Raw genomic sequence first — 144,179 nt, forward strand, 5'->3', positions numbered from 1 at the left:
ACCTTTGTTACAATCTTGATGATATCATCATCCATGAATACAGGATTTGCAATGAAAATCCATTTCGATTCTGATACTGGTGGTTTTTACCTTTTCTACTATTTTTATTTTTGTCACTATTGCTGGTTTTTCACTTTTATTTTATATTTTATTGACTTTTTTAAGTGACCAAGTTTTGTTTCATTTGTTTTCTCTGTTATTTTTCTTTTTTCAGTTTCATTTATTTGTGCTCTTATCTGTATGTTTCCCATTATTTTGTTTTCTTTGGACTTACTTCCTCTTCTATTTATAGTTTCTTTATGTAAGAATTTATTTTTTTAATCAGCTCAAGAAGTTTTATCTTTTCTAATGCATTTTAGTTCTATAAATTTGCTTATCAGCACTGCTATAGCTGTATCTTACATTTTTTTAAAAAAGTTTATTTATTTATTTATTTATTTATCTATTTATTTATCCAGAGAGACAGAGCACACAAGTGGAGATGGGCAAAGGGGCGGGGGGAGAATCCCAAGCAGGCTCCACACTGCCAGAGCAGAGTCCTTGAAATTTTGAGAGCTTTTTTTATAGGTAAGATTCCTTCTCTCTGCTACCTTAAAGCGATATTCCTTTGTTGCCTGTAAGTTCAAGCCTCTCTGAAACTTTGGTGTGAGACTGCAGACAACCAAGTTATAAAGTAGGGATGAGATAAGATGATCTACCCTCACTATATATCCATAATACCATTTTACATGGTAAACGGAGAACAGAAAATATATATACATAATATATATTACATATATGTATGTAATATATATTATGTATATATATTTTCTGTTCTCCGTTTACCATGTAAAATGGTATATATATATATATATATATATATATATATATGTGTGTGTGTGTGTGTACATATGTACCCATATGTATGCATGTATGTATGTATGTATATACATACATACATATATATTTTTTAATTGCTTTGCTGAATTTTTCTATTTTCTTAATTTGTCTCAGAGACATTTGTAATTGCTTGTTGTAGCAGTTGCATTATAGCTATTTTAAAATCCTTTTCAGGTAATTTGAACATCTGCTTCATTTCAGTTTTTGTGTTTGGTGATCATCTTCTCATTCAAGTTGTGATTTTGGTCGTTCTTGATATGATGGAAATATGAAGCATATTTAAGCAATCTATTTTAGAAGATATTCATCTTGTTTATATTTAACACACAAGTCCTGGCATAATTCTGTGTTCCAATGACAGTGTAATTTTCAGAGACCTTGCTGTGGGATTTTGGTTTGCTTGGTTTCTCTGGTGTCACTAGTGTTTTTGTTGATCCCTGACAGAGCCCCTTATTATTTCTGGATAGTGAAAGGGATTGCAGCTCACAGCAAAATTGCTTCTTGGGCTTGGCAGCTTGCTATGTTGAGATTCCCCCTGCAGGTCCTTCCCAATGTCTAATTAGGAAAGGGGAGTCTCTGACCAAAAGAGATGAATACCAGTTTCCCTGCCTATTTGATGTAGGCAGGGCTCTTCCTCAATCCCCCTTTTTGTCTCCAGGGCCATCTGGGGTTGTCATTAGGATTCCTCGTTGATCTTGGTCTGTGTTCTGCTAGGTTGGATGTTGGAAAGATACCCAGTTACTTTGTCATCATGTTCTTTTCCACATTTCCATTTTCTTTCTATATTTTTCAGTCTTTCTATTGCCTTTTTCATTATTTACAGTGTTTATTTATCATTAAACACAGATGAGTTTGTGGCATCTCACCTGAAAAGTAAGCCCAATTTATATTTTTAAAACATCACTTTTCTGCATGGAGGAAAAAATGTGAAGGGCTAGAGTAAATGCAAGGAGAGTAATAATGAGGCTACCACTCTAGTCCAGGTAAAAGATTGTTGTTTTTTAGACTGAGGTGGTAGCAGTAAAGATACAAACAAGTGAATCAGTTATAGCAATTTAAGAGGCAAACAGACAAGGCTCACCAACTGGCTTGATCAACTGAACGAATGGAAGTGTCACTTAATTGTCAAAAACATCTTCTACATCCCCACTGGGAGCAAAACCACCACAAAAATACATATATACATACATACATATATATATATATATATATATATATATATATATATATATATATATATAAATACATGGGCTTGAGCTTAGTTTCCCCAATCTGTAGGAGGGTTACATCCTCAGGGGAAACTTATCCTCATTCCACCTACTTTTCTTTGTCTCTGATTCATGACCATGACCAAGATAACAACATCCCAGTTGTGTGCAAATCATAGCTATTAATTGACTCGAGTCCTCAGTGTGCACTGGGTTTTCAATAACCTCCACATTTACCATAGACCAAAATTGTTTGCTTTTATGTGCATTGATTTTGCAATGGCTTAAATACCCCACCATTTTATTTTATAACTAGCAATTTAAACCTTCCATCATCTCCTTCCCCTGTTATTTTTCTGAGATTTCCAGTAAAGCTCACCAGAAAGCCACTGACCACAGTAAAGCAATATGAATAATAGGCTCAGGACCATGGTTTCTCTTCCAACCTTCAACATTATATGGCAACTGAATACTAGCCCTGTGGGTTTCTACATTTGATCTGTATAGGATACCTAATTAGGCAGAGAGATTGGCTGGGAAGACAAGAAAATTGCAGTTAATATGGGTACAAAGGATGGAGATTGGTGGATGTTTCTATGATACACCAGGATAAAACAAGTATTTGGAGTCAAATAGATTGACATGAATCCTTGCTCAACTTCTAGTTGAATGCCCGTGGATAAAATTACTCTATCTGATCATTTGTTTACTCAAATATAAAACAAAGTATCACTCTGATAAAGCTAAGGTGAGTTAAATGCAGTCAGGTATTAGATGTTTTGTAAAGTGTAAACCAGTACATATTTCAGTTATTATCTTAATTCTGCTTCTAATGTCTTCTTTTCTTCATTTCCCATGTGAAATGGTATTATGGATATATAGCGAGGGTGGATCATCCTATCTCATCCTTACTCTACATATTGTTCATCTGTGGTCTCCCACCAAGATTTCAGAGAGGTTTGAACTTACAGGCAACAAAAGAATATTGCTTTAAGATAACCAGAAAGGAGTCTGTCCTATTTAAAAAAAAAAAAACTCCAAAAATTGTAAGTAGACCTCTCATACGCCCAATTGCCAAAGAGTCCACAAGATTGGTGCCCATCTCACCTTGCCCAGTGGATAGGTTTAAGCTTTGTCTCAGACTTCTGTTTCTCTCTGGAAAATTTTCTTAGAATTCAAAAGTGTTTTGGCACCTATGTGTTAGAAGATGGTACCCACCAGTCTGACTTAGTTTTATTTTTTCCAAAACACAAACACATACGCCCCACAAAAAGGATAGGTAGACCCATATTATACCCCCTCCCAGTGAGTGTTCTTTGTTTCAATCATGGTCACAGATTCCCAGAGGCCACAGAGATCATTAAAATCACCATATTCACTCTTATAGTGTTCTAACAAGTACTTTAACATACAGTATTTTTTGCCTACAGTATGGAGTGGAAAACTGTGCCAGAAATTTTGAAGACTGACTTCCTGAGGAGCTTCTGGCTCCAGAGGTTGTAGGTGCTCATAGCAATAATATTCCATCTACTTCTTTTCCAAAATAGTTTATTTCCAAGGAGAATCAAAATAAAATTTGGATCTTCAAATCCCACCCCACACATTCTCCATCATGCCCATGTTGTTAGCCCTTAGTTTAGATGTGGATTATCTTCACAGCTCACTTACCTAGGTTCTGTAAAAGCAATAAAAACCTAATCAATTGATTTTACCTTAGATATCTACTTTGTAAGAATAGATTATTAGTAATTTCCAGATCTTCCAAGTGTCAGTGGTTGATATAATCCAGCTGTTGAAATTTGTGATATAAGATAATATGGGACTCTCTTGCCCCAGCTTCCCAAGTGGAGAAAAAAATAAAGAAAAAGAGAAGGTACATAATTTCCATGTAAATAAATAGGTGAAGAAATTCCCAGATGAGTTTATTTCCCTACTCTGCCTACCACTCGTCCCTTTGACAGTGGAGTCAGTTACTAGAGCATGACCTGTTGAGACTGCATTCAAGATGTGAAGTTGCAGGACCCAACTGCTACTGTTTGAGGGACAGAAGCTTGAAGCTGTCATCCAGGATGGACCTCCTGTTGCGTCGTAGCTTTCTCTGTTGAAACTGGTACCAGATCACACCACCAAGAGCTAGAGCAATGAGGAGGAGAATGATACTCATGGCAATTAAAAGAGAAGCCAGTATCTCAATATTCTTTACAGGGATCCGCATGCCCAGCACTCTCACATTGCCTTCTCCAATGTCTCTGAGGATTGATGCTGAAATAGAACAAGAGAAAAATGGCACCCTGAGCTGGAGAGTACTCTAATGTGGCACCATTCACGGTCAACTCAGGAAATAGGAAATAACTCCATCAACATAGGGCAGAAGAATTGCTCCTATCCCTAAAAAGACCAGCTGATGAATACAGGTTTATAGGTTACAAAGAATTTGTGTAACAGGAAGTCACTGCTAAGAAAGCCCTTAGGAATCACTGTTTTCTTTACCCCCATGGAAAGAACTAAAACTGAGTAGAAAGGGCCCTGATATATTTCTTCAAATATATAAATGTTTGTGATGTAAAACTAACAATAAAAAGAATTGGATTTGGTTTATATGTTTCCACAGGATAGAATTGGGAGCAATGAGTGGAATTTTCAAGGAGGCAGTTTGACTCAATCATCTAGCTTATAAATGCTCAATTTGACTATTTGTACCATGACAACAGCCTACCACTGTGCCGTCTTGTCTCTCAGCTCTTTTAGTCTTGATACACTGATGTCACATCGATCTTTTGAGGTGAAATAATATGATTGTTTAGTTACAAACTTTTGGTGATCTCCAATTAACCTACACAGCAAAGCTATGAATCAAGCCAGGCATTCCAACTCTCACAATCAGGCTCTAACTTACCATTTTGGTTTTATATTATACTCTTTAGCCACAGCAACTGATTCTTTGTTTCCAAGAACAGGTGACCCTCTTTCAGGCCACCCTTTCTCCCTCTTCACTTTTCTATACCCATATTAAATGTTACATTTGAGGTCAGTTAATGGTCCTTTCTTCTGTGTTCCCAAAGTATCTGTACTGTTTGTATTCTCATGATTTACTTGCCTGGGCCAAGTGAACTATCTCCCTCACTTTTGGACTTCAGTCTCCTTTTTTATAAAATGATGATAAGAACTATACTTAGGTCAGAGGTTTATTGTGATATTTAAATGAGTTAATATTTATAAAATATTTAGCATAGCACCTGGAAGATAGCAAATGAACAATAATTAATAGCTGTCGTGTTGCCCCTTTTTACAATATATACCAGCAATGCAATTATTGTTTTTGTATCTCATTCCATTTATAGATGCAAATCTCCTGGATAGTAATATCTTACTTGTTTTCGTTTCCCTGGAACTCAGCCCATGTTTGATAAATATATAAATGGATGAATGAACATTATTAAAGAAATAAGAAAAGATGAACTGTGAGTTAAAATGGAAGCTGGAAACTTCATAGTTCTAAGTTTACATTCTACTACTTACTCCTCTTGTGATCTTGGACAAATTACTTTCCATTTCTCAATTTCTCATGTAGAAAATTATTGGGCTTTATTAGACCAAGAGTTTACACTATCCCAACCTCACTTTTACTATTCCCAATCCCTCCAAAACATACCTTAGTCTCCTGGTTCACAGTTTATAAAATACGTGGGGAGATCATTAGGACTTTTCAAAACATAGCTGAAAAAAATCCCCATATTAAACTGATGGTCTGTAGCATCCCTTCTACTTTTCATAACTCTCTGAGCCTTTCTCAGTCCATGTACAAATGGGATGGGGGAGAGTGAGGTAGGTAAGGCCCACTATTTGGACCTAGTTTAGGTAGGAAAATAATTTCTGCTTTTGTGAATGGCAGCAATGACTGGTTTCAAAGAGTCAACTATTTGGTATTCCATAGAAACAAGAATAAAAAAGTTGATGTAGACTGTATGGTATTTATACTAGTTTCATACTGTCTCTGTGAATAATTTATGTCTGTGTTACAGCTCCTTCATGTCTAACCCAAAGAAACCTTGAATCCACCACCACCACCCCCTTCACACATTAGGTGAGAAGCTAAGATAGCAACTTTCAATTGGGGTAAGGCTGTTTTCCCTAACTTAGGATGTTGGGAATAGGGGACAGAGAGAATAAATATGCTGAGAAAAACTGAACCTTGGGTTCCTGACTTTTGAAGTATTACAGAAATTTCAGGGTGCTTCCTGCTAGTATTGTAGTCCATGTTTTGGTAGTGAATCTCGTTTTCTAGAGGCACTACACCTCCCCCCAAGTACATACCACATATAAGTACACAGTTTATACATTATCCTTCCTACCTTTTCCAATCTCTTTGGTGATGGTGGTGATAGTGCTTACGTGTTCTGGTAGAAAAGAAAAAAAAAGAGGTTAGTTAGCGCTGTTATTCTTCCTACCAATCCACAGGTTTGCTCTGGGCATTGGCATTGGATAGAGGAATTTCTCTGTAGTATCCTAAGCAAAAGGAAGGTGCCTGGAATTAATTACCTTACGGTCAAATCATTATTGGCATATGTATTTGATTTTGAGTAGTGACAAAAATATAAGCAAAAACATAGGCTTAGGAGTCCAAAAGGTAAGTCACCCCTCTGCCATTATGTACATATTTATTGATATTTCCTACCCACATTCTTGTGTTCTTTGTCACCCTTTCCCACCCTCCCTTCAATAAATCTTTGCTCCTTGTCAAAACTACATCCCTACATATTCAAACCCTTTTGAGATCACTGCTTCCTCTTCTTGCTTTAATGAGGCTGAGCTCTTCTCTGAGGACTATGTTTCTTTTATATCCTCTCAATACTGCTTTTAGATAATTGTTCCTCCCTTTTTAGGGTAAATATCTATCTGTTTTGAAGATTATATTATTTGGCTACAAAACTCACAACCACTTTTTGTTAATGTTACCTAGTAGTTCTTTTCATTCACGGAAGTCTTTGCTACCTGACTCAGTCTTCCCATTCCTCCATTCCCACCATAGGTGTTGACCCATTCATCCTTCAAACTTCACAGTTTCTGTACCTTTTAATTCTAACAACTTTTATATCTACTCTAATTCTATTAACAATTCCCATGGTCACATTGAACTTGTTATTCAGAACTGCTCCATCTCAGAAATATAAAATCTAACAACAGCCTCCTCTTCCTTACATAGTTTAATGATACTTATTCCATTTAACCTGTTATCATCACCTCATACAGATCTCTAGCTCCTGGATCCTTCCATTTTTTTCCCAAACTGTCAGCTTTATCATGCCTTTTTTTTGTTTACCCCATTCCTGGTCTAGCTAGACTCTATGGTCTATCACTTCAACTACTGACTTACCAATCAGTCAATTATAATTGACTGATGAAACCACAGTGAGTATGATTTCTCTGTGTTTTGTCTGGTATGCTGAATGTTGGTGCATAAAAATCATGTAATTGTAAAGATAAGTATTCTTTGTGTCAAACTTTAACTAAGCCCTCAATTTTTCCTGCCAATAATTATTTTCTATCACTCAGAGTAACCTTTGTTTTCCCATCTCCCAAAGTGGTTATTTCAAACCTTAGCCCACTCTCTTCAAGCTCCTTATCCTACTTTCTATCCTTCACTCTAAGCAGATGAATTCTCTCCCACAAATGAACAAATGAAGCAGAGACCAGGAAATAAATATTCTTTCTGTCAGACTCCTCACCCAAACTTATACAATGATCATTTACTTTTCTGTCTTCTCTTCTTTTAGTAAAAAAAAATCTATTCCAGTCTATTTTTTCATTTTATCTCTGGTTTTCATACCCTGTTTCCTCATTAGGAACGTTGTTTCAACAATTAGCCCTTTCTTCCCTGTCTACAACTATTCCCTCTGGTTGGCCAGGTAGCATATATGTGGTTGGAGCAATACTGAATTAGACTATCGTGAGGTATAAACAAACAATAAAAAGCAAATAGGTAGGCTTTGTAGGCTGGCTCATTGTCAGAGAGAGATATGAGTTATCTTTATTCATGGAAGTTCTTTGATGTTATATATTGAGATAATTTTGTGAAATGGTCCAGATTTTGGATGACCCATTACTATACACAGACATAACCTGTTGTCTTGAACCTATAGCATCTTGATTACACATCAATTTATCACTTTACTTTGTTTCTAAGGGCTGACAAAACACAACAAAGAGTTTTGTGTACCTGTCTGAGTAGTAAGGAATAGTACTATAGTAGTAAGTTGAAGACACATTTTAGCAGTATAGATTATTAGAGAACAAAGCTTTTCAAAGATACAGGTTATTATAATGGAAAATTTCTCTTCCCCTGGGGGTAAAGAGCAGAGTTGTATTCTCTACCCTGGTTTGCTAAGCTTGTTTAAAAGCCCAAAAACATTTTCAAACTTTGTATTTCTGCTGATAGAGTGCAAATGACTGAAAATCCTAGACACAGGTCAAGAGATTCCTAAACAATTAATGACCAAAAGACAAAATCCATAGCCAGCCAAAACTTTTATGTTCTTGGTAATGATCAAAAATTGACTGATAAAGAAACCAACCCAGCAATTCACTCTCCATATTAAAAAAGAAAAAAAAGGCAAAACCTTTTTGCACCCTTGGTAGCAACTCTTTCTGAGATAAGCCATAACTAAAGGCCAATATGTCCATCTAGCTTTAGACATAGTTGTTCCAAGACAGACAGAACTTTTTCACAAGCTCCACAAAACAAATCAATTAAGGGGTGACTATTAGAACTATATTTATTTTTTAAAGAACTCATTAGCAAGATTTCTTGAAATAGTGAGTACTTCTAATGAATCCTAAAATAATAGATTTCTATTTAAGTGAAATATATTTCAAAGGAAGCAAATCTATGCTAAGCAACAATGCATAGAGCCTAATGAGTTTCAGGCAGGGTCAACCCATGTGAAATCAACAAGCGTCAAAGTAATTAGGATGGGGAAGGAGCAAGGGAACAATGGAGAATGAGAAATATAGTTGGGAGAACACCTGAGTGTGGCATGCACTGTCTTAAGTCCTGGTTCTTCTGGGATCAGAAAGACAGGGGTAAGGAATTTCTTGGGATTATCTGGTTCCTGTAGACTACATAAAGTATTCAAAGATTTCCAATCTTGGGGGAAGTTATACCTTACCTCTTTGGGACAAGACAGTAAAAAGGGTCTCCATGCCAGCATGGACATGGTCAGAAACGTGGCAGTGCATCAGCCATGTCCCAGGGTTGCTGGCTACCATCTCCACAACCTCAAAGGTCCCTGGGAACAGATCTACAACATCTGCACGGTAGCTCTCTCCATTCTGCAAAAGAGATTGGGGTGGAGGAGAAGAAATGAAGGGTAAAGAGTTCATCTTAGAGCTTATAGGAGCTAAAAAACTTGGATGTCCAAATCAGGGACATGGGGCTCCAAGATTCATAGATCAGAGAGCAGCTTAACAAGTACACCTGATCTATCTCCTCTATAAATCTGCCCACACAAATTGAACCATCAGCAGAGACCCTATCTTCCTACTTTTCCTTAAAGTGTCCCAAAGGACGCTTTGGGAGCTAACATTAGTATCTCCATACTTTTCATCATGCTGACATCTGGGGAAATTGGCTTAATCCTTGACTCCTAGGAAGGAACTACTTATTTCCTTTAGAAATTTATCTCAATTTAGATTCCTCCTCTATGCTATCCTTCAACTCCCTTTCCCTTCAACTGCCCCCTTCCCCTAAGGCTAAAACTTCTTTTTCAAAACCTACATGTTGTTCCATGTAGCTTCTGAATTGAAGTTTCTTATAATGGATTAAGAACTTTCATAGATTCTGAGACATCACTATGAAATTTCTTGCTCTTAGGATCACTGTTTACTGGCACTCCAGTCCTTGACTGATGTTCAATTACTTCGGTTTCTTCAATCTACTTACACCACAAATGAGCTACTCACTTCTTCTTTTTTTTTTCCTTTGAGCTACTCATTTCTTCTATATCAGAGGGGAAAGCCAAGGACTAGAGGGAAGTGACTAACCCTGGAGTACACAGCCAAACTAGAGTTCCCAGTTCAATTCTCCATGTACAAGACCTCTCCTCTTTTAACTATTATCTTGTTCCTTAAGAAGCTATCCCTTTCTTAATGACTGTCAAAGCATTCCTCTAATTGTTCCTGAGGTACTCAGCCCTTTGCCAGCTCACCCGATATAGGAAACTCTCTGCATGGAAGTGGATAGTGTGTAGGTCAATATCTTGGCCCATGGCCAGCATGTACCATGCCACTCGTTCTCCTTGGTACATGGTAAGACCCCTGAGGTTGCTGTAGAGCTTTCCATTAATGGCTGTAAAAAAAAAAAAAAGTCTCATATCTTTTGTTTTGATTTCCCATTGCCATTGCCTTAGGGCTAGTCCCTATCATGTTTGATGATAATAATATCTTCTTAATTACTCTAATCTCTATAACATTTGCATCCCATAAGTCTATCTTACACATTGGTGTTGTAAGAGTGGTCTTTCTAAATATCTAATCTGACCATTTCTTTCTACTGCTTAAAATACTATAATAGATGCCTCATGCCTAAAAGATCAAGCTCCTTAGTTCAGCCAACAAGGTCCTTCACAATATAAGGCCAAACCACCTTCTCAAAATCATTTCCCATTATCTAACACATTTTTTCCAATGAAGGTGATTTATTCACCATACCCAATATGGCCTCATATTCATGTTCTTTGTGTCCTTGCTCATGCTTCTGATATTTCCCCCTAGAAATCCTGCCTTCTTTTATTCATCTTTTCAAAGCCCAATCATAACTTTACCTTATCCAAGAACACTTCCTTGATCTAGCTCCTCTTAGTAACTCTCTTTCCCTTCATTTACTTCTACCTCTGAACTCCTCCAGTACTGTCTGTACCATATTTGGAAGTCACCAAAACCTCCCTTATATACTTACCTATCTTTAAATTGGTGGAAGCTCATATCCCCAACTGGACTATAGGTTCCTAGTAAGCAGGAAATGAAAGTATATACTATACTAATATAGTTTCCTTATATTCTTCAGAGCACCCAGAAGACACCTGAGCCTACAATACATGTTAAATAAAAAGTACTTGCAATATTCTTGGAATTAATAATTATATTAATTGCATAGGCTTCATTATCTGTTTCTTCACAGGCCACATCCTATGCTCTAAGGACAACAAACTACTCATAGCCATGTTAATTCATATTGTCAGGACTATGCCCAGAGCACATTCCTGTGCCCCACATATTCTTATGGAGGGAAAGTCATTTTTACTCTACGTTTCAAGAGTGGAAATAATGGAAGGAACATTTGTAACCTGTCATTTATTTACCCCAATCAAATTGTGAATTTGTAAAAAAGGAACTAAAGATGCTCAACTCTACCCTTTGTGAATCTTCTCTCTCTTGAATCAGTCTTGACATAGAAAAGAATTCAAATTGATTTAATATTACATTGTAAAGAAGATTCTACTGCTGCAAAGGGGAGGCTATTGTTGTTTATTTATATCAATGTCAGGGTAGAAAATCTATTCCCTGCAGGAGGAGTATCAGTAAGCCCACTTAGCTTCAGAAATAAATTCAGTGTCCTTCTCAGGAACTAATTCTCAGTAAGCCCACATTTGGTCATAAGCATCTCTATCTTTTTTTTTTTTTTTTCTCAATTGTTTCAAGAATCTGGAAGGGAAAGGAAGGATATATTATTTGTTTTCCCTCAGAATCTAACATTATCTTTCTATCTTCAGTACCAGCATTTAGAAAGTGTTCAACAAATTCCTGATACATAAGTAGATGGATCGATGTCTGAGGAGTTTGGATGAATGAACATATAAACAAACAGATAGAAATGGGCATTAACCAAACAAATGGACACTAGAAAGTTGTAAATGTGCCCTAATTCCCTTTTTCTCCTGGGCAACTAATTTCTCTGATTCGTCAGAAGGTACAAAGTTCATATTGTTCAGTTTGTGAATCTTCTATTTCAATGTGAATCATTTTTATCTCCAGCAAGGGGAAATAGCTAGAATCAATGCGACAATGAGATACTAATTTTGAGTTCCATTGGAATCACTATCAAAGCTGCACCTTATCCTCACGTCAAAGAAATATTACACTAGAAAGGATGGTGAGAAATCACTTCACACATTTAAATGTATTTAAGTTCTCACTCTTATTTTAGATTTTCTTTTGTTTGTGAAATGCTACACAGATCTTTGAAACAAAGGAAGGCTTGGATGCACAATTTTCTTCCAAAATCCATTCAAGCATCAAAATCTCTTCATTGTATGTAATATAAATCCAGCATTATTTTCTCTGCGGTTCTTTCCTATTTGTAAATTGAAACTTTGTTGTGAAATTAGACTAAAAGACAAGCTGTCCTTCATTTGTCTATCTTGGAATCTATTGAGAAAGTACATTCCAGATCCAGGTGGGGAAAGAAATAAAATGATATTGAGAGACTAAACTCAGGATTTTGAAATAGAAGGACCCTAAACAACCAACCTACCAGGTACAATGAGAGTCACAAATTTCCATCTTTCTTTTCTAGTGTGTTAAAGTATGCTGGTGTCACTACAACAACTTTACAGAGTCAGCTTCTTGCTTTATGTGCACTTGATCTAATGCTGACTACTTATATATTTTGTATATATAAATGTACAATAGTAGGAGACAGTTATTTTAATTTGCCCACATACCACCTTCCTACTTTCCCGTACTTTCAATTATGCTCCCTTAGGTAGTGATGGGCCTATCATATACCTCCATGAAACCAATGGGGAGTTCTTTGGAAGAAAGGTAGGTTATTTTCTACAGACCATGCATTTTATTGCTCTCCAAAAAAGTCTCATTCTGTAGGTTAACACGGCCTGGCTCCTGGGCCCCATGGGTTGCTACATTCTCCTCTAGATACCAAGACTGGTTCTCATCAAAGATCAAGAATAACAAGGCAAATTCTCTGTCCATGTCACTCCGTCCTCCATAAGGCTCCAGGATGCCCTTTCGGCAGATGGTCAAGGGTCCAACAAGACCACTATACATGTCCTGAGGATGGGAGGAAGGGGGAGACAGTAAATCAAATGGAGTTGTTCCTGGGTAGCAGTGTTGTACATGGTGCCAGACTGACTTCTAAGTCAAGCCTAATGTACTCAGCACTTGATCATAATGTCTTACATTTATAAGCACCTCTAATATATTATCTGAATTCATCCTCACAATAATTTGAGATACAGATAAGAGGTACCTATGCAACCTATGTTTTAGCCAGGCTGGCCTATCCATTGATCTCCAAACTCACAAGGCACTTTCACAACCCAGTGCCTTTCCTTATGTTGTTTCTTCTTTGTATAATGCCTTCCCTCTGCCACATACCTTATCTTAAGGTATATACTGCTACTTAGTCTTCAAGGCTTAAAGTATGAAATACATGTACCTTTCATTGTGGTGCATTCTCCAGCTTCCCTTTAATCATCTCCTCCAACCAAAAGTAATCATTCTCTCATGGGCCCCTCACAGCACTTTCTATTATATGGGTTCTTTTATTATTTTTGAAAGTTTATTTATTTATTTTGAGAGAGAGAAATAAAGAGCACATGAGCAGGGGAGAGGCAGAGAGATGGAGAGAGAAAATCCCTAGCAGGCTCTGCACTGTCAGTGCAGAGCCCAATGTGGGGCTCAAACCCACTAACTGTGAGATCATGACCTGAGCTGAGGTCAAGGGCTGGATGTTTATCCAACGGAGCCACCCAGGCACCCTTCTATTACATGTTTTTTTAAGGAACTGTTAGTATTTTACTTATTTGTACATATAATATATATATATATATACATATACATATACATATACATATACATATAATATATATTTATATAAACAAATATATGTAAAAATAAATTTATATTATATTTAATTTATATTATATTTTTTTTTTTTTTAATTTTTTTTTTTTTTAACGTTTATTTATTTTTGAGACAGAGAGAAACAGAGCATGAACAGGGGAGGAGCAGAGAGAGAGGGAGACACAGAATCCGAAAGAGGCTCCAGGCTCTGAGCTGTCAGCACAGAGCCTGACGCGGGGCTCGAACTCACAGACCGCGAGATCGTGACCTGAGCCGAAGTCGGCCGCTTAACCGACTGAGCCACCCAGGCGCCCCTATATTATATTTTTATTTATTATAATTATAATATATTTAATTATATATATGATTGAAGATGGGAACTGTATCTTACATTTTTATCATCCAAAGCACCAAATAAAATCCCTAAAATATAGTAGTCTCTCAATAAATTATTGCTGACAGATGGCTGTGAATGGTTGGATAGATAGATACACTCATTTTCCAGATGAGGAAATGGGGAGATAATGCCCTATTGAAATTCACTCCAAAAGCAATATTGAAACAAATTTTGGGACTAAAACTCCAATTGTTTGACAACCAATCCTAGGCTTTTTAAATGGGAACATACTCACCTATAGGATCCAAAAGGAAAAAGAAAAGAAAAGAAACAAAGAAGAAAACCCTTAGGACAAAGATATGGCACTACCTATTCCCTTCATCCCTCCTTCTGTCTTTAAAATAAGTACCACATTTGAGGAATTTTCCCCAAACTCTGGGCTGCATTATTTCAGGGTTGGGCTCTGCCCATTTATGAGACTCACCTCCAAGAAATCAATATTGTCTTTACCTTGATGGGATCCACTGCAGAATAATAGATCCAGGAAACACAAGCAGAATCATTAGGCCCTGGGCCAGATCTTTCTGGGATGTTCCATTGGTAAGTGAGAACCTCACCTAGGAAGGGTAACAGGGATCTCCAGTTGGGCCAAATCAACTTTTTCCCAATTCTCAGGTTTCCCAAGAGGCTATGGTGGATAAGCCTCAGGACTTTTAAGATCTTTTTTCCATTATTTCCATACCATTCTCCGTTTTAGTTTTATGATGTTGCTCTTCTAACTCCTGGGACACATTCAGCCTCTCTTCTATACCCCTATCTTTAAAAGTCCAGTTCCAATCCCCTGGTAAATCCACTCTGATATTGTTCTTTCATCTTATAATGTCCTCCCTCCTTCCTTTTTTAGCACTGCTTTGTTCTCCTTTTCTTGCTGCTGCTTCTTATATTCAACTATTTTCCCAAGGCTCTGTCTCTAGTTCTCTTCTCGTTTTTTTTTTTTTTTTTCCATACTCTCTCTATGAACGCTTTTAGCTACCTTTCTGGTGTCAATTATGAACTATGTATTGATGACTCTTAAATACTTAACCAGAACTCCCTTGCTAGCATTAAGCTCCAATCTGAAATTTTTAATTAGATACTGAGCATCTTTTAAAGATTGTCCTGACAACACATCAAAAATTAAAATTGTTCTGAATTCACTTACCTCCTTTGAAAAAAGAACCTATTAATCTGTGCTCCCAGTATCTAGTAATAACAAAACCCTCCTACTTACCCGCACACAACACTTTAGTTTTTGTCTTCTAACCTTTACACACTCCACATGCAACTAAATAGTAAGTTCTACTGATTGTACCTCTACAATATATTGTGTTGCCATGCTCTCCTCCTTCCAATTCCCAAGAATATTGCCCTCATATAGAACTTTATTTTCTCAACCAGACTATTACAAAAACCCCTAACACGTTTCTCTGCTTCCAAGTTCCATCCTCTCCAATCCCTTTTCCAACTGATGCCATATTACTTTTATAACATTTCTATTGAGATAGAATTTGTATACCATACAATTCAACCATTTAAAGGGTACAATTCAATGTTTTAGTATATTCACAGAATTTTGTAACATAACCACATCAATTTTAGAAAGATCACTACCTCTGAAATAAAATATTCACTCTTTCTCCATCATTCTGTAATCACCCACTCACTTGAGCCCTGGACAACCACTAATCTACATCTTTATAGAGTTGCCCATTTTGAGTATTTTATACAAATTCAGTTATATAGAACGGATGTCAGCAAATTAGCAGAGTAAGAAGGTCTAAATGCTCATTTCCTTCCACGATAACAACAAAAATAAGGAATAAGCAACTATATACTCACAAAAATATATCTGAGAGAGCTCCAGAATATATGAAATAATTATAACAACCCAGGGGGGCAAAAACCTGAACATGGCCATACAAAAAAGTATAGGAAGTATCTTACCTACCTTGTCCCAGTCTGGTGCAGCTGGTGCCAAGAGGGAACACTCATGGGGGAAAAGAACAGAAGGTGAACCCCAGCAGCCCTCACCACCAGGGAGTCTTTCTTGGCACTGACCCCAGTTGATGGTGCTGCCTGGATCCCATGCTGCTCTGCCACTTCTATAAGGAATCATTACAACTTTGCCCTAACCCAAGAAGTTGTATCTTATCTGCATCCTCAAAGGAGCTGCCATTCCCTTGCTCCCCAAGAAGGATCCTCCACGGAACTGTCCCCTAAGGATCCACTATCAATCTTCCTTCCCCCAAGGAATCACAGGTTATTTGCTTCCAGTTCCACAGTCATTTCTGTTGTATTTCATCAGAAAACGAGCTTCTACTAGTCTACTCCCTTAGAAGGAGACACCACCACTGCATCTTCCCAAGAAGAAGCTGCTACCACTAAATGTCCCACACCCAGAAAAAAAAACTTCTACCCTTCTTCTCACTGTCCCCCTGAGATGCATCAGTGCTGCATTTCCCAGAAGGGCCCATTGTTTCTTTGCCTAACCCCAGAAGGAGCCGCTAGGGCTCCACATTCCCCTCAAGAAGCTGCTTCATTCAACTTGCCACCCAAAGAGCCACATTCTGCTCTCCCATAAAGAGCCGTTAACAACCTCAACCGGCAAGAGGGAGCCACTGATGTCCCCTCACCCCACAAGGAGCCAACACCTCTGTGTTCTCCAAGAGCAGGAACCACTAATGCATTGATCCTCCATGTAAGGAGCTGCTGTTGCTGAGCCTTCCAAAGGGGTCAGCTCTGCACTGGTTAGAAGGAACCACTGATGCTTTGCTCCATCCAGAGGCAGCGGCCACCTTTCACTTTCTTGATGGCACACTTTGAAGCACAAAAGTTTTTGATTTCAAGGAAGTCCAAATATTTATTTATTTATTTATTTATTTATTATTTAGTCACGTGTGCTTTTAGTGTTATATTTAATAAACTTTTCTAACTCAAGGTCACAAAGATTTACTGTTATGTTTTAAAAGTTTTGTAGCTTTAGCTATTACATTTATGTGCTTGGTTCATTATGAGTTAGTTTTTATATATGGTAAAAGGTAGGGGGTATGATTCCATTGTTTTGTATATAGATATTTAGTATGTTCCAGCATCATTTGTTGAAAAGACTATTATTTCTCCATTAATTAGTATTGACACCCTTTTTAAAAATTAATTTGCCATAAATATGAGTGTTTACTTCTGTACTCTCAATTCTGTCCATTAATCTATATATCTTTATGCCATTACCACACAGTCTTGATTATTGTAGCTTTTTATAGTAAATTTTGAAATTGGTAAGTCTAAGTTCTCCAACTTCATTACTCTTTTTGAACATTGTTTTTGCTATATTATTTCAATCTTCCCAAACTTCTGTTTATTCATGTTATTCTTCTGTTCAAAATTTTAGTGGCTCCCTTATACCCAAGGAATGAAGCTCAAACACTTCATCCAAACATCCAAGCCCTGAGAACTCAGACCTACCTTTTAGCCTTAATTTTTACTCTTCCTACTTTTGCAAAATGTACACTGGAAAAATTTAAATTGTATACTTCAGCATATCCCATACTTTCACATATCTGTGACTTGATCATGTTCTTCTCCTTACCTAAACTATTCTCCAACCTCTACATTGAATTCTAGACTCCTTTATTCAATTTCCTACTTGATATTTACATTTGTCTAATTTTCATCTCAAACTAAACATATCCAAAGTACATCATTGACTTCTCCCTCAAATCTACTCCTCCTATCTCAGTAAATAGTGAAACCAGTTGTTGAAGCCAAAACTCAGGAGTTATTTTTTTTAAATAGTGTTTATTTTTGAGACAGAGAGAGACAGAGCATGAGTGGCGATGGGCAGAGAGAGATGTAGCCATAGAATCCAAAGCAGGCTCTGGGTTCTGAGCTGTCAGCACAGAGCCCAACGTGGGGCTTAAACTCATGAACCTGTGAGATCATGACCTGAGCTGAAGTCAGACGCTTAACCAACTGAACCACCCAGGCGCCCCAGGAGTTATTTTTTATTCTTTTCCCCTATAGCTCATATCCATCAGCAAGTTATGAGGGATATACCTAAGAAATATATTCCCTACCCATCCACTTCTATTTGTCTCCACTGTTAATACCCTAGTCTATGCCATCATGTTCTGTCACCTGAGTAACCATAATAAACACCTAAATGGTCCCTCATAACACATGACCTACATAACAAGAAATGTAATCCTTTATAAAGTCGACATGAGGCACCTGGGTGTCTCAGTCGGTTGAGCATCTGACTTCAGGTCAAGTTATGATCTCACAGTTTGTGGGTTTGAACCCTGTATTGGGCTCTGTGCTGACAGCTGAGAGCCTGGAGCCTGCTTCAGATTCTGTGACTCCCTCTCTCTCTGCTACTCTCCGTTCATGCTCTGTCTCTCTCTGTCTTTCAAAAATGAATAAACATTACAAAAAAAGAATATTTCCTTAAAGCCATTGGTTTGAAAAACAAGAGGGCCTGAACTTTGTGAGTTCTGGAAGTCACCCAGGCTTAAAGACTGGAGTTTAAAGGTCAATTGGCTTGCCTGGGGTAGAGCCTGGAGGGCGCTGCACTGCTCCTGGTAAGAAAGCATGCAAATAATTCTGGGGCAGAGAGCATGGAAACAACTACCTGAAAAATGCCTGGGGACCACAGGGAGAGGTGATTTGGTTTTCTCAGAGTATGTCCCTGAGGGAGACACCTCTATGGGAAAAAAAAAAAAAACAGCTGGCAGCTGCCATCTCCCTCCCTCAGTCTTCAATATAAACACAGAACCACCTGCAGGAAGTGGCACAGCACCAACTCTGCCTAACTTGTTTACACCAAGTCCCACCATCTTCCTTCTGGTGGAACTGCCCTTCTCAGTCACGCTAGTCTCAATTTCAGTGCTGTGGGCCCTTCCCTAAGAAGACCAGCACAAACATCTGCCCACATCATTTCTCCAGATCAGAGAGTTTTCAGGGCCTCAGTTACTGTGGAAGTGATGACAGGACTCATTTCACAAGCAGATCAGAGCACAATGAATTAAAACTTGCCACATTCAGGCCAGAATCAAACACTGCCCACATCAGGCAAGAATGACTACATATTACTGGCCTGAAGGGTAGAACAACCAAAACAACAGCAGAGTGCATACAGAACACACCAGAGAAATTCCATGCAACACGAGGCACTGGACATTGCATGATATCTTCTTCATAGGGTCATTATTTTTAGGAGCAGGAGACATAACTGTCTTTTGCAACACAGAGAAGAAGACAGACACTTAGACAAAATGTGAAGAAAGAGGAAATTATCCCAAATGAAAGAACACAATAGGTGAAAGAGATCTAAGCAAACAGGTATAAGTAACATGTCTGATGGAGAACTTAAAGCAATAATTATAACGATACTCACTGGACTTGAGAAAAGAATAGAAGACATCAGTGAGACCCTTACCACTGAGATAAGAATTAAAAAGATTCAATCAGAGATGAATAGTGCAATAAACAAGTTTAGAAGAACATTTGATGCAGGGGCATCTGGGTGGCTCAGTCAGTTAAGCATCTGACTTCATCTCAGGGCATGATCTCATGGTTCATGAGTTTAAGCCATATGTCGGGTTCTGTGCTGACAGCTCAGAGCCTGGAACCTGCTTCTTATTCTGTGTCTCTCCCTTTCTCTTCCCCTCCCTGACTCACACTATCTCTCCCTCTCCCTCTCTAAAAAATAAAGAAACATTATTTTTTTTTTTAAAGAAACATGCTTGATACAATGAACAGCAGGCTAGAAGCAGAAGAATGAATTAGTGACTTAGGAGACAAAGTAATGGAAAGTAATGAAACTGAACAAAAAAACCCTGAAAAACAAAGTATGTAACACAGGGATAGACTTAGGGAACTCACTGACTCCATGAAATGTAGTAACATTTATATTATAGGAGTCCAAGAAGAAGAATAGAGAGAAAAAGAGGCAGAAAATTTATTTGAGAAATAATCGTTGAAAACTTCCCTAATCTGGGGATGGAAACAGACGTCCAGATCCAAGAGTCACAGAGAACTCCCATCAAAATAAAGTAAAGCAGACCAACACCAAGACATACTGTAATTTAATTGTCAAAATATAATTACAAATAAAAATCTTAAAAACAGCAAGGCAAAAGAAGTTCTTAACTTACAAAAGAAAACCCATAAGGCTAGCTAAATATTTTTCAACAAAATCCCAGCAAGTCAGAAAAGAATAGCATGAATGAAAATAAAAACTCTGCAGCCAAGAATTCTCTATATAGCAAGGCTATAATTCAAAATAGAAGAGATAAATAATTTCTCAGACAAAAAACAAACAACAACAATAAAAAAACCCACATGAACTCATAAAGGAGTTTATGAACACTAAAGCAGTCCTACAAGAAATATTAAAGGGAAAACATTGAGTGCAAAGGAGAGACCAAAGTGACAGTATAAACGCAGGAAAAACCAAAGCAGGAAAAATGAATATTTATGTAAAAATCAGTGAGGGAGCAGACATGTACAAAAAGGATATAAAATATAACATACACCTGAAATATGGGGAGAAGAGAAGTGAATGTGTTCAAACTTGAATGACCATTAACTTAATATAAACGGATATTTCCAGAAGAGTTTATATAAAAAACTAATGGTAACCATACGTCAAAAATAACTAAAAAACATACAATGAATGGAGAGAGAGAAATCCAAATATATCACTAAAGAAAAACAGCAAAACACAAAAGACGAAGACAAGAAAGGATCAGAGAAAATTTCCAGAAACAACAAAATAAGTAATAAAATGTCAATAAATACATATCTATCGGGAGAGGGAAGATGGCAGTGTAGGGAGGATGATGGGCTCACCGCGCGTCCTGCTGATCACTTACATCCACCTACACCGGCCTAAATAACCCAGAAAACCGCCAGAGGATTAGCAGAAGGAGTCTCCAGAGCCAAGCGCAGACAAGAGGCCCACGGAAGAGGGTAGGAAGGGTGGCGAGGCGGTGCGCGCTCCACGGACTGGCGGGAGGGGCCGGGGCAGAGGGGCGGCTCGCCAGCCAAGCAGAGCCCCCGAGTCTGGCTGGCAAAAGCGTAGGGGCCTGACAGACTGCTCCGACAGCAAGCGTGACTTAGCGTCTGGGAGGTCATAAGTTAACAGCTCTGCTCAGAAAGCGGGAAGGCTGGAAGACAAAGGGAGGGAGAGCTACTGAGCCCCAGATGACAGAGCTCAGTTTGGTGGGGAACAAAGGCGCTTCCCAGCGCCATCTCCCCCGCCCATCACCCAGCCAAAATCCCAAAGGGAACCAGTTCCTGCCAGGGAACTTGCTCGCTCTGCACAAACACCCAACTCTGTGCTCCTGTGGACCCAAACCTCCGGCAGCGGATCTGACTCTCTCCCTGTCACAGGGCCCCTCAAAAAGCGGATTACCTAAGGAGAAGTGAGCTAAGCCTGCCCCTCTTGCCCCCATGCACCTTGCCTACCCACCCGAGCTAATACGCTGGATCCCCAGCACCACAAGCCTGGAAGTGTGCAAGAAGCCCAGACGGGCCATGCCAACCCACAGGGAATCCCGACCCTAGGAGTGGGGAAGAGAAGGCACACACCAGTCTGACTGTGGCCCCAGCGGTGGGCTGGGGGCAGACATCAGGTCTGACTGCGGCACCACCCACCAACTCCAGTTATACACCACAGCACAGGGGAAGTGCCCTGCAGGTCCGCACCACTCCAGGGACTATACAAAATGACCAAATGGAAGAATTCCCCTCAAAAGAATCTCCAGGAAATAACAACAGCTAATGAACTGATCAAAAAGGATTTAAATAATATAACAGAAAGTGAATTTAGAATAATAGTCATAAAATTAATCGCTGGGCTTGAAAACAGTATAGAGGACAGCAGAGAATCTCTTGCTACAGAGATCAAGGGACTAAGGAACAGTCACGAGGAGCTGGAAAGCGCTTTAAACGAAATGCAAAACAAAATGGAAACGACGACAGCTCGGATTGAAGAGGCAGAGTAGAGAATAGGTGAACTAGAAGATAAAGTTATGGAAAAAGAGGAAGCTGAGAGAGAGAGATAAAAAAAATCCAGGAGTATGAGGGGAAAATTAGAGAACTAAGTGATACACTAAAAAGAAATAATATACGCATACTTGGTATCCCAGAGGAGGAAGAGAGAGGGAAAGGTGCTGAAGGGATACTTGAACAAATTATAGCTGAGAACTTCCCTGAACTGGGGAAGGAAAAAGGCATTGAAATCCAAGAGGCACAGAGAACTCCCTTCAGACGTAACTTGAATCGATCTTCTGCAAGACATATCATAGTGAAACTGGCAAAATACAAGGATAAAGAGAAAATTCTGAGAGCAGCAAGGGATAAACGTACCCTCACATATAAAGGGAGACCTATAAGACTCGTGACTGATCTCTCTTTTGAAACTTGGCAGGCCAGAAAGGTTTGGCACGATATCTTCAGTGTGCTAAACAGAAAAAATATGCAGCCGAGAATCCTTTATCCAGCAAGTCTGTCATTTAGAATAGAAGGAGAGATAAAGGTCTTCCCAAACAAACAAAAACTGAAGGAATTTGTCACCACTAAACCAGCCCTACAAGAGATCCTAAGGGGGATCCTGTGAGACAAAGTACCAGAGACATCACTACAAGCATAAAACATACAGACATCACAATGACTCTAAACCCGTATCTTTCTATAATAACACTGAATGTAAATGGATTAAATGTGTCAACCAAAAGACATAGGGTATCAGAATGGATAAAAAAACAAGACCCATCTATTTGCTGTCTACAAGAGACTCATTTTAGATCTGAGGACACCTTTAGATTGAGAGTGAGGGGATGGAGAACTATTTATCATGCTACTGGAAGCCAAAAGAAAGCTGGAGTAGCCATACTTCTATCAGACAAACTAGACTTTAAATTAAAGGCTGTAACAAGAGATGAAGAAAGGCATTATATAATAATTACAGGGTCTATCCATCAGGAAGAGCTAACAATTATAAATATCTATGTGCCGAATACCGGAGCCCCCAAATATATAAAACAATTACTCAGAAATTTAAGCAACCTTATTGATAAGAATGTGGTAATTGCAGGGGACTTTAACACCCCACTTACAGAAATGGATAGATCATCTAGACACACGGTCAATAAAGAAACAAGGGCCCTGAATGACACATTGGATCAGATGGACTTGACAGGTTTATTTAGAACTCTGCATCCCAAAGCAATAGAATATACTTTCTTCTCGAGTGCACATGGAACATTCTCCAATATAGATCATACACTGGGTCACAAAACAGCCCTTCATAAGTTCACAAGAATTGAAATAATACCATGCATACTTTCAGATCACAATACTATGAAGGTTGAAATCAACCACAGGAAAAAGTCTGGAAAACCTCCAAAAGCATGGAGGTTAAAGAACACCCTACTAACGAATGAGTGGGTCAACCAGGCAATTAGAGAAGAAATTAAAACATATATGGAAACAAATAAAAATGAAAATACAACAATCCAAACGCTTTGGGATGCAGCGAAGGCAGTCCTGAGAGGAAACTACATTCAATCCAGGCCTATCTCAAGAAACAAGAAAAATCCCAAATACAAAATCTAACAGCACACCTAAAGGAAATAGAAGCAGAACAGCAAAGGCAGCCTAAACCCAGCAGAAGAAGAGAAATAATAAAGATCAGGGCAGAAATAAACAATATAGAATCTAAAAAAAAGGTAGAGCAGATCAACGAAACCAAGAGTTTGTTTTTTGAAAAAATAAACAAAATTGACAAACCTCTAGCCAGGCTTCTCAAAAAGAAAAGGGAGATGACCCAAATAGATAAAATCATGAATGAAAATGGAATGATTACAACCAATCCCTCAGAGATACAAACAATTATCAGGGAATACTATGAAAAATTATATGCCAAAAAATTGGACAACCTGGAAGAAATGGACAAATTCCTAAACACCCACACTCTTCCAAAACTCAATCAGGAGGAAATATAAAGCTTGAACAGACCCACAACCAGGGAAGAAATTGAATCGGTTATCAAAAATCTCCCAACAAATAAGAGTCCAGGACCAGATGGCTTCCCAGGGGAGTTCTACCAGACATTTAAAGCAGAGATAATACCTATCCTTCTCAAGCTATTCCAAGAAATAGAAAGGGAAGGAAAACTTCCAGACTCATTCTATGAAGCCAGTATTACTTTGATTCCTAAACCAGACAGAGACCCAGTAAAAAAAAGAACTACAGGCCAATATCCCTGAAGAATATGGATGCAAAAATTCTCAATAAGATACTAGCAAATTGAATTCAACAGCATATAAAAAGAACTATTCACCATGATCAAGTGGGATTCATTCCTGGGATGAAGGGCTGGTTCAACATTCGCAAATCAATTAACGTGATACATCACAGTAACAAAAAAAAAGAGAAGAACCATATGATCATGTCAATCGATCCAGAAAAGGCCTTTAACAAAATCCAGCACCATTTCTTAATAAAAACCCTTGAGAAAGTCAGAATAGAAGGAACATACTTAAGGATCATAAAAGCCATTTATGAAAAGCCCACAGCTAACATCATCCTCAATGGGGAAAAACTGAGAGCTTTTTCCCTGAGATCAGGAACACGACAGGGATGCCCACTCTCACTGCTGTTGTTTAGTATAGTGTTGGAAGTTCTAGCATTAGCAATCAGACAACAAAAGGAAATCAAAGGCTTCAAAATTGGCAAAGATGAAGTCAAGCTTTCGCTTTTTGCAGATGACATGATATTATACATGGAAATTCCGATAGACTCCACCAAAAGTCTGCTAGAACTGATACATGAATTTAGCAAAGTTGCAGGATACAAAATCAATGTACAGAAATCAGTTGCATTCTTATACACTAACAATGAAGCAACAGAAAGACAAATAAAGAAACTGATCCCATTCACAATTGCACCAAGAAGCATAAAATACCTAGGGAAAAATCTAACCAAAGATGTAAAAGATCTGTATGCTGAAAGCTATAAAAAGCTTATGAAGGTAATTGAAGAAGATTTAAAGAAATGGAAAGACATTCCGTGCTCATGGATTGGAAGAATAAATATTGTCAAAATGTCAATACTACCCAAAGCTATCTACACATTCAATGCAATCCCAATCAAAATTGCACCAGCATTCTTCTCAAAACTAGAACAAGCCATCCTAAAATTCATATGGAACCACAAAAGGCCCCGAATAGCCAAAGTAATTTTGAAGAAGAAGACCAAAGCAGGAAGCATCACAATCCCAGACTTTAGTCTCTACTACAAAGCTGTCATCATCAAGACAGCATGGGATTGGCACAAAAACAGACACATAGACCAATGGAATAGAATAGAAACCCCAGAACTAGACCCACAAACATATGGCCAACTCATCTTTGACAAAGCAGGAAAGAACATCCAATGGAAAAAAGACAGTCTCTTTAACAAATGGTGCTGGGAGAACTGGACAGCAACATGCAGAAGGTTGAAACTAGACCACTTTCTCACACCATTCACAAAAATAAACTCAAAATGGATAAAGGACCTGAATGTGAGACAGGAAACCATCCAAACCCCAGAGTAGAAAGCAGGAAAAGACCTCTCTGACCTCAGCCGTAGCAATCTCTTACTCGACACATCCCCAAAGGCAAGGGAATTAAAAACAAAAATGAACTATTGGGACCTCATGAAGATAAAAAGCTTCTGCACAGAAAAGGAAACAACCAACAAAACTAAAAGGCAACCAACGGAATGGGAAAAGATATATGCAAATGACATATTGGACAAAGGGCTAGTATCCAAAATCTATAAAGAGCTCACCAAACTCCACACCCGAAAAACAAATAACCCAGTGAAGAAATGGGCAGAAACCATGAATAGACACTTCTCTAAAGAAGACATCCGGATGGCCAACAGGCACATGAAAAGATGCTCAACGTCGCTCCTTATCAGGGAAATACAAATCAAAACCACACTCAGATATCACCTCACGCCAGTCAGAGTGGGTAAAATGAACAAATCAGGAGACTATAGATGCTGGAGAGGATGTGTAGAAATGGAACCCTCTTGCACTGTTGGTGGGAATGCAAATTGGTGCAGCCGCTCTGGAAAGCAGTGTGGAGGTTCGTCAGAAAATTAAAAATAGACCTACCCTATGACCCAGCAATAGCACTGCTAGGAATTTACCCAAGGGATACAGGAATACTGATGCATAGGGACACTTGTACCCCAATGTTTATAGCAGCACTCTCAACAATACCCAAATTATGGAAAGAGCCTAAATGTCCATCAACTGATGAATGGATAAAGAAATTGTGGTTTATATACACAATGGAATACTACGTGGCAATGAGAAAAAATGAAATATGGCCTTTTGTAGCAACGTGGATGGAACTGGAGAGTGTGATGCTAAGTGAAATAAGCCATACAGAGAAAGACAGATACCATATGCTTTCACTCTTATGTGGATCCTGAGAAACGTAACAGAAACCCATGGGGGAGGGGAAGGAAAAAAAAAAGAGCTTGGAGTGGGAGAGAGCCAAAGCATAAGAGACTGTTAAAAACTGAGAAGAAACTGAGGGTTGATGGGGGGTGGGAGGGAGGGGAGGGTGGGTGATGGGTATTGAGGAGGGCACCTTTTGGGATGAGCACTGGGTGTTGTATGGAAACCAATTTGACAATAAATTTCATATATTAAAAAAATACATATCTATCAAAATTACTTTAAATGTAAATGGACTAAACCCTCCAATCTAAAGCCATAGCGAGTCAGAATGGATAAAAAATAAGACACATCATATGCTGCCTACAAGAGACTCATTTTAGACCTAAAGACACCTGTTGATTGAAAGGAAGGGGAGAGGAATTGGATTTTGAAGATGGTGATGTAGGAGGATGCTGGGCTCACCATGTCCTCCTGATAACTTAGATTCCACCTACACCTGCGTAAATAACCCAGAAAACCGCCACAAGACTAGCAGAAGAGTCTCCGGAGCCAAGCGTAGCTCGGAGAGTGGGAAGGCTGGAGGACAACAGCAGGGAGAGTTGCTAAGCCCCAGAACGACAGAACTCAGTTTGGCGGGGAACAAAGGCGCTCGCCAGCGCCATCTCCCTCGCCCATCCCCCAGTCAAAATCCAAAAGGGAACCAGTTCCTGCAAGGGAACCTGTGTGCACCGCGCAAACACCCAACACTGTGCTTCTGCGGATCCACACCTCTGGGGGTGGGTCTGACTCCCTCCCGCTGCCTCAGGGCCCCTCCCTGAGCAGATCACTGAAGGAGAAGCGAGCTGAACCTGCCCCTACCGCCCCCTAGTACCTTGCCTATCCACCCCAGCTAATACGCCAGATCCCTAGCACCACAAGCCTGGCAGTGTGCAAGTACCCCAGATGGACCACACCACCCCACAGTGAATCCCGCCCCTTGGAGAGGGAGAGAGAAGGCACACACTAGTCTGACTGTGGCCCCAGCAGTGGACTGGGAGTAGACAACAGTTCTGACTGCAGCCCCACCCACCAAGGCGAGTTATTCAAGACAGCACAGGGAAGTGCCGTGCAGATCCACACCACTCCGGACACTATCCAAAATGACCAAACGGAAGAATTCCCCTCAAAAGAATCTCCAGGAAATAACAACAGCTAGCGAACTGATCAAAAAGGATTTAAACAATATAACAGAAAGTGAATTGAGAATAATAGTCATAAAATTAATCACTGGGCTTGAAAAGAGTAGAGAGGACAGCAGAGAATCTATTGCTACAGAAATCATGGGACTAAGGAACAGCCAGGAGGAGCTAAAAAATGTGATAAACGAGCTGCAAAATAAAATGGAAACGACCACGGCTCGGATTAAAGAGGCAGAGGAGAGAATAGGTGAACTAGAAGATAAAATTATGGAAAAAGAAGAAGCTGAGAAAAATAGAGATAAAAAAATCCAGGAGTATGAGGGGAAAATTAGAGAACTAAGTCTTGCACTAAAGAGAAAACATCTACGCATAATTGGTATTCCAGAGGAGGAAGAGAGAGGGAAAAGTGCTGAAGGTGTACTTGAAGAAATCATAGCTGAGAACTTCCCGGATCTGGGGAAGGAAAAAGGCATTGAAATCCAAGAGGCACAGAGAACTCCCTTCAGACGTCACTTGAATCGATCTTCTGCATGACATATCGTAGTGAAACTGGCAAAATGCAAGGATAAAGAGAAAATTCTGAAAGCAGCGAGGGATAAATGTGCTCTAACATATAAAGGGAGACCTATAAGAATCCTGACCAATCTCTCTTCTGACACTTGGCAGGCCAGAAAGGAATGGCAAGAGATCATCAGTGTGATGAATAGGAAAAATATGCAGCCGAGAATCCTTCATCCAGCAAGTCTGTCATTTAGAATAGAAGAAGAAATAAAGGTCTTCCTAAACAAACAAAAACTGAAGGAATTCGTCACCACTAAACCAGCCCTACTAGAGATCCTAAGGGGGCTCCTATGAGACAAAGTACCAGAGATATTGCTATAAGCATAAAACATACAGACATCACAATGACTCTAAACCCATATCTTTCTATAATGACATTGAATGTGATTGGACTAAATGCACCAACCAAAAGTCATAGGTTACCAGAATGGGTAAAAAAACAAGACCGATCTATTTGCTGTCTACAAGAGACTCATTTTAGACCTGAGGACACCTACAGTTTGAGATTGAGGGGATGGAAAACTTTTTATCATGCTACTAGAAGTCAAAAGAAAGTTGGAGTAGCCATACTTATATCAGGCAAACTAGACTTTAAATTAAAGGCTGTAACAAGAGATGAAGAAGAGCATTATATAATAATTACAGGGTTTATCCATCAGGAGAAACTAACAATTATAAATGTCTATGCGCCGAATACGGGAGCCCCAAAATATATAAAACAATTGCTCACAAACATAAGCAACCTTATGGATAAGAATGTGGTAATTGCAGGGGACTTTAACACTCCACTTACAGAAATGGATAGATCATCTAGACACACGGTCAATAAAGAAACAAGGGCCCTGAATGATACATTGGATCTGATGGACTTGACAGATCTATTTAGAACTCTGCATCCCAAAGCAACAGAATATACTTTCTTCTCGAGTGCACATGGAACATTCTCCAAGATAGATCATATACTGGGTCACAAAACAGCCCTTCATAAGTATACAAGACTTGAAATCATACCGTGCATACTTTCAGACCACTATGCTATGAAGCTTGAAATCAACCACAGGAAAAAGTCTGGAAAATCTCCAAAAGCATGGAGGTTAAAGAACACCCCACTAAAGAATGAGTGGGTCAACCAGGCAATTAGAGAAGAAATTAGAAAAATATATGGAAACAACTGAAAATGAAAATACAACAATCCAAACGCTTTGGGATGCAGCGAAGGCAGTCCTGAGAGGAAACTACATTCAATCCAGGCCTATCTCAAGAAACAAGAAAAATCCCAAATACAAAATCTTACAGTACTCCTAAAGGAAATAGAAGCAGAACAGCAAAGACAGCCTAAACCCAGCAGAAGAACAGATATAATGAAGATCAGAGCAGAAATAAACAATATAGAATCTAAAAAACTATAGAGCAGATCGACGAAACCAAGAGTGGGTTTTTTGAAAAAAATAAACAAAATTGATAAACCTCTAGCCAGGTTTCTCAAAAAGAAAAGGGAGATGACCCAAATAGTTAAAATCATGAATGAAAATGGAATTATTACAACCAATCCCTCAGAGATACAAGCAATTAGGGAATACTATGAAAATTTATATGCCAAAAACCTGAAAAACCTGGAAGAAATGGACAAATTCCTAAACAAACACACATTCCAAAACTCAATCAGGAGGAAATAGAAAGCTTGAACAAACCCATAACCAGCGAAGAAATTGAATCAGTTATCAAAAATCTCCCAACAAATAAGAATCCAGGACGAGATGGCTTCCCAGGGGAGTTCTACCAGACTTTTAAAGCAGAAATAATACATATACTTCCCAAGCTATTCCAAAAAATAGAAAAGGAAGGAAAACTTCCAGACTCATTCTATGAAGCCAGTATTACTTTGATTCCTAAACCAAACAGAGACCCAGTAAAAAAAGAGAACTACCTGCCAATATCCCAGATGAATATGGATGCAAAAATTTTCAATAAGATACTAGCAAGTCGAATTCAACAGCATATAAAAAGAGTGATTCACCATCATCAAGTGGGATTCATTCCTGGGATGGAGGGCTGGTTTAACATTTGCAATCAATCAATGTGACACACCACATTAATAAAAGAAAAGATAAGAACCATATGATCCTGTCAATCGATGCAGAAAAGTTCTTTGACAAAATTCAGCAACGTTTCTTAATAAAAACCCTTGAGAAAGTCAGGATAGAAGGAACATACTTAAAGATCATAAAAGCCATTTATGAAAAACCCACAGCTAACATCATCCTCAATGGGGAAAAACTGAGAGCTTTTTCCCTGAGATCAGGAACACGACAGGGATGTCCACTCTCACCGCTGTTGTTTAACATAGTGTTGGAAGTGCTAGCATCAGCAATCAGACAACAAAAGGAAATCAAAGGCATCCAAATTGGCAAAGATGAAGTTAAGCTTTCACTTTTTGCAGATGACATGATATTATACATGGAAAATCCGATAGACTCCACCAGAAGTCTGCTAGAACTGATACATGAATTTAGCAAATTTGCAGGATACAAAATCAATGTACAGAAATTAGTTGCATTCTTATACACTAACAGTGAAGCAACAGAAAGACAAATAAAGAAACTGATCCCATTCACAATTGCACCAAGAAGCATAAAATACCTAGGAATAAATCTAACCAAAGATGTAAAAGATCTGTATGCTGAAAACTATAGAAATTCTTGTGAAGGAAATTGAAGAAGATATAAAGAAATGGAAAGACATTCCGTGCTCATGGATTGGAAGAATAAATATTGTCAAAATGTCAATACTACCCAAAGCTATCTACACATTCAATGCAATCCCAATCAAAATTGCACCAGCATTCTTCTCAAAACTAGAACAAGCAATCCTAAAATTCATATGGAACCACAATAGACCCACAAAATTATTCAAAGTAATTTTGAAGAAGACCAAAGCAGGAGGCCTCACAATCCCAGACTTTAGCCTCTACTACAAAGCTGTCATCATCAAGGCAGCATGGTATTGGCACAAAAACAGACACATAGACCAATGGAATAGAATAGAAACCCCAGAACTAGACCCACAAACGTATGGCCAACTCATATTTGACAAAGCAGGAAAGAAAATCCAATGGAAAAAAAGACAGTCTCTTTAACAAATGGTGCTGGGAGAACTGGACAGCAACATGCAGAAGGTTGAAACTAGACCACTTTCTCACACCATTCACAAAAATAAACTCAAAATGGATAAAGGACCTGAATGTGAGACAGGAAACCATCAAAACCTTAGAGGAGAAAGCAGGAAAAGACCTCTCTGACCTCAGCCGTAGCAATCTCTTACTCGGCACATCCCCAAAGGCAAGGGAATTAAAAGCAAAAGTGAATTACTGGGACCTTATGAAGATAAAAAGCTTCTGCACAGCAAAGGAAACAACCAACAAAACTAAAAGGCAACCAACGGAATGGGAAAAGATATTTGCAAATGACACATCGGACAAAGGGCTAGTATCCAAAATCTATAAAGAGCTCATCAAACTCCACACCCGAAAAACAAATAACCCAGTGAAGAAATGGGCAGAAACCATGAATAGACACTTCTCTAAAGAAGACATCCGGATGGCCAACAGGCACATGAAAAGATGCTCAACGTCGCTCCTTATCAGGGAAATACAAATCAAAACCACATTTAGATATCACCTCACTCCAGTCAGAGTGGGTAAAATGAACAATCAGGAGACTATAGATTCTGGAGAGGACGTAGAGAAACGGGAACCCTCTTGCACTGTTGGTGGGAATGCAAACTGGTGCAACCACTCTGGAAAGCAGTGTGGAGGTTCCTCAGAAAATTAAAAATAGACCTACCCTATGACCCAGCAATAGCACTGCTAGGAATTTACCCAAGGGATACAGGAGTACTGATGCATAGGGGCACTTGTACCCCAATGTTTATAGCATTACTCTCAACAATAGCCAAATTATGGAAAGAGCCTAAATGTCCAACTGATGAATTGATAAAAAATTGTTGTTTATCTTCCAATTACTTTCAAATCCATTCTAATATGACTTCTTTTCCACCAATTCAAAATAACCAGCCTCTCCCTTATTGCTATATCCAAAGAGAAATTTTCCATTCTTATTTAACCTCTCTGAAGCACTTGAAATTGTTGATCTTTTCACCCTTGACATTATCTTCTTAACATCTTTGACACCATCTTCTCTGTTCTAATGTCTTGCTCACTTTTTCCCCAGGCTTAATTTTTAATCATTACCTCCCTTAAAAATAGGTCTTCCTTCAGTCTTATTCTAGTATTCTTATGATTTCATTTAATGTACTCTTCTAAGGGAGCTGTGTTCGTTACTTTGCTTTCAATTATACTTAAATGTTGATGCCTTTCAAATCTATTCTTTCTGATTATACCTTTATCCTGAGCTTTAGACCTTTGTGACTATTAGATGCCTCTATTCTGTTGCCTTACAAACATTTCAAATTCAACAAAGTCAAAAATGAACACATCATTATCCAATCTCCCCCATCCCAAGTCACATTCTCCCCATGTTTCCTATCTTGGATATTGACATCACTATTAGTTTCTTTAAGCCAAAAATGTGGGTATCATTTCAGAACTTTGGGTATCTTTCCAAAATCCTTTTCTTTCTCACCTTCAATATCCAATTAGTCCCTGAATCCTATTGATTTCACTTCAGTGATCTTTTTTAGAGACTATCCCCTTTCCTCTACCCCAACTATCACTACTCTTACTAGGTCATTACATATTGCATTCCCTACAACCGAACTTTTTTTTTTCTGTGTTTCTTCTGTACTATACCTTTACCTGTATGCTTTTTCATATGCTTCAGATCAGTGGTTCTCACAGTGCTCTGAGATTTTCTGATCCATCAACACAAGAATTACTTGGAAACTTGTTTGAAAATCACTTTTTTTTTAGAGAGAAAGAGAGTTCAAGAGCACAGGAAGGGCAGAAAGAGAGGGAGGGAGGGAGAGAGAGACAGAGAGAGACAGGGAGACAGAGATAGAGAACACCAAACAGGCTCCACACTGTCAGCACAGAGCCCAATGTTGGGCTCAATCCCACGAACTGTGAGATCATGACCCGAGCCAAAATCAAGAGTTGAACTCTTGACTGAGTCACCCAGGTACCCCTTGAAAAAACACATTCTTAAACCCCATACCAGACCTACTGAATCAAAGATTCTGGAATTGATCCCAGAAATTTACTAAATTTTGAAGACTACTGATTTAAATCTCATCTGATGTATCATCTGCTCTGGAAAACTACCCTTGACAGTCTAAACATTAATTAGGTACGTTTTCTTTTTTGTTCTTTTTTCATTACAAATTTTATTTAAATTCCAGTTAACATAAACTGTAATATTAGTTTCAGATGTAGAATTTAGTAACTTATCATTTACATACAACGCCTGGTACTCATCAAAATTGTCCCCTTTATACCTATCACATATTTAAACCATCCCCCCACCCAACTCCCCTCTGGTAATCATCAGGTTTTTTTTTCTCTCTGGTTAAGAGTATGTTACTTGGTTTTCCTATTTTCTTTTTCCCCATATATCTATTTGTTTAGCTTCTTAAGTTCTCCATATGAGTGAAATCACATGGTATTTGTCTTTCTCTGACTGATTTATTTCACATAGCATAATGTCTTTTAGCTCCATCCACATTGTTGTAAATGACAAGATTTCATTATTTTTATAGCTGAGTAATATTCATTATATATTATATTCATTTGACACACACACACACACACACACACACACACACACACACATGCACCCACCCACAATATGTTCTTTACCCATTCATTTGTCAATGAACATTTATGCTCTTTCCATAATTTGGCTACTGTTGATAATGCTACTATATACATCCAGGTGCCTGTATCCTTTCAAATTAGTATTTTTGTAATCTTTGGGTAAATACCTAGTAGTGAAATTTCTGGATCATAGGACAGTTCTATTTTCCACTTTTTTTGGAGGAACCTCAATACTGTTTTCCAGAGTGGCTGCACTAGTTTGTATTCCCACCAACAGTGTAACAGAGTTCCTCTTCCACCACATCTTCACCAACACCTGTTATTTCTTGTGTTGTTAATTTTAGCCATTCTGACTGGTTTGAGGTGATAGCTCATTGGAGTTTTGGTTTGTATTTCTCTGATGATGAGTGAGGTTGAGCATTTTTTCATGTGTCTGTTATCAACCTGTATATTTTGATAAAATTTCTTTTCATGTCTTCTGCCCATTTTCAAAGTGGATTATCTGCTTTTTTGTTGTTGAGTCTGATAAGTTCTTTATATATTTTGGACACAAACCATTTATCATATATGTCATTTGCAAATACCTTGTCCCATTCTGCATGTTGACTTTTAGTTTGTTTTCTTCACTGTGAAGCTTTTTATTTTGATGAAGTCTCAATAGTTTATTTTTGCTTTTGATTGTTTTATTTCCAGAGACATATCTAGGAAGAAGCTACTATGGACGATGTCAAGGAGACTGCTGCCTGTGTTCTTCTCTAGCGTTTTGTCTCACATTTAGGTCTTTAATCACTTTTGAATTTATTTTTGTGTATAGTGCAAGAAAGTGGTACAGTTTCATTCTTTGCTTATGTTTATGACATTCTTTGCTGTCCAGTTTTCCCAACATAATTTCTTGAAGAGACTGCATTTTGTCCATTGGATAGTCTTTCTTTGCCAAATATTAATAGACCACATAGTTGTGGGTCCATTTCTCGATTTTCTGTTGTGTTCCATTGATCTATGTATCTGTTTTTTTGTGCCAATAACATACTATTTTGATAAATTCAGCTTTGTAGTGTAACTTGAAGTCAAGAATTGTGATGATTCCAACTTTGCTTTTCTTTGATAAGTTTGGCTGTTTTGGGGGTATTTTGTAGTTCCATATAAATTTTAGGATTGTTTGTTCTAGCTTTGTGGATAATGCTGGTAGTATTTTTATAGAGATTGCATTAAATGTGTAGATTGCTGTGGTTAGTATCTACATTTAACAATATTTGTTCCTCCAATTCATGAGCATGGAATGTTTTTCCATTTCTTTTTGTCATCTTCAATTTCTTCCATCAATATTTTATATTTTTAAGACTACAGATCTCTCACTTCTTTTCTTAGGTTTATTCCTACACATCTTTTTGGTGTATTTGGAAATGGGACTAATTCCTTGATTTCTTTGTGCTGCTTCATTATCAGTGTACCGAGTGCAACAGATTTCTGTACACTGATTTTATACCCTGTGATTTTAATGAATTTGTGTATCAGTTATAGTAACTTTTTGGTGAAGTCTTTCAAGTTTTCTGTATTGACTATCTTGTCATCTACAATTACTGAAAGTTGTACTTATTCCTTGCCAATTTGGATTCCTTTTATTTCTTTTTATTGTCTGATTGCTGAGTCTAAGACTTCCATTACTATCTTAAATAACAGTGGTGAGAGTGCACATCACTATGCTTGTTCCTGACCATAGAGGAAAAGCTCTCAGTTTTTACTCCTTGAGGATGATATTAGCTGTGTTTTGTTTTGTACAAGGCCTTTAGTATGTTGAGGTATGTTCCCTCTAACCCTACTTTGTTGAGGGTTTTTATCATGAATGAATGTTGTACTTTTCAAATGCATTTTCTATATCTATTGAGAGGATCATATGTTTCTTATCTTTTTTTATTAATGTGGTGTATCAAATTGATTGATTTTCAAATACTGAGCCACACTTGAATCCCAAGAATAAATCCAAGTTGATCATGGTGAATGTTTCTTTAAAAAAAATTTTTAATGTTCTTTCTTTTTGAGACAGTGCGAGTAGGGGAGGGGTAGAGAGAAAGGGGGACACAGAATCTGAAGCAGGCTCCAGGCTCATAGTTGTCTGCAGCACAATGCCCAATGCAGGGCACGAAACCACAAACTGTAGGATCATGACCTTAGCTGAAGTCGGACACTCAACTGACTGAGCCACCCAGGCACCCCTGAATATTTCTTTTAATGCACTTTTGGATTTGGTTTGTTAGAATTTTATTTATTTATTTTTCATTTGTTTTCATCAGGATTATTTGTCTATGCTCTTTTTGTAGTGGAGTATTATCTAGTTTTTGTATCAGGGTAATGCTTGTTTCATAGAATGAATTTGGAAGTTTCCTTGCATTTCTGTTTTTTGGAATAGTTTGCAAAGAATAGGTATTAACTCTTCTTTAAAATGTTTGATATAATTCACCTGTGAAACTATGTGGCTCTGAAGATTTTTCATTCCTGGTTCAATTTATTCCCTGATTATTCTGCTCTTTGAGTTTTCATTTCTGTCTGTTTCAGTTTTGTTAGTTCATATGTTTCTAGGAGTTTATCCATTTCTTCTAGGTTGTCAAATTTTTTGGCATATAGTCTTTCATAATATTCTCTTATAATTCTATTTCTCTGGTGTTGGTTGTTTTTCTCCTCTCTCTTAGTTGTAATTTCATTTATCTGTGTATTTTCTCTTTTTGGTATGTGTGTCTAAAGCTTTATAAATTGTATCAATCTTTTCAAAGAAGCAGCACCTTGCTTCATTTGCCTGTTCTGTTTTTTTCTTTTTATTTTAAATGTTATGTGATTTATTTTTACTCTAATATTTATTTTAATTGTTCTGCTAGTTTTAGACTTTATTTGTTGTTCTTTTTCGAGCTCCTTTAGGTGTAAGTTTAGATTGTTTATTTGAGATTTTTTTCTTTCTTCTACTGTTTTATACTTCCCTTTTGCGATAGCTTTTGCTTCATCACAAAGATTTTGGGCTGTCATGTTTTCATTTTCACTTATTTCTATGTATATTTTTTATTTATTTTTTGATTTCCTGGTTGACCCATTTATTGCTTAATAGCATGTTGTTTAACCTCCATATATTTGTGGTCTTTCCAAATTTTTTCTTGTGACTGACTTCAAGTTTCATAAAATTGTGATAAGAGAATTTGTATGATATGGTCTCAATATTTTTCTACTTGTTGATGCATGATTTCTGGCCCAATATGTGTTCTACTCTGGAGAACGTCCCATCTGTACTAAAGAAGAATGTGTATTCTGCTGTTTTATGAGGAAATATTCTGAATATATCTGTTAAATACATCTGGTCCAGCATGTCATTCAAGGCCATTCTTTTCTAGTTGATTTTCTGTTTAGATGATTTCTCCATTAATGTAAGTGGGGTGTTAAAATCCACTAGTATTATTGTATTATTATAAATGAATTCCTTTATGTTTGGTTTAAATTGTTTTGTATGTTTTGGTGTCAGAAGTTGCAGGCATAAATATTTACAGTAGTTATATCTTGTTGGATAATCTCCTTTATTATGATACAGTGCCCTTCTCTTGTGACAGTCTTTGTTTTAATGTCTAGGTTCTGATATAAATAATGCTCCTTCAGGTTTCTTTTGATATCCACTAACATAATGAATGTTTCTATATCCCCTCCTTATCAATCTGTGGTTCTTTAGGTCTAAAATTAGTCTCTTGTAGGAAGATGGTCTTTTTTTTTCTATTTTGACACCCTATGTCTTTGGAGCATTTAGTCCATTTATTCAGAGTATTTATTTATTAATTTAACTTGAGAGAGAGAGAGAGAGAGAGAGAGAGAGAGAGAGAGAGAACAAGTGGGGGAGGGGCAGAGAGAGGGAGAGAGAGAGAATCCCAAGGAGGTACCTCATGACTCTGCATCTGAGGACTACCCTTTGGGCTAATTGTACAGGAGTTGCTCCTGCACCCCAGTTGGGGTTAGAGTAGGAGTGCTCACCTGGGTTATGCTGAGTAAGCCACCTTGTCTGCATTTCCCCATGCAACGGATTACTTCAATAAACAAATCAGACCACACCTGGGTGAAGGTCCAAACACTCCACCACTACAAGCAAGAAAAAGCTTTGTAGATGACTGACCAGTAAGATAGAGCAGCCAAAAGGCAATAAGAGTGCATGCAAAACACTCCAAAAACTCTCCCTGAAGTGCCAGGCCCTGTAGAGTGTATGGCCCTTTTTTAATATAGTAGTACTTGCAGGTGCAGGACATATAACAGGCTATTAAAACATGTAAAAGACATAAACCTACCATAAATGATGAAAAGGAAGAATTCTCCTCAAAAAAAAAATCAAGAAGAAATAACAGCCAGAGAATTGCTCAAAACAGATGTAAATAATATATCTGAACAAAAATTTAGAATAATAGACATAAGACTAATAGCTTGGTTTGAAAAAATATTATAAGACAACAGAGAATCTCTTGCCGCAAAAATCAAAGACCTAAGAAATAGTCAAGGTGAATTAAGAAATGCTATAAGTGAGATGAAAAATAAACTAATACAGTGACAGTGAAGATGGAATAAGCAGAGGAGAGAATATGTGAAATGGAAGATACAATTATGGAAAATGATGAAGCTGAAAATAAGGAAAGGAAATTACTAGATTACGAGAGGATAATTAGAGAGCTAAGTGAGTCCATGAAATTAATTAATATCCATATCATAGGAGTTCTGGGAGAAAAGTGAGAAAAAAGGTCAGAAGGCTTATTTGAACAAATTATAGCTGAGAAGTTCCCTAATCTGGGAAAGGAAACAGACATCCAAGTCCAAGAGACACAGAGAACTCCCTTCAAAATCAACACAAACAGGTCAACACCACAACATATCATAATGACACTGGCAAAATACAAAGGTAAAGAGAGAATTCTGAAAGCAGATAGGGACAAACAGACCTTAACTTATAAGGGTAGACATATAAGGGTACTAGCAGACCTGTCCACTGAAACTTGACAAGACAGAAGGGAGTGGAAGGAAATATTCAATGTGTTGAATAGGAAAAATATGCAGTGAAGAATCCTTTATCCAGCCGGACTGTCATTTAGAATAGAAGGAGAGATAAAGGCTTTCCAATATGAACAAAACCTAAAGGAGTTCATGACCACTAAACCAACACTGAAAGAGATCCTAAGGGAGACTCTGTGAGTGGAAAGACTACAAAGGACCAGAAACATCACCACAAGCACAAAACCTATAGACAATACAATGACACCGAATTTATATATTTCAATAATCATTCTAAATGTAAATGGACTAAATTCCTGAATCAAAAGACATAGGACTTCAGAATGGATAAAATACAAGATTCATTTATATTCTGACTATAAGAGACTAGTTTTCGAATGGAGGACACCTGCAGATTGAAAGTGAGGGGATGGAGAATGATCTATCATGCTACTGGATATCAAAAGACAGCTGCAGTAGCCATACTTATATCTGAAAAACTAGATTTAAAAACAAAGACTGTAACAAGAGATGTAGAAGGACATTATATCATAAGTAAGGGATCTATCCATCAAGAAGAGCTAACAATTATAAATATTTATGCCCCCAATGTGAAACACCCAAATATAGAAATCAATTAATCACAAACATAAAAATGTATATAAAATAAAACCATAATTTTAATTTAATAATTTTATATTTAATATCTTTAATACTCCACTTACATCTAGGTAGAAAATCAATAAAGAAACAATGACTCTGAATGACACATTGGACCAGATGGACTTAAAAGATATGTTGAGAACTTTTCATCCTCAAGCAGCAGAATACACATTCTTCTCAAGTGCACATGGAACATTCACCAAAATAGATCATATACTGGGTCATAAAACAGCCATTTACAAGTATTAAAAAGACTGAGATCATCCCACACATATTTTCAGATCACTATGAAACTTGAAATCAACCACAAGAAAAAATGTGGAAAGTCCTCAAATACACTGAGGTTAAAGAACATCCCATTAAAGAATGACTGGGTCAACCAGGAAATTAAAGAAGAAATTAAAAAATATATGGAAGCAAATGAAAATGAAAACACAACAGTCCAACCCTTTAGGGTGCAGCAAACACAGTCCTAAGAGGAAAATACAGTGCAATCCAGGCCTATCTCAAGAAGAAAGAAACGTCCCAAATACACAACTTACCTTACACCTAAAGGAGTTAAAAAGGTAACATCAAATAAATCCCAAAGCTAGGAGAAGAAGAGAAATAATAAAGACTACAGCAGAAATAAATAACATAGATTAAAAAAAAAACAGAACAGATCAAGATCTGGTTTTTTGAAAGAATAAACAAAATTGATAAACGCATAGCTAGACTTCTCAAAAGAAAAGAGACAGGACCAAAATAGATAAAATCACAAATAAAACAGGAGAGATCACAACCAACAGCACAGAAATACAAAAAAAAAAAATATATGGAATACTATGAAAAATCACTTGCCAACAACCTGGACAATCAGGGGGGAAATGGACAAATTCCTAGACACTCACACACTTTCAAAACTCAAATAGGAAGAAATATAAAATTTGAGGAGACCCATATCCATCAAATAAATTGAATTGGGTATCAAAAATCTCCTGAAAAATAAGAAAGCTGGGACTTCCCAGGCGAATTCCACCAGACATTTAAGGCAGAATTAATACCAGTACTTCTCAAACTATTCCAAAAAAATGGAAGGAAATCTTCCAGGCTCATTCTATGAAGCTAGCATTTCCTTGATTTCCAAGCCAAACAAAGACCCCACTAAAAATAATTACAGGTCAATATCCCTGATGAACATGGATATAAAATTTCTCAACAAGATACTACAAAATTCAACAGTACATTAAAAAAAAATTATTCACCGTGATCAAGTGGGATTCATTCCTGGGCTGCAGGGCTGATTCAATATCCACAAATGAATCATTGTGATACACCACATTATAAAAGAGAGGATAAAAACCATATGATTCTTTCAACAGATGCAGGAAAAGCATTTGACAAAATACATCATCCTTTCTTGATAAAAACCCTCATGAAAGTCATGATAGAAGGAACATGCATTAACATCATAAAAGCCATATATGAAAGGCCCACAGCTAATATCATCCTTAATGGGGAAATCTCTCAGTTTTTCAGGAACACAACAGGGATATCCACTCCCACCACTGTTGTTCAACATAGTGTTGGAAGTCCTAGCATCAGCAATAAGATAACAAAAGAAATAAAAAACACCCAAATTGTCAAAGAAGAAGTCAAACTTTCACTCTTCACAGATGACATGATATTCTACATGGAAAACCTGAAAGACTCCACCAAAAAACTGTTAGAGCTGATAACAGTAATTAAGCAATGTAGCAAGATATAAAATCAATATACAGAAATTGGTCGCACTTCTGAGAAGCCTCCTCACCATGAGCATGGAGGCTGGTGTGGGCCTTGATCTCATGAACCATGAGATAAGGACCTGAGCTGAAATCAAAAGTTGGATACTCAACCAATTGAGCCACCCAGGTGCCACATTCAGAGTAATTATTGATAGGTTTGTTTTTATTGCCGTTTTTCTACTTGTTTTGTCATTGTTTCTGGGGATTTTCTCTGATCCTTATTTCTTTGTCACTTTTGATCTTTCCTTCCCATTCAAAGAGTCCCCTTTAATATTTCTTGCATGGCTTGTTTAGTGGTCAAAAACTCCTTTAGTTTTTGTTTTTTTTCTACTTGTTTTGTCATTGTTTCTGGGGATTTTCTCTGATCCTTATTTCTTTGTCACTTTTGATCTTTCCTTCTCATTCAAAGAGTCCTCTTTAATATTTCTTCCATGGCTGGTTTCGTGGTCAAGAACTCCTTTAGTTTTTGTTTGTCCAGGAAACTTTTTATCTCTCCTTCTATTCTAAATGACAGCGTCACTATATAGACTATTCTTGGCTGCATATTTTTCCCATTCATCACTTTGAATATATCATGCCCTTTTATCTTGCCAAATTTCTTTTGAGTTATATGCAGCTAACCTTAGGGTCTTCTCTTGTAAGTTAGGGACTTATTTTGTCTTGGTCCTTTTAGGATTTTTTTTTGTATAGCTAATATTTTACAAATTTAATTACAATGTATTTTGGTGTTTTCCTGCTTTTGTTGATTTTGATGGAGTTCTCTGTGCTTCCTGGATTTGGATGTTTGTTTCCTCCTTCAGATTCAGAAAGTTTTCTTCTATTATTTGCTCAAATAAAAATTCTGCCCTCTTTTCTCACTCTTCTTCTTCTGGGACTCCTATGATACAAATGTTATTATGTCTGATGTTGTCACTGAGTTCACGAAGTCTATTCTTGTGTTATGTAATTCTTTCTTTTGTTCAGCTTCATTATTAGCTTCTATATGTATTCATTTCTCTGCATTTTCCATCCTTGTGTTCATTACTCTTAGTCTGTTTTGAATCTGTTATTGTGCTTTCAATTTCTGACAGATTTGTAACTCTTATATCTCTGCTTTAACAGCGTCCCTGAAGCCTTCCATTCTTTTACCAAGTCCAGAATTATCCTTGTGATTGATGCTTTAAATTTTCCATTAGGCATATTATTTACATCTGTCTCAATTAGATTTCTGGCTGTGACCTTATCTTTTTGTTTCATTTGGGATGAATTACCCCATCTTGGCATTTTGTCTAAGTTGCTGTCTTCTTCTCTGTGTTAGATAAGCCTGCTATGTTTTCTATTACTGAGAGTAATGGCTTTATGAAGAAGCGGCCATATACTGTCCAGATCCTGGAACTTTAGGGAGTGTCCTTGGTGTGTGCTGCGTGCACACTGCTGCTGTGTTTTGGCTGCTCTATCCTTCAGGCCAATCCTCAGCAGAAGCTCTCCTTCCCTGAATTGGGCAGGGTTTGGACCTTGGCCAGAGTGTGCTGAGTTTTAACTAGGTGTGTACTGGTCTGCTTGTTAAATGAGAACTGATGTTACTTCCACTAGAACTGAAATGTTGTAGAACCCTCTGGTCCAGAGACATAGTGTGCATGGTGTTTTCTGCTGGTCTTCTGGGGAAAGGTCCCAGATTGAGGCAAACTTGACTGAGAAAGGCAGTTCTGGCAGAGCGCAGGTTGTGGGACTTGGTGTAAGTAGGTTAGCCAGGCACTGTCAGCACTGTGCTGTTTACTGAAGGTGATTCTGTGCTTACACTGAAGGGTGGGGAGGCAAATGGTGCTGGCCATCTCCTTTGTCCATGAAGAGTGGTCTTCAGGCTTGATATTCTCAGGGAAGTACTCCCAGAATAGTGAATAATCTCCCCCCTGTGCATCTCAGGTATTTTTCAGATGGCCATTTTCATGCTATCCATGTCTGAGTTGTTTTCCTTCCTTCTCTACAGTAGTAGCTCAGTGCCCTCTAGGCTCTATTCCAACCAAGCCTGCTGACCTTTAAAGTTCCAAACTTTAGGAATGTGTTGTATGCCAGGGCCCTTGCTGGTTTTAGGAGGGTCTTACCATGCTGGTACTGGTGTAGTTTAATCCAAGAAGATCAGTTTCACCAGAGCACAGGGGCATGGAACTTGGAGCAAGCAGGCTAGGCAGCCAGTTTTGGGCTCTGCTCATATACTGAGGAGTGGAGGAAGTATATGGCACCTGCAAGCTCTTTTGTACCCAGAGAGGCATCTCTGTGAACACCACCTCTCACAGATGCACTCCAAGAAGAGTGAACAGTCTCCCCCCATGCATGACTTAGGTGTCTAATGACCTTTAAAACCCCAGTCTTCAAGCACCGCTGGTTACAAGAACTCACAAAAACCAGCCCCTCTAATTTTCCCAACCAGTGGCCTTGGGAAATGTTCTCCTTGTGTGTTATCCTATGTGCTCCACTCTTGTGTTCCTTTCCCTGAAACCAGGGCTTGCTCCCCTCTGAAGCAACTGCAATCTGTTGCTCCCCCAAACTGTGTCTTCACACTTCCTACCTTCTTCAATGTGGCCTCTTTTCTCCCTCTATTGTGCAGTTTGTTATGTTCATCCTCAGATTGATCACTTGTGTGTTCAGAATAATATGATAATTATCTAGTTTTTTTTTTCAAGGGATGAGAGGAGATTTTAGTCCTCCTTCTACCCTGCCATCTTAGTCCCCCTCCCTAGGTAGCCTTTTCTATACCTCTCCAGCATGCTTTAAGAACTCTTATTAACACATAAAACATAGAATTATAATTACCAGTTTATTTGTCTGTCTATAATAATTGCCTGTTTTGTAAAGGTAGGAGCAAGTATTATTTCCTACTGCATCCATAACTTCTAAAATTGTTTCTGCACCAACTAGGCTGCCTGAAAGCATTTACTCAATGAATAAATGAATGGAAGATAATGTGGTCAAGATTATGATCACCCTACATTTTAATATTAGAAACTTAGTATATGAATGGGATTATAACTTAGCCTGTAATAAGATGACAAGAACCTTATCTATGACTGAGATTAATGATCAGTTTTTGGTATGGCACATGTCGCTCTCTAGTCATGTTTAGAAGCTCACATTATAGCCAAGGTTAACTTCAGATCTAGAGAGGGTGAGAAACTCAATATGTATCCAGGGTTAAGGCCAGTATAAGGCTCCATGTGTGATCAATATTAGGCATTTCTTTGGTGAAACTAAGTACCCTATTCTGAAATTGAAAATGAGTGTTTCATAGAGACAAACTCAGGCTGTGACTTTATCCTGGTTAATATTATATTTTAAGTTCTCAAAGAGAAATTAAAAAAAAAAAGAAACAAGTCAGAGGGCTGAAGCAGAGGTGCTACACATCTTTTATCCCTTCAGCTAAGTGTTTCAACTCACCAGGATCAGCAGCCAGTGGCCAACCAGTGCTAGATTCTACCACTCCATGAGCATGCACAGAGTAGGGGCGGCTGGCATTATTCTTGAACACCACAGTTAGAATATCACCAACCTCCCCTCTGAGAAGTGGACCTAAAATATGCAAAAGAAGGAAAAGTCTCATTAGTGGAGTGTTGGAACAAAGGTACTAAAGGAATTAAAGAAAGGACACACAGAGGAGCTCTCTAGAATTAAGGTTTTCAGTCATTAGACTGAAAATCATGACCAGTTCCATTTTTTTTTAATCCAGAAGCCCTTTAACTGATACTGCTACTTACAGGATGAGGATACTTCAACAAGAAAATTGTGGCTCCAATTATCCTTATTTTACCACCCCAAATGTATGTATGTATGTATGTATGTATGTATCTAATCTATCTGTCTATCTATCTATTATCTATAATATCCCAAGGATCTAGGTAATCAGGGCTCTGTGGAATCATTGTCAGTAAGGAGTTTAGCACAGAGTAAAAAAATGTTGGGGTCTCTGTAAGGGCCAATGGGTTTCTTCTCTGTGAGGACAAGAATGAGGAAACTCATTGGCCCATAAAAAGTGAATAAATTGTATGAATAATTAAACTGGGTTCAAGGGTAATACTGATTCCCTGTACAGTGCTTTTCCTATTCTTTCATGTTACTAAGTTCCCCTATCATTAGTATATTTAAAAAATCTATCACTATCAAACATCCCTAGAGAGATTGCTGGAAAAATATGGTTCATGTTACAGCAAAATTAATAAATCCTCCCTTTGATTGCTTATTTTTATGGTTGATTTTTAAAAAAAATATATGACTATTGTTCCATTATATAATAGGGAAAAACTAATTGGAAGAAAAAAAAAGTCCTTATATGGCATGGCATCCTTAGGATCAGCATAAACTTCTAACACAAGGAAGAACTCACCTAATATTCCCAAGTGTTCCTCTGGTCCAGTCCTTGGCCGAGGGATCTTGAATGTACCATCCGTGTATTCTCTGAATACAGCTTTCTTGTATATGGAACCCAGGAGTCCATCCTGGTTGCTCAGGAAAATGTGACCATAACTAGTGGAATCCAAAGAATGGTATCATCACCTGGACTTCGACTCCTTAATTTCACTTATGAGAAAGCTAAGTCAGACCCAACGTCATATCACAAATAGAATCCTTCTAATGTCAGATTTCCCACCATATTGGTCGTATAACTGCAGTAAAGATAGCAGATTTAAGTATATATTAATGTTTTCTTGTTTGCCATAATCCAGATAGGAATTTTTAGTACAATTAATATGGCCAGAACACTGGAATAAGAATCAGAAGCCCTGGGCTTAACTCCAGTCTTAGTGATTTCTCAGATGGAATCAGTTTGACAAAAGGACAAGGTACAAGGTGCAAGGAGAGTACTAACTTTTGCTGCTGCTGCTGCTGCTGGAGAGTAAGGAATGGGAAGAGGTAAGGAGGAAATGGAATTTTACAGATTCCTCCTTAAGGGATGCTTTCTGGTTTACAAATACCTTATTATTCATTTTATCATTTGACATTTACAATAAGATAATGAGATAGGTAGAGGTGTAATCAGTGGTCCAGAGGTGACAGAACTTATCTTCATTTATACTGTCAGCCAGAAGGTATCAAGGGATCATGCACTTGGATTCAAGTTTGCCGCTTCCTCCTTATCTCTTTCTAGTCAATTTCTTTTAACTGTATCACGTCACTTTAAAGGTGAGTAAACTAAGGCCCAAGGAAGAAAATTCACTTTTTCTAGGTTTCAGAACAACTTAGCAAGGAAATGTCAACAATCAACAACCAACATAAAAGGCAAGAATTGCTAAATTGTTGTGAGAGCACCAAAATTGTAGTGGAAATTGATAAACTGTATTTCAGTTTCTGTTCTCCTCTGCTTCCTTGTAATGATAGAATCACCTAGATTGAGCTGAGCACATGGCCACCTAACCATAGATTATATTTTCCAGGCTTTATTTATTTATTTTTACTATAGTTGACACACCATGTTACATTAGCTTCATGTGTACAACTTAGTGATTTGATAAATGTATATATTTGTGCTGTTTACCACAAGTGTAGTTACTGTCTGTCCCAATACATCTTTATTACAAAATCATTGACAATATTTCACATGCTGTGCTTTTTATTCCATAACTTACTTATTCCTTAACTGGAAGCTTGTACATCACCCTCCCCTTCATTCATTTTGTCCAACCATCTACCACCTCCAAGTCCCAAACTTTCTTGCAGCTAGGTATGGCCACATTAATAAGTTCTTGATAATGGATTATGAGAGAAAGTGATGTCTACAACTTTTAGGTCATTGTCTTATAGACAGTGATGCTTGCCTTGGACTGCTTTCTCCTTTTGTGATAGCTGGGAATCTCTACAACAAAAATCGGCATCTTAGTTACAGAGATGAAAGAATGTATTACGAGTGATTAGTTTAACTACTGGTTCTGGTATGTTCATATTTATACTAGTATGTGAGCAGGAAATAAAATTATAACTCACGTAAGGCACTCTATGTTGAGCTTTTTCTGCTATACAGCTTAGCCTGTAGCTTAATGGCATTTTGTCAAGTGATGGGTAAGCTTGGGGTGTCTAGTCTTTTGAGTGATACCTCTACAAAATTTAACTTCTGGTATAGGTACTACTAGCTACCAGAAGAAAAGAGACAAAGATTAAGAGCATGAAGGTGTGGATAAGATCTTTTACTTCGGACCTACAGCATTGCAACATAGAAGAAGTGCTGAGTTCCAGCTTATCTGCATTCCACCACCATTTCCAGATTTCCTGGTATCTTATTATGTGACCTTAGATAAGTCCTCTTCTCAGAATTTCAGTATCCTCCTTATTGGTAAAATGATGCAGAGTCTCTGAAAGTGTGATATCTTATTTTCTGAAGTCTTACCTGTCCTTCTCAGACTGGTTGTGCCATTCCAGTTCCCAGCTCCTGTCAGGGCAATAGTCCCACTCCACCTCTTCTGCCATGATGTAGTAGATTCTTGCAGCCTGGTATCGATGATGATAGTCAGGTTGGTGGCCAGGACACTGGGAGACATTATAGATTGCCTTCATCCCTGATTCTCTATGGCTGCCTGCCTGGCAGTAAATCTCAAATATCCCTAAAGAAAGAACAGAGAGCAAAACCTGAATCTGAATATCCCTGCATAGCGCCTGGGGGATTCCCTGCCTCTCTCTAGGAATACTGCAGAGAGTGTGTAGTTTCAAATAAGGTTCTTTTATGCATTGGATAAAATATTATTATTATTTTTAAAGTTTATTTATTTTTGATAGAGAGAGGGGAGACAGAGAGAGAACAAGCAGGGGAGGGGCAGAGAGAGTGAAAGGGAGACACAAAATCCAAAACAGGTTCCTGGCTCAGAGCCTGACATGGGGCTTGAACCCAAGAACCTGAGCCATCTAGGCACCCCACAGATTATTATAAGTGTATTGAGAGCAATGAGCACGGAGGTTAAGAAGCTCTGCTTGCAAAACTACCATTGTTTAGGTTTAAAACTAAACTCTGCCTCCAGGATGGACAACTTTTCTCTGTTAACCCAGGGCTTTCCCAGTTTTAGCACTGAAAGTCCCATACTCTGTGAAGAATCCTCAGTTCTGAGCAAAGTGGGATAGTTGGTGACCCTATCTGACATTTATTAGCTATATAACTTGAAGTAAGTTAAGCCTCTGTATGTTTCAGAGGTACAATGGGAGTCATTTTACTTATTTCACTGGGCTGTTTTAGAATTAAACATAATGTTTACACATTTCTTAGCATAACGCATAGTAAATTTTAATAAGTAAAGTTATAAATAAGAAAATAAAATTGTAATAATTATTATTCCAAACAATTCATTGACCAGTGTCTCTATTTTCTACCAAGTACCAAAGAAATAAAGGTGGGCTTAAATAGAATCCCCCAAAACAAACAAACAAACAAACAAACAAACAAACAATAAACTTGGCTATAGGGATGCTTATATCAGAGGGCTTTGGATTGGCCTTACCTAGGTTTTTATAATAAAAGGTTTGGATACCAGGCTTAAATGTGAGAGTTGTAGAGCTGCCTGGAACTGATATCAAGCTCCAGTCTTTCTACGTCAAGAACATTAAGGCTTATAGAATGTTAATCAGGAGAAAATGACTTTCTTAGAACATTTTTTTTTCATCATTCCTTCCCTTGCTGTCCACTACCTATCCCATCACTACAAATTCTTTTTTCCTGGCTTTCAAAGGCCTCTATGAGGTGGCTCCAGACTATGATCCAGTCCCAAATGCAACTAGTGATCCAACTAAAGCTGTCCCTGACATCCCTTATCACATATCTCATTTCTATCTTGGAATTTTCGCTCATGTTGTTACTCCCTCCCTAGAATGTACTCACCCACCCCTCCCCAAAATACCTAAGAGAGCTCACTCATTTTCCAAGACCCAACTCATGTTTCATTTCTTCTAGAAATCTCTCCATGACTATTCTGGCCCACAATGACCTCTACATTCTTGGCCTCTCTATTTTTAACTCATTTTATATCTAAATCACATGGTTAAGGACTAAGTGCTCCTCTCTTTACGAAAGAGTTTTTCACTCATTTATATACTTCTTGAAAGAATCTACTCTTTTCTTTCCACAACTACTCCCCAACTCTTCTCTGTCCCCTACCGTCCCACATCTATTCCATCAGTAAATCTTATCAGCTATTCCTCAAAAATTACCCTTCCATTTTCACCCTCACTCCCCTAGTCAAAACCACCATCATCTATCACATGGAAAACCTCAGTAGTATTCCAAATTTCTTCTCTGCTTCTTCCCCTTCCTTCTTCAACCATTCTTCACATAGGATTCGAGGCTCTCCTTAACGAATATTATTCAGAACACATTGCTCCAATACTTTAAATGCTTCCTTTATACTAAGAATGCAATCCAACCTCCTAAGTATAGTCTATAAGACCCTACATAATATGAATCTTGCCAGCCTGATATAATGTCAATCACTTTCCTAGCTTACTACAATCCAATGGTACTGACCTTTCTGACCCTTGAAAATCCATGCTTCTTCCCAGTTTAGGACATTTTCACTTGCTTATCCCTCTGTTTGAAATATTCTGCTCAGAAAACTTTATATAGCTCTTTTCTCCTCATTATTTAGGCGTTAGCTTAAATATCACATTCTCAAAGATGTCTTCCTGATCATCCTGTCTAAAGTAATGATGCTCCTATCATTTTATCACATCACTGTATTTTATTTCCTTCATGACATATATCCCAATCTAAATTTATTTTATTGTTTTATGTAGGTTTTGATGTGTTTATTTTGGATCTTTCCTGAGAATAAGAATCATTGTCTTTTCACCTTTATTCCCCAGTGTTAACACATTGAAAATGTGTGATAAATACGCTTGAGTAAATAAATGTATGTGCAGATGAATGCATATATAAACATATATGCTGCCCAAAGTCATAGATCAGAGGTTGGTGTGGAGAAGAAAGTCTGATGATCACTGAAAGGAATGAAACAAATAGAAGACATTCTAGGAAGTCATGTGACTTTGGACTGGTACATCATCTAAATTTTTTTCATATGAACATTGTTATCCAAGCCACTTTTTCAGTACTCCTCTGTCCTTGGAATCTGAGCCTCCTCCTAACTCTTTGACCACTTATTTGCTGGTTCCTTACTTTGACTTCTCTTCTCCTTCTTGGCTCTTAAATGTTGATTTCTGCTTTAAGTTTTCTTTCCTATCACTTTACATGCTTATGGACATGAACAATGAGACCATTCAAATTTTCTCCCCAAACTTTACATTTCTACCCCTAACTACCTACTGTGAAATCCACATCACCTGTATTTCATGAGGAACGTAAAGCTCAACATGCCTTAAAATGAGTACTATCTCTGCAAACCTTATTACTCTGCCCTTGTTTCTGTATTTGCTCATTTGGTTAATGGTGCCACAAAACGTATAATATATAGGCTAGAAACCTTGGGTGTCTTTTATTCTTACTCAGCCCCTCAGAAAAGTTCTGTATTTTCTCTGTCAAATGTCCCTTAACTGTAACCCTTCTTTCCATGTTGCTTCCACCCATTGGTAGCCTCTTATCACCTCTTGCAATAGCCTCCTACTTTACATCACTTAAGCCTTACTTCTCAGTATTCCTTCACAGGGCTGATAGTAACATTTTGCATGGGATTATTCTTTATTGTTTAAGACTGTCCTACATATTGCATAAAGTTTTAGCATCTCTGACTCCCATTTTCTAAATAATAATATGACCCCCTCCATATCCCCTGTCATTGTGACAACTAAAAGCACCTCCAAACATTTCCAAACACTTTTTAGCATACTGCCTTGAGTTGAACGTCACTGAATAAAACCAATTTATGTAACCTTTCTCAGGCAGATGCTTCTACCAAGTCACTATCATAAGCTTCCTGCTGCCTATAATAATGCTCCCTTCACCACTCATCCCCTTTCTTTGCTGGGTGACAGTTTACTCATACTTAAATGCTCAGTTTGAAGGCCTGATTCTCTAGGAAAGCTTTATTCTACAAGTCAGACAGAATTTGTTATAGCTTGCTGTGTATTACCATAGCTCTTGGGACAATGGTATCATCATTTCCATTTCACAATAACTATGATCTGCCTAATTCATCTTCTTATCCCTATATCTAGACCAGTAAGTGGAAGAAAACATATTAATCATGTTTTGTGAAAATGTAATTGTAAAATAAAAGGAAAATAAGATGTGAAGACTAAAAATTAAGGAAAAACAGAGAGGAAGACATAGAGAAATAAAAGATACATACAGATTGAAAGAAAAAGGGTAAAGAAGAAAACAGGAAGAAGGAGAAAGAAAAGACATAAATAAAAGAGAAAGAAAGAAACATGAATAAAAAGGGGGGAGTAATGGGAAAGAAGGAAAGTCAAAAAAGAAGGGGAAAACAAAGGAAGAAAGAAAAGTTGAAAAAAGGTGAAAAGAAAGGGAAGGAAAGGAAAAAAGAGAAAGAAAAAAGAAGAAAGAAGAGAGATAAAAAGAATGGAAGAAAAAAAAGAAAAATAAGAGACAGAAAGTAAGATACATAAAAATAGATGGGAGTAAAAGAAGGAAAGAATGAACAAATGAAGAGGGATAAGAAATGAGAGATAAAAAGACATAAGAAAGGAAACAATAAAACTAAAAGGCAGACTACAGAATGGAAGAAGATATTTGTAAATGACGTCTGATAAAGGATCAGTAGCCAATATCTTATAAATAACATATCAAATTCAAAACCCTACAAAATAAATAATCAAGTTAAAAATGGGCAGAAGACATGAACATACATTTTTCCAAAGAAGACATCCAGATGGCTAACAGACACATGAAAAGATGCTCAACATCACTCATCATCACTCATCATCAGGGAAATACAAATCAAAACCACGATGAGATGACACCACACACCTGTCAGAATGGCTAAAATTAACAACACAGGAAACTACAGATATTGGTGAGGGTGTGGAGAAAGGGAAACCCTCTTGCACCATTGGTGGGAATGCACTGGCACAATCACTCTGGAAAACAATATGGAAGTTACTCAAAAAGTTAAAAATAGAACTACCTTATGACACAGCAATTGCACTATTTGCCCAAAAGATACAAAAATACAGATTTGAAGGGTCACATGCACCCCGATGTTTACAGCAGCGTCAATAATAGCTAAATGATGGAGAGAGCTCAAATGTCCACCGACTGATGAATAAAGAAGATATATCCATATATAGTATTATAACATATATATGTAATACATATATAATATGTATTTTAATAAATAATATAATATATAATATTATATATTATATATAGTGGAATATTACTCAACCAATAGTGATATCTTGCTATTTGCAACAATGTGTATGGAGCTAGAGTGTATCATGCTAAGTGAAATAAGTCAGCTAGAGAATATACATGTATATTTATATCATCTTTATGCATTCATCAGTCGATGGACATTTGGGCTCTCTCCATAGTTTGGCTATTGTTAATAATGCTGCTCTAAACTTCGGAGTGCATGTGACCCTTCAGATCTGTACTTTTATATAATTTGGGCAAATACCTAACAGTGCAATTCCTGGTCATAGGGTTGTTCTATTTTTAATGTTTTGAGTAACTTCCATACTATTCTCCAGAGCGGCTGCACCAGTTTGCATTCCCACCAATGGTGCAAGAGTGTTCTGCTCTCTTCACATCCTCATCAATAGCTGTTGTTTCTTGAGTTGTTAATTTTAGCCATTCTGACAGATGTGAGGTGATATGTCATCAAGGTTTTGATTTGCATTTCCCTGTTGATGAGTGATGTTGAGCATCTTTTCATGTGTCTGTTAGCCATCTGGATGTCTTCTTTGGAAAAATGTATGTTCATGTCTTCTGCCCATTTCTTAGCTGGGTCATTTTGTGTGTGTTTTTTGAGTTTAATATGTTTTTTATAGATTTTGGACACCAGCCCTTTATCATGTATGTCACCTGCAAATATCTTCTCCCATTCTGTAGGCTGCCTTTAAGATTCCTTCACTGTTCAGAAGCTTTTTATCTTGATTAGGTCCCAATACTTCATGTTTGCTTTTGTTTACCTTGCCTTTAGTGACATTTCTAGTAAGAATTGCTCGGGCTAAGAAAAAAGGCCTCTGGTCAAAATCCTCTAGGAATTTGATGGTTAATGTTTCCTATATTAAACTGTATTTTTTTCAATATGATATTATTTGTTATTAACATGAAGCATGTGGTTGAATATTGTTTACTGTTAAATATTTTTATTTAAATAGAATAATTAGAATTTTTATTATTAAATATTTGAAGTAAAAAAGATAAGAAAAACAAAAAGAGAGGATAGGTGAGGAAGAGGAGAAATGAGAAACGGCAGGAAAAAGGGGCAGTGGAAAGAAAACAATTTTTCAAAAGGAGGGAATAGAGGAATGATGAATAAAGAAAGCTCCAATGATGAAGGAAAGGAAAGACACCCTGAAGGACAGGGCAATAATAAATAATGAATTCTTCTCTTTGTTGCTGAGAAATCTAACATGAATTGGGTGGAAATAAGACATTACAAGCCCTAGCTTTTTATCTTCCAGTTTCCCTGTCTATTAAAATTCCAGTATCATTAGTTGTATTGGAAGAGATGAGGTATGCAAGGTAATATTTTAAATACAATTGTTCATTTTTATTAAATGTAATCTTATTTAAATTTAAAGTAAATAAAAGAGGATTAAAAATCACCAATAAACCCACAGGAATCAAACACTCTTAACCTTTTGCTGCATTTTTTCTGGGGATTTGTTTTTCTAGTTTGTTAAACATAACTGTAAGCCTCCAGTACACAAAATGTTGAATCTTCATGGTGGTGTTTTTAAGGCATCTGCAAAGTTACTTAATTACATATGTATATTTACCAATCCCCATTGCTACTACTTCCTCTAGAATTTCAAAGCCAAATTCTAGTGCTGGCTTTTCCATGAACTCAGTATTTTTTTCTTGGGCTTGGAGAGCTATTCCCAACGGTCTCTCTCAATCTTCATTGGATATCAAGCCCCCAGGGAAAGAATGAAGGAAACTTCAGATTCAAGAGATCATATAGGAGTAAGAATTAATAGAACTTGACAGGGAAAGGGTAAGACAGTAAGAAAAAAAATAAAGCCAAGGTATTTAACCTGAGTAAATCATCACCCCCTCCATCCAGGTCTCTGTCTTTCCTCTCAGTAAAGTAACTAAATTGAGATTATCTCAAAATGTTCTACCACTTCCAACAATTTATTACTCATTAATTATTCATAAAGAAAAAAGAGTTTGAAAGATCTGGAAAATGCAAAGGTAAAAAGAGTCTGGGCTTTTGCTAATATTTAAGGGATATTGGACCAAGAGTAACCTTTCAAGTCTTTAATAAACCCATTCACTCCCTCTCCCCCCATATCACCAATTATAATGTTTTTAAACCATCTACAGCAACCCTCCTTGGGACTCCTTTTGTGTGGGTACAAAAATAATTTCATTTATCCAAAGTAAGAGTAAACATAGGGACACATATAAACTTGGCTGAGGAGCCTGGCTAATTTTGCAGGAAGGAGAGTAAACATAGGGTTTGATTTTGGGATCAAGGCTAGCGAGGAGGGTCTTTTTTCTTCCCCTTCACCTTTTGCTTCTTTGACTTCTCTGCCTGCCTTCCTTGTTTCTTCCTTCCTTCCTTCCTTCCTTCTTACCTTCCTGGAAAGTCTTTTCATTTACAATTTTTCCACCCTAGGCCTTACTACAAACATTTGTGTCTGTTGTTTTTTTTCATCTCCATAAACCATTGTTTCTGATTTTCTAACACCATCTCTCCTTAACCAAGAAAGTATCCCAGGTAGATGGCCAGCAATGAAGTTCCAAGAAGTCTGAGGAGACCAGCTTTATGTCAAATGTTTTTCAAATGTAGTGCCAGAATGAAATTATTAAATTGTCAAGGAGACTTGTTTGGTTTAGGATTTTTTTTTTCCAAACACTAATGGAATTTACACAACTAAAATAAAAGTTTAGTGGAGACTGTATGGAACTCACAAATTTTTCTGAAAACGCTATTGCCACCTACTGCCTAAAAAAAAATTATACACACTACAAACTGCAAAGAAAAAGTACTATTGCATTATACAATGTCAGACATAGATGGAATCTAAAGAAATACTCTTGAAAACTAAGAACAATCAGAGGGTTGATGGGGGGTGGTAAAGAGGGGAGAGTGGGTCGTGGGTATTGAGGAGGGCACCTGTTGGGATGAGCACTGGGTGTTGTATGGAAACCAATTAGACAATAAATTCCATATTAAAAAAAAGAAATATTATAGCTAATTTTCTTTATGAAAGAAAGATATGGAAATGAGGGAAAGTGGTAGACAAAGAGAGGGAAGGGGAGGGGCATGAGCAATGGGAGAGAGAGGGAGGGAGAGAAAGGAAAGGAAAGAGGGAGGAAAAAGGGAAGATGGGAAAGGAAAGGGAGGGAGGAAGGGAGGGGGCGGGACAGAGAAAGAAAAGAATGATGAAATGCAGCCACAGGGTGGGGGTTGGTTATACCACAATTAAATAGCAAATTAATTAAATACCTTAGGCTAAAAGGTTTTATGTTCTGATTCCTGGGCTGAAATTGTTACAGCACACCCCACCCCACTCCCACCAGAAGTTTGCACAAATCCTCATAGAATATCAGAGTTAAAAGCACTTTATAGATAGGTACATCTTGTGGACCTCCCTCACAATGCAAGGATTTTAGCTATAAAATCTCTATATAGCTATGGGACTACACAGTTAAGTCCACCCTCTACCCATATAAGAATTGCCCTGTTGTTGGGCAGTATCCATATTTCTTTGCTGTTGTTCCAGAAAAGAATTTCCTTAGCTCTTTACTTTTTGCCTACAGCTAAGAAAAATCCAAATAACCAGAACAGAGTGCACATTGAGGAGAGAGGAGATAAGAGTGTTTTGAAAACTTCCCATGAACCTTTAACTTGTCCTCTTTTCTCTTCACCTTCCCCCCTCACCCAGCACCATACCCAACAGAGCCTCTCAGCCTAGAGACAGCTGTTGAGTCACTTACCAGGGTTTTCAGGCTGCATGATGGCCATGACAAAGGTATGAGGAAAGAGCATGGCTGCACTCTTCCTCATGCCCTGAAGCTGCACAGTGTTGCCCTGGAACATGACCCCATGTACATCAGTCTCTGTGCCCAAGCCAAGCAGGTGCCAGGCCACTGTGTCACCCTTGCACATGTCCAGCCTGGGCAGGTTAGAGAACAGAAACCCATTAATGGCTGGAAAACAAAAACACAACACAAAACAGAAAGATGAGAACAGATTCTTCAAGCACTGGCCAGGAGCATAGCATCAGTTCTGTACTATGGTTACCCACAATTTGAAATGTTGGATTCATCCTCAACTTCTCTGCCTTCTTCCCTAAGCCACTTTAGTTCTACTTATGAATATCTGCCTCCTTGGGATGAGGGCCCAGCTGTCCTTTCTGAACTCACCCCCTGTAACTCCTATATCACACTTCACGTTCTTGCAAAACTGAAATTCTTTCCACTACAACTCTTTCACACACACACACACACACACACACACACACACACACAGATACCAGTGTCTATTATTCCCACTCTTTTGAAACTCTCCTCCGTTGGCTTCTGTGACACCACACTTCCCTGGTTTTCTTACAACCTCTCTGATTGTTTCTTTTTCATCTTGTTCTTGTTCTTCATCCCTCCAGAAAGTATTGGGGTTCCCTCAAGTTTCCATATTCATCTTTCAATCTGTTTCTTTTTCTTCACTTCACTGCTACGGCCTACTATCTGGCTCTCATAATTTCTGGCCTGAACTCCTGAAAAAGCCCTCTCCCTGGTACCCTTGCCTTCAGTCTATCCTCCTACCCTATCTCACACACAGGAACACACTATTCCTGTGAGCTCTATTTGTCTCTGTATCCCCAAGGTCTTAAAAGATGCTAGGTGTTTATAAAACACATGTTGAGTTTTCACATGCTATTCCCTCTGCCTGGAATAACATTTTCCTCTAGTTTCTCTACAGCAAACTGCTACTCATCCATTATACCTCAGCTGAAATGTCAACTCCCCTGTGAAGTAGGGCTACTTCTCTCTCCCCCCCACCATGTCTCTCTGTGTGTGTCTCTCTCTCTCCTTCTCTGTCATTTCCATGAAATTTCCCCCCTACAAAATTCTTCCATATCACTTATCACAGAGTCCAATGATTTACTTACAAATGTATCTCCCACATTAGATTGACCTAGAAGCAAGCACATTTTTCTATATTTGTGTGACTGCCCAAGCACCTGGCATATTGTCTGGTACTACTCACGTGCTCCACAAAGTCAAACTGAAATGAACTTGGTTCACAGGACTTGTTTACTTTTTCCAGCTGATATAACTGGTTATGAGAACCAAAGAGACAGTCAAAAGACAACACAGTCATTCATGACTCCCTCCCTTTCTTCACACTCCTTTTGAAAATATAGGGAGGTCTGCTTAAATCTGACCCCTTTTTAATGTCCTCACATCCACTGGAACCACCTTTAATGAGTAATCCTACTTGGTAATTCCTCAAAATGCTGATGAGAATGTTGATAATCTCCTGATTCTGCTTCCATTGCCTGTAATGTATAATTGCAAACCTATTTAGCTTCCAAAACCAGCTCCAGCACTTCCTTCTCCCAGGAATCCCTCAATTGGATTGTTCCTCATTAACGTTCTCCTATGAACTCCATGTCACTTGAGAGCTGTTTCACATAATTTAGCACTTCATTATAATTGATCTTGTATTGTTCTATAATTATTTCATGTGTGTTATTAGTCTTATTTCATTGCAAAATGTTGGCAGCTCTTTGCAAACTGGGACCATTTCTTCACATTTACTCACTCACCCACCTACATACCTACCCATTAATTTGGTAGTTCACTTGTTCATTAAACATTTACTGTGTATTAGAAAATGTAGACTATACAGAGAGCAGCAAACAATACCCACCTTTCAGGAAAGTACACTCTAGCAGAAGTCAAAAGCCATGTAACAAATAACTATATAGAACATGCTATTAAAATAGTCTGATCAAATTGAATAGTGGTTCAGAAGAGGGTGTCATTATCCTGGGATTGGGTGATAAAAATGGTTACATGGATTAAGTCGCTTTTGAGTAAGACCTTAGGGAATGGAAAGAATTTCCACAGGCTAAAGGCAAAAGTATAAGGAAAGGCGCTTCAACTGGAGGGAAAAGCATTGTAAAAGCACGAAGTCAGAAAAGTACAAGGTATGTCTATATAGAGAAAAATAGTCCTGTTTGGCAGGAATATGGAGTTCGGGAGTAAGGATAGTGGTCAATAACAGAGAAAGAGGTAAGACTGGAAAGGTATCAACCCAGCTTACTCTCTTCACTCTCTGGTGGATGCCTTGTTTGCAATTCTCATTTCATAGCACCTTTTTCCAATGTCCCCCATACTTTGTAACACAAGATAGAGCTCAAGAAGTCACAAAATATAAGATCTGTTGTCTTAGATTGAATTATTCAATCTAGCTCATATTTTGGGTAGAGCTGACCATGGGATCAGTGCTTTCACAGATGGGACATGATTACGTTTAGGTTAGGTTTTTACTTGTAACCTCTCAATTGTAGCTCAGGGGAAAAAACACTCTCCATACCATGCATCCGATTGGAGTCTTGGAAGCCTTTGACATCCTCTGAGAGCAGTCGGGAATCCAACATAGCAGTTGCTTGATTGGCATTGCTGTACCAGCTCTTGTTCTCATCCAACACAGTGAAAAGGAGAAAAAATTCCTTATCCACCCCTTTCTGTAGGTCCATGGTAGAGAACATAGGAAAAAATGACAATGGTTTCAGCAGTTGTGGGTTGTGCAGCTCTAGACCTAAGAAGCCCCGATTTTTCCTATTTATTTTTTGAGATACAAAGTGATGCCCATTTCTCCTGCCTAGGGTTGTAGTTGTTGCTACACAGTTTTTCCTTTGGAAATTTCAATTTTCTAAATGTTTATTTATTTTTGAAAGAGAAAGAGACAGAGTGAAAGCGGGGAAGGGGAGAGAGAGAGAGGGAGACACAGAATCTGAAACAGGGTCCAGGCTCCAAGTTGTCAGCACAGAGCCAGACGCAGGGCTAAAACCCACAAATGGTGAGATCATGACATGAGCTGAAGTTGGATGCTCAACCAACTGAGCCACCCAGGCGCCCCTCCTCTGGTAATTTCAAACTGAAGGTGGGTGAAAGAGGTCAAAATAAAATAAAGTGACGAGACCGGAGGGGAGGAATATATGAAAGTGGACATGAAGAAGCACAAGATGGGGATTATGGAGAAATAAAGAGTGATAGAAGAGAGCATAGAGTCACCCAGGGAAAGGTGGCTTGGAGATCAAGAGAAGACTCTGAAGAAAATAAGAGAAAATGATATATAATTATTATTAATGTACTATTATCATTATTATGATGATGATGATCATTATCATCATCATCACTATTATTATTACTTCTAACATTTACTGAGTGCTTATTATGTATCAGATACTGTGATAAAGAAACTTCACATGGCTTAATTTAATCAATCCTTGCAAAAACCCAAGATACCGGCTTTTATTGTTAACCTTTACTACAGATATAGAAGCTGAGGCAATGGGAGGTTAAGTAACTTGCCCAAGGTTATACAGCTAGAAATGGTGAGATGGACATGAAAGAACACAAACAAATATTAAAATACATTTAGCAATTAGGATCACACTGGATAGCGACATGCAGAATAATGAAACTGCACACTTTCTTACAGCATACACAACAATAAATTCAAAATGGTTACAAGACCTGAATGTGAGACAGGAAACCATCAAAATCCTACAGGAGAACACAGACAGCAACCTCTTTAACCTCAGCCACAACTTCTTACTAGACATGTCTCCAAAGGCAAAAGAAATAAAAAATGGAATATTGGAACCTAATCAAGATAAAAAAAAAAAACAAACAAAAAACTTCTGCACAGTGAAGGAAACAAAACAAGAAAGGCAACCAATGTAATGGAAGAAGATATTTGCAAATGATGGCAGAAAAAGAGTTAGTATCCAAAATCTATAAAGAACTTACAAAACTCAACACTCTAAACACAAATAACACAGTTAAGAAATGGGCAGAAGACATGAATGGACACTTTTCCAAAGGAGACATCCAGATGCCTAACAGACACATGAAAAGATGCTCAACATCACTCATCATCAGGGACACACAAATCAAAATCACAAAGAGATACCATCTCACACCTGTCAGAGTGGCTAAAATTAACAACTCAGGAAACAGCAGATGTTGGTGAGGATGCAGAGAAAGGGGAACCCTTTTGGACTGTTGGTGGGAATGCAAACTGGTGCAGCCACTCTGGAAAATGGTATGGAGGTTCCTCAAAAAATTAAAAATAGAACTATGCTATGACCCAGCCATTGCACTACTAGGTATTTATCCAAAGGATACAAAAATGCAAATTTGGAGGGGCATATGCACCCTAAAGTTTATATGCTATCAACAATAGTCATTTATGGAAAGAGCCCAAATGTCCATCAACTGATATAAATGGATAAAGAAGATGTGGTTTATATAAACAATGGAATATTACTTGGCAATGAAAAAGAATGAAATCTTGCCATTTGCAATAACGTGGATGGAACTAGAACGTAATACTAACTGAAATAAGTCAGTCAGAGAAAGATGAATATCATATGATTTCACTCATATGTGGAATTTGAGAAACATGACAGATGAACATAGGGGAAGGGAAGGTAAAATAAGATAAAAAAAGAGAGGGAGGCAAACCATAAGAGACTCTTAAATACAGAGAAAAAACTGCAGGTTGCTGGAGGGAAAGTGGGTGGGAGAATGGGTTAAGTGGGTGATGGGCATTAAGAAAGGCACTTGGGATGAGCACTGGATATCATATTTAGAGTTGAATCACTGGGCTCTATTCCCAAATCCATGACAACACCATGTGTTAATTAACTTTAATTTACATTTAAAAAATTAAGATCAAGGTTTAGAGGAAGCTGAGGTTTAAAAAATGAGGAGGTGATGAGAGTATAAAGAATAGAAAGGAATAGAAACTAAGAAAGATATTTGTGAATGAAAGAATACCATGCAAAATAGCATGAGGTCACCAAGTATCCATTTCTGATTAAATAGCCTGGTTATTTTTTCCATTCCCTTATCTCTAGAACACATCCCATTTTTAACTCCTGGTTTTTTTTAAATGTTTATTTATTTTTGAGACAGAGAGAGACAGAGCATGAACGGGGGAGGGTCAGAGAGAGGGAGACACAGAATCGGAAACAGGCTCCAGGCTCTGAGCTGTCAGCACAGGGCCCGACGCGGGGCTCGAACTCACGGACCGCGAGATCATGACCTGAGCTGAAGTCGGCCGCCCAACCAACTGAGCCACCCAGGCGCCCCTTAACTCCTATTTAACAACATAGCCTTGTCTTCTTCCCAGCAGGCTTTCCATCCATAAACCTTGGCAATACCTGTTTGCCATCTGCATTCAAGGCACCAGCCTTGCACACCAATAGGGGCCCCACCAGACCAGAATTTGTATCTCTTATGGGATCTGCAGCAGAGAAGTACATCCAGGTGAGACAGGCAGGATCCTGAGCAGCAGGGCCAGCGTGAGAGGGGACTGTCCAGCGATATGTTACTTTCTCAAAGGGCTTGGCCACCAAGCCAAGGTTGGATGAGCCTGCAGGGAAAAATATGACTAATTATCATATTTGCTACAGTGAGAATCAACAGCTCCAAAGAGTGTGGTTAATATTATAAACTACAAGGTATTTTTGAGCAGCAGCAAAATACAATATAGAATATTAAAAAGAATCCTTAGTAGGAGTGAAGAGACCAAAGTTAGTTTCTGGGTCTGTTAATGGTTGTTATGCAAACTGGGGAAATTTAAACTTTGCCAAGTTACAGTTTTCTAAACTCATAGGACTGAAGGACTAAAAGGGCCTTTAAAACTTATTGGCCTCTTTGGTTAGGTTTATTCCTAGGTGTCTTTTGTTTTTTGGTGCAATTTTAAATGAGATCAATTCCTTGATTTCTTTCTGTTGTTTCATTATTGGTGTATAGAAATGCAACCAATTTATGTAGGTTGATTTTGCATCCTGTGTCTTTGCTGAACTCATGTATCAGTTCTAGCAGTTTTTTGGTGGAGTCTTTCAAATTTTCCATGTAAAGTGTCATGCCATCTATGAAGAATGAAAGTTTGATTTCTGTATGCTGAAAACCATAGAAAATTTATGAATAAAATTGAAGAAGACACAAACAAATGGAAAAACATTCCATCCTCATGGATTGGAAGAATAAATATTGCTAAAATGTCGATATTACCCAAATCAATCTACACATTCAATACAATTGCTATCAAAATAACATTAGCATTATTCACAGAGCTAGAACAAACAGTCTTAAAATTTGTATGGAACCAGAAAAGATCCCAAATACCCAAAGTAATATTGAAAAAGGAAACCACAACTGGAAGCATCACAATTCCAGACTTCAAGCTGCATTACAAGGCTGTAATAATCAAGACAGTATGGTACTGGCACAAAAACAGACATGGAGATCAATGGATCATAACAGAGAACCCAGAAATGGACTGACAAATTTATGGCTAACTAATCTTTGACAAAGCAGAAAAGAATATCCAATGGAAAAAAGACAGAATCTTCAGGAAATGGTGTTGGGAAAACTGGACAGCGACATGCAAAAGAATGAACCTGGAACACTTTCTTACAGCATACACAAAAATAAATTCAAAATGGATGAAAGACCTAAATGTGAGACATTAAACCATCAAAGCCCTACAGAAGAAAACAGGCAGCAACTTCTTTGACCATGGCCACAGGAAATTCTTCCTAGACATGTCTCCAGAGACAAGAGAAATAAAATGAACTATTGGAACCTCATCAAGATAAAAGTCTTCTGCATAGCAAGGGAACAATAAACAAAACTAAAAAGCAACCAACAGAATGGGAGAAGATTTTGCAAATGATATATCAGAAAAAGGGTTAGTACCCAAAATCCATAAAGAATTTATCAAACTCAATACTCAATAAACAAATAACCCAGTGAAGAAATGGACAGAAGACATGAATAGACACTTTTCCAAAGAAGACATCCAGATGCCTAACAGACACATGAAAAGATGCTCAATATCACTCATCATCAGGGACATACAAATTAAAGTCATAAAGCGATACCATTTCACACCTGTCAGAGCGGCTAAAATTAACAACTGAGGAAACAGCAGATGTTGATGAGGATGCAGAGAAAGGGGAACCCTTTTGGACTGTTGGTGGGAATGCAAACTGGTGCAGCCACTCTGAAAAATGGTATGGAGGTTCCTCAAAAAATTGGAAATAGAACTACGCTATGACCCAGCCATTGCACTACTAGGTATTTATTCACAGGATACAAAAATGCAAATTTGAAGAGGCATATGCATTTCAACATTTATAGCAGCACTATCAACAATACAAAGTTACTGAAAGTGCCCAAATGTCCTTTGACTGATAAATGGATAAAGAAAATGTTGCATGGGAGCACTTGGTGGCCCAGTTAGTTAAGCATCCAACTTCAGCTCAGGTCATGATCTCGTGGTTTGTGGGTTTGAGCCCTATATTGGGATCTGTGCTAATAGCTCAGAGACTGGAGCCTGCTTTGGATTCTGTGTTTCCCTCTTTCTCTGACCCTCCCTCACTCACACTCTATTTCTTTCTCAAATATAAACTTCAAAACAATATAAAAAAGTAGGCAGATGTGGCTATATATATATATATATATAGTCACTTATTTATCCATTCACCTATTGATAGGCACTTCGTCTTCTTCCATAGTTTGGCTATTGTAAATAATGCTGCTATAAACATAAGGGTGTGTGTATCCATTTAAATTAGTGTTTTGGGGAATTTTTAAAGTTTTTATTATTTAAAGTTTAGTTCACTAAAATACAGTGTAATATTAATTTCAGGTGTACCATTTAGTGATTCACCACTTCCATACAACACTCAGTGCTCATCATAATAAGTGCACTCCTTAGTCCCCATCATCTATTTCACCCATCCCACATCCACCTTCCCTCCAGCAACCAATAATTTGGTCTTTTCCACTGTGGTCAGGAACAAGATAATGATGTTCACTCTTACCAATGTTATTTAACATTGTACTGGAAGTCCTAGCCACAACCAGACAACAAAAGAAATTTAAAAAAAATCAAAATCACCAAGGAAGAAGAAAAACTTTCAATATTTGCAGATGACATGATATTCACTGTAGTGTTTTTTTTTTGTATTTTGTGGGTGTATACCCAGTATGAAATTAATGGATCATAAGGTAGTTCTAATTTTCACTTTTTGAAAAAAGTCCATACTGTTTTCCATAGTGGCTGCACCAGTTTGTATTCCAACCAACAGTGTAAGAGGGTTCTCGTTTCTCCACATTCTCACCAACACCTGTTGTTTCTTGTGTTTTTGATTTTTGTCATTCTTACAGGCATGGGGTGATATCTTATTGTAGTTTGATTTACATTTCCCTAATGATGAGTTGTGTTGAGCATCTTTTCATGTGTCTGTTGACCTTCTGGATGTCTTATTTGGAGAAATGTCTGTTCATATCTTCTGTCCATTTTAATTGAATTATTTATTTTTTTGAGTGTTGAGTTGTATGAGTTCTTTATGTATTTTGGATATTAACCTTAAAGGCCATATATGAAAAACCTACAGAGAACATAATACTCAATCGGTGACAACTGACAGCTTTCCCCCTAAAGTCAGAAACAAGGAAAGGATGTCTACTCACTACTTTCATTCAACATAGTACTGGAATTTATAGCCACAGCAATTACACAACAAAAAGAAGTAAAAAGCACCCAAATTGGTAATAAAGAAGTAAAACTTTCACTGTTTGCAGATGACATGATACTATCTAAAGAAAACCCTAAAGATTCCACAAAAAAGATACTAGCAATGGCAAATTCAGTAAAGTCCAGGATACACAAATTAAATGTACAGAAATCTGTTGCATTTCCATACACTAATAATGATATAGCAGAAAAAAATTAAGAAATAATCCCATTTACAATTTCACCAAAATAAGAACCTAGAAATCAACCTAACCAAAGAAGTGAAAGACCTGTACTCTGAAAACTATAAAACACTGATGAAAGAAACTGAAGATAACACAAAGAAATTGAAAGACATTCCACGCTCATGGATGGGAAAAACAAATATCACTGAAATGTCAATCATATTGAAATATATATGTGAAATATATTTGAAAGAATATGTCTCTTTTTTAGCCCAGCTCTGCTTCACTGTAATATCATGCATGTATTCAGCAATATCCATGCAAGGCAATTAATTCCGTCTCTTCCCTCATTTCCTCCCCTATTTATTTGCCCTCAAGAGCTACTTGATATTTACTGCAGCCCACATCAGTTGGAAACCCTGCTTGCTCACCATTATTGTACACAGTTCCTTCATAATCTTTCTCATAAAAGACTCCATGAGGCTGTATGCTGAATGGCTGGGAAGCACGGTTGTAAAAGATCACCTGGATGGTGTCACCCACCTCAGCCCGGATCACTGGTCCTGGAAGATGGAAAGGAGAGACAATGGGAATGAAAACAGAGATGACCAGGGAGGATGGAAACAAAATAAGAGGGAGGGAAAGAAAAAGAAAGTGAAAAAGATAAACCCTCCCTGTGTAATAATAAAAATAATCCCTTATAAGTGTGTTGCAATTTACAGCTATAAAAAACATTTTTTTTAAATTCATTATCTCATTTGGATCTTCAAACATTATATTGGGGATATTTTTATTTTACAAATGTGGAAACTGCAGCTCAGAGAGGTTGAATTGATGTTCCCAAATTCAAATAACTGATTAGAAACAGATCATGACTTAAAGCCAAGTCTTTCACCCACCCCCACTGTCAGGTTCAATCCCATTTCCCTTACGTTTATTGCCCCAATTCCCATAGCTGCATTTGCTAGTCAGATACATCTGACTATCTGATCTTGCCTCAAGCCTAAACCAATTCTGAGCATATAAAATTATTATATCCTCTATCCAGGTCCTGAACTAGGTAGTTGAGCCATAATTCCTGGAGCCTTTTTTGTTCCACTATTCACCACCTCTAACTTAGCTCAGTCATCTTTGAGATTAACCAGAAGTGCCAAGACAATACCCTGAGCATTTGTGCAGGCTTAAACCCTAGTTCAGTGTTTCTGGTTTGTTTTCTACTCACTTTCCACACCTAATGCTGCACCTATGATCCAAGAATCAAATGAAAATGAAAACACAACATAGCAAAATGAGATGCCATGGAAAATGTGCTAAGGGAGACATTTACAACTATAAATATTTACATTGATAAAACATCTCAAGTCAACAACTTACTTTACAAATTAAAGAATTAGGAAAAGAAAACAAACTAAATCCAAAAATAGAAGAAGGAAGAAACTGATAAAGACTAGATCAGAGATAAATAAGATACAGAAAAGAAAAACAATAAAGAAAATCAATGAAACCAAAAGTCGGTTCTCTGAAAAGATCAACAAAATTGACTAACTGTCATAGATATGGATTAAGAGAAAATAGATAAGACTCAAATTACTAAAATAAGAAATAAAAGTGAAGACTTTATTACCAAGTCTACAGAAATAAAAAAGATTGTAAGATAGTACTATGAATGATTGTACACTGACAAATTGGGTAACCTAGATGAAATGGAAAAAGTCCTAGAACAGAAAACCTACCAAGACTAAAGCATAAAGATATAGAAAGTCTGAATGGAATTGTAACTAGCAAGGATATTTTCTTCTTTATTTTTATTTTTACTTTAACTTCAGTGTAGTTAACATACAGTGTTATATTAGCTTCAGGTGTATAATATAATGATTCAACACTTCAATACATCTGGTGCTCATCACAAGTGCCCTCCTTAATCCCCACCACCTATTTCACCCATCCCCCCACTCACCTCCCCTCTGGTAACCAACAGTTTTTTCTTTATAGTTAAGAGTCTGTTTCTTGTTTTGCTCCTTTATTTCTTTCTCTCTCTCTCTTTGTTTTCCTTTGCTCATTTGTTTTGTTACTTAAATTACACATAGAAGTCAAATCATATGGTATTTATCTTTCTCTGACTGACATTTTTCATTTAGCATTATACTCTCTAGCACCATCCATGTTGGTGCAAATTGCAAGCTTTCATTATTTTTTATGGCTGAATTATATATAAAGAAGATGTATATATATATATATATATATATATATATATATATACACACACACACACATATATGTATATAGATAGATAGATGTATATCTATATCTATCTGTCTATATATCTTCTTATATCAATGGACACTTGGGCTGCTTCCACAATCTGCTTATTGTAAGTAATACTTCTATAAACATACAGATGGTTGTATCCCTTTGGTTTAGCATTGTATTTTGATTTAGTATTTGTATTTTGGGGGTAGATATGCAGTAGTGTGATTACTGGATTCTAGGGTAGTTCTATTTTTAACTGTTTATGGAACCTCCATACTGTTTTCCAAAGTGGGTGCACCACTTTGCATTCCCACCAACTGTGCAAAAGGGATCTCTTCTCTCCAAATTCTTGTCAACACTTGTTTCTTGTGTTTTTGATTTTAGCTACTCTGACAGGTGTCAGGGGATACCTCATTGTAGTTTGTACTTGTATTTCCCTAACGATGAGTAATGTTAAGCATCTTATCATGTGTCTGTTGGGTATCTCAATGTCCTCATTGGAGAAATGTCTGTTCATTTATTCTGCCCATGGTTAATTGGATTATTTGGTTTTGAGTGTTGAGTTGTGTGACTTCTTTATATATTTTAGATACTAATTCCTTATTGGATAATAATTTGCAAATATTAGGTTGATAATTTGCAAATAGGGTAGGATGCCCTTTAGCTTTGTTGACTGTTTCCTTCACTGTGCGGAAGCTTTCCTATTTTTATGTTGTCCCAATAGTTTATTTAGCTTTTATATCCCTTGCCTTAGTATACATATCTAGAAAAAGGTTGATACCGCCAATGTCAGAGACATTTATGCTTGTGCTCTCTTCTAGGATTTTTATGATTTCAGGTCTCACATTTAGGTCTTTAATCCATTTTGAATTTATTTTTGTGTATAGTGTAAGAAAGTGATGCAGTTCCATTATTTTGCATGTAGCTGACCAGTTTTGCCAATATTTGTTGAAGAGACCTTTTTGTGGGAACAGTCTTTTAAACATATAATGCTGAGAAAACTGGATTTCCACATGCAAAACAATAAAGTGGGACTTCTATTTAATACCTTATTGCCATATGTAAAAATTAACTCAAAATATATTCAAGACGTAAATTTAAGATCTAAAACTATACAACTCTGGTAAGAAAACATATGGCAAAAACTTCCCAACATTCGCTTTGCTAATGATTTCTTAGATATGACACAAGAAGCATAGGTAATAAGAGAAAAAAATAAACGTAATGAATTTCAGTATTTTTTAACTGTGCATCAAAATACACTATAAATAGAGTTAAAAAACACCCACAGAATAGGAAAAAAATATTTGCAATTCCTAAGTCTGATAGGAGATTAATATCAATAATGCATATGGAACTCCTAAAAATCAACAACAAAAAATAAAAAAAAAACTCAATTAAAAATGGGAAAGTGACTTAAGTAGACTTTTCTCCAGTGAACACACAAAGGACCCTGAAGCCAAGACTACCCTGTATGTTAACTAACTTGAATTTAAATTTAAAAAATGCACAAATGACCAATAGGAACGTGGAAGGATATTCAACATTACCAATTATTAGGGAAATGATAATCAAAAATTCAATGGGATACCTCCTCATACCTCTTAGGATGGTTACTATCAAAACAAAAACAATACAGTACAAAACAAAACAAAAGAGAAAACAAGCATTGGCAAGGATGTGGAGAATTGGAACCCTTGTGCACTGTTGGTGGAAATACAAAATGTTACAGCCACTATGGAAAAGAGTACGGTGGTTCTTTAGAAAATTAAAAAAAATAAATTTACATATTATACACCATTTCCACTTCTGTGCACATAACAAAAGGTATCCAAAGCATGTCTCAAAGAGATATTGTACACCCATATTCATAGTAGCATTATTCTCGATAGCCAAAATGTGGATGCAACCAAAGTGTCCACTGATAGATGAGTGGATAAACAAAATATAATATAAACATACAATGAAATATTATTAAACCATGAAAAAGAATGAAATCTTGTGATGTGCACTGACTTGGATGAAGCTAGAGAGTATAATGTGAAATTAGTCAGCCAGAGAACAATAAATACCATACAATATTCATCATATGTGGAATTTAAGAAACGAAACAAAGGAACAAAGGAAAAAAGAGAGAGAGAGAAACCAAGAAATAGATTCTTAACTATAAAAAACAAACTGACTATTTACCAGGGGCAAGGGACATGGGTGTATGGGGTAAATGGGTGGTGGGGATTAAGGAGTGCACTTGTCATGATGAGCACTGGGTGTTATATGCAATTGTTGAATCACTGTATCATACACCTGAAACAAATATAACACTGTATGTTAACTATAATGGAATTAAAATTTTTAAATTTAATAAAAAATAAAGACATAAGAATGATACATGGCAAGAAAAAAAGGAAGGAAATTCTGCAATATGCTGCAATGTGGATCAAACTTGAAGGCATTATGCTAAGTGAAATATGCTGGTCATGGACAGACAAATACTGCATGATTCCTCTTATATGAGGCACTTTGAGTAGTCAAAATCATAGAGACAGAAAGTACAACAGTTGTTGTCAGGAACTAGGGAGAGGGAAGAATGAGAAGTTATTGTTTAATGGATATAAAGTTTCAGTTTCATTAGATCAAAAGATTTATGAAGATGGATAGTGGTGATGATTTCACAACACTATGAAATGTATTTAATGCCATTGAAGTGTACACTTAAAATGGTTAAGATGTTAAATTTTATGCTATATGTATGTTTTCCCAATAAAAATGTTGAAGAACAAAGAAGACTGAAACTCATACTGGACACCAGCTAATGATAGCTTCTTCATACTCAGGGCCCACCTTCTTTCCCAAAGTGGCTTTCTGCTTCTTGTATCTTCCTGTCCAGCAGATGTAAGACCTGTTGTCTATGTTCACATTTCCTAGAATCAACTGACACACACTTAACCCCAGAACATGGCCAATTCCATTACTTTCATTACAAAAGTTTTCTTCTATCCAATCTATTTTACTTCCTGGCTCTACCAAGTGGCTAAACCACACCCAACTTTGCTATATCTGTGATTTACTGAATATTATTCTTCTGGATGCCTTATCCAGTATCAGGCTTTAAACCTTGTACTATATCCCTCACCATAGCAAGCATGTCTGCATGTCATGCCAATCTGTTCCTGGCCTCATATTGCCAGGAACCTGAACAGTCTTACTGCCTTGTATATCCCTTCAGAAATATACCTACAGAAGCACTTCTAAAAGTGTAATCTGGGGACGCTTGGGTGGCTCAGTCAGTAAGGCATCCAACTTCAACTCAGGTCATGATCTTGCAGCTCGTGGGTTCAAGCCCCATGTTGGGTTCTGTGCTGACAGCTCAGAGTCTGGGCCCTACTTCAGATTCTGTGTCTCCCTCTCTCTCTGCCCCCCATCAAGGATAAACAAATGTTAAAAAAATTAAAGTGTGATCTGTATAACAGTGTTACCAGAAGATGTTCACTAATAAAAAGTTCAGTAATTAAGTATGATGAATTCTATATATTCTTCACATTTTGAATATTTTTGATGAACAAAAATAAATACAAGTTTATGAGAAGTCCTGCAGCAAACACTATTTGACCACGTTTAACCTAGTGTTTTTCAAACACTTTCAGACTTGTAACATTTTTTTCACCAGATATTCATCCCTCAGGACTCGGTTTGGGAGATGCTTGTTTCAAGTGTACCTCTGAGGTGCCCCAGGTTCCAGTGTCTAAGTCCTCACCAGTTCTCAGGTTCCAGTAAATGAATTTCATATGTTAAGAATTCCTCACCCAGGATTCCAAGATGCGTATTCTCCTCCATCTGCACCTTTTCCTGGAATGTCTCATCTTGGAAGGCTTCATATCGGACTTTCCAGTAAGTGCCCCCAATTCGACTGGAGCTCTTCTGGAAGAATTTATCTGAGCCACTGGATATAAAGAGGTAAATGTCATATGATTTAATTATGTATCATATAGATCCCCACCTCATCCTTGGTCTCATTAAGTTATGGGTACTTATGTTTAGTAAGAACCTCAGGGATAACCCAGGTTAAATTCCACACAGTGAAGTTATATCCTTTGATGACACCACTAATTAGTGATATATAGCTTCTGCCTGCTTGAGTCTTTCAAAGATCAGTGGACTTATTTTCAGAGAAAACAAATCCTTCTTGTTATTGGAGTTTTAATGGTTGGGATTCTTTATAGTAGACTGAAATCTTCCCTTTGCAAGTTCCAGACGATGGGAAAAGTTCTGCCCTCTTAAGTTACATAGCCTTATACATGTCCTAATTATCCTCATGTATTCAAGATCCTTTCTCACCTTAATCAAAAATATTCTTAACTTAAAAATGAAAGCCAAAACACTTAGCAAGCACAGTTGGAGATTCTAGAAGCTATGCTGAGATCCAAGTTCCTACTTTCTTATGGTTTCTGCAGATTCATTCCATTATTTCTCACTAGAAGAATAAACATGACAGGTGCCCTAGAATATTCCTCCCAAAACTCTCCTAGTCATTTTCTAAGTACCTCTTCTGTAAAAGATCTGGAATCACTGATAGCCCAGTGAGTCAGTATAAGTTAAGGCCTAGCAACTGAATAGGGAACTAACCTTCTGCTCTATTTTCCCTACGTGATTCATGGGTAAGGTAGAAGAATTTGGAGAAGTTCTTCCAAAAGGATGAGAATGGAATGGCTACAAGGTGGGTTTCTCCCACTTTTCCTACATTTCTCACAGTGCTTTTTACACTCCTTTTCAATTGCCTCCTTCAGGCTGTAGAAAAGAAAGGAAAGGACCATGAGGTAAACAATGAGTCAAATAAAGAAGAATTGGATAAATGCCATTTCAACTGTTCTGGTTTCTTTTGAGTTTTATTTTCTGAATGTGGCCTGGGATCATAACAGGAGCAATCTCAAACTCTACTTGGATCCTTTGCTGAGAATATGACATAACCCTACAAAAATCTTTGTAGCTTCCTAAGAGCAAACTCTCTAAGGGACCACAAGAATTTGGCTAAGAGTTGTGTCATGTAATTCTAGCCAGACAATGATTGTAACGTCTAAGTGAAGTGAAAGATTTCTGAGAGGGTGTAAAAGGTGGAGGTCTGGTCCCAGGAGCTGGGGGAGGAAGCCCACTGCCTCTTACCTGCCTGGCTCCTTCAAATTCTTCCCAGTACTCCCATCATGCCCCATCGGGCCATAGTCCCATAGAATCTCACGGGCCTCAATGAAGTACTGCCGGACTTTGCCTGTGAGTTGGTTCATGGGAGGAGTCATAGAGCAAGACTTGACCTGGTAGAGTGCTTGCATGCCATCTGGAGGAAGAACATAATGGCTGGATCCATTCTACCCAACAGGTCGTATACCCAGATGACCCACCTTCCTCCTTCTCCTGTTACCCCCTCCTTCACTATGCCACTTTCTTTTACTCCTTAACAGCGTGACTGGGAGAAAGGGAGCATTCCATGTGGGAATTCCATGTGGGAATTCAAGTACCTTCACTTGCTCACCACCACTTGTTTGTTTACTAGATCACATTCTTGCTTCTTCAAAAGGCTTACATTGTAGCAACATCACAGAGTTTGAAGTCAGAAATACCTGAGTTCAAATCTAATCCTTATCACTCGCTATATGACCTTAGGCCAGTCACTTCCTAGATCTGAGCTTTAACCCCTGTTTTGTAAATGAGAATAGGGAAGTCTACACTGGGCTGACAGGAGCATCACATTTTTTTAAAAAGAGGAGTAAGAAGAAAAAGGGAAGTAAGTTACATGTAAACTGGAAAGTTCCCAAAATAATGGAACTTCTTCTATACATAGAGATGAAGCTGCAGACTTGGGAATGTCAGGAAAATTCAAATTATAAATAATAATAATAATAATAATGTTTATTCTTGAGACAGAGAGAGAGAGAGGGACAGACAGAACATGAGCAGGGGAGGGGCAAAGAGAGAGGGAGACACAGAATCTGAAGCAGGCTCCAGGTTCTGAGCTGTCAGCACAGAGCCTGATGCGGGGCTCAAACTCACAAGCCGTGAGGTCATGACCTGAGCTGAAGTCAGAGGCCTAACCAACTGAGCCACCCAGGCACCTCAGGAAAATTTGAATTATAAATAGTATCTCCAAATGTGCAAGAATTTACATTGAGGTATGCATAGTAATAACGGATAATAATACCTTATGTTACCTTTACATGTTACCTCCTTCAATCCTCATATGATTATGAGGATTAAAAGTCTTGTGAAACAGACTTTTAATGTGCCCTTTTGCAGATGAAGAAAACTAAGGATCAGAGAGGTTAAGAAACTTGCCCAAGATTACACAGCTAGTCAATGGTGAAACTGAGATTTATAATCCTATCTTTTAACTGCAAATTGGAATGCTTATTTTCTTCTCTCAGAGAAGTTACCTGAGCTCAACCAAAGTTAATTAAACAACTGGTAGAACCAAGATTTGAGTTCAGGTTTTTCTGGCTGGCTCATATTACCTTCCTGAGATCCACCTAATTTATTATATATCAAATCATTCTAGAAAGTGTGAGCTCAATATTATACTATATGTTACCTAACTAGAATTTAAATAAAAATTTGAAAGAAAAAAAAGAAAGAGCTAGCAATGATCTAACAAATTTTATAGATGTGGAAAATGAGGTCTATACATGGGAAAACACTTTTCCAAAGTCATACAGTGAGTTTTTCACAGAGGTGAGACAATATCTCAAACCTTCTAATCACTCATCTAGTGCTCTTCATTGTCTCATATATTCTTCCTCTCCTTTGATGCTCCTCAATGCACTATGTCATTACTTCAACAATGTTCTCTCTGAAAACCAAATCTTCTACCCCTATAACTGTTGGTTCCCAACTAGAGCATCACTACTTGCTCACAGTACTCTATGATCTCCTGAAAAAGCCTTACTATTCTTTAATTTCTCCTTCATTCCCTGTTCAATAAGCTGCAAATTGCTCCAGATCTTAATTCCTTCGAATTCCGAGCAAAGAGGACAGCATGTTAACTGCTGAGCTAGGGAAAGTCCTGGCTAGGTCCCAGAATTCTAGTCTAGTATTTCATTCTTTATACCTAGCTGTCCCACCTGAAAGACCTATCTTATGGCTCCAGACACCTGATGACCATTAATGCCGTCTCCCTTCTATACTTCAAGGGTCAGAGTTGCTTAATCTCACCTCGCAAGTGACTATTCACTTGACAGCTAATCAACCAGGTGCCAGGTTCCTGAGGCACCATCTCAGCAGTCACAAAGGTGGCTGGAAAGATGTGAGCCACATCAGTGCGGTGGCCCCGGATGGTTAGTATTTGTCCATGGAAGAAAGCTGTGTGGACATCTACTTCATTGCCCATGCCAAACAAGTGCCAGGCCACACTCTTCTGTGCACACATGCTTAGATCCGGTAAGTTACCAAAAACAAAGCCATTGATTGCTGCAAATAAAAATCCAAATAAAATATCAGAGTTAGGAAAATACAGCCTAATGGGAGAAGGTTTGCCATCGGACAAAAATAATAGATAACATTTAAATAAATTTTTAAAAAGCAGACTATGTTGACCATATGCTTTATTTCATTTAAAACCTTACAAACACTCCTGGGAAATAAGCAGATATTGTTGCTCTCAAGCAAACAACGAGAAAACCAAGGATCAGAGAAATAAAGTTACTTCTCTCCTAAAGCCACAGAGCTATTAAGTGATAGAACCAAGATTCCAACCCAGAAATCTGAAGAAGTTTTCTAAAGAATGGGGTTTATTTTGCAAGCTAATCTTTCATTCCAGGCCAATTTCCTTCAGAAATTTCCACAGGACAATTGTCAAGTTAACTAATTACCATGGTTATCAAAAGCAATTGTTGTTACACTAAAGATAAATTTGAACTGTGCAAGCCATCCCTACATCTTCCATCTGAGTTTTCATCTCCCCTTGGAATTGTCTGGCTTTGAGAAGAAGTAAATCCCTTTCTTAATTAAACAAAAATAAAATCAAATTGTTTCTATTACTAAAATAAGTTATCTGCTCATGACTCAGGGCTTTTGTGTCTTTAGTTTGTTTTAGATTTAATTAAGATGATCAACTACCTCATTGCCAACCATTTCCCCCACAAAGTGGGTAGTTCTTCTAACCTTTTTAGGACAAAGAAATGTTGACTAATTGTATCGGTGGGCAACACTCACCCTGAGTGACTGAGCATATGGTACATGACTTTGGAATTGATAACCTAGGCCATTCCACATTAGAAGGCAGGGCATCTAATGGCAAGAGCACAGACTGTGCAGTCATACAGATAAGGGTTAGAATTTTAGCTGTGCAGTTTATCTGTTAGCTGGATAACAGCTGACAGATCTGTTAGCTGTAATCCTGGATCCTCAGTTTCCTTATAGGTAAAACAGGGAAAAGACACCTACTATTTTTAGTTCTTGTGAAGTTAAAAAGAACCAAATATGTGAAAGTATCCACCAAATGCTAGGCCCAGTACAAACTCTCCATCAGTCTTCACTGTCATGGTGTGGCCACCCTCTCCCAGCTCACCATGCATCCTATTGCTTTCCTGAAAGGCTTCATCTTCTTTGTCTACTGAGGCAGGGTCTGAGCAGTAAGTGACAATGTTCTCATCAATATGCCAGCTAAGGTTCTCATCTACCACACTGAAGAGCAGGAAGAAATAACTGTCCACATCCTTCCGCTGAGGAGGGGAATTCCCATCCAGGGTTCCTAGAGTAAGAAAGAAAGATGCCCTTGAAAACATCCCTTCCTTAGCAACAGTAACCTGCAAAGGGTACTCATAAGAAAGAAATAGCAAGACAGGGTGACTTAAGAGTCTGTTGTCAACAGGAAAACAGATGAGGCCTTTTGCTGATAATTTCTTTTATTTTCCTATTTTTAAATGTTTATTTATTTATTTTTAGACAGAGAGAGCAAGTGGGGGAGGGGCAGAGAGAAAGAAGGGGGAGAGAAAAGATCCAAAGAAAGCTCTGTGCTATCGGCACAGAGCCCAACTGGGTCTCAAACTCACAAACCGTGAGATCATGACCTGGGCCAAAATCAAGAATCAGATGCTTAACTGACTGAGCCACCCTGACACCCCTTTTGCTGCTAATTTTGATTTCCAAATTTCTATTACCCCCGTTAAACCCAATTCAGTTGATCCTAGGACTTGAAGGTTAAGCATATACGATTAATATCCCTCCCACCATCCCTACCTATGCCTTCAACCCAGGGCTTTAATCTGACCATACTTCTGCAACACCCAGGTCTTCTGGGCCTGGCAGTACTTAAACTTATCATATTTCCAACTAAGTTCCAGTTCTCCCCAAATCCTATTGGCTCCACTTTTGATATAAATCACACTTAAACTCTTAGTGCACACCTTACTTTTATGTTACTTGACTCTCATCATTACTAATTCAAGGTTTTAAAATGAAGTAAGAAAAAATAAGAAAACATTATTATTTTTTAAATGTTTATTTATTTTTTTGAGAGAGGAAGAGTTGGGGAGGGGAAGAGAGAGGGAGACACAAAATCTGAAGCAGGCTTTAGGCTCCAAGCTGTCAGCACAGAGACTGATGCAGCACTTGAACTCACAAACCACAAGATCATGACCTGAGCCAAAGTCAAACACTTAACCAAGTGAGCCACCCAAGTGCCCCGAAAGTTTTTTGAAAGGTAATGAAATAAAAGAAAATAGTAGAAAGAAAGTTTAGCGTGGTTTATTCCTAATAATAAATAAAGGTGCTGGATTAACACTCCTTGAGGTTGCTGTTTAATATGTAGGTGATCCAACACACATCACTGCTTCCTGGAAATATCCCACACCACATCTCAGTAGCTCACCCATGGGGTCTGTACCTCTTTTACAAGTGATAAGGGGTCCAATGAGACCAGTAGCAATGTCTCGTGGAGCATCTACATGAGAATGGTAGATCCAGGTGAGGCATGCTGGGTCAGCATCAGTGGGTGCGTGGCCTTCTGGAATGGTCCAGTTGTAAATGTGGCTGCCTCCCGGGGGAACAAAGTCATCAACTTTTAGCTGACCAGAGGAGCCATCTGGGTATAGGGAGCCTAGAAAATGAAATTGCACATGCCCAGTCTCGGTGAGTGAGAACGAATGTAACAGATATAGAAGCCAAGAGAGGGATGATATATGAGACAGTGGTCCTCACACCTGAAGAGGGCACCTGTTCAGGTAATATCCAGCCAAAGAACCACAGACTTTATATCAACCTCCCAGCACCTGGAGAGGTGCCAGCCATTGGAGAAGGAGCTGTGGCCATGGAAAGTGCTGCACAGCCTGATCCAATAGTATCCTCGTGCAAAACCAATGGCATAGAAGCAAGAAAGAAGACAGAATTCCTGCCCCCACCGCCCTTTCTTCAGGCCCTCTTTGGAAAATAGACAATTACAGAATTTCAATCTAAAGCTGACTGAAGTTCCTCAAAATATTAAAAATAAAACTACCCTATGATTCAGTAATCACACTACTGGGGATCGACCCCAAAGAAGAAGAAAAAGAAAAAAAAACTGAGAAACTCTTTATCTCTCCTTCTATTCTAAATGGCAGCCTTGCTGTATAAAGAATTTTTGGCTGCATATTTTTCTTATTCAGCATGTGAAATATCTCCTGCCACTCCATTCTGGCTTGCCAAGTTTTAGTGGACAAGTCTGATGCTAACCATATGTGTGTCTACCCTTGTAGGTTAAGGACATTTGTCCCTAGCTGCTTTCCAAATTATTTCTTAGTTTTGTATTTTTCAGGTTTCACTCTGATATGTCAAGCTGATGACAGGGTTTTGCTGATTTTGAGGGGAGTTCTTTGTGTCTCTTGGACTTGAATGCCTTTTTTTGTCCCCAGATTAGGGAACTTCTCAGCGATAATTTGTTTGAATAAATCTTCTGCCCCTTTTTACATGTTCATCTGCCCCTGGGACTTTTATGATACAGATATTGTTTCATTTTATGGAGTCACTAAGTTCCCTAAGTCTCCCCTCATGATGTAATAGTTTACTTTACCTCTTATTTTCAACTTCATTATTTTCCACAATTTTATCTTCTGTATCACCTATTCTCTCCTCTGCTTCTTCAGTCCTCATTGTGACTAATCCAGTTGGTTTTGCATCTCAGTTATAGAATTTTTATTTCAGCCTCACTAGATTTTAGGTCTTTGATCTATTCAGTAAGGGTTTCTCTGGTGTCTTCTATGCCTTTTTCAAGCCCAGCTAGTAGTCTTATGACAGTTGTTCTAAACTCTTGTTCAGATGTATTGTTTATATGTTTTTTGAGCAACTCCCTGGCTATGATTTCTTCTTGATCTTTCTTTTGGGAAGAATTCCTCTTGTCATTTTGGCTAAGTTTCTGCCTTTTGCATGTTTTAAAAGCTTGTTATGTTTCCTGAAACTGAGAGTACTGCTATATTAAAAAGGGGTCACATGGCACTTCAAGAAGTATTTCTGGTATATGCTGTGTGCACTCTGCTGTTGTGTTTTGTCTGCTCTTTCCCACTGGTCAGTCCTCTGCTGAGTTTTTAATGGGAAGTGTTTGGACATTTAAATAGGTGTGATTTGATTTGATTGTTAAAATAAGCCTGGAGGAAAAAATCCTGATTCCCCAAAACAAGAGAAATGGAAAGGGAATTTAAAAAAAGCAGCGAATTAAAAAAAAACTATACAGTCGATTCCAGAGAAAAATAAAGGAAAAAAAAAAGTAAAGTAAAAAGAAAAAGAAAATACACAAAGAAGAATGACCAAAAAAAAAAAAAAAAAAAAAAAAGAACAGAAAAGGAAATGAAACAAACAAGAAACTATGAACCTGATTCAAAAAAAAAAAAAAAAAAAAAAAGGAAAAAAAAAGAAGAAGAAAGGAAAAAACAGGAAAAAAATAAGCCTGTACCTATTTCCACCAGAACTGCAGATGTCATTTTGAAGCACTCAATTTTCAGTATATTTAGTGAATGTTGGGTGCTGCCTATGCTGGTCTTCTAGAGGAGAGACATTCTGTGCTGGCTTAAAGTCAGTCTTGTTCTAGTAAATATGCAGTTTTCAGGCACAGGGGGGTGGGTTTAGTGTAAATATGCCCTGCCTACACTGGAGGCTGCTGTGCTGCTCTGAGGTCCCATCCTGTTGGTGTTGGGGTGGAAATGGCACCACCCTAATCTCTTGTTCCCAGACAGGGGATCTCACACCCTGCACTGTTCAGGCAGCCATCACAGAATAGCAAGATCAGTCAACTTACCCTGCACCACAGCTCTCCTGTGTGCTTCTTTGGCACATGGCTGGGATTCAAAACTTGAAGTCTTAAAGGACCCAGCACTGTGTGGACCCACCCCCTTCCTCTAGAGTAGAGCAAAAACACTAATTCAAAGGGATACATACACCCCAATGTTTATAGTAGCATTACTTACAATAGTCAAGACATGGAAGCAGCCCAGGTGTCCATCCATTGATGGATGGATAAAGAAGATATGATATCTATCTATATATCTATCTATCTATAATATAGATATCTATAGAGGTATGAGTCTGTTTCTTGGTTTCTTCCCCCTCCCCGTTTTATTTCTGTTGCTTATATATATAATATAGATAGATAGATAGATAGATAGATATAGATATTGATATATAGATATAGATATTGATATATAGATATATAGATATATATGCAATGGAGTATTATTCAGCCATAAAAAGAATGAAATCTTGCCATTTGCAATGACATGAATAGAACTATGAAGTATTATGCTAAGCAAAATCATTCAGTCAGAGAAAGACAAATGCCATGTGATTTCACTCATATGTGGAATTTAAGAAAGAAAACATATAAGCAAAAGAAATAAAACGGGGAGGGGGAAGAAACCAAGAAACAGACTCATAACTATAAAGAACAAATTGATGGTTATCAGAGGGAAGGTGGGTGGGGGGATGACTTAAATAAGTGATGGGGATTAAGGAGGGCACTTGTGATGAGTACCAGATGATGTATGGAGTGTTGAATCACTATATTGTACATCTGAATCTAATATAACATTGAATGTTAACTATATTAGAATTACTTTTTTAAATGAATCCAACTTAATGATCAGTTGGTCCACTTACCTATTCTACAGAGAAGAAAACTGTGGAAAATAACTTACCCAAGGTGATACAGGGCGTTAGTGGCCCAGTCAAAACCTGATTCCCTTCTACTTCCCTCACTCAGTGTTGTGTCATTATCATAGGCCATTGGATGGGGGTTACAGATTAGTAAACTGAACTTCCTCTTAAGAAGAAAACCGGACCTTTCAGAAGACTGTGACACTGTGCTAAGGTGAACACTGGATGTTATATTTAAGTGATGTATCACTGGGTTCTACTCCTGAAACCAATACTACACTCTATGTTAACTAACTTGAATTTAAATAAATAAATTAAAAATTAAAAATAAATAAATAAATAAACCCATGGGCACAGTACCTGATGGTCACTAAGCTTTTCAAGGGCTTATGGAATTATTTAAGATTCAGAAGAAAGAATGTGCTGTTCAAAATGTTAAGGTAAAATAATGAAATTAGGATTATAAATGTTTACAAAATATAATATGTTAACTAGTCAAGTAAAACCCACCTCAACATATAAGTAAATTAAACATATGTAAATTATATTAAATGTGGTATATGGATGCAAAAAAAAAAAAAAAAGAAGACTGTGACACTAGAATAACACTCCATTACATTTGAAGCTCACTCTTCTCTTCCCAAAGTACAGTCAAATATTTTATGTATATTATGGAGGGCACTTGTTTTGATGAGCACTGGGTATTATATATAAGTGATGAATCACTAGATTCTACTCCTGAAACCAATATTATACCATATTTTAACTAATTATAATTTAAATAAAATTTTGAAAAAATCTTATTCAAGTAATTCTTTATGATAAAAGGTAGATTGGATCTCCATATTATCTACCCTGCCAATTCAGATCAATAAGGAGATTAAATATTATTTTCATTCCCAGCTCCTCTCTCTAAAATGACACTAAAAGAAATGCAGTCTTTGTTGTGGATAGGAGAAAGAAAGGGTGGTCTGATTTACCTTCTGAGTCCTTCTCATAGAAAACACCATGGGGGTGGATGGTGTAAGGACGAGTGGCAAAATTCTTCAGGTGGATAAGGATGACATCTCCCACCTCAGCCTGCAACACTGGCCCCAAGAAGCCCAGCCAAGTAGGCTGGGCTATTTCATCCACATAAGAGCTATCTCTGTATTCCTTGTAGATGGTCTTCTTGTAGCTGCTCCCTATCCGGTTCTTGTCAGATTTTAAGAAGCTGGAAGCTACTCTGGGAAGAAAGAAAAGAACGATGCACAATTTTGCCACAGTTTTTAAACATCTGGAGACCCTTTCCAGAGGGAGCTGACCAAAAAATGTCTATTTTTGTTTAAGAGAAGATGTGATTGTACTGATCAAAACACAGAAGCTTTAGGTTAGAATCTAACTGTTAGACAATGGGAAGCATTAAATTCAACTACATAAAATTGAAATTAGACTATATTAAATTGTTTATATTTGACCACTTTTAAACTACAAAAAAAAAAGGCAATTTCACACTTCAACCTAATATATAGTAATGAAGAGACAGCAACTACGGACTCACTCTTTTTAGGTGATCAACTCCCAATCCATATGACCTGACCTTGAGTCATCTTGCTATATATGAGAGGTCTTCTAGCATAATGGTTAAGATCACAAGCTCTGGAGCCAGATGATTCCCATACTGCCCATATTGTCATTTACAAATTTGTGGAACTTTGAGAAAGTTACTTAGCTTTTTTTTTAAAAAGTTTATTTGTATTTAGATTGAGAGAGAGATAGCAAGTGGGGGAGGGACAGAAAGAGAAGAAGACAGAATCCCAAGTAGGCTCCGCACTGTCAGCACAGAGTCCAATGTAGGGCTCAAACTCATGAACTGTGACATCATGACCTGAGACAAAGTCAAGAGTTGGGCGCTTAACCAACTGAGCCACCCAGGTGCCCCAAGTTATTTAACTTCTTTATGCATATTTTTCCCATTGTAAAATGGACGTAATCATGGTACCAGTCGATACTGGTGACTAAAAAATTTTAAATACATAAAGAGCTTAGGACAGTGCCTGGAAAATAGTAACAGCTTAATAAATGTTAACTATTATTTCAAAGTATTGGGAATGGAAGATAATAAAGTTATCCCTCAAGGACACCTTTAATAAAAAGACTGTTACTCCAAAACTAGATGAATAGGAAGGTGGTTTTTCAAAAAAAGATAGCTGCTAGTCTTACTTTAGTTTTTCTTATAGAGTTCTAAGGCATTACAATCAACTTTAGAAAACTCTGACACTGTGGGGAGACAAAGTGACTCAAGATCACAAAAGATTCTTTAATACATTTCTTTTTTTTCCCCCAATAGATATTTGTGGAGAATCTTCAAGCCTCTAAGATTAAGAAAGGTTAATCTCAGGAAGCCTGGGTGGCTCAGTTGGTTGAGTGTCCGACTTCGGCTCAAGTCATGATCTCACAGTTTATGGGTTTGAACCCCGTGTTGGACTCTGTGCTGATAGCTCAGAGCCTGGAACCTGCTTCTGATTCTGTGTTTCCCTCTCCCTCTGCCCTTCCCACTCACACTTTCTCTCTCTCTCTCTCTCTCTCTCTCTCTCTCTCTCTATCACTCTCTCTCTCTCTCTCGAAAATAACCATTAAAAAAGAAAGGTTAATCTTATGGAAACTGTGAAAGGCAGAATGGTGAGAAGAGTACCAATTTTGTATTCACTTTACCCAGGCTTAAATTCCAGCCCTTCCATTTACTAGCTGTGGGACTTGGGCAGGTCACTTGCTCTTCCTGAATCTCAGTTTTCTCATCTATAATATGAGGATATTCATACTCACATCCTAGAGTTTTGTGAGAATTAAGTGAGACAAAGTATGTAAATTTCTAGTATGGTGACTGTCATAGAGAAAGTGTCACATAGTGATAGCCATTACTGTTAGTTACCTGATTCTGAGGATTACCATAATTTTTCAAATTTTCACATATCTGAAATCAATATAGTTACACCGACCTATGGTAGCATGGTTCCATCACATACATCTTAGAAATACTGTATATTTTTCACATTTCTTTCTTCTTTGAAAGCATTGTAGATAACATTTTAGAATCAAGAGAATATGGAATTACCTTTAGGACCCTAAAAATGCTGGGACACCTCAGTGTGGAAAAGCAGACTCCATATAGGATGCTGGCACCTGAGTCAACTAACCATCTTACCAGGAAACGTGCCACTGGGTGTATGGCCATGGAGATCAGGAGCTGGCTAACCATAACCTGAAAAAAGGTCTTCAAAAGGCTACCTCCTGAGCTCAGTGGTACCCCCCCCCCCAGCTATAATTGCACAAATGATTAAACATACGTATCATTGTCCAGAGGCTGGTTCATGACGACATTCCTTCCCTTGGGAGCATAGTTCCACTGCACATCCAGGATGCCCAAGTAGTAGACTCGAGTGGCCCCATCAGTCAGTCGGGGCCACAAAGGTTGCAGAAACAACAGAGCCCAGAAGAGATGGCCTGGTTTCATGGCCCACATAACTCTGGGAAACAGGCAAATGAATAGCTGCTGGTATGAAAGAAAGAAAGAAAGAAAGAAAGAAAGAAAGAAAGAAAAAACAAAAGGGCTTTGTGTGTGTCTGGAAAACTAAAAAGGCAAGAGCCAAACCAAATGCCTGAGAAAGCAAAAACCAATTAGCCCAGAATCTCTCCCTCCCTTACCTGATCCCTTTCAGTTCAAGAAACATTCAATAATCTCTGTATACTGGACTTTGGAGAGCAAAGTTAAAAGGTCACTTATAGTGATAATTATGTATCACTTCTTTCAGATTAGAAATCTGGATAGAGTTCCTTCAACAGTATAAAAGTAAGAATGTACTCTGGCCCAAGAATCAGGAAACAGGCACTAGAAACCTGATTTGGCCACTAACTCACTTATTACCTAAGCCAAGTCACCAATTCTTCCTCTGCTTCTTTTTTCATTGTTGCCACTTCCCATCCTCTTTGAATTGTTTTTAAAAACAAATGATAATTAAATGTCCATGAACACTAGAATGAATGACTAAATTGCATTGTATTCATACAAAGGAATGCTATATAGCAATGATAATTAACCCACTACAACCTCACATAAAAAATATGGATGTCTCTCGCAAATGTAATGTTACAGAAAGAAACAAGACCAGAAACCAGAGAAAAAGGTACATTCTATATGAATTAATTTCTGTAAAGCACAAAATCAAGCAAAACTAATCTATGTTGTTAGAAGTCAGGAGAGTGTTTACCCATTAGGAAGGGAAAAGTGACTAAGAAAAGAAGAGGATAAAAGCTTCTAAGTAATGTTATGTATCTTGATCTACACATACTGGTTACATGCGTGTATTCAGTTTGTGAAAATATATTGAGCTATAAACTTGGAAAATATATTGAGCTATAAATTTAGCATTTGTGCACTTTTCTGCATATATGTTATACTTCAAAAAAGTGAAAAGTGAAACAAAACAAGTGAGAATATGTGAGGGAAATATTAACTTCTCAGATGAAATGTTCTCTGCAATGCACAAACCCTTTTTATTGGACCAATCCTGAGTCAGAGTGAGAACAAAAACCTCCAGGCTTTCATTCTAGGTTTTCATAGTACATCAGCCAAGATGTTAGACTTGTCGGGGGGGGGGGATGAAACATTCAGTCATACCATACACAGCTACAGTCAAACTCAGAAACACAGACAATAATATAAATACACATACATAAGCTTATGCAATCTTATCTAAAAGCAGAAATGCACGCACTTGCATCCACACATAAAACCACACTGTCACACAGAGCCTTTGTACTTTAATAATAATAATAATAATAATAATAATAAATTGATATTTATTGAGTGTGCATAAGCCAGACACTATTCCATGTGTTTTATGTAGATTAAATCTTTTTTTAAATTGTTTTAAGTTTTTTTTTTTAAACTTTTTTTTTAAAGTTTATTTATTTTTGAGACAGAGAGAGACAGAGCATGAACAGGGGAGGGCCAGAGAGAGGGAGACACAGAATCTGAAACAGGCTCCAGGCTCTGAGCTGTCAGCACAGAGGGGGCTGGAACTCACGGACTGCGAGATCATGACCTAAGCCGAAGTCAGCCGACTGAGCCACCCAGGCGCCCCAAAGTTTATTTATTTTTGACAGAGACAGAGTGCGAGCATCAGCTGGGGATGGGCAGAGAGAGAGGAAGACACAGAATCCGAAACAGGCTCCAGGCTCCAAGCTGTCAGCACAGAGCCCAAAGCGGGACTTGAACTCGCAAACCGCTAGATCATAACCTGGGCTGAAGTCGAACGCTTAACTGACTGAGCCACCTAGGCAGCCCATGTAGATTAAATATTTTAATCCTCACAACCGCACTATGAAGCATATGCCATTATTATCCCTACATTATGGAGGAAGAAACTACAGAATAGAAGTGTAAAGTAATTTGAACAAGGTCACCTCATTAACAATCAGTTGAGTTGGGTTGTTAGTCCAGAAATTATGATTCCATTGTCTATATTCTTAATCACCTTACTATACCACTTTCCACAAAATATACTTACACACTCACATACATATATACACAGACAACATGAATATGCCATATCCATAGCCATATCTGGGAAAACCCTGTACATTCTGAAACATGCAATCACATGTAGCTATAATCACTTCTAGAAACAGACATGCAAACTCATATTGGAAGGGAGACACTGAATTGACATCATTTATGATTATGATAATTGTGGAAACTCCCATTTATTGAGAAGTTACTATACACTAAACACCATGTTCAGTGGTTTATATAAATTATTTCACTAAATCCTAGTCCTACACTCATGAGATAGGGACTGTTAATCAAAAATAGAAAATCGAAAATATGCACAGACTCACATATGGATAGGAAATTCCCAGATATTTATTCGGGCTAGGCCTAGATATTTACCTTGATTAATAAACAGAACAATAGACTTGCCTACAAAATCTCAGGCCCTTCCCTACACAGCAGTGGCCAAAGTGTTAATCCCCAGTCTCCATATGTCATTTGGCAGAAAGCCCTTGATATAGAGGAGGACCTTTCTTGGATTTTTCTTTCCAAAACCTAGGCCTCCCACTGACCAGTTGGGTAGCCTTTGGTAATATTTAACCACGCTAAACTTTTTTTCCTTACCTATGAAATATATATAATAATATCAATGTTGGAGAAATAAATTTGAAAACTTACACAAAAGGGCCTCAGTACAATTAGAGTTTAGAACATAACAGAAAGTAACTGCTTGTTTTCTTCTCCTTCTCCCCCATGGCTATAGTGTTTGTTTGTTTGTTTGTTTGTTTGTTTTAATAATCTGCACTGTCCCCACACACCATGTGTTCTATATTTCTACTCTAAGGCAAATCTAAATCCTAACTTCCCCAGAAGGTCCTTTGTAGGCTCTCTATACCAGTGTCCTCTGAAAGACTACTTACTCTCTATAACACCCAATTACATTAAGTCAGACTTTGTATTTTTGTTACCTTTCTGTGAGCTACCTCATGAACTGTTTTTATTTCCCAAATTGGACTATAAACTCTCTGGAGGTGGACATCATGTCTTAGAAGTCTTTGTGTATCTTATGCCAAAAATGGTGATGGGGGCTCTGCAGGTATGCCATAAACAGCTACTACTAGAGTGTCATAAAGTGACACAAACATACATTTTTTCCACCAGTTGACACTAGTTCAAGTTTGCCACTGATTTAAAGAGTGACTTTACACAAGTTACATCACCTTAGTGAGCCTGAGTTTCCCTATCTATAAAATAATAGAGCTGCATTATATAGTTACTACTTTTGTGGGGTCAGAATATTTGAGAATATAATGAAATGCAAATTGCAGAACTACAAAAAATATTTTACATAAAGAGCTCTCAAAAAGTCATTTTAAGCTCTCACACTCTGCCAATACTCACATTCACTAATGAAACACATGTGCATTTACATGTGTCTACACATAGTACCACATATGGTCACACAAATTCCTTGGAACACTCAACAGGAAGGGAGTGTCTTAATTCAACAAATGTCTGGATATAACATAGGCCTTGTGTAAGCAAAGATGCCAGCAAAGCTGTTGTGCCTTAAACTCACTTAACTGCCCCAGGTAAGAGTTTCACCATTAGAGAAGTACATAATAAATGTGAAAACATTCTATAAATAAACCAGTACAGATCTTCAGCATACAATGAACAAGCATTAAAAGATGGTGACTAATGACCAGAAGAACTAGATAATAAATCCTGGGAGAAAAATGCTACCTAGCATTTGCCTAGCACTTCCCACTATACAGCATGGTTTTTATATCTGCCATCTTGTTAATTCTAAACTTTTGTGAGATAAGGATTGTCTTCCCCATTTTTCATCCAGTGCACAGGGTTTGAAATCAGACTACCTAAACAAAATCCTGGCTCCACTTTTCCAAGCTCTGTGATTTTATAAACTGCTTCATTTCTCCAGACATAGTGTTTTCATCTTTGAAATTAAATTAATACTATTAGTTACATCTCAGAGTAGCTTTGAGTATTAAATAAATTAAAATCTGTAAGTTCATAGGACACAAATAAGTGATCAAGTTGCCCAAGTCAGTAATCAAAAAGTATTAATAGCTATTATTATTACAAATGGGAAACAGGTTTAGAAATGAAACTTGACAGGATCATGAAGCTTTAACATTTTATAGATAGCTACAACATGTACACACTCATAAGTTCTGATACACAGTAACACATACTAAGCATACATGTACATGTATATGTATATGGCTGAGATTAGTCTCTTTGGAAGCAACATGATATAATGAAAAAATCAAAACTTTTGAGTCAGATAAACTCAGGTTTGAGTACTGTTTTCAGTTGTGTTTGAATGAGATAGCATTGAGTACTTAATAAGCATCTGATAAATATTAGTTTTCTTAGTTTGTAACACACTGGCTAGTCCTCTTTTTCTTCCCAAAACTGCATTTGTTGTTGCTACTGTTGTCATTTTTAATTTGTTTTTACAATACAGTATAAGAATAGAAGAAAGGGAAAACCCATAAAACTCCTTAAGGATCACTTGGGTATTTAATGGTAAAACTGAAAGTTTTCATATTCTAGAAAAAAAAAAAGGGTTATAGTTCTGGAATCATCATGTATTAGTTGTGATATTGAGCAAGTCACCTAATATCCTGAGCTATAAGTGGAGGTGATCTGTTAAATGGAAATAATCTCTCCTTTGGGGTCCTCAAAAGTTTGCTATGAAAATCTAGTGAGGTAAAAGATGTAAAACCCTATGTAAACTTTTTACTTGGGTAGGGCTATTTTCTCCCAGCTGAGTCCACAGGAGGAAGTCTTAAAGAAAGGCCAGACTGAGGATGGAAAATAAGAGGGAAAGGTAAAAAAAAAAAAATGAAATAAGCAAGGTGAGCAAGAGTCCTGGATGAAAAGAAAAAAGAAAAGAAAAGAAATAAATAAAATCAAAAGAAAGAAAACAGGAATGAAGAGATGACCAAAGGAGGAGAGGGGGAAATAGAGAGAGAGAGATGGAGAAAGAGAGAAAGAGAAAGGGTGAATGAATTTTTGGGCTACTTGGAATTAGATATAGTTTAATTAATATACACTTGAAAATAGCCTTAGGGGGAAGGTCAGCTAGCAGTAGGTCAAGCCTCTCTTTCCTTTACCTTATCTTCCTGTCATCTCAGTATCATGTGGGCCTGATCCCCATTACCCAGGACAAATTGCATTGTTTTCCCTAGAATTTGCAAGTTTTTCCTTCAACAAGACAATGCTCTTTTCTCTTCCTCCATCTTTCTCTCTGCATTGGGCTACACTGGGCTGGACAGGTTTATTCTAGAGTGAAAGGATCACTCAAGCGAACACAGGAATTCTTAGCTACTCTTGGCAGCCTGTCTTAATCTCAGCAGCCTTCCTAACAGAACCCTCTGTCAAAACTGACCTTTTGGTTCTCTGTTTTTTAAAGGTTTAATGCTCTTTCTTCACTCTGTAACTCAAAACAAAACAAATGAGCAAAGGGGGAAAAAAGAGAGAGAGAGAGAGAGAGAGAGAGAGAGAGAGAGAGAGAGAGAGAGAGACAAGCCAAGAAACAGACTGTTAACTGTAAAAAATGAACTGATGATTACCAGAGTTGGTGGGGGTGGGGGAATGAGTGAAATAGGAGATGGGGATTAAGGAGTTCACTTGTGATAAGCACCAGGTGTTATATAGAAGTGTTGAATCACTAAATTGTACACCTGAAACTAATATTACACTGTATATTAACTAACTGGAATTTGAATAAAAACTAAAAAAAAAAAATAGATTCCATATAGGGATTTTCTCACCTTCAATAGGTATAAGCCTTTCTTTTCTGGGACAGAAAATGGAGGGAGTGTTAAAAGCCCCAAGAGGATCCAGATAGTACAAATACAATTTGTATTATTGTTTAATCATTATTACTGTATCCTAGCATGCCGGAGGTAGGAAAATTGAGGCCCAAAAAGGAAGGGACTCACCTAAAGTCCTCAGAACTAGTACTAGAACCTAAGAGTCCTGATACCTCAGCCTGGCAATAATTTCTGGCATATCACCTTTATATCATTCCTGGGACAATATGATTCCACTACATATTTGCATTTGTAGTAATAAGACTGCTTTATTTCTTCATACTCCAATTGTGGTATCATAGAAGCAAACTAACTTGAAATCAGAAGATCTAGAATCAAATTCTTCCTCTTGCCTGTAATAGCTATGTGATCTTTCAACAAATCACTTTTACCTCCCTGAGCCTCAGTTTTCTCATCCAAAAATAGGAATATTTATCTTACAGGAGTATTTTGAAATTAAAATAAATAGATGGATTTGAGACCCTAGCAAAGGGCTTGGAATACAATAGATGCTCTGTAAAAAGACTGAATGCATTATAGATGCATACATCCATAAAGACTTTTAGAAACCATCTTATTTCAACCCCAGAGAGGTGAAGGGATTTGCTCAAAGTCAACCAGCCAGTTACTGCCAAAGCCAGAATTTGAAAACATGTTTTCTAAAATATTTCTACTATTTAGACATTATGTATGAGAAATAATTTAGATTTTAAGCTGATAGTTTGGTTCAGCTATCGTTTATTGGCTTAATCTATGCCAATCTGGATCTCAAAACACGAAACCAAGTGGTTGTTTCAAGCATTTGAGATTCTCACGTTAGTCTTCAGATCCATCACATCAATAAACTCCTCAATTTGTGAGACAGAGGACTACTAGCACATTATTTCAACAGGAAAATTAACTACTCTCTACAACTCCATAACCATTCCTGAAGCAGTTAAGACAGGGTGGTCCTGGTCATTTTGGCCAAAGGAATGAAAGGAGCCTATTGTTCACTTTAACTTCCCTGCACACCTAGCCAAGCTTCCTCCAACTTCTCTGCCACTGACTTTCTCTTCCAGTGGCCAAAAATCCCCCTAAATCCAGCCACATAAAGGTTTTACAAAGAAAAGAAGGTGAGGTAGGGTTTGGAAAGGGAAGAAAGAAAGCTTACCTTTGCTAGAGTAAATCCTTCCATATTCATGTCAGCAGCCTAGTGATGCTGCACTGCAGACCCCAGCAAGAGACAGCCAGCCCTGTTCAGTCAGTATCCTGGGTTACAGAGCCTTTCTCATAAATTAAGTCCAAGATTCCAATTTGGCTGGTGTTACTGGGGTGGGGTGAATGGACGAGGGGGCAGTGCTGGGTGCCTTATATTGGAATGTCTTGTTTATCCTGGTTTGGTACAAAATACTAGATGGTTCTTTGACCATATCTGGGTGTTTTCCAAATCCTGGTTAGGATCTCAGGAGGAATCACAGGGGGTGGGCTTCATTTTTGTTTTTGAAGCTTGGTAGTTGGTCTTTTGCTGAAAAGGGGAGGAGAATGCACTGCCAGTTGCCCATTCAAAGCTCACAGATTCCAGCAGCTCTATTTCAGTAATGGGGCCCTTTGCAAAGATTATTAAATGTGGGAAGGGGCCCCACCACCGCCAAATTTTTTCCTTCTTGCTGTGAAGCACAGTTATCAGCCATGTCTGTTATTCTGAGGCAATCATTGCTTGGTAATAGAGAAAAATGAATCTGGTAATAAAACAAAAGAGCTTCCTACGTGTCAGGCCCTAGGCTAACCACTTTACATGCATTCTTTAAGTCTCATGATTATCCTGTGAAAAGGCTGCTCTTATTCTTATTTTACAATTGAATAAAACCAGTCTTTGAGAAAGAAGGTAACTTGTTCAAGGTCACACAGGAAGTAAAAGTTGAGTTGGGGATTTTACTGGGTATGTCTAGACTTTTAGCTGCCACAGTACCACACTGTGCTGCTAAGGGGAGAAACAGAGGACCTTTTTGAGTTAGGAAAAGTGACTTCAAAATTATGTGCCTGCTGTCCACCAGTTACTGCTAGTTTTTTTTTTTTTTATGTACATTAGTTCTACCTCTGCAATTTCTAGCAACTCCTACAGTGAAAACCCAGGACTATATTACCAACATTTTTCCATCAAGGAGACCAGATGTAGCTAGAATATAGGTCAACATCCTAAAATCTGAGAAGACCCAGAATAACTGGAAATATTAAATTAAAAAAAAAAAACTAAAAAAAAAAAAAAGTAAATGGGTCCTAAAATTTCTAAGTGAAACTGGAGTTTGGATTAAAAAAAAAAAAAAAAAAAAAAAAAAGGCTATCCTTGTCCCTGCTGGAAAGAGAGAGTAGTGGAAAGTGATTAGCCTCAGTCAAGTGCCCTAGGTTCCAGCCCTGGTTTGCTCTGGCAGTAATCAGCCATTTGGCCTTGGCCCAGGCTCTTATTTCCTCCCGGCTACAGTTTCTCCATTTGCATAATAAAGGCATAGAACTAGATACAGACTCTCCCAGCTCTATAAACTTAACATATCTGGGATTCCATGAAGAGAGCATATTATTTATATTAACAGTAGAAGAAAAAGAGATTTCAAAAATGCAAAGTATAAGGAAAGAATGGGTACTGACTAATTTGTGGAGAAAAGGCAGAGAATTTCATGCCTCTTTGGAAAGGACTGCATCTACCCAACAGAACAAGGTATAAGAAGGAGACAGGTATGATGGTGATTCCACCACTTAGTATCCTTACTTTGTGATGACAGATCTTGGCTAGAAGCAGATGCTGTTCTCCAGGCAGGCTTGACACATCTTTCTCTCCTGGATTCAAAGTGTCTGAGCAGGGTCCAGGGAGGAGGACTTTAAAGACTGAACTGGTGGGGCAAAGTCTGGCTCATAAACCAGTGGAGGTGCTTAAGAGTGCCTAGACACTTGGGAGCTGCCCTCACAGACTGCACCCCAGGCTTAGCCAAGTAGAAGCAACTGACGGGGAGAAGGGTGGAGTCGCAAGCTAGAGTTCCCTGAGAAATACTTAGTGATCAAAAGAAGCTGGATCAGGCTACAGCAGCCCTTGGAGTTATCTGCCTCTTTCCCTACCTGGCACGGATGCAGACCTTAGAGTTAAAGGGGAAGGTGGGGATCAAACCCATTAAGCTGAGATCCAAGTCCAGGCTCTAAGGCATTTATGACAGGGAGTGGAAGGGATAAGGCCTCTGTTGTGACTCATAAAAGACAACAAGAAAGAGGTCATATAGACACACTTAAGCCAACACAATGAAGACTGCAGGAGGCAGAGAGGCTAGGTTTCTGAGCTTGTTTTATTCATTCAGCAATTTACTGCAGGGCACACAATGCCTACCTCTTCTACAAATCCTAGGCATATTTCTGGTGTTTTTCCTCAGGAGACACCTAAAAAATGTTTAACTTGATACCTATAGAATAAAGGTTTTTAAAGTATTTCAGTAAAAGGACAGTTAGTAAATATTTTATTTGGAGAACATATAGCATCTCTCTGTCATAAGTATTAAAACAGGCTATTGCAGCACATTGGATATATCTATGAACCAATAAAAGTTAATTTCATAAACAAGAAGCAGGACAGATTTGGCCCACAAGCTGTAGTTTGAATAACCCCCACTACAGACTGCTTTGAAATATAAACACTTGCAACATGGCAACTTATTAAGAGCACAGAAACTAGAATCAGACAATCTGGATTGAAATCTCAACTCTACAACTTCCTGAGCCTGTGACCTTGGAAAAGTCATTAAATCCTTCTAAACCTCAGTTTTCCCTCTGTAAAATTGAGTATAATAATAGTACCTATTTTATAAGGCTTTTATGAAAACTGAAATAAAATTATACATATGAGCTATTTAGCACATATCTGGCAAAAAAAAAAATTCCAAAAAAAAGTTATCACTCCAAATTTTTCAATAAAGAAATTAATCTAAATTCTTCCTAGAAAACAAGTTGTACTAATTCATGGTAAAAATAAAAAAAAGAGTATTTTGGAGTGCCTAGGTGGCTCAGTCGGTTGGGCTTCTGATTTCAGCTTAGGTCAGCTCAGGTCATGGTCTTGTGATTTGTGAGTTCGAGCCCCACATCAGGGCTCTGTGCTGACATCTAAGAGCCTGGAACCTGCTTCAGATTCTGTGTCTCCCCCTCTCTCTGACCCTCCCATGCTCATGCTCTGTCTCTCCCTGTAATTTAAAAAAAAAGAATATTTCATGAATGCTGGTTTTAAGTTTTAGTTATTTTACTAAAGAAAACACAGGTAATCTTGGATACATGATTTTGCCTTTATGGGACTCAGTACTTCACCTGTAAAATGAAGAAGGTGGTCTAGATTTATCATTTTTCAAAATTATTTTTGACAGCAAAACTATTGACCCAAACAGAATCTTACAGTAAATGCCCACTACCTATGGAAGATGAAAGTGTAGCTTTTCTGGTAAGGCTAGGAAAAGAAAGAAATTGGTCAGGGCTAAGGGTACCTAGGGACTTTCTCACTTGTATGGCTGCCCACCCAGGCAATGTGCTTAACCCTGGAGCACCAGCAAGGAATGTTGATAGCTTTAAAAGAACATTTGAGAAACACAAGACCAGAATGTACTTAAAAGTCCCTTAAATCTCAAAACAAAAAGGCACCCTGCTGAATGGGAGAAAATATTTATAAATGATATATCCAATAAGAGATTAATATCCAAAACATATAAAAGAATTTATACAACTCAAAACCAAAACCCCCAAAAAACCAAATAATATGATTTAAAAAAGGGCAGAGGGCCTGAAGAGGTCCTTTTTTAAAAAAAGGTTAAAAAATAGTCTCTAAAATACAGAGAACAAACTGGTGGCTACCAGAGGGGAGGTGGTTGAAGAGAGGGATGAAATAGATAAAGGAGATCAAGAGTACACTTACCTTTATGAGCACTGAGCAATGTTTAGAATTGTTGAGTCATTACAGTAAATACCTGAAAGTAATATAACACTGTATGTTAATTATACTTCAATAACAAAAAAAAAAAAGAAGAAAGAAAAAGTCCTTAAAGTTTCAAATACTTTCACTAACCCATCAATTTATCAATTCACCTAATTGATATTTCCAAGTTAACTTTGTATGGATAATCACAAGGCATGGCCCTAGGATGGCTAGATGAGAGGTTCACAGGGTAGCTCACTATCTAATATAAGAAGCATGGTGTTTGAAGTCAGAAGGACTAGCGATTGTATCCTACATGGTTTCTTCTGAACTATGTTACTTAACCTTTCTGAGCCACTGGTTCCTCATCTGTAAAATAGAAACAATAAAACATTCATGACTGGGGGCACCTGGGTGGCTCAGTCCATTGAGCCTCCAACTCTTGATTTAGGCTCAGGTCATGACCTCAGTCATGAGATCAAGCACTGCATCAGGCAGTGCGGAGCCTGCTTAAGATTCTCTCTCTCCTTCTTTCTCTGCCTCTCTTTCTCTGTCTCTCTGTCTCATAAACAAATAAATAAATAAATAAATAAATAAATAAATAAATCTCCATGACTGTAACATTGTGAGGGTTAAATAAGCTTGCATTTGCATGAACCGTTAGCACACTGCTCAACACATTAAAGACCTTCAATAAATGTTTTATTTTTCCTTTCCATACTTCTTACAGTGAAATTTAGCGACAGCATAAGGTACTTGGTGAAAATAAAAGCCATGGGCAGGGTTGCCTAGGTGGCTTAGTGGGTTAAATGACTCTTGACTCAGATCATGATCTCGCGGTTCATGAATTAAAGCCCCACATCAGGCTCTCTGCGATCAGCACAGAGTCCACTTCAGATACTGTCCCCCCTCTGTCTCTACCCCTCCTCACCTCTCATAAATATATAAACAGAAACAAAAAGCCATGGGCAGTGTTCCAGCATAGCCATTCTGTCTGCTTTATCACAGGGTCATTTGATTAGCTTACCCTTAACAGTTCTAAAAGAAAGAAGAAGAAAGAAAGAAGAAAGAAAGAAAGAAAGAAAGAAAGAAAGAAAGAAAGAAAGAAAGAAAGAAAGAAAAAGTCCTATGGAAAAAAGTGGAGAGGTTCAGGGATGAAAAGGTTTTCCCCTAGAGACCACACCTCTGAAGCCACCACACTCCCTTTACATTCCCCACCACCACTTCTGACCAGCAGGCTCCATCATGCTTTGAAAGGATTCATCTACACTGCTGCAATGTGTAACTGTCCTGGGCTATCTCAGGAAACACTAGTTCTTGAATTCTATTTGCCGCTTTCTTCAACCCTCCAAAGCAATGGGTCTCACCCTTAAGTATGCACCAGAATTCCTTGGAGGATTTGTTAAGGCAATGAGTGTCTGCTTCAGTAAATCTGTGGTGAGGCCTGATAATCTGCATTTTCAACAAGTTGCCAGGTGATGCTGATGCTGCTGGACTGAGGACCACACTTTGAGAACCACTGCTCAAATCTCAGTTGCTTTGAAACTCACCCCCTGCTGGCTAACTTGAAAATGCAGACTGATTCTTGGATTCTTGACACCCCTAGTCTTCAGGTATCCATCTATGTCCCAAGACCAAAGGTATATTTCCTTCAGCCTCCTGGTACTTTATTCATGTACACATTCCCTGAGCATCCTCCTAACACTTATTTACCCACTTCTTTGTCCCAGACCCTTCCTACCTGTCTTGGCAAACCTCTCTTTCCCCATCATGCTCAGTTAATATGTCTTGTTTTTTGGCTGCCTTCCTTGAACAGCTCTATGAATGGCATTAGCTCCTACTTTACTCTTCTTTACATTATGTGGCTTCCTGATTGTGGGTTTTGGGCATGGACAATTCTGGTTTTAATCCTGTTTCTGCCTCTTCCTGAAGTGTGTGATCTTAGGGAAGTTGCTTGAATTCTCTGAGCCTTAATCTGTCACCTGCAAAATCAGGTTGTGAAAACAAAATGGAAGAATGTCTATAAAAGGGCCTAGTACAAAATAGTTGACCAATTAATGGTACTCTCTTTCTTTACCCCCTTTACTTTCCTTACACCTGCCTATCTTCCCCCACCCCCCAGTAAGAAGCTGGAAGTAAATAAGAATTAGACAATGCAGGAATAAAGTCTTTCATTAGTATTAAAGAACATGGTAAATGAGAGAGGGAGGCCTATACAAAGTGATATATCACTTAAGAGAAAGGAGAGATCATTTTCAATGGGTGGGCATCAGGATAAGCTTCAGGAAGATGATAGCATCTTCCCTCCCACTCCCATTTCTCCAGCTAAAAACCTGAATGTCATCCAAGATTCCTAGTTTTTGTCTCACTCTCCACATGCATTCCATTGACAAATGCTGTCATATCAGTATTCTAAATGTCTTTTGAATACACCTACTTCTCTGTTTCTCCACTGCCATAGCCTTGGTCTGAGCCATACTCATCTCTTAACAGGATCATTATAATAACCACCTTACTGTGATTTTTGCCTTAATTCCTGTCCCACATATTCTGCTCTTCAAATAACAGCCAAAACTACTTTTCCCAAACCACAAAGGTGATTTTTACTTAATACCTTACTTAACACCCTCCAGCAGCATTTGCTGTATTGACTGAAATTAGAGTAATACAGAGTTTAGCAGGGCCCCTGAGTAAGGATGACATTCAAACTGGTAGAATGTGTTGAATATATGTATGTGTGAATGCATATATGGAAATATCTCCAAGATATATCATTAAGTAAAAGGTAAGGCACAAAAGAGTGAACATCTTGCATTTGCGTTATAGATACACACATGCACACACATACATCCACACGCATCTATGTACTTATGTGTGTGTGTGTGTGTGTGTGTGTGTGTGTACACACATAGATGGTAGGGTAAGGAATTTTTTCTGATAGTCATAAAAATATGTTTTTTAACAGTGGTTTCCTTTAGGGAGAGTGATCTGGTTGGGAAAGAGTGATTTGCATTTTTCATTTTGAAATTTAATGTTTAAAGTTTAAATTTCAAAACTTCATATATTAATGTTTTTAATTATGGAAAGTGAATATAAACTCACTTTTGTTTCTTTTTTGTGTGTGTTTCTATGCATGAAAAATAAAGTTATAACTGTATTTTAAGAAAACTAATGACTTCATTTTCACTAGGACAAAAGCCAAAATCTTTAACAAGGACTACATGGCCCTTTGTGATGTGCACCTTACTAATCTTTCTAGCTCACTGTTTGACCTTCCTCACCTCATATACTATGATCCACCCATGCCAGAATTATATCAGTTTCCCATTTTTCCAAGGTACTGTGTGCTTTCTCTTACCTCCAGATCTTATGTGTTGTTCTATTTGGCTCCAACATGCTTCACCTTATTTACTCTCTAACTTATCTTTTGGGTCTCTTTTTAAAATTCCCTTCCTTCCAGAGTTTTTTCCTGACTTCCCGTGTTTCTCTTTTAGATGACCTTGCCCTATACTCCTAATACACCCTGTATATTAAACAACAGTTTATTAAAATTTCTTGTTTCACTGCCTGTCTTTAAAGCTTATAATGGTAGCTTTGTGAGACCAGAGATAACCTCGTTCATGCTTCCAATTATAGCCTCAGAGCCTAGCGTAGCATTTGATACAGACTTGATGCTCAATATGCTCGATGAATGAAATACGTGAATGATGAATAAAAAAGATAGCCTTGAGCCGGGCTTCATGATGAGCAAAATCCTACCGCTGCATTTGTAAACTTCACTTTTAGGAAAATGGCAGGTGGGACTTTTCCAACTTCAAGGTTGACTCAGTTGTACCTGATAGTTTCACTACTTGATCAACCAGCTTGTTCCCCAAATATGTGTTGTATGTCAATGCCGGTCCCTCTGCTATTCTAATTTATCCATTATAACACTGTCACAACTTTGTTCTTCTAAGCATCCTAGCACCCTTAAATTCTCCCGGGGTATCTTGGATTAAAAATATAGTGATCAAAAGGAGACTTCAGAAGACATGGGGAGGTGTTTGCTTCCAGATTATGTTGCCTCACAGTGCTCTTAAAGGATCTTTGGGGCACCTGGGTGGCCTCGTTGGTTAAACGTCCAACTTCGGCTCATGTCATGATCTCAGGGTCTAAGAGTTCGAGCCCCGCATCAGGCTTGGTGCTGACAGCTTAGAGCCTAGACCCTGTTTCAGATTCTGTGCCTCCCTGTATCTCTGTCCCTCCCCCATTTGTACTCTCTCTCTCTCTATCTCTCTCAAAGATAAACATTAAAAAATTAAAGAAAAGAGCCTCATTTACCTGTTTTATATTCTTGGTTAAGCACACATGTAGATTTTCATTCAAAGAAAAAAATATTAGTAAAATAAACCTGAAATTGTAAATAAAGTATTCTTTCCAAATGGCTACACAAACACTACTTGGATGCCTCCAATAACTGAAGGCTCACAATCTCCCAAGAAAACTCATTCAACTTCTGTATTACTTTTCATTATATTAAATAGCCAAACATTTGTCATCTTCTACCTTCTGTTCATTGCATCGTTTTCTATTGAATTGAGGACTCCTGAGAAAAATTCTAGTTAATGCCATATCATCATTTTTTAACAGCAAAAGAACCCATTCTCTTGTGGAGAGTGTTTATCCTCTTGGGTGCCTACAATTCAATGCTTGCTCCCAGATCACATCTTGTCTTTGGTCTCATGCCAATACTTTCTTCATATTGTAGTATAAGATTACATGATGTTATCTGCCCCTCCTAATCTTTCTAGTTCACTGCTTATCCTTCCTTCTTTGTCCACCGTCTTCTCACTTGTAAAATTAGATTTTCTTTTTTTTTAACGTTTATTTATTTTTGAGACAGAGAGAGACAGAGCATGAATGGGGGAGAGTCAGAGAGAGAGGGAAACACAGAATCTGAAACAGGCTCCAGGCTCTGAGCAGTCAGCACAGAGCCCGATGCGGGGCTCGAACTCACATACCGTGAGATCGTGACCTGAGCTGAAGTCGGACGCTTAACCGACTGAGCCACCCAGGCGCCCCTAGATTTTCTTATTAGCTGATCTTTGAGGTATCTTCAATATTTCTCACTCTATATTTCTATCATTAAGGCTTTTAGATTAGTGCTACCAGTATACAGAAAGCATGTGCAGGTGTCTGAAAACAAGTTATAGGGCCGCTGAATTTGCATGAGTTACTTTATGACAAGTTAACCATTTGGAAAAAATAACTGTGTGAAGTTTTGAAATCTAAATCTCTATTTAGATGAGAAGAAGAAAACACAGGCATTCTCAGGATTCAACTGTTGCTTCAGGAAAGGTGAATACAATAGAAACTCAGGGTATAGCCCAGGCTGTGGTAGACTGGTCCCTTCTCAGCCTTACCTTCCAAACAAATTGATCTACTTCTTTGGCTATTTGTTATTCTGTTACAGTGGAAAAGACACTAGTTTGAGGGAATGAGGTAGATAGAATATTGGCAATCTGTATATATTCTCAGCAACTTATATTTTCATGGAATCTCAATAGTTTATTTTTTGCTTTTGTATTGCTTGCCTCAGGAGACATATGTAGAAACAAGTTGCTATAGCTGATGTCAAAGAGTTACTGCCTGTGTTCTCCTCTAGGATTTCTTTTATAGTTTTAGGTCTTACATTTAGGTCATTAATCCACTTTAAATTTCTTTTGTGTGTGGTATAAGAAAATGGTCCAATTTCATTATTTTGCATATTACTGCCCAGATTTCCCAACACCATTGTTGAAGGGACTGTCTTTTTCCCATTGGACATTCTTTCCATATTTGTTAAAACATGAATTGACCATATAGATATGGTTTAATTTCTAGGTATTCTATTCTGTTCCATGGATGTATGTGTCTATTTTTCTGTCAGTACCATTATTTTTTTTACTGTTTTTATCACAACAGTAATATAACTTAAATTACATAATTGTGATGTCTTTTCTTTTCAAGGTTGCTTTGGATATTTGGAGTCTTTTGTGGTTCCATACAATTTCAGGATTATTTGTTCTAGCTCTGTGAAAAATGCTGGTGGTGTTTTGATAGGGACTGCATTAAATGTATAGATTACTTTGGCTAGCATAGACATTTGAACAATATTTGTATTACCAATCGATGAGCATGGAATGTCTTTACATCTCTTTGTGTCATCTTCAATTTCTTTCATCAGTGTTTTATAGTTTTCAGCATAGAGGTTTTTAACACCATTGGTTAGGTTTATTCCTAGGTATCTTATTACTTTTGATGCAATTGTAAATAGTATTCATTTCTCAATTTATCTTTCTGCTGCTTCATTATTGGTGTGTATAATGCAACAGATTTCTGCACCTTTATTTTATATCTTGTAACTTTACTGAATTATTTTGTTAGTTTTAGCAGTTTTTTGGGGGACTATTTCAGGATTTCTGCAAATAGTGAAAGTTTTACTTCTGCCCTACTCATTTGGATGTCTTTTATTTCATTTTGTTATCTGATTGCTGAGTCTAGGGCCTCCAGTGCTGTGTTAAATAACAGTGGTGAGAACAAACATCCACATCTTGTTCCTGATCATAGAGGAAAAACTCTCAGTTTTTCATTGAGGACAATATTAGCTGTGGGTTTTTCACAGATGGCCTTTTTAAAATTTTATTTATTTATTTACTTATTTATTTATTTATTTATTTATTTATTATCTATTTATGTACTTATTTATGTTTATTTTTTAATATAATTTGTCAAGTTAACTAACATACAGAGTATATAGATACTTGGCTTTGGGAGTAGATTTCCATGATTCATCACTTACATACAACATCCAGTGCTCATCCCAACAAGTGCCCTCCTTAATGCCCAGCACCCATTTTCCCCTCCCCCCAGTCCCTCCCATTAACCCTCAGTTTGTTCTCTGTATTTAAGAGTCTCTTATGGTTTGACAGTGTCTCAGTTTGTTTTCCTTCCCTTCCCCCATGGTCTTCTGTTAAGTTTCTCAAATTCCACATATGAGTGAGAACATATGATATCTGTTTCTTTGACTGACATATTTCACTTAGCATAATACCCTCCAGTTCCATCCACGTTGTTGCAAATGGCAAGATTTCATTGTTGCTCATTGTCAAGTAGTATTGCATTGTATATATAAACCACATCTTCTTTATCTATTCATTAGTTGATGGACATTTGGTCTCTTTCCATAATTTGGCTATTGTTGATAGCACTGCTATAAATATTGGGGTGCGTGTGTCCCAATGAATCAGCACTCTTCTATCCTTTGGAGAAATTCCTAGTAGTGCTATTGTTGGGTCATAGGGTAATTCTATTTTTAATTTTTTGAGGAATCTCCACACTGTTTCCCATTTCTCCACAACCTCTCCAGCATCTGTTGTTTCCCAAGTTGTTAATTTTAGCCACTCTGACCAGTGTGAGGTGGTATCTCAGTGTGGTTTTGATTTGTATTTCCCTGATGATGAGTGATTTTTAAGCATCCTTTCATGTGTCTGTTAGCCACACAGATGGCCTTTATTATGTTGAGGTATATTCCCTCTAAGCTTAACATCTGGAAGGATTTTATCATAAGTGTATGTTGTACTTTGTCAAATCCTTTTCCTACACCTATTGAAATAATCATATGATTCTTATACTTTCTTTTGTTAATGTGGTGTATCACAATGATTGAATTGTGCATAGTGAACCACCCTTGCAACAGAGGAATAAATGCCACTTGATCATAACAAGTTGCTTTTTTAATATTTTTAAGTTTATTTTTATTTATTTATTTTGAGAGAGAGAGAGAGAGAGAGAGATAGTGAGCAGAGGTGGGACAGAGTTGAGAGAGAGAGAGAGAGACACAGAGAGAGAATCCCAAACAGGTTCCACACTACCAGTGCAAATTCCAACGTGGGGCTTGTGATCACAAACCATGAGATCATGACCTGAGCTGAAATCAAGAGTTAGACACCTTACCAACTTAACCACCCAGGTGCCCCCATAATGAGTTATTTTTAAATATATATTGTTGTATTCATTTTGCTAGTATTTTATTGGGAGTATTCACATACATGTACACCATGAATATGGACATGCATGCCTCTTTTTTAGTGAATATTTTTTCTGGTTTTACTACCATGGTAATTTTGACCAAATAGAATGAATATGGAAGTTCTCCTTTTCTATTTGTTTAAAATAGTTAGAGAAGAATAGGTATTAACTCTTCTTTAAATGTTTGGGAGAAAATTGTCTGTGAAAGCCATCTGGCCCTGGACTTCTGTTCATTGCAAATGTTTTGATTACTTATTCAATTTATTTACTGGATACCACACTGTTCAAGTTTTCCATTTATTCCTTTTTCAGTTTTGGTAATTTACGTGTTTTTAGAAATTTATTCATCTCTTCCAGCTTTGTCCAATTTGTTGACATATGGATTTACATAATATTTTCTTACACTTGTTTGTTTCTCTGTGTTGTTGGTTGTTATTTCTCCTCTCTCATTTGTGATTTTATTTGTGTCTTTTTGTTGTAGACTTTAAGACTAAAGTTGTCTCTTGTCTAGCAAGAGATCAGGATGCAAGATGAAAAGCCAGAGATGGCTAATGTCTGGGAAAAGACAAAAGCCCCAAATAAGGATCCTTGCCCAATTTTTATTAGGATCAGAAGGCTTACAAACATGGTGATGGACGTTCACAAAAAGACAATGAAACTGTGAACATTAACTTGGGGATGTTAGGGAAAGGGGGTCTTGAAGATATTCGGGGTTAAGGGTTTGAGTTAATACAAAACAAAATATTGACATCAGGCAGTTGGGTGGAAGGTTGTTTACAGTAGACATGAGGCACCACCTCTATTTATCTTAGCTAGACTGGGGGTGAGACGCATAGGACAAATAACCTTGGAGTTAACTCGGCACCTTTCTTTGGTTAATCATCTCCACTCTCGGCAACTTCACCCACAACACAGTGCAGCAGTTTATAGCCAAATTAACCTGTTTACCTAACTCTGTCCTTTCCTTCTGTGAAAGCAGCTTTCTGCTATAGTACTAAATTTGGGGACAGTTTTGCCCTGAATGCCTAATCTTGCTTACCTCATATACCTTTGTATTGGGTGCCTTTGCACCCCTCTCTATTCTGGGGCTTTTTCTCCTCCTTCTATATTTTGGGGGCTCTGGCCCCTCCCTATTTTATTCTTGGGCCTTTGCCCCTCCCGACTTCATTCTGGGGGTTGTATCTTGTTCGTCCAAGCTTGGGTGAGAGCACCCTACAACTTTGTAATTCTTTACACCTTGTTAACCCATTGGTGTAAGCCCAGGGAATTTCCAAGCTTATTCCCCACATCCTTTCTTTTATCTTTTTGATAAGTCTGTTTAGAGTTTTATCAATTTCTTCAATTTCTCTATTTTTTTTCAAAGAACAAGCTCCTGGTTTCATGGATCTGTTCTGTTGATTTTTTGTGTTTGTTTTTGTTTTGTTTTTAGTTTCTATATCATTTGTTTCTCCTCTAATATTTATTACCACCTTCCCCTGCTGGCTTTAAGCTTCTTTGTTGTTGTTGTTGTTGTTGTTGTTGTTGTTGTTCTTGTTGTTGTTGTTATTGTTGTTTTCCTAGCTCCTTTTGATATAAGGTGAGTTTGCTTATTTGATAATTTTCTTCTTTCTTGTGGTAGGCCTGTATTGCTACATATTTTCTTCTTAGGACCACTTTTGCTGTATCCCAAAGGTTTTGGACCATTGTGTTTTCATTTTAATTTCTTTCCATGTATTCTTTATTTCTTTAGTGGCATGTTGTTTAACCTCCATGTATTTGTGGTCATCCCAGATTTTTTCTTGGGATTAATTTCAAGTTTCATAAGATTTTGGCCAGAAAATGTTCTTGGTATGATTTCAAACTTTTTTGTATATTTTGAAGACTGATGTATACCTCATGTGATCTATTCTAGAAAATATCTCATGTGCACTTGAAAAGAAGGTGTATTCTGCTGTTTTAGGATGGAATATTCTGAATGTATCTATTAAGTCCATCTAGTCCAGTGTGGCATTTATAGCTATTGTTTCTGTGTTTATTTTCCACTTATATGATCTGTCCATTGTTGTAATTGGTGTGCTAAGGTCCCTTGCTATTATTGAGTTATTATTAATCAGTTCCTTTATATGGGCTATTAACTGTTTTATATATTTGGGTGTTTTCATGTTGTGGGCATAAATACTCACAATTGTTATATCTTCTTGTTTGATTTTCCCCTTTATTATTATATAGTGCCTTGCTTTGTCACTTGTTACAGTCTTTATTTTTTTTCTTTTTTGCCTTTTTTAAAAATTTTATTTAAATCCAAGTTAGATAGCATATAGTGCAATAATGGTTTCAGGAGTAGAATTTAGTGAATCATCAGTTCCATATAACACCCAGTCCTCATCCCAACAAGTGCCCTCCTTAATGCCCATAAGCCATTTATCCTATCCCCCCCCCCCAACTCCCATCCAGAAACCATCAGTGTGTTCTCTGTATTAACAGTCTCTTATGGTTTGCCTCCCTCTCTGATTTTACTTAGTTTTCCTTCCCTTCCCCTATGTTTATGTGTTTTGTTTTCAAATTCCACATATGAATGAAGTCATATATCTTTCTCTGACTTGCTTACTTTGCTTAGCATAATACATTATAGCTCTATCCGCACTGTTGCAAATGGCAAGAATTTTTTTTTCTTTTTTATCTCCAAGTAATATTCTATGGTGTATATAAATGTCACATCTTCTTTATCCATTCGTCAGTTGATGGCCATTTGCGGTCTTTCCATAATTTGGCTTTTTTTGGTAATGCTGCTATAAACAGAGAAGTGTGTGAATTCCTTTGAATCATCATTTTTATCCTTTGGGTAAATACCTAGTAGTGTAAATGCTGGGTTGTAAGGCAGCTTTATTTTTGATTTTTTGAGGAAACTCCATACTGCTTTCCAGACTGGCTGCACCAGGTTGCATTTTCCAGTGAAAAGATTTCCCCTTTCTCTGCATCCTCACCAACAATTGTTTTCCTGAGTTGTTAATTTTAGCCATTCTGGCAGGTGTGAGGTGATATATCATTGTGGTTTTGATTTGTATCCCCCTAATGATGAGTGATGTTGAGCATCTTTTCATGTGTCTGTTAGCCATCTGGATGTCTTCTTTGGAAAATTACCTGTTCACATCCTTTGCCCATTTCTTTACTGGATTATTTGGTTTTTGGGTGTTGAGTTTGATAAGTTCTTCTAGATTTTGGATACTAACCCTTTATCAGATATGTCATTTGCAAATATCTTCTCCAATTCCATCAGTTGCCTTTTAGTTCTGTTGATTGTTTCCTTCACCGAGCAGAAGTGTTTTTTTTTTAATCTTTTTTTTTTATCTTGATGAAGTCCCAATAGTTCATTTTTTCTTTGTTTCCCTTGCCTCATAGACATGAATAGTAAAAAGTTGCTATGCCTGAGGTGAAAGAAGTTGTTGTCTGTGTTCTCCTATAGGATTTTGATGGTGTCTTGTCTTATATTTAGGTCTTTCACCCATTGTTGAGTTTACTTTTATTTATGGTGTAAGAAAGTGTTCCAGACTCATTCTTCTGTATGTCTCTGTCCAGTTTTCCCAACACCCTTTGCTGAAGAGACTGCTTTTTTTCCCCCCATTGGATATTCTTTCCTGCTTTGTCAAAGATTAGTTGGCTATATATTGTGGATCCCTTTCTGGGTTCTTTATTCTGTTCCATTGATCTATGTGTCTGTTTTCATGCCAGTACCATACAGTCTTGATGAATAAACCTTTTTAATACAGTTTGATGTCCAGAATTGTGATGCCTCCATCTTTGGCTTTCTTTTTCAACATTACTTTGGCTATTCAAGGTCTTTTCTGATTCCATATAAATTTTGGAATTGTTTTTTCTAGCTCTGTTAAGAATGCTGGTGTTATTTTGATAAGGGTTGCATTGATTGTGTATACTGCTTTGGGTAGTATCGACATTTTAACAATATTTGTTCTTCTGATCCATGAGCATGGAATATTTTTCCATTTCTTTGTGTCTTCTTCAATTTTCTTTATAAGCTTTCTATAGTTTTCAACATATAGGTCTTTTACCTGTTTGGTTAGGTTTATTCCTAGGTATTTTATGGGTTTTGGTGCAATTGTAAATAGGATCAATTCCTTGATTTCTCTTTCTACTGCTTCATTATTGTTGTATATAAATGTAGCCAATTACTATATGTGGATTTTATATTCTGCAAAAGTCTTTTTTAAAAGTCTAGTTTGTCCAATATAAGTATTGCTACTCTGGCTTTCTTTTGACATCCATTTGTGTGATACAGTTTTATCCATCCCTCATCTTCATTCTGCAGGTGTCCTTTGTTCTAAAATGGGCCTCTTGGTTTCCATATAAAATAAAAAATAAAAAAAAAAATAAAAAATAAAAATAAAATGGGCCTCTTGTAGGCAGCATATAAAGGGGTCTTGTTTTATTTTTATCCATTCTTACACTCTGTGTCTTTTGAATGGTCTTTTGAGTGGAGTGTTTAGTTTATTTAGATTCAAAGTAATTATAATAGATATGCATTTATTGTCACTTTATTAATTATTTTATATTTGTTTCTGGAGATTTTCTCTGATTGGTGTGTGTGTGTGTGTGTGTGTGTGTGTGTGACCTTTGCTGTCTCCTTTGTAGTAAATGAGTCCCCTTTAATATTACTTGCAGGGCTTTTTAGTGGTCACTAACTTTAGTTTTTGCTTGTCTGGGAAGCTCTTTATCTCTCCTTCTATTCTGAATGATAAACTTGCTGGATAGAATATTTTTGGCTGCAGACATTTTCCATTCCTCACTTTCAATATATAATGCCATTTCCTTCTGGCTTGCCAAGATACTGTTGAGAAATTTCCAGGTAGTTTTATCACATTTTTCTTGTAGGTTAATGGCTAATTATTTCTTGCTGATTTTAAGATTCTTCTCTTTTTCACTATATTTTGTCAGTTTAACTACAATATGTCTTGGTGTTGACTTGATTTTGTTGATTTTGACAGGAGTTTTCTTGTCTCCTGGATCTGGATGTCTGTTTCTTCCCCCAGATTAAGGAAAGTTTCAGCTATTATTTATTTAAATGAATATTCTTCCCCTTTTTCTCTCTGTTCTTCTTCTGGGACTCCTATGATGCAAATGTTATTACATTTGGTGGAGTCACTGAGTTCTCAAAATCTATGCTCATTTTGAGTATTTGCTTTTTCTTTCTTTTTTTTTTAGCTTCATTTCTTTCCATTATTTTGTCTACCATATCACTAATGTGTTCCTCTGCTTCTTCTAGAATGCTGTTTGTTGTATTAAGACTGCTTCCAATCTTGTTTATTGCATTCTTAATCTCTGATTGATTCTTTTTTTAACTCTTTTATCTCTCTTATAAGGATCTGTGATGTCTTCTATTATTTTCTGAAACCCAGTGAATACCCTCATGATTATTGCTGTAAATTCTGCCTTGGGCATATTACTTCAATCCATTTAACTAAGATCTCTGGACATGACCTTATCTTGTTCTTTAATATGGGATCAATTCCCTCATCTTCACATTTTGTCTCAATCTCTGCCTTCTTTTCTGTGTTAGAAAAGTCAGTTATGTTTTCTGCTCCTAAAAGTAATGGCCCTAAGAATAAGAAGTCATGTTTTGTCCAGATCCTGGTGCTTCAGGGAGTGTCTCTTGTGTGTGCTGCATGCACTCTGTTGTTGTGTTTTGGCTGCTCTATTCTTCAGGCCAGTCCTGAAGCAGAGGCTTTCCTTACCTGCTGTGGGCAGTGTTTGATCCCTGGCCTGAATGTGGTGAGTTATAACTTGGTTTCACGCTGGTCTTCTTATGAACAAAGACTTGACATGACTTCCACTGGAACTGAACCCCTGCAGAACTCTCTGGGTGAGATGGTGTAGGCAGGGGCTTGCACTGGTCATCTAGGAAAAGAGCCTGCCATGCTGGGACTGAGACAAGCTTTACTGAGTTCTGTGTTTGCACCTCAAGGAGAAGGGATGGTGCTTTCTGTAAGCAAGTTAGACAGCCACTATCAGCCTTGTTCTTTTTCCCAGGTGGCTCTGTGTTCTGCTAAGGAGTATGGGAGGGAAATGACACAGTCAGCTATTTTGTTCTTGGAGGAGTATCTCCTTGAAAATTGCATCTTAGGGATGGTCTTGAAGAAGAGAAAATAATCTCCCCACTGTATGCTCTTGGTGTTCTCCAGATCACTGTTTTAATGCTGCCTGCACCTAGGTTGTTTGCCTGCCTTCTATCCATGAACAGCACAGTGCCTTCTGGGCTTTATCCCAGCCAAGCCCATTGACTTCCAAATCTCCAGGCTGTAAGTCTGGTGGTGCAAGAACCCACAACATTCAGCCCATTTCATTTTTCAAGCTAGTGTCTTTGAAGAAACATTCTCTTTGTGTGTCCCCATGTGCTTCTTTCTTTCTTGCCTTTTTCTGAGTACATGGCTCCCTCCCCTCCACAACATATGAGATTCTTTTCTCCTATAAACCATGTCTCTGCACTTCTTACCTTCTTTGATGTGGCCTTTTCTCTCCCCTCACTTATGGAGTTTCTTCTGTCAGTCTTTAGGTTGATTTCTGGGGTATTTAGGATGATTTTATAGTTATATAGTTGTCTTCATGGGACAAAATGAGTGTAGGGATTTCCTACTTTACCACTGTATTCCTCTCTAAATCTGTACAGCTTTTTATTTTGATGTAGTCCCAATAGTTTTTATTTGTTTGTTTGTTTGTGTGTCTCCCTAGTCTCAGTAGACGTCTCTGGAAACATGTTGCTATAGGTGTCAAAGAAATTTCTGCTTGTGTTCTCTTCTAGGATTTTTATGGCTTCTGGTCTCACATTTAGGTCTTTACTAAATATGGAATGTATTTTTGTGTATGTTGTAAGAAAAGGTCCAGTTTCATTATTTTGTAATTACTGCCCAGTTTTCCCAACATCATTTTTTGAAGACACTGTCGTTTTTCCAATTACATATTCTAGCCTCATTTGTTGAAGATTAACTGACCATATAACTGTAGATCTATTTCAAGACTTTTTCTTGTCCTTTGATCTATGTGTCGATTTTAGTGCCAGTACTATACTGTTTTTATTACTAGAACTTTGCAATATAACTTGAACTCTAGAATTGTGATACCTCCTAATTGTTTTTTCTTTTTCAAGATTGCTTTGTCTATTCTGGGTCATCTCATACAAATTTTAGAATTTTTCGTTTCAATTCTGTGAAAAATGCTATTGGTGTTTTGATAGGTATTGCATCAACTCTGAAGATTGATTTGGGTACTATAGACATTTGAAAAAATGGTAGTTCTCTCAATTCATGAGCATGAAATGTCTTTCCACTTGTTTAAGTCATCTTCAATTTCTTTCATCAAGGTTTTAGAGTTTTCAGAGTAAAAGTCTTTCATGTCTTTGTTTAAGTGTATTCCTAGGTATTTTATTATTTTTAGAGCAATTGTGAATGCATTTTCTGCTGTTTCATTATTGGTGTATAGAGATTTGACAAATTTATGTACATTAATTTTGTATACTGCAAATTTAACTGAATTCCTTTGTCAGTTCTAGCAGTTTTTTTTATGGAATTTTCAGGCTTTCTTTATATAATATAGAAATAGTGGAAGTTTTACTCCTTCCTTACTGATTCTTTTTCTTGTCTGTCTACTATAATTAGGATTTAAAATACTGTATTGAATAATAGTGGTGAGAGTGGATATCCTTGTCTTGTTCCTGACTGTAGGGGAAAAGCTGAGATGTTTTTCATATTGAGAATGGTGATAGCTGTGGGTTTTTCACAAGTGGCCTTTATTATATTGAGGTACATTCCCTGTAAACCTGCTTTCTTGAAAGTTTCTATCATGAATGGATGTTGTACTTATTCAAACACTTTTTCTGCATCCATTGAAATAATCATGTTAGTTCTTATCCTTTCTCTTATTTATGTGATTTATCATATTGATTGATTTATTAATATTAAACCACATTAGCAATTAGGAATCAATCCTGCTTGATAATGGTGAATTATTTTTAAATGCATTTTTGGATTTAGTTTACTAATATTTTGTTGAGAATTTTTGCATCCATGTTCATCAGGATATACATTTCTCTTTTTTAGTGGGGTCTTTTCTTATTTTGGTATCAAGGTAATGTTGGTCTCATAGAATGAATTTGAAATTCTTCCTTTCTGATACAGGAGTACTGATGCATAGGGGCACTTGTACCCCAATGCTTATCCTCTCAACAATAACCAAATTATGGAAAGAGCCTAAATGTCCATCATCTGATGAATGGATAAAGAAATTGTGGTTTATATACACAATGGAGTACTACGTGGCAATGAGAAAGAATGAAATATGGCCCTTTGTAGCAACTTGGATGGAACTGGAGAGTGTTATGCTAAGTGAAATAAGCCATACAGAGAAAGACAGATACCATATGTTTTCACTCTTATGTGGATCCTGAGAAACTGAACAGAAACCCATGGGGGAGGGGAAGGAAAAAAAAGAGGTTAGAGTGGGAGAGAGCCAACGCATAAGAGACTGTTAAAAACTGAGAACAAACTGAGGGTTGATGGGGGGTGGGAGGGAGAGGAGGGTGGGTGATGGGTATTGAAGAGGGCATTTTTTGGGATGAGCACTGGGTGTTGTATGGAAACCAATTTGACAGTAAATTTCATTAAAAAAAGAAAAAAAAAGAAATTATTCCTTTCTTTTCTCCTTTTTGGAATAGTTTGAGAAGACTAGGCAATCTTCCTTCTAATAAATGATAGAATTTGCCTGTGAAGCCATCTAGTCTTGGACTTTTCTTCTTTGGGAGTTTTTGATTATTAATTCAATTTCTCTGATGGTTATTGGTCTCTTCAAGTTTCTATTTTTTCCTGTTTTAGTTTGGGTAGTTTGTTTGATTCTAGGAATTTATCCATTTTTTCCAAGTTGTCCAGTTAGTTGGCACATAGTTTTTCACAATATTCTCCTATAATTGTTTGTATTTCCATGGTGTTGGTTGTTATTTCTTCTCTCTCATTGTGATTTTATTTATTTAATTTTTTTCTCTTTTCTTCTTGGTAAGCTTTGGTACAGTTTCATCAATTATATTATTTTTTGAACAAACCAGATCCTGGTTTCATTGATCTTCTTTATTGTTTTTCTAGTTTCTATGTCATATATTTCTCCTGTAATCTTCAGTATTTTTTTTCTTATGCTGTTTTAGGTTTTGTTTGTTGTTTTTTCTAGCTCTTGTATGTGTAAGATTAGATTGTGTATTTGAGACTTTTCTTGCTTGTTGAGGTAGGCCTGTATTGCTGTAAACTGCCATCTCCACTTTTCCTGTATCCTAGAGGTTTTGGATAATTGTGTTTTCCTTTTAACTCGTTCCCAAGTATTTTGTTTGTTTGCTTGTTTTATTTGCTGGTTGTCCCATTCATTGTTTGATAGCATGCTATTTAATGTATCATGTATTTGTAATCTTTCCAGATTTTTTCTTGTGGTTGAGTTTTAGTTTCATCACTTTTTGGTCAAAAGAAATGCATGTTATGATTTTGATCTTTTTTGAGTCTGTTTACATTTGTTTTTTGGGTTGGTATGTGATCCATTCTGGAGAATTTTCCATACCCTTTAAAAAGAATGTGTATTTTTCTGTTTTAGGTGGAATTTGTTAATATAACTCTTAAATCAGTGTGTTCCTGTGTGTCATCCAAAGCTATTGTTTCTTTGTTTATTCTCTGTTTAGATGATCTGTCCATTGATGTAAATGGGGCATCAAAGTTCTCTAGTATTAATATATTATTATTTTTTAGTTCCTTTATGTTTCTTTTTAACTGTTTTATGTAGTAAGATGATTGCATGTTGGTTGCCTAAATGTTTATAATTGTAATATTGTCTTCTTTATTTTTCCCCTTTATTATTATATAGTGCCCTTCTTTGCCTCTTGTTACAGTATTTGTTTTTTTTTAATTTTTTTGTTAATGTTTATTCATTTTTGCAAGAGAGAGACAGAACATAAGCGGGGGAGGGACAGAGAGAGAGGGAGACACAGAATCTGATCCAGGATCCAGGCTTTGAGCTGTCAGCACAGACCCTGATGTGGGGCTCCAACTCACAAACTGTAAGATAATGACCTGATTCGAAGTTGGCAGCTTAACTGACTGAGTTACCCAGGGACATTGATACAGACTTTGTTTTAAAATCTAGTTTTCCTGAAGTATTGCTACTCAGGCTTTATTTTCACATCAATTTACATGAGACATATTTCTCCATCACCTCACTTTTAACTTTCAGGTGTCTTTAGGTGTAAAATGAGGCTTTTCCTGGTTGCATATAGATTGTTTTAAACTATTTTGTCACCCTATAACTCTTGATTGGAGAAGTTAGTCAATTTACATTCAGAGTAGTTATTAATAGATATGTATTTATTGTCATTCTATTACTTGTTTTGTGGTATTTCTGAAGATTTTTCTCTGATCCTTTCTTGTATTTCTCTCTTTCATGTTTTGCTGCTTTTCTTTAGTGATATATTTGGATTCCTTTTTCTTCTTTGCATATTTATTAGTTGTTTTCTCATTTATGGTTCCCATTAGGTTTGTATATACTGGAAATAGTCTATTTAAGTTGATGTTGGTTTAAGTTTGAACCCATTGTTTTCTTCTCTCTTCCCCACGCTTTAGGTATGTTATTATATTTTATATATTTTTTTTATTTCCTTGACTGATTTTTTTTACAAAATGTTCATTTTTACTGTTTTTGTGTTTCTTACGTTTATGTCTGTTATTTTTGTCACTCCTTCCAGTTAAAGACTCCCCTTTAGCATATCTTGCAGGGCTGGTTAATGGTCATAAACTCCTTTAGTTTTTGTTTGTCTAGGGAATTCATTATTGTTCTTTCACTTCTGAATGATAGCCTTGCTGAATAGAGTATCTTGGCTATAGATTTTTCTTATTCAGCACTTAGAATACATCATGCCACCCTTGCCTGGTTTGCACAGTCTCTGTTGAAAATTCTCCTGCTAGCCTTTGTAAGTTAATGACTACTTTTGTCTAGCTGATTATAAGAATTTTTATCATTGTATTTTGTCAATTTAATTACAATATGTCTTGGTGTGGATCTGCTTTTATTGATTTTGATGGGAGTTCTTTGTGCCTCCTGGATCTGGATATGTTTCCCTCTCCCAAATAACGTAAGTTTTCAGATATTCTTTTTTTAAATAAATTTTAAAATAAATAACCCCTTAAAATAAAATAAAGAGACCCCTTTTCTCTCTCATCTTCCTCTGGGACTTTTATAATATGAATGTCATTATGTTTGATGGAGTCACTGAGTTCTCTAAGTTTATTCTTATTTTGAGTAATTCCTTTTCCTCTCTTTTTTTTGCTTGATTACTTTTCATGACTCTGCCTTGTAGGTCACTAATTTATTCCTCTGATCCTCCCATCCTTCTATTCATTCCATCAAGCATTTTCTCATTTCATTTATTGAGTCTTTTATCTCTGCTATGTTATTCCTTATCTCTGTGTTAAGGATCTCACTTATGCCTTCCACTCTTTTCTCAAGTCCAATGAGTATCCTTATGATCATTGCTTTAAATTCTCCATCAGGCGTATTACCTACATCTGTTTTGTTTAGATCTCTGGCCATGACCTTGTCTTGTTCTTTTTTGGGGATGAATTTCTATCTCTATTCATTTTCTTTGCCTCTCTGTGTCTGTTTGTGTGTCAAGAAAGTCAGCTATATCTTCTGTTTTTGAAACTAAGATGAGGTCCTGGAGTGTCATACAGTGCAGTGTCCCCTGTTTACCAGAACCTGACACTTCAGTAGAGTATTCAATGTGTGTTGTTTATGTCTTGATATTGTGTCTGAGTCACTTTTCTTTTAGTGCAGTCATCTGCACTGACTCTTTCCCAGTTGTGGGCTATGCGTGTTCTCTATGGTTTTAGTAGGACACTGACAAGCAATCTCTGAGGGGTCATGCTTGCCCTGGTACTTGGGAGCAGGGTAGTGGTGTTTGCAAAATTTGCATTGGGCCACTAGTTCTATTCAGGTTCCCATGAAGTGCTGTAGTGGCTATAGTATATATGCCAGACAAGCTGGGAACATGAGGTTTGGCATGGCACAGAATGATCACAGAGTGTTCCTGGGCCTGGTGCACGATGGTGGTTGTAGGTGTGTGGCTGGTTTCTGTGCTGCAGGTGGGCAGGGTGTATGGTGGGAGCTATGCACTTGTTGGCTGGATGAGGCAAGCATGAAGCTTTAACAAAATTTGGCTAAGCCCGCAGTCGGTTGAGCGTCCGACTTCAGCTCAGGTCATGATCTTGCAGTCCGTGAGTTCGAGCCCCGTGTCGGGCTCTGGGCTGATGGCTCAGAGCCTGGAGCCTGCTTCCGATTCTGTGTCTCCCTCTCTCTCTGCCCCTCCCCCATTCATGCTCTGTCTCTCTCTGTCTCAAAAATAAATAAATGTTAAAAAAAATTTGGCTGACCCCTGGCTGGAGGCTACACCTCACAGGTGACTGTGTTTATGCTGGCGACTGGGAGAAAGATAATGGCACCTGCCTGTTCCCTCATTTTCAAAGAAGTCTCCCAACACCCTCCAAAATCAGTATGAACATGTATGACCCCAATTTTCCCCTGAATTGTGTAAAATACAATTTTTATGTTGTCTCTGTGCAAGCTGCTGTCAGCTCTGACTTGCCCTCCAGGTTGTCTCATTGCTGAGTCAGCTACTTTTAAAGCTCCATGCTCCAGCTCCACTGGTTTTAAAAATTCATCCCCTCTGTTTTTTTCTTTCTTTTTCTTTTTTTAATATCTACGCTCCATATTTCTTTTTCTTTAATTTATTTATTTAAATTAAAGCTAGTTAACATACAGTGCAAAACCCAGTGATTCATTATTTACATATAACACCCACTGTTCATCCCAACAAGTGTCCTCCTTAATGCCCATCATCCATATAGCTCATCACCTCTGGTTTTCAAAGCCAAATATGAGGATTAAGCTTTCCCATGTGAAGTTCCTGATATAAGGGCCCATTTCTCTGCCCTCTCTGGGTGTGTAGCTCCCTCCCTCTTATAGGCAGCCTCCTTCTGCATTTTTGATCTTCCTAACCTTTCAAATTCAGCTTCTTTTCTATGTTTATTGTGGAATTTCTTCTGCCAGTTTCTGAATCACTCTCTGGTTTATTTACTTAGATGTGGATGATAACTAATTGTAAATTTGGGATGGGGTGAGCTCAGGGTTCTCCTACTCTTCTACCTTCCTAAACTCCTCCACAAATTTGCTTTTTTATGTTAAGACCATATTTTTCTTTTTAAAAATAATTGAAATAGCTTCTGTGGGTTTTTGCCAAATTTCCCAAGGATCTCTCGGCTGCAACAGAGTTCAAGGCAAGTGATATCCAGCAATTAAAGTATCTACACCAACTACACCAACATTCATGGAGAAATTTCGTCTGTCTTTCCCAGGAGAAAATCAAATTTAATAGCATGCATACAGAAAATCGACACAGACAAGGAAATTTCAAAGAGAGTCAGGCAACATACTGCTTCTCTGAGCTAAGGAGAAGGGTAAGGTCTATGCAGCAGTTTAAATGAAGCAAAAAATAAATGAAGATGGATTGATGGATAGAAGAATACATATATAATACATGTGATCAGGCAAGCATAATAAAATGCTAATTGTAGAATACAGTTTGTTAGGTATATGGATAGTCTGCAAAATTCATTCAAGTTTTCTGTAAGTTTGAAATTTTCATAATGAAACAATAAGGGGGGAAAGGTACACTAGCAATTAGATAAACAAAAAGATAAAAAAATGAGTTATATTTGTTTTGCTTATGTATTTATTTTTATTTGAATATAGCTGACACTAGAGAGATGTATATTTATGACAGATTGGGCAGGCACAGAATGATATGATAATTCTGTTAAAAATATGCTAATATAACAATATTATATATTTTCTTTAGGTAAAACATGTATGTATTTATATAGTTACAAAACCTTATATAAAACCACATAAATTGCATATACCTGCACAGAAGATAAATCATTTATGTAAAATACACACATACAGGCAAACTAATAAAATCATAACAATAACCTAGGGGGTAGAGGACAGTGTGTTTATACCAGGATTGCAGTGTTGGTCAAGGACACATTAGCCTAATCTGTAATGCTTTAATATTTTACAAAAACAAAGTTAACAGAAATTACTTTAAAAATAAAAACTAAAAATAATATTAAAATATACATGTATTCCCATTCTCCCTGTTAAGGATCCAAGCTATCTGTGGCAAGTATGGACTCTGAGTACTTATTGCTCCTTACCACAAAGCTTTCCCCAAAGGATGTTTCTTTTTATAGTAATTTTTTTACATTTATTTATTTTTGAGAGACAGAGAGAGACAGAGCACAAGTGGGGGAGGGGCAGAGAGAGAAGGAGACACAGACTCCAAAGCAGACTCCAGGCTCTGAGCTGTCAACACAGACCCCGAGGCAGGGCTTGAACTCACAAACCATGAGATCATGACCTGATCCAAAGCTGGACACTTAACCAACTGAGCCGCCCAGGCGCCCCTAAGGGGACTAATATTTCGTTTCTATCCCTCGGGAGAGTAAAGCCCTCTCTCCCTTTAACCCCTTGTCAAGTCTATGAAGTGATTAAATGTGAAGGCTCTGGATACAGCCAACCTGGAATTGAATCTTTCAATACCATTTCAGTTCTCTGCCACTTCCTAGATATGGACTTTAGGTAGGTTACTTAGTTAAACCGCATTGTGTTTTTAGTTCCCTAAACTATAAAAAGATAATAATGCCTCACCAGGTTGTTGTGAAAATCACATGAATAAATACATGTTCAGTATGTAGAATAGCTCCTAGCACATATAAGATTCTCAATAAATGTTAGGTAATATTACCTGTGAAATCTGCATAATTTTGACTAATAGTTTTAATTGTTGTTTTAGTCAAAGGAAACTATCATTCCTGTTTCTCTGATTCATTTAATTTTATAAGAAATATAAGGAATATTTTTTTTTCTTTCTGAGGCAATGGTTAGTTTTTAAAATATTGTAAGAAAAAAAATATGGATGCCAAAAGGCTATGTCAGTTTATAATCAAAGCCTAGTTTAAGAGTACAAAAATGTTTGACCCTCCCAAACACACCTCACTTGAAATGCTTTTGCTGTCCCTTTCCACTAATGTAATTCTGTCTTATTTTTCAAGGACAAGTTGAAATCCCACCTTGTCCAGAAACTTTTCTTTGAATCTTGCATTCATTAATTGCTTTCTCCTGCAAATTTCTAAAGCATTTTAGTTGGTACCAAGCAGTGTAGTTTTTAGTTGAATAATGTCTCATATCACTTTCTAGTAATTCAGTTTAGTCTTTGGTATGAGGATGAGAAATATATCACCTCCCTAACCCCCAGGAATGAGCTACATGACCCACATGGAAGATTACCTTCTTTTCGAAGCCTAGTGATAAGAAATCCAGTGGGCATTACAGACATATAACGGTCTGAATTATAGACCTAATGCAAATGAAACTGTATGAGGATTGTTTAATAGCAGGTTTCCTGGGCTCATTACTGGGATCTCTTAGAACCTGGCATAATGTCTTGCACACAATGAAATCTGTTGGATGGATGCATCAAACAACAGTCATGCTGACACACACTGAAGAAGTATAAAGTAAATCAACTACAATCTAATGAGCTAACGAGTACTTAGATTAAAATGGCTATTCAGCCAAAAGACATGGTTAAGGGAAAGCCAATACTTTCCTTCAATATGTAAAAACAAAAAAGTTTTAATGACCAAATCTTCATCAGACAGATAATTTTTTTGTAGAACTCATTTTTGAAGCTGTCTAGTCCTGGACATTTACTCATTGGGAAATTTTGTTTTAATATAATTTATTGTCAAGTTGGATAATATACAGTGTATTAAGTGTGCTCTTGGCTTTGGGAGTAGTTTCCCGTGATTCACCGCTTACATACAACACCCAGTACTCATTACAAGTTCCCTCCTCAATGCCCAGTACCCATTCTCCCCTCTCCCCAACTCCCTCCATCAATCCTCAGCTTGTTCTCTATATTTAAGAGTCTCTCATGATTTGCCTCCCTCTCTGTTTGAAGCCATTTTTCCCCTTCTCTTCCCCCATGGTCTTCTGTTAAGTTTCCCAAGTTCCACATATGAGTGAAAACATAAGATATCTGTCTTTCTCTGACTGATATATTTGACTTAGTGTAATAGCCTCCAGTTCCATCCACGTTGTTGCAAATGGCAGGATTCCATTCTTGCTCATTGTCAAGTAGTATTGCATTGTATATATAAGCCACATCTTATTTAACCATTCATCAGTTGATGGACATTTGGGCTCTTTCCATAATCTGGTTATTGTTGAAAGCACTTCAACATTGGTGTACATTTGCCCCTATGAATCAGCACTCCTGTATCCTTTGGATAAATTCCTAGTAGTGATATTGCTGGGTCATAGTGTAGCTCTATTTTTAATTTTGTGAGGAACCTCCACACTGCTTTCCAGAATGGCCGCACCAGTTTGCATTCCCACCAACATTGCAAGAGGGTTCCCATTTCTCCACATCCTCACCAGCATCTCTTGTTTCCTGAGTTAATTTTAGCCCCCAGACTGGTGTGAGGTGGTATCTCATAATTTTCATTTGTATTTCCCTGACGATGAGTGATGTTGAGCATATTTTTCATGTGTCTGTTGGCCATCTGGTGTCTTCTTTGGAAAAGTATTCATTCATGTCTTCTGCCCATTTCTTCACTGGATTATTTGTTTTTTGGGGGGTTGAGTTTGGTAAGCTCTTTATAGATTTTGGATACTAACCCTCTATATGATATGTCATTTGCAAATATCTTCTCCCATTCTGTCGGTTGCCTTTTAGGGGTTTTTTTTGTTTTTGTGGTTTTTGTTGTTGTTATTGTTTCCTTTGCAGTGCAGAAGCTTTTTATCTTGATGAGGTCCCAATAGTTCATTGACGCTTTTATTTCCCTTGCCTTCGGAGACAGGTCAAGCAAGAAATTTCTGCAACTGAGGTCAAAGAGGTTGTTGCCCATTTTCTTCTCTAGGTTTTTGATGGTTTCCTGTCTCACATTTAGTTCTTTCATCCATTTTGAATTTGTTTTTGTGTATGGTGTCAGAAAATGGTCCTGTTTCCTTCTTCTGCATGTTGCTGTCCAGTTTTCCCAAAAGCATTTGTTGAAGAGACTGTCTTTTTTCCATTGGATATTCTTTCCTGTTTTGTCAAAGATTAGTTGGCCATACATTTGTGTGTACAATTCTGGGTTCTCTATTCTATTCCATTGGTCTATGTGTCTGTTTTTGTGCCAGTACCTTAGTGTCTTGATGATTACAACCTTATAGTAGAGTCAAAAGTCCAGAATTGTGATGCCTCCTGCTTTGGTTTTCTTTTTCAACATTACTTTGGCTATTTGGGTCTTTTGTGGTTCCAAACAAATTTTAGGATTGTTGGTTCTAGCTTTGAGAAGAATGCTAGTGAAATTTTGATTGGGGTCACATTGAATGTTGTAGATTGCTTTTGGCTAGTACTGACATTTTAACAACATTTATTCTTCCAGTCCATGAGCATGGAATGTTATTCCATTTCTTTGCATCTTCTTCAATTTCCCTCATCAGTTTTCTATAGTTTTCAGCATACATATCTTTTATATCTTTAGTTAGGTTTATTCCTAGGTACTTTTTTTTTATCCATTCTGATATACTATGTCTTTTGATTAGAGCATTTATTCCATTTATATTCTGAGTGATTATTGATACATGTGTATTTAGTGTCTTTGTGTTACTTGTGAAGTTCACTGCTAAACCTGCCATGCATATCTCTGGTGATGGCATTGATTTTTAAAACTTCAGACTTTGAACTCTTCTGCTTATAAAAACTAGTGATAATCAGTCCCTCTCCTTTTCCTGGTTAACAGTTTTGGGGAAAAGCTTTTCTTGTGTAATCCCCTGCATGCTGCTTTCACTCTTTCTCTCTCTGTGTCTCCCTTTCTCTCTTTTTTCTCTCTCCATGATCAGGGCTGTCAATAAACAACTTAGCCTTCCACTTAAGGGAGCTAGTAAAGTAACAGCAAATAAAACCTAAAGCCAGTAGAAGAAGGTAAATAATAAAGATCAAAGCAGAAATAAATGATATAGAAACTACCAGAAGAATAGAAGAGATCAATAAAGCTAAAAGCTGGTTCTTTGAAAAAATTAAAAAAAACTCTGAATTCTTCTTTGGAAAAGTGTCTATTCCTATCTTCTGACCATTACTTCACTGGGTTATTTGTTTTTCAGTACGTTCTTTATAGATTTTGGATCTATAATCCCATATGTCATTTGCAAATATCTTTTCCCATTCTGTCAGTTGACTTTTAGTTTTGTTGATTGTTTACTTTGCAGTGTAGATGACATCTCTCTAATGTCAGCTATACTCAAATAAAAAAAAAAACACAAGACCCACATATATACTGCCTACAAGAGACTTACTTTAGATATAAAGACACCTGAAGATTGAAAGTGGAGGGATGGAGAGCAATCTATTATGCTAATGGACATCAAAAGAAATCCAATGTAGCCATATTTATATCAGACAAACTAGATTTTAAAGCAAAAAGTGACAAACTAGATTTTAAACAAAGACTGCAAAAAGAGATGAAGGGCACAGTTACATAATTAAAAGGTCTATACATAAAGAAAACCTAACAATTGTAAATATTTATGCCCCAAACTTGAAAGTATACAAATACATAAATAAATGGCAAACATAATAAATGTCATTCATAATAATACAATAATGGTAGGAGACTTTAACACCCTTCTAAAAGCAAAGAACCGATCATCCCACAGAAAACCAAAAACGAAAAAAAAAAAAGGATTTGAATTACACACTGTAGTAGATGGACTTTAAAGATTTATTCAGAACATTTCAGTCTAAAACAGAAAAACACACATTCTTTTCAAGTGCACATGAAACATTCTCCATAATAGATCACATACTGGGTCACAAGTCAGCCCTTAAGAAGTAAAGTAAGATTGAATTGATTTTATGCTTTAATGACCATAATACTATGAAACTTGAAGTCAACCACAAGAAAAAAATTGGAAAGACCACAAATACATGCAGGTTAAAGAACATCCTACTTTAGTGAATGGGTTAGCCAAGAAGAAATTAGAAAAGAAAAGAAAAGAAATGCATGCAAGTCAATGAAAATGAGAACATGACAGTCCAAAACCATTGGGATATAGCAAAAGTAGTCCTAAGAGGGAAGCATATAGCAATGGAGGTCTACCTCAGGAAGCAAGAAAATTCTCAATAAACAACCTAACTTTCCACTTAAGGGAGCTAGTAAAGCAAGAGCAAATAAAACTTAAAGCCAGCAGAAGAAGGGAAATAATAGAGATCAAAGCAGAAATAAATGATATACAAACTACAAAAAGAACAGATTGATAGAGCCAAAAGCTGGTTCTTTGAAGAATTAATAAAATTGATAACCACTATCAGACTAATCAAAAAGAAAAGGGAGGGGCACCTGGGTGGCTCAGTCGGTTTAGCGTCTGACTTTGGCTCAGGTCATGATCTCTCAGATTGTGGGTCGAGCCCTGCATCGGGCTCTGTGTTGGCAGCTCAGAGGCTGGAGCCTGCTTTGGATTCTGTGTCCCTCTCTCGCTCTGGTCTTCCCCTGCTCATGCTCTGTCTCTCTCTCAAGAATAAATAAAAAAATTAAAAAAAAGAGAACAGAAAGGATGAAAATAAATAAAATCATGAATGAATGAGGAGAAATTACAGCCAACACCAAAGAAATACAAACGATTATAATAGAATGCTATAAAAAATTGTATGGCAAAAAAATTAGCCAATATGGAAGAAATGAATAAATTATAAGAAACATAAATACTACAAAATCTGAAACAGGAAGAAACAGAAAATTTGAACAGAACCATAACCAGCAAAGAAATGGAATCAGTTATCAAAAATCTCCCAACAAACAAAAGTCCATGGCCAGATGGCTTCCCAGGGGAATATTACTACATATTTAAAGAAGAGTTGGAGTCCACAGAGTTTGCCCCAGAATGTGGGAAAGATTATCATTAAGCTCCACTCCTGGAAAAGTGGAATCAGCTAGCAGTTGCTCAAGAGGAATTTTAAAAGGTTTCATTTTATGGAGTTAAGATGGCAGAGTATAGGGGACCCTTGGCTTGCTTAGTACCTCCAACACAGCTATATCAACATCAAATCATTATGATCACCTAGGAAATGGATCTGAGGTTTGGAAAACAGTCTGCATACTTTGGGAGAGAGCCTTGCAAGCATATTTTCATAAATCAAAGAAAATCTAATTAAAGTTACAAACACACCCCACTGTAAGTAAGGAGGAACTCTTTAGAGGACTTACCAGGGGGTAAGACCAGCCAAATCGCAACAGCAGAGTGCACACAGCATACACCAGAAACATGCTCTATATAGCCAGGCCCTGGACAGTGTATGACCACTTCTTAATATATCATTACTCTCAGGAGTAGGAAACATAACAAGCTTTCCTAAGACACAAAAGAAGAAACCTAGACAAAATGACAAGATGGATGAATTCTTCCCCAATGAAAGATCAAGAAGAAACCACAACCAGGGATTTGCTCAAGGCAGATATGAGCAATATATTTGAACAATAATTTAAAATAAAAATCAAAAGAATACTAGCTGTTCTTGAAAAAAGCAAGAAGACACCAGGTAAATCTTTGATGCAGAGATAGAAGAACTAAAATGTAGTCAGACCAAAAGCAAAAATAATATAAAAACAGGGAGGGGGGCGAAACATAATAGACTCTTAAATATGGAGAACAAACAGAGGGTTACTGGAGGGTTTGTGGGAGGGGGTATTGGCCAAATGGGTAAGGGGCATTAGGGAATCTACTCCTGAAATCATTGTTGCACTATATGCTAACTAATTTGGATGTAAATTAAAAAAAAAAATTAAATTAAAAAAAATGGTACAATCAAGATGAAAACCCAAATGGAGTCCATGAAAATGATGATGGGCAAAGCCAGGAGCAAATCAGTGATATGAAAAATAATATGATGGAACATAATAAAGCTAATAAGAGAGAAAGAAAGATAATAGATCATAAGGTCGACTTAGGGAACACAGAGACTTATTAAAATAGAATAACATTTGTATCATAGTTGTCCCAGAAGATGAAGAGGGAGAAAAGCTGGCAGAAGGTTAATGGGAAGAAATTATACCTAAAAATTTCCCCAATCTGAGTAACGAAAAAGACATTCATTTCCAAGCGACACAGAAAAATTTCCTCAAAATTAAAACAAACAACAGCAAAAAAAGGTCAACACCAAGACATATCATAATGAAAGTTGAAAAATACAAAGATAAAAGATAGAGAGATATCTGAAAGCAGCTAGTGACAAAAGGTCCTTACCTTACAAGGATAGACAGGTAAGAATAGCAACATACCTGTCCAGAGAAACATGGCAGGCCAGAAGGAATTGGCATGATATATTCAACATGGTAAATGGAGAAAATATGCGATCAAGAATACTTTACCTGCAGGGCTGTCATTCAGAATAGAAGGATATATAAACACATTCCAAGACAAGAAAAAAAAAAAAAAACAACTAGACGAGTTCGTGAACAATAAACCAACTCTGCAGGAATCTTTATAAAGGACACTTTGAACCAGAAAGAAAAAAAAAACTAGAAAAAACTGAGAAAATCTACAGGAACAGCGACTTTACAGGTAATACAATGGCCCTAATTCATATCTATTAATAATCATTATAAATGTAAATGGAATAAAGACTCCAATCAAAGGACATTGTGTCAGAATGGATAGATAAAGACAAGACCCATTGGTATACTGTTTGCAAGAGAAAAAATTTAGAACCAAAGACACCTCCAGATTGAAAGGGAGGAGGAGAGCATGTTCATCATGCTAACAGACATCAAAAGGAAGCTGGAGCAGCCATACTTAGACAAAATAGATGTTAAACCAGAGACTATAACAACAGATAAAAAAGTGCAGAATGTCATAATAAAGAGGTCTATCCAAAAAGAATATCTAACAATTGTAAATATTTATGCATGTAACATGGGAGCAGCCAAATATATAAAATAATTCATTAAAAAACTAAAAGAAACTCAATTGAAAATAATACATTAATAGTAGGGGGCTTTAACACCCTTTAACAACAATGGACAGATCACCTAAGCACATAAACAAGGAAAAATAGCTTTTAATGACACACTGGACCAGATGGACTTAACACATTCAATAACAGCATTTCATCTTAAAGCAGCAGAAGACAGGGGCGCCTGGGTGGCTCAGTCGGTTGAGCCTCCGACTTTGGCCCAGGTCACGATCTCACGTTCGTGAGTTCAAGCCCCGCGTCGGGCTCTGTGCTGACGGTGCAGAGCCTGGAGCCTGTTTCAGATTCTGTGTCTCCCTCTCTCTCTCTCTGACCCTCCCGCATTCATGCTCTGTCTCTCTCTGTCTCAAAAATAAATAAACGTTAAAAATTTAAAAAAAAAAAAAAAAAAAAAAAAAGCAGCAGAAGACACATTATTTTCCAGTGCACATGGAGCATTCTCCAGAATAGATCACATACTGGGTCACAAATAAACCCTCAACAGGTACAAAAAGGTTAAGATCACACTATTCATATTTTCTGACCACAACACTATGAACCTTGAAGTCAACCACAAGTAACAGTTTGGAAAGTCCACAAATACCTGGAGGTTTAAGAACATCCTACTAAGGAATGAATAGGTTAACCAGAAAATTAAAGAAGAAATAAAAAAAAATACTTGGAAGCAAATGAAAAATTAAAACATGAGAATCCAAAACTTTGGGATGCAGCAAAGGCAGTTAAGACATAAATATATAGCAATACAGGCCCTACTCAAGAAGCAAGAAAACTCTCAAATACACAGCCTAACATTATACCTAGGGAAGCTGGAAAAAGAATAACAAAAAGCCCAAATCCAGCACAAGAAGGAAAATAATAAAGATTAGATCAGAGGAGCAGTCAACATGGCAGAGAAGTAGGGGGACTCGAAATTACCTCGTCCCTTAAGCACAGCATTATTGAGGCCAGAAGACTTGGAATTCCAGGAATCACAAATACAGAGTGACAAAAACATCTCCAGGGGCCCGTGGGGATAAGTCAGCAGGCCATAGATGCATGATTGCAAACTGGGAGAGATAAAATGGGTGTGGTGTAGGCACGGAGGGAAAGGGTCCCTTTCTGTGGAGAGACAAAAGGGAAAAAAAAGAAAGGCTGTGAAAGTGTAGGATGGAATTTGGACAAGAGAAAAACCACAGACTGGGGAAAGGGAAAAATGGAGAAAGAACCAGTTTCTAACTGTGGGGCTTTCTCTGAACAGGGGCCAGCCTCCCTATGCATGCACCTGGGGAAAAGAGAAGCCAGCGTCGGGCTCAGTAGCTAGCTCAGAGGTGCAGTTGGAAAGAGCAATCCTCTACCTTGACTGCTGTGGGAAAAAGACATATAGCCTCTAAGGATAAAAAACCCTGCAGGCTTTCGCCAGCCAGAGGCCCTTTGTCAGCTGGCTGAACAGAGTGGTTCTATCCCAGAACTGGGGTGAGTGGAGCAGGATCCTTTAAGACATCAGGATTTGAATGCCAGCCGAGTTACTGGGAGGCATGGGAGACTGTGGAGTGGGACAAACTGGCCTTCTTGCACCCATGTGACACTGTGAAAAGACAGAGGCCCTTTGTTGGTCAGCTGGGCACAGTGGCATTTCCATGGAGTCAAGGCATGCAGAGCAGAATCTTTTAAGATATCAAACAAACCAGTACATTTGTGCCTGTGTGGTACTGTGAGGAGCCAGAGGCCATTTGTTGGCTAGAGGGTAGAATGGCATTACCCTGGAACCAGGGTGTAAAGAGTGGAACCCTTTAAGATATTGGGGTTTGAATCCCAGCTGAGCGCCTGGAAGGTATGGGACACATGACAGAAACAAACCAGCCCACTTGTGCCTGTGCAGCACTGTGAGGATAGCCTGAGCCGAGTGGTTTGTGACCCTGGTCTGTGGGGGAGTGACTGGGGTTTTTCAATTCTTCTCCCCATTACCAAAAGGGTGGAGTTTCAGAGAATGGACAATGAACTCATAGTGGAGGCTGGACCTGCCTACAAAAAACCACACCCCTCCATGCCTGGCAACTGCCTATCTGGAGCAAGATTGACACGGACTGAACCAGACAGCCCTTCCTCCAGACCAGTACAGCCACCAGTTCCAAGGCACCATCAGGTATCTGTCCAGTGGTATTGCATTTTCTGCATTTTCTTTCTTTTTTTTTTTTTCTATCCAAAAAGATATTTATTTTTTATTTTATTTTTTTTATTTTATTTTATTTTTTATTTTTTAATATATGAAATTTACTGTCAAATTGGTTTCCATACAACACCCAGTGCTCATCCCAAAAAGTGCCCTCCTCAATACCCATCACCCACCCTGCCCTCCCTCCCACCCTGCCCTCCCTCCCACCCCCCATCAACCCTCAGTTTGTTCTCAGTTTTTAACAGTCTCTAATGCTTTGGCTCTCTCCCACTCTAACCTCTTTTTTTTTTTTTTTCCTTCCCCTCCCCCATGGGTTTCTGTTATGTTTCTCAGGATCCACATAAGAGTGAAACCATATGGTATCTGTCTTTCTCTGTATGGCTTATTTCACTTAGCATCACACTCTCCAGTTCCATCCATGTTGCTACAAAAGGCCATATTTCATTTTTTCTCATTGCCACGTAGTATTCCATTGTGTATATAAACCACAATTTCTTTATCCATTCATCAGTTGATGGACATTTAGGCTCTTTCCATAATTTGGCTATGGTTGAGAGTGCCGCTATAAACATTGGGGTACAGGTGCCCCTATGCATCAGTACTCCTGTATCCCTTGGATAAATTCCTAGCAGTGCTATTGCTGGGTCATAGGGTAGGTCTATTTTTAATTTTCTGAGGAACCTCCACACTGCTTTCCAGAGCGGCTGCACCAATTTGCATTCCCACCAACAGTGCAAGAGGGTTCCTGTTTCTCCACATCCTCTCCAGCATCTATAGTCTCCTGATTTCTTCATTTTGGCCACTCTGACTGGCGTGAGGTGGTATCTGAGTGTGGTTTTGATTTGTATTTCCCTGATAAGGAGCGACGTTGAACATCTTTTCATGTGCCTGTTGGCCATCCGGATGTCTTCTTTAGAGAAGTGTCTATTCATGTTTTCTGCCCATTTCTTCACTGGGTTATTTGTTTTTCGGGTGTGGAGTTTGATGAGCTCTTTATAGATTTTGGATACTAGCCCTTTGTCCGATATGTCATTTGCAAATATCTTTTCCCATTCCGTTGGTTGCCTTTTAGTTTTGTTGGTTGTTTCCTTTGCTGTGCAGAAGCTTTTTATCTTCATAAGGTCCCAGTAATTCACTTTTGCTTTTAATTCCCTTGCCTTTGGGGATGTGCCGAGTAAGAGATTGCTACGGCTGAGGTCAGAGAGGTCTTTTCCTGCTTTCTCCTCCAGGGTTTGGATGGTTTCCTGTCTCACATTCAGGTCCTTTATCCATTTTGAGTTTATTTTTGTGAATGGTGTGAGAAAGTGGTCTAGTTTCAACCTTCTGCATGTTGCTGTCCAGTTCTCCCAGCACCATTTGTTAAAGAGACTGTCTTTTTTCCATTGGATGTTCTTTCCTGCTTTGTCAAAGATGAGTTGGCCATACGTTTGTGGGTCTAGTTCTGGGGTTTCTATTCTATTCCATTGGTCTATGTGTCTGTTTTTATGCCAATACCATGCTGTCTTGATGATGACAGCTTTGTAGTAGAGGCTAAAGTCTGGGATTGTGATGCCTCCTGCTTTGGTCTTCTTCTTCAAAATTACTTTGGCTATTCGGGGCCTTTTGTGGTTCCATATGAATTTTAGGATTGCTTGTTCTAGTTTCGAGAAGAATGCTGGTGCAATTTTGATAGGGATTGCATTGAATGTGTAGATAGCTTTGGGTAGTATTGACATTTTGACAATATTTATTCTTCCAATCCATGAGCAGGGAATGTCTTTCCATTTCTTTATATCTTCTTCAATTACCTGCATAAGCTTTCTATAGTTTTCAGCATACAGATCTTTTACATCTTTGGTTAGATTTATTCCTAGGTATTTTATGCTACTTGGTGCAATTGTGAATGGGATCAGTTTCTTCATTTGTCTTTCTGTTGCTTCATTGTTAGTGTATAAGAATGCAACTGATTTCTGCACATTGATTTTGTATCCTGCAACTTTGCTGAATTCATGTATCAGTTCTAGCAGACTTTTGGTGGAGTCTATCGGATTTTCCATGTATAATATCATGTCATCTGCAAAAAGCGAAAGCTTGACTTCATCTTTGCCAATTTGGATGCCTTTGATTTCCTTTTGTTGTCTGATTGCTGATGCTAGAACTTCCAGCACTATATTAAACAGCAGCGGTGACAGTGGGCATCCCTGTCGTGTTCCTGATCTCAGGGAAAAAGCTCTCAGTTTTTCCCCGTTGAGGATGATGTTAGCTGTGGACTTTTCATAAATGGCCTTTATGATCTTTAAGTATGTTCCTTCTATCCCGACTTTCTCAAGGGTTTTTATTAAGAAAGGGTGCTGGATTTTGTCAAAGGCCTTTTCTGCATCGATTGACAGGATCATATGGTTCTTCTCTTTTTTTTTGTTAATGTGATGTATCACGTTGATCGATTTGCGAATGTTGAACCAGCCCTGCATCCCAGGAATGAATCCCACTTGATCATGGTGAATAATTCTTTTTATATGCTGTTGAATTCGATTTGCTAGTATCTTATTAAGAATTTTTGCATCCATATTCATCAGGGATATTGGCCTGTAGTTCTCTTTTTTTACTGGGTCTCTGTCTGGTTTAGGAATCAAAGTAATACTGGCTTCATAGAAGGAGTCTGGAAGTTTTCCTTCCCTTTCTATTTCTTGGAATAGCTTGAGAAGGATAGGTATTATCTCTGCTTTAAATGTCTGCTAGAACTCCCCTGGGAAGCCATCTGGTCCTGGACTCTTATTTGTTGGGAGATTTTTGATAACCGATTCAATTTCTTCGCTGGTTATGGGTCTGTTCAAGCTTTCTATTTCCTCCTGATTGAGTTTTGGAAGAGTGTGGGTGTTTAGAAATTTGTCCATTTCTTCCAGGTTGTCCAATTTGCTGGCATATAATTTTTCATAGTATTCCCTGATAATTGTTTGTATCTCTGAGGGATTGGTTGTAATCATTCCATTTTCATTCATGATTTTATCTATTTGGGTCATCTCCCTTTTCTTTTTGAGAAGCCTGGCTAGAGGTTTATCAATTTTGTTTATTTTTTCAAAAAACCAACTCTTGGTTTCGTTGATCTGCTCTACAGTTTTTTTAGATTCTATATTGTTTATTTCTGCTCTGATCTTTATTATTTCTCTTCTTCTGCTGGGTTTAGGCTGCCTTTGCTGTTCTGCTTCTATTTCCTTTATGTGTGCTGTTAGATTTTGTATTTGGGATTTTTCTTGTTTCTTGAGATAGGCCTGGATTGCAATGTATTTTCCTCTCAGGACTGCCTTCGCTGCATCCCAGAGCGTTTGGATTGTTGTATTTTCATTTTCGTTTGTTTCCATATATGTTTTAATTTCTTCTCTAATTGCCTGGTTGACCCACTCATTCGTTAGTAGGGTGTTCTTTAACCTCCATGCTTTTGGAGGTTTTCCAGACTTTTTCCTGTGGTTGATTTCAAGCTTCATAGCATTGTGGTCTGAAAGTATGCATGGTATAATTTCAATTCTTGTAAACTTATGAAGGGCTGTTTTGTGACCCAGTATATGATCTATCTTGGAGAATGTTCCATGTGCACTCGAGAAGAAAGTATATTCTGTTGCTTTGGGATGCAGAGTTCTAAATATATCTGTCAAGCCCATCTGATCCAATGTATCATTCAGGGCCCTTGTTTCTTTATTGACTGTGTGTCTAGATGATCTATCCATTTCTGTAAGTGGGGTGTTAAAGTCCCCTGCAATGACCACATTCTTATCAATAAGGTTGCTTATGTTTATGAGTAATTGTTTTATATATCTGGGGGCTCGGGTATTTGGCGCATAGACATTTATAATAGTTAGCTCTTCCTGGTGGATAGACCCTGTGATTATTATATAATGTCCTTCTTCATCTCTTGTTACAGTCTTTAATTTAAAGTCTAGTTTGTCTGATATAAGTATGGCTACTCCAGCTTTCTTTTGGCTTCCAGGAGCATGATAAATAGTTCTCCATCCCCTCACTCTCAATCTAAAGGTGTCCTCAGATCTAAAATGAGTCTCTTGTAGACAGCAAATAGATGGGTCTTGTTTTTTTATCCATTCTGATACCCTATGTCTTTTGGTTGGCGCATTTAGTCCATTTACATTCAGTGTTATTATAGAAAGATATGGGTTTAGAGTCATTGTGATGTCTGTATGTTTTATGCTTGTAGTGATGTCTCTGGTACTTTGTCTCACAGGATCCCCCTTAGGATCTCTTGTAGGGCTGGTTTCGTGGTGACAAATTCCTTCAGTTTTTGTTTGTTTGGGAAGACCTTTATCTCTCCTTCTATTCTAAATGACAGACTTGCTGGATAAAGGATTCTCGGCTGCATATTTTTTCTGTTTAGCACACTGTAGATATCGTGCCAAGCCTTTCTGGCCTGCCAAGTTTCAAAGGAGAGATCAGTCACGAGTCTTATAGGTCTCCCTTTATATGTGAGGGCACGTTTATCCCTTGCTGCTTTCAGAATTTTCTCTTTATCCTTGTATTTTGCCAGTTTCACTATGATATGTCGTGCAGAAGATCGATTCAAGTTACGTCTGAAGGGAGTTCTCTGTGCCTCTTGGATTTCAATGCCTTTTTCCTTCCCCAGTTCAGGGAAGTTCTCAGCTATAATTTGTTCAAGTACCCCTTCAGCACCCTTCCCTCTCTCTTCCTCCTCTGGGATACCAATTATGCGTATATTATTTCTTTTTAGTGTATCACTTAGTTCTCTAATTTTCCCCTCATACTCCTGGATTTTTTTATCTCTCTTTCTTTCAGCTTCCTCTTTCTCCATAACTTTATCTTCTAGTTCACCTATTCTCTCCTCTGCCTCTTCAAGCCGAGCCATCGTGGATTCCATTTTGTTTTGCAATTCGTTTAAAGCGTTTTTCAACTCCTCGTGACTGTTCCTTAGTCCCTCGATCTTTGTGGCAAGAGATTCTCTGCTGTCCTGTATACTGTTTTCAAGCCCAGCGATTAATTTTATGACTATTATTCTAAATTCACTTTCTGTTATATTATTTAAATCCTTTTTGATCAGTTCATTAGCTGTTGTTATTTCCTGGAGATTCTTCTGAGGGGAATTCTTCCGTTTGGTCATTTTGGAGAGTCCCTGGCGTGGTGAGGACCTGCAGTGCACTTCCCCTGTGCTGTGGTGTATAACTGGAGTTAGTGGGCAGGGCCGCAGTCCGACCCGATGTCTGCCCCCAGCCCACTGCTGGGGCCACAGTCAGACTGGTGTGTGCCTTCTCTTCCCCTCTCCTAGGGGCGGGATTCACTGTGGGGTGGCGTGTCCTGTCTGGGCTACTTGCACACTTCCAGGCTTGTGTTGCTGGGGATCTGGCGTATTAGCTGGGGTGGGTAGGCAAGGTGCACGGGGGCTGGAGGGGCAGGCTTAGCTCGCTTCTCCTTAGGTGATCCACTTCAGGAGGAGCCCTGTGGCAGCGGGAGGGAGTCAGATCCGCTGCCGGAGGTTTGGCTCCGCAGAAGCACAGAGTTGGGTGTTTGCGGGGAGCGAGCAAGTTCCCTGGCAGGAACTGGTTCCCTTTGGGATTTTGGCTGGGGGACGGGCGGGGGAGATGGCGCTGGCGCCTTTGTTCCCCGCCAAGCTGAGCTCTGCCGTCCGGGGGCTCAGCAGCTCTCCCTCCCTTTGTCCTCCAGCCTTCCCGCTTTCCGAGCAGAGCTGTTAACTTATGACCTCCCAGACGCTAAGTCGCGCTTGCTGTCGGAACACAGTCTGTCCGGCCCCTCCGCTTTTGCCAGCCAGACTCGGGGGCTCTGCTTGGCCGGCGAGCCGCCCCTCCGCCCCGGCTCCCTCCCGCCAGTCCGTGGAGCGCGCACCGCCTCGCCGCCCTTCCTACCCTCTTCCGTGGGCCTCTAGTCTGCACTTGACTCCGGAGACTCCCTTCTGCTAATCCTCTGGCGGTTTTCTGGGTTCTTTAGGCAGGTGTAGGTGGAATCTAAGTGATCGGCAGGACGCGCTGTGAGCCCCGCGTCCTCCTACGCCGCCATCTTCCGGATGCATTTTCTGATTCTTGGCCAATTCTTTATATATATGATCTGTATTAACCATATAATTTATCTCATTCTCTACCTGGTCATTTTTTTTTCTTTTCTTTTTTACCTTCCCTGTCATTTCTCTCTTTGTATGGGATAAGGCTTCTTCCACCACTACACCCTTTGTAAATTTTTTTTTTCAATGTTACTGCAAGAAATAAATCAAACTACACCTGGTGTAAGGCCCAAACTACCACTACAGGTAGGGAGAAAAAGCAACCAGAGTCACAACAGCAGAGAGCATGCAACACACTCTAAAATCACCTCCTGAAAGGGCAGGCCTTGGACAGTGTATGACCCTGTAGTGCTTGCAGGTGCAGGACACATAATTAGTTATTAAAACATATAAGTGGGAGAAAACTAACCAAATTATGAAACGGAAGAATTCTCCTCAAAAGAAATTCTGGGAAGAAATGACAGCTAGAGAATTGATCTACACAGATATAAACAATATATCTGAGGAAGAATTTAGAATAATAGTCATAAGATTAATCCCTGGGCTTGAAAAAACGCATAGAAGACAGCAGAGAGTCTATTGCTGCAGAGATCAAGGAACTAAGAAATAGTCATGATGAATTAAGAAGTGCTCTAAATGAAGTGGAAAATAAACTAGTGCAGTGACATCAAGGATGGAGGAAGAAGAGAGGAGAATAAGTAATATAGAATAAAAATTATGGAAAACGATGAAGCTGAGAAAAAGATAAGAAAATACTATACCATGAGGGGAGAATAAGAGAACTAAGTGATTCAATGAAACATAATAATATCTGTATCATAGGAGTTCCAGAAGAAGAAGAAGAAGAAGAAGAAGAAGAAGAGAGAAAAGGGACAGAAGGTTTATTTGAAAAAATATGGCTGAGACTTCCCTAATCTGGGGAAGGAAGCAGACATCCAAATGAAGGAAGCACAGAGAACTCCATTCAAATTTAAAAAGAATAGGTTTTCTCCATGGCATATCACAGTGAAACTGGCAAAATACAAAGGTAAAGAGAGAATTCTGAAAAAAGCTAGGGACAAATGGGCCTTAACCTACAAGGGTAGACACATAAGGGTAGAAGCAGACCTGTCCACTGAAACTTGACAGGTCAGATGGGAATGGCAGGAAATATTCAATGTGATGAATATGAAAAAATATGCAGCCAAGAATCCTTTATCCAGTAAGGCTGTCATTCAGACTAGAACAAAAGGTAAAGGTTTTCAGAAACAAAAACTGAAGGAGTTCATGACCACCAAACCAGCCCTACAAGAGAACCTAAGGGGACTCTGTAAGTGGAACACTACAAAGACTGCAAAGTACCAGAGATATCACCACAATCATGAAACCTACAGATAACATAATGACACTAAATTCATACCCTTCAATAATAACTCTAATGTAAATGGACTAAATGCTCCAATCAAAAGAATAGGGTATCAGAATGGATTAGAAAGCAAGATAAATCTATATGCTGTCTACAAGAGAACCCATTTTAGACCTGAGGAGACCTTCAGTTTGAAAGTGAGGGGATGTAGAACCATTTATCATGTTACTGGATGTCAAAAGAAAGCTGGGGTAGCCATACTTATATCAGAAAAAAATATTTTTTAAACTAAAGTCTATAACAAGAGATGATGTAGGGTGTTATATCACAATTATGTGGTCTATCCATCAAGAAGGTTAACAATTGTAAATGTTTATGCCCCAAACTTGATAGAACCCAAATATATAAATCAACTAATCACAAACATAGCCAAACTTATTGGTAAGAATACGATAATTGCAGGGGACATTAACATTCCACTTACAACAATGGACATATCGTCTAGGCAGAAAATAAGTAAAGAAACAATGGCCTTGATAATAAACTGGACCAGATGGACTGGACATATATTTTCAGAACTTTTCACCCAAAAACAGCAGAATACACATTCTTCTCAAGTACACATGGAACATTCTTCAAGGTAGATCACATATGGGTCACAAAACAGGCCTCAAATATATAGAAGAATTGAGATCATACCATGCATATTTTCAGATCACAATGCTATGAAAATTGAAATCAACTACAAGAAAAAAATTTATAAAACCTCCAAATGCATGGAGGTTAAAGAAAATCGACTAAAGAATGAATAAGTCAACCAGGCAATTAAAGAAGAAATTAAAAAAAATATATGAAGCAAATGAAAATGAAAACACGACAGTCCAAAACCTTTGGGATGCAGCAAAGGCAGTCCTGAGGAGAAAATACATTGCAATCCAGGACTATCTCAAGAAACAAACAAACAAAAAAAAAATACGAAATACAAAATCTAACCAGTAAACAAAAGGAACTAGAAACAGAACAGCAAAGAAACCCCAAATCCAGCAGAAAAGAGAAATAATAAAGAGTAGACAGAAATAAACAATATAGAACCAAAAAAACCCACCTTAGAACAGATCAATAAATATAAGAGCTTTTTTTTTGAAAAAAATAAATTTATAAAGCCCTAGCCAGACATCTCAAAAAGAAAAGAAGGAGAACACAAATAGATAAAATCAGGAATGAAAGAGGGGAGATCACAACCAACACCATAGAAATACAAACAATTTTTAGAGAATATTATGAAAAATTATATGCCAACAAACAGGACAACCTGGGCAAAAAGGACAAGTTCCTAGACACCCACACACTACCAAAACTGAAACAGGAAGAAATAGATAATTTGAACAGACCCATAACCAGCAAAGAAATTGCAACAGTTGTCAAAAATCTCCCAAAAAATAAGACTCCTGGGCCAGATTGCTTCCCAGGGGAAACCTACTAGACATTTAAAACAGAGTTAATACCTAGCATTCTCAAGCTGTTACGAAATTAGAAATGGAAAGAAAGCTTCCAGACTTATTCTATGAAGCCAGTGTTACCTTGATTCCCAAAACAGAGACTCCATTAAAAAGGAGAATGACAGGTCAATATCCCTGATGAACATGGATGCAAAAATTCTCAACAAGATACTAGCAAATCAAATTCAACAGTATATAACAGACTTATTCACCATGATCAAGTGGGATTAATTCCTGGGCTGCAAGGTTGTTTCAATATCTGCAAATCAATCAATGTGAAACATCACATTAATAGAAAAAAAGGATAAGAACCATATGATCCCATCAATAGATGCAGAAAAAGCATTTGACAAAATACAGCATCGTTTCTTAATAAAAACCCTCAACAAAGTCGAAATAGAAGGAAACTATTTTAATGTCATAAAAGTAATATATTAAAATCCCACAGCTAATATGATCCCCCATGGGGAAAAGTTGAGAGCGTTCCCCCTGAGATCAAGAACATGACAGGGATGACCACTCTCACCATTGTTGTTTAACATAGTGTTGGAGGTCCTAGCCTCAGCAATCAGACAACAGAATCAAGTAAATGGCATCTGAATTGGCAAAGAAGACGTCAAGCTTTCATTTTTCGCAGGTAATGTAATACTCTACATGGAAAACCCAAAAGACTCCACCAAAATGGTGCTAGAACTGATACATGAACTCAGCACAGTCAAGGATACAAAATCAATGTAAAGATATTGGTTGCATTTCTATACACCAATAATCAAGCAACAGAAAGAAAAACTAAGAAATATATCCCATTTCCAATTGCACCAATAACCATAAAATACCTAGGAATAAACCTAACCAAAAGTGTAAAAGATCTGTATGCTGCAAACTACGCAAAATTTATGAACATAATCTAAGAAGATGCAAAGAAATGGGGGAAGAAACATTCTATGCTCAGGGATTGTAAGAACAAATATTGTTAAAATGTAAATACCACTCAAAGCAATCTAAAGATTCAATGCAATTTCAATCAACTTTGCACCAACATTCTTCCCAAAGCCAGAACAAATAAGCCTAAAATTTATATGGAACCACAAAAGACCCTGAATAGCAAAAGAAATGTTGAAAAACAAACCGAAGCAGGAGACATCACAATCCTGGACTTTAACCTCTACTACAAAGCTGTAATCATCATTACAGTATGGTACTGGCACAAAAACAGACACATAGACCAGTGAAATAGAATAGACAACCCAGAATTGTATCCACAAATATATGGCCAACTAATCTTTGACAAAGCAGGAAAGAGTATCCAATGTAAAAAAAAATCTCTTTAGCAAATTGTGATGGGAGACCTGGACAGCAACATGCAAAAGAATGAAACTGGACCACTTTATTACACCATACCCAAAAATAAATTAAAAACGGATGAAAGACCTAATGTCAGACAGGAATCCATCAAAACTCTAGAGGAGAAAACAGGCAACAACCTCTTTGACCTCAGCTGCAGAAACTTCTTACTTGACACGTCTCCAAAGGCAATGGAAATAAAAGCATCAATGAACTATTGGGACCTCATCAAGATAAAAGGCTTAATGAGTTAATATTCATTATTCTGAAACTGTTCCAAAAATAGAAACAGAAGAAAAATTTCCAGACTCATTCAATGGAGCCAACATTACCTTGATTCCAAAACAAGACAAAGACTCCACTAAAATTGAGAATTATAGATCAATATCCCTGATGAACATGGATGCAAAATTTTCAAAAATATAATACAAAATAAAATCCAAAAGTACATTAAAAGACTTATTCACCACGATCAAGTGGGATTTATTCCTGGGCTACAGGTGTGATTCAATATCCACAAATCAATCAACCTGATACACCACATTAGTAAAAAAACGATAAGAGTCATATTATCCTTTCAATAGATGCAGAGAAAGCATTTAAAAAAATGCAGGATCCTTTTTGATAAAAAATAAAAAAACCTCAAGAAAGTAGGGATAGAAGGAACATACCTCAAAATCATATAGATCATACAGGAAAGACCCACAGCTAATATTATCCTCAATAGGGAAAAATTGAAAATTTTTCCTTTAAGGTCAGGAACACAATAGGATATCCACTCTCACCACTGATGTTCAACAGACTACTAGAAGTCTTAGCTTCAGCAATCAGACAACAAAAAGAAATGAAAAAGCATCCACACTTGCAAGGAAGAAGTCAAACTTTTACTGATCGCAGATGAGAATCTATCATAGAATCTATCTATGTAGAAAACCTGAAACACTTTTCTTTTTTTTTTAATACATGAACTTTATTGTCAAATTGGTTTGCATACAACACCCAGTGCTCAGCCCAAAAGGTGCCCGCCTCAATACCCATCACCCACCCTCCGCTCCCTCCCACCCCCCATCAACCCTCAGTTTGTTCTCAGTTTTTAAGAGTCTCTTATGCTTTGGCTCTCTTCCACTCTAACCTATTTTTTTTCCTTCCCCTTCCCCATGGGTTTCTGTTAAGTTTCTCAGGATCCACATAAGAGTGAAACCATATGGTATCTGTCTTTCTCTGTATGGCTTATTTCACTTAGCATCACACTCTCCAGTTCCATCCATGTTGCTACAAAGGGCCATATTTCATTCTTTCTCATTGCCATGTAGTACTCCATTGTGTATATAAACCACAATTTCTTTATCCATTCATCAGTTGATGGACATTTAGGCTCTTTCCATAATTTGGCTATTGTTGAGAGTGCTGCTATAAACATTGGGGTACAAGTGCCCCTATGCATCAGTACTCCTGTATCCCTTGGGTAAATTCCTAGGGAACATTTGTGCACTGTTGGTCAGAATTCAAACTAGTGAGGCCACTCTGGAAAACAGTATTAGAAGTTCCTCAGGAGTTGAAATAGAACTAACCTATGATCCAGCAGTCACACTACTGGGTATTTACCCAAAGAATACAAGAACACTAATTCAATGGGATATATGCACTCCTATATTTATAGCAGCATTATTTACAATAGTCAATATCTGGAATCATCCCAAGTGTCAATTGATAGATGGATGGATAAAGAAGGTATGGTATATAGATATACAATGGAATATTACTCAGCCATAAAAAAAGAATGAAATCTTGCCAGTTTCAAGTACATGGATGGAGCTAGAGAGTATTTTGGCAAGCAAAATAAGTCAGAGATAGAGAAATACTATATGATTTCACTCATATATAGAATTTAAGAAATAAAAGAATAAAGCAAAGGAAGACAGAGAGAAATCAAGAAAGAGACTCTTAGGTAAAAAGAACAAACTGATGGTTAGCATAGAAGAGGGTGGGTGGTTGGGTGAAATAGGTTATAGTGATTAAAGAGTGCACTTGTTGTGAACAGTGAGTGATGTATGGAATTGTTGAATCACTATATTGTACACCTGAAACTAATATAACACTGCATGTTAACTAACTGGAATTAAAATAAATGCTTAAAAATGAATTTATCTGTTACAAAATTATAACTAATTTTTTTGACAATGTTAGTGACACTAGTTGTCACAGCAGCAATGTGGGAAATAATTTCCCAGGATGAACCAACTCATTCAGAAAAACTGATTCAGATGATTGAATAAACACCTAGACATTAAATTCTAGACAGTTATGTTTTTTTTTTCTATTATATCTAACTATAGTGGAAAGCTCTGTGGCCTGGATTTATTATTCTCAGCTTTTACACTAACTTTTTTAAAATTTTTTTTTAAAATTTTTTAACGTTTATTTATCTTTGAGACAGAGAGAGACAGAGCATGAACAGGGGAGAGGCAGAGGGAGAGGGAGACACAGAATCCGAAACAGGCTCCAGGCTCTGAGCTGTCAGCCCAGACCCCGACGCGGGGCTCGAACTCACGGACCGCGAAATCATGACCTGAGCCGAAGTCGGCCACTCAACCGACCAAGCCACCCAGGCGCCCCTACACTAACTTTTTAGATTATTTTTATGACCTCAGAACTTTCACTTAATAGCAAATGCCTTACAATTCCCATCTGATGAGTGAGCAATTAGAATCTCTGGAGACTAGGCTCACAGCCAATCTCTGAAGATCAAATGAGATAGTGGATATGAAAGTGTGATAAGAAAGCATAAAGGCTTTTATTTAAAAGTTTAGGATTCTTATGATCTCTGATGACTCACTCACCTGAGAATGGATCTAATATCCTTACCTAAAAAGTTAAGGTTTAGCATCATAAACACTCAATGAAAGGATTATGAAATAGAGCCAATAGTAAACCCTGAATTTAACATTATTTCCAAGCCTTAATCCACACCTAAAGCTGGAATGCTGAAATTCTCGATGATGACTTTAACTTTGATGAATTGGCTAATAATTAATATTAAAAAGGAAGTAAACTTTTGATTTTTTTCTTCCTTTCCATTTCTCTGTGGTCAAACATATCAACAATGATTATATACCTTCTTCTTCCTGGTGCCATGTCAAGCCTGGTACAAATATAAATTCCCTCTGATCACTTACAACCTAAGACAAACAACACAACATAAGGTTGTTTTTCATTGACATTCAAAAATAAAAAGGAAAAATATAATGATTCACAATTCTATACATTTATCAGTGCTCATCCATATAAGTGAACTCTAATCTCCTTTATTTTACCCATCCCCTGACATACCTGCCCTCTAGTAACTATCAGTTCGTTCTCCGTATTTAGTAGTCTGACTTTTTTGTATCTTTTTTTCTTTGCTTATTGATTTGTTGTGTCATTATATTGTACACCTAATATATTGAAATATATAATCATGTATGTTAGTTATATTTGAATTAAAATAGATAGTAAACAAAAATAAATTGAATAAGTCATGGGCCTATAATTTACAGTATGGTTAACAATATTGTATTGCATATTTGGAAGTAGCTAGGAAAATAGAACTTGAAAATTTTCATCATAAGAAAAAAAAGAAAAAATATGTATGGTGATGGGTATTAATGACTTATGGTGGTGAACACTTTGCAATATATACAAATGTAAAATTACTACAGTATACACTTAAAACTAATATGATAAAATGTCAATTATACCTCAAAAAAAGTTAATAGCAACAAAATAACAATTAATAATAATAAACACAGATGAGAGAGAAAACATGGCTTAGTGAAAAGGAGTAGGAATTTAGATGCTAAGTCTTTAGTTCTGGTAGAATTTTTCTCTTTTTTAAGTTTTTATTTAAATTCCAGTTGGTTAACATAGTGTAATATTAGTTTCAGGTGTACAATTTAGTGATTCAACACTTCCATACAACACCAAGTGTTATTCACAAGTTTCCTCCTAAATCCCCATCACCTGTTTACCCCATTCCCCCCACCCAGATCCCCTCTGGTAACCATCAGTTTGTTCTCTGTAGTTAAGAGTTTGTTTAGGGGCGCCTGATGGCTCAGTTAGTTAAGCATCTGACTTTGATTAAGCGTCCGACTGTGGCTCAGGTCATGATCTCACAGTTTGTTAGTTCAAACCCTGCATCAGGCTCTGGGCTTACAGTTCAGAGCCTGGAGCCTGCTTTTGATTCTTTGTGTATCTCTCTCTCTGCCCCTCCCCTCCTCGTACTCTTTCTCTTTTTCTCAAAAATAAAAAAATAGCTTCTTGATTTGCCTCTCTCACTCATTTTCCCCCTATGATTGTTTTGTTTCTAAAATTCTACATATGAGTGAAATAATATGGTATATGTCTTTCTCTGATTGATTTATTTCACTTAGCATAATACTCTATACTTCCATCTACTTTTTGAAAATGACAAGATTTCATTCTTTTTTATAGCTGAGTAATATTTCAGGGTGTGTGTGTGTGTGTGTGTGTGTTTGTGTGTGTTGTGTGTTGGGGAATATATACATATATTCATCACTTGATGGACACAAGCTGTTTCCATAGTTTGCTTATTGTAGATAATGCTGCTATAAACTTTGGGGTACATGTATCCCTTTAAATTAGTATTTTTGTATTCTTTGGGGAAATACCTACTAGTGCAATTGCAGGGTCATAGGGTAGTTTTATTTTTAACTTTTTGAAGAACCTCCACAAGGCTTTCCAGAGTAACTGCACCAGTTTGCATTCCGACCAACAGTGAAGAAGTTTTCCCCTTTCTCCCCATTCTTGCCAACTCCTGTTGTTTCGTGTATTGTTGATTTTAGTCATTCTAACAGGCGTGAGGTGATTTTACATTTTATTTTTTTTTGAATATGAAATTTATTGTCAAATTGGTGTCCATACAACACCCAGTGCTCATCCCAGCAGGTGCCCTCCTCAATACCCATCACTCACCCTCCCCTCCCTCCCACCCCCCATCAACCCTCAGTTTGTTCTCAGTTTTTAAGAGTCTCTTATGTTTTGGCTCCTTCCCTCTCTAACCTCTCTTTTTTTTTCCTTCCCCTACCCCATGGTCTGTTAAGTTTCTCAGGATCCACATAAGAGCAAAAACATATGGTATCTTTCTCTGTATGACTTATTTCACTTACCATAACACTCTCCATTTCCACGTATGTTGCTACAAAAGGCCAGATTTCATTCTTTCTCATTGCCAAGTAGTATTCCATTGTATATATAAACCACAATTTCTTCATCCATTCATCAGTTGATGGACATTTAGGCTCTTTCCATAATTTGGCTATTGTTGAAAGTGCTGCTATAAACATTGGGGTACAAGTACCCCTATGCATCAGCACTCCTGTATCCCTTGGGTAAATTCCTAGCAGTGCTATTACTGGGTCATAGGGTAGATCTATTTTTAATTTTTTGAGGAACCTTCACACTGTTTTCCAGAGTGGCTGCACCAGTTTCCATTCCTACCAACAGTGCAAGAGGGTTCCCATTTCTCTACGTCCTCTCCAGCATCTATAGTCTCCTGATTTGTTCATTTTAGCCACTCTGACTTGCGTGAGGTGGTATCTGAGTGTGGTTTTGACTTGTATTTCCCAGAAGAGAATGGGATGACATCCAAAAATATTAAAAGAGAAAAACAACTATTAACCAGGAATACTATACCCAGGGAAGCTCTGCTTGAAAACTGAAGAAGGAATAAGGACTTTCAAAACAAACAAAAGCAGAGGGAGTTCATTGCCACTACACCTGCCTTGTAAGACATATTAAAAGTTTTTTGAGTGGAAGTAAAGGTGCACTAGGTAACATAATAAAAACACAAAAAGATACTGTAAAATGCACCAGTACAGTATGAAATTCTATAATGTGGTAATGGTAGTGCATAATTGACTTATAACTCTAGTTTAAAACTTAAAAAAATAAAAGTAGTAAAAATAACCATGTGTAAAATAATTTGTTTTTAGTTACACATTATAAAAAAAATTTGTACACTGTAACAGAAATATGCTAAAATGGGATGGGGGAGAAATAAGAATGCAAAGTTTCAAAATTCTATTGAAGTTAAGTTGTTATAAGCTTACAATAGGGTTAAGATGTTTTATGTAAGCTTCATGGTAGTTACAAGGGAAAAACTTGTAGCAATTACACAAAAGAACATGATAAAGAAGTCAAAGCATACTGATACAAATA

The 144,179-nt window shown here is 37.6% G+C and overlaps 1 protein-coding gene and 1 pseudogene across 7 annotated transcripts; one reads left to right on the plus strand and one right to left on the minus strand.

Moving 5' to 3' along the window:
* Positions 1 to 3,618: 3,618 nt before the first annotated feature.
* On the minus strand, positions 3,619 to 93,476 carry HEPH (hephaestin). 7 transcript variants are annotated; one of them, XM_081793652.1, is made up of 22 exons: positions 93,255 to 93,475; positions 91,662 to 92,015; positions 84,454 to 84,656; positions 82,108 to 82,352; positions 77,895 to 78,107; positions 76,578 to 76,760; positions 75,224 to 75,478; positions 73,187 to 73,355; positions 71,833 to 71,969; positions 66,211 to 66,342; positions 62,227 to 62,438; positions 59,367 to 59,517; positions 56,759 to 56,971; positions 48,071 to 48,284; positions 46,076 to 46,215; positions 45,133 to 45,264; positions 14,794 to 14,900; positions 12,926 to 13,151; positions 10,292 to 10,431; positions 9,254 to 9,416; positions 6,440 to 6,484; positions 3,619 to 4,349 (listed from the first exon to the last, which is right to left on the minus strand). In XM_081793652.1, exons 2-22 carry the CDS (start codon positions 91,689 to 91,691, stop codon positions 4,117 to 4,119), a joined length of 3,543 nt encoding a protein of 1,180 aa, XP_081649778.1. In that variant the 5' UTR covers positions 91,692 to 92,015; positions 93,255 to 93,475; the 3' UTR covers positions 3,619 to 4,116. The 7 variants fall into 7 exon arrangements, with proteins under 7 accessions (XP_081649778.1, XP_081649783.1, XP_081649781.1 ...); XM_081793657.1 differs by lacking the exon at positions 66,211 to 66,342 and having other exon boundaries at positions 93,255 to 93,476; XM_081793655.1 differs by lacking the exon at positions 91,662 to 92,015 and having other exon boundaries at positions 84,454 to 84,633.
* Positions 93,477 to 98,055: 4,579 nt separating this feature from the next.
* On the plus strand, positions 98,056 to 98,156 carry LOC145714761 (U6 spliceosomal RNA; annotated as a pseudogene).
* The last annotated feature ends 46,023 nt before the right edge of the window (positions 98,157 to 144,179 follow it).

This window comes from Panthera onca, chromosome X (genome assembly GCF_046562875.1).
Source record: "Panthera onca isolate mPanOnc1 chromosome X, mPanOnc1 haplotype 2, whole genome shotgun sequence".
In the NCBI taxonomy this organism is placed as follows: domain Eukaryota; kingdom Metazoa; phylum Chordata; class Mammalia; order Carnivora; family Felidae; genus Panthera; species Panthera onca.

Coding starts and splice junctions, on each gene's coding strand:
- HEPH (XM_081793652.1), bottom strand. CDS start 91,691: ATGAATATGGAAGGATTTACTCTAGCAAAG. Junction 84,657..91,661: donor AAGGATTTACTCTAGCAAAG/GTAAGCTTTCTT, acceptor TCATACCAGCAG/CTATTCATTTGCCTGTTTCC. Junction 13,152..14,793: donor CTGCAGTGGATCCCATCAAG/GTAAAGACAATA, acceptor TCCCATCCTCAG/GACATGTATAGTGGTCTTGT.